The sequence below is a fragment of the Sorghum bicolor genome, chromosome 7 (assembly GCF_000003195.3).
Source record: "Sorghum bicolor cultivar BTx623 chromosome 7, Sorghum_bicolor_NCBIv3, whole genome shotgun sequence".
NCBI lineage: Eukaryota > Viridiplantae > Streptophyta > Magnoliopsida > Poales > Poaceae > Sorghum > Sorghum bicolor.
Window position 1 is genome coordinate 60,824,491 of NC_012876.2, and position 138,547 is coordinate 60,963,037.

The following is a 138,547-nucleotide window of genomic DNA, read 5'->3' on the forward strand; positions in this document are numbered from 1 at the left end:
ACTTTTTATAAAAAATCATATAAACAAAAATATATTTTTAAAAAGCTGAAACTTTTTATGTGTAAAGAACAACTTATATACAACTGATTTTAACTTTTGTTGCACTTAAAAAAGGTTAACTGAAAGAAAATCAACCGCTAATGCAGAGGAGAGGTAGAAATGGAATTGGGAGAAACCAGTCATACATGGCAAAATTATGTATTCTAATAGCAAAAGTTGTCAATCTAGCATCTTTAGACAATATTAGAATTGAGTTGAAACAAACTTTGTGGTTTGTGCCCATATTTATAGTGGGTACTCCCTCCGTCCTAGAAAACTTAGCGTCCTAGAAAACTTAGTGTTCCAGGATTCAAAAAAATGTTCTAGCTAAAAACTTATATTTTAGGTCTTGGACAATAGATTTGGTCATATTGGTTTCAGACTACACTTTGCATGCCTCCATGCATTCCTGTTATTGAAGGGCTTATTCATTAGTAATGAACCATAAAAAACATGGGATTGGGAAGGTGTACAATTTACAAGTGAAATGCAGAATTCCTTACCTCGGTTATAGCTTGTTAAACAGGGCATTCTGAGGCTTTTCGAGTTTAAGGTAGAAACATACAGGGCATATCATTTACTCTCGATATAGGAGCTCCTAGAAGGGGGCATTCTCTCAAGGGAAACGAGCTGTAACAGTACTTATCGAAATGCGAGATATTGGCTATTAATTGTGATATCGAGCGATAGAGCTCTCCTTTATTGAGGGCATATTCCTTTTCTTGAGAATATATCCATCTCAAATGACATAGAATGGTGATCGAGATCACCCATTAGCAATCTATATTTATAACGTTTGCGAAAACTAGACATAATAGCTAGATTTCTTGGCGATGGCAAACCTTCTCAAAAGATATTCGATAAATCTACTTGAAGCCAATAGTACGTCGGGGGACGTTGCTTCGACCAGGATTAATAACTTGGATCACACCTAAGACCGACATAATGGATGCAAGCTAGATCGGATGCTTGGAATATTGCTACCTCGCCTTTGGGTAATCCCCATACATCTAGAAAAAGCAGTCGAGGTAGATAAGTTGATACTACAGTGCTTTCTCTAATACTTGCTTTCCAGTAGGGGACAATGGAAAAACATTCTGAACATAACCTGACATTCATTTCAGAATTAGCATGGTTCACCTTCAATAAAATAGGGGGTATATGAGTAATTTCCATCAAGCACTATTGTATCCTAAAAATCTTAGAATATCAAGTTTTTTTGGGGATGGAGGGAGTAGTTCCTTAATTCAAGATGATGCTTTGGTAATTACCCACCCTAATTGCGTGGTATGAAGGAATGAATTTATTGTAGGCCCACACAAACTGGTCTAATTAAAGATAAACTGGCACACTTTGGGCGACAAATTTTGATCACTGAGAAGTGATACTCTTTGAGGGACGAAGTGAATATACATTAACTGGTTTTCTGCTGATATATACATTTCTAACCCATCAGTCCATCACAAGTATTATTCTTATAAGATAAACTGATGATACTTGATACCGGTACAACTACCCACAACAACCCACGGTCCTTACAAATGCAACATAAGGACACAATCTGATGATATATAGCTGCAAACCAACAAATGGAATAGGAAAAAAAAGGAAAGGCCAAATTGAAAGGGAGACAAGATACAAGCGAAGGTTTAATAGAGCATCTCCAAAAGATTAGCCAAAACGACTAGTCAAATTTACTGATTTAGCTACTCTCTAAAATAGATTTGATAAAAAGATATTAGAGTACTCCAACAGACCTATAAAAGATGGCTAGTGAGGTAGGCTATCCAAAAGTAGAGAGCGAATAACGTGAGATAGAGAATTTTTAAATTCAAAGAGTCATTTACAGAGTCTGTTGAAGACGTTTTTCCTTCAACAATAGTAAAATATACCATTAGAAAATGATTTTGGCTAATCTTTTGGAGATGCTCGGTAGCAATAGAGGGTCCAACAACACGTACGGTCGCACATGCATGGACACAAGCAACAGCAACGTACAGTACGTACTATAGCGCTACAAGCAATATACTCCTATCATTTATCTGGAGCTCTGAATCGTGTGATGATGCTTTTTCGGGGTGGGTTTCAGAGGCCAATATTGTGCATGCTCGCGTGTGTACGTTCTTCTGCACGACTGCACACATCACGTACGTACTGTACATATTATGCAGTATCTATATCTTCACTAGTCTCCCTAGGTGCGAATCCATGCATGCATGCATGCATGCATGATGCAGCATCCATGCATCACCTCAGGATAGTGGAGAGCGAGCGACTGTGCACGCACAGTACTCTTGTTGCTAGCTGCAAGAGCGAGGTAGAGTAGTTGCAGCAAGTTCCGGGAGCCACGCATGGCACGGCATGGAGTACGTACATACTCACCACAAGCCGATCGATCTAACGTCCGGACCGAGATATATATGATATATGTATTCTCCCGTTTAAAATTATAAGCCATTTTGATTTTTTTAATACATCCATTTTGCTGTATCTAGATATAATAGTAAGATAACTGTAAAAAAAATTAAAGTAACTTATAATCTAGAACTGATGGAGTATTATGATATTATTATGATGCATGTGCTCGCATATATACATGTACTACGTGAATGGCGTTGATTGAGTACTTATATATGTACATCCATGCACGATTGTGTAAGTAACATAATCTTTTATCTAGCAAAAATATAATTAGGTAAAGACTTTATTCGGCCCGCGTTATAATCGACTTGCACGACTACTACTACCCGTGTCCGTCACCTCATCTCTCTCTCTCTCTAGCCCTAACGTGACCTTCTTTGGTGAGCCCACGTGACAGCTATGTTAGATCCGGCCCCGACCATGGTGGATCTGGCCCTGTCCATGGTGATTCCACGACCTTCTCCTTCTCATCCTCCCATGTTAGGGTTCTAGCGAGCCCCTCCCTTCTTCCTAAACTTTGGCAGTCTTAGAAGGAAAGGGTGTTGAGGGAGGAAGGGCGGCCAAGCAGTGGGGGAGGCTAGCGGGCGATCTACGGGGCCTAGGGGCGATGGACGTGACTGAGAGCCATGTCAGGACAGGAGAGCTTTGGCAAGGGCGAGCTCCGGTGAGGGGGGTGGGGGAGGGGGGAGGCGGCCGCTGTGGAGCTCCGGCCAAGTCCTAACATATTGTGGCAGGGCAGAGGGCAAGGGCAAGGAGGAGCGTGGCTGACGACGAGAAAGAAGAAGGGGGAGGAGGGTGGCACACGCGAGGTAGGAGACGACCATGCATGTGGCGGCCTAACACACGCACGACCGTTTTTTAACCGTGTTGGGCCTGTTTAGATTTGAAATTTTTTGGCTCAAAGAGGAAAAATTTTGTGGAATTGGGGCCTGGGAACTAAACGGAGACAAAAAAATTTTGGGCTGCAAGGCATGCTACTGTGCACGCACTCCTATAAAAGCCCACCAATGATAACTGTAACTGTATGCAACCCAAGTTGTGTCAGAAAAAAATTTGACAAAGTAAACACCTAAAATTTTTCGCGTGCGTCAGAGCTAAAGATCTGACCATAAAATTTTTTAACACTTTAGCCAAAAAATTTCAAATCTAAACAGGGCCATAGTTATTACCATTTACCACTACTTTTAGTTACACGTTGTTTGGATGTCATCTTCTACTGGTCCTTTCTACAGAAAGTTATTACTTCCTATATGTAGAGAGGAACTAATAGGTTTTAGGTAGAGTAGCACAGTACAGGACGAGGAGGATGGTGTAGCGGGGTGCTGGACGTCCTATAAAGGTGCTGCGTCACTGTCTTCCCTTGGATGCCGTGAGATTATACTTTCCAGGGATTCTCCACGTAGTACGTGTCATCGTGCTGCTGGCCCCGCTCCACAACCCTAATTCCCTTGGTCAAAACAAAGGTAGCCGTAGATGTTAAGGTTCTCTTGGAAAGGGGTTTTGAGCAGTTTTCATTTCGTCTTTTTTAGCTCTAGGTACAGCTAGCACTGAAGAGTTGAAGGTTTATTTTTACTTGCGTAAGTGAAGCCATTGGAACGTGACTTCTCCGGTTTCAATAACTTTCATAGACTTATACAATGAGGTTGTGTTTTGGCTTCTCCTGCCAAAGACTCCCTCCATCCTAAATTGTAAGTCATTCCAAGAATCTTAAAGAGTCAAAGCATATTCACGTTTGACCAAAATTATAAAGAAAAATACTAAGATTTGTAACGTAAAGTGAGTATACTATGAAAATATAATTAAAAAAAACTAATGATACTTAGTTAGTACCATAATAATTATTATTTTATAATATAAATTTGGTCAAACTTAGAAAAGTTTAACTCTCCAAGATTCTTGGAATGACTTACAATTTGGGATGTATTTTTTTTTTGAAAGATCCGGTTAACCGGCATATCATTAAAATAAGCGGAGAGAAGGAAACAACACTTTTACATGCGCGAGTGGCGCAACCCCCCGACAACCTAGGCTGCAGGGGGGGTTAGAAAATGAAAAGGTCTATTACACACTAGGGTTTCTGGCAACAGTTAGCGGTTTAAGGCACTTTCCCCTAGCATTGGACCACGTAAAGCAAGTGTCCCTAATATCTTCAAACAGCTCAGGCGCTGTCTTCCTAACCTCCCTGAATACGGTGTCATTTCGCTGCTTCCAAATACTCCAAGCGGTTAAAATTGCAAGTGTATGGGCCATCCTGCTCTTTCTCTGCAACAGGTGGGAGAACCAGTCCTCGATGTCAAGCTCCTTCCTCCATTGTGATGGGTGTAGGGAGCAACACTGACTCCACTCTGCTACAAGGGTCCAGACTGTAATTGAGTAAGGGCATTCTGAGAACAAGTGCATTGCAGTTTCCAGATTCCTTTCGCATAGGGCGCAAAAGTAATTATTTGTCCAGCCGCGGAGTTGTAGGCGAGCAGCAGTCCAGAGTTTATCCTGGATTAGGAGCCAAAGGAAAAACTTACACTTTGGCGGCGCCCACGCACTCCAGATGAGGTTGCCAAAATCTGTGATGATCTGCCCAGCAAACTGGATATTGTAGGCTGATTTAGCTGAATATTCTCCTGAGCTCTCAAGCGTCCAAATTATTTGGTCCTCCCGGTTATCATCCAAGTTGAGTTGGGCAGATTCTATCGCATTCCATAGCTGAAAGTACTCCCTTAGGATGTCATCATTCAGTTCATGCGCAATGTGATCTATCCAGTTCCCCCCTTGCACTGCCTCCCGTACAGTTTGGTGCTTCTTCCTGCTGTGACCATAAAGAGTTGGGAATAGTTTAGCAGGTGCCTGGCCGTCAATCCAGCAGGAGTGCCAGAAGGAGGCTCTGTTCCCACTGTAGACAGTAATGCGTGTGGCTGCATTGAAGAGCGCCAAGTCCCCTGAATCCACCGGTAATGTCATCCCGTTCCATGGTCTTTCTGGGTTGGTCCATTCGAACCATAGCCATCTTAACCTCAAAGCCCTGCTGAACTTTTCCAGGTCTATGATTCCTAAACCACCGAATAGGATTGGTTTTGCCACCGTGACCCAGGCCACCTTACATTTGCCACCATGAAACTCACTGTCTCCCGCCCAAAGAAAACGCCGTCTTGCCTTGTCAATATCCTTGAAAAGTTGTTTAGGTGGTTTGAGTGAGGTTAGTAAATAGATGGGTATTGCACTAAGGACTGAACGCACTAGTTCTCGGCGCCCAGCCAGGTTTAAAAGTTTCCCTTGCCATCCGGCCAGCTTGGATCTTGCCTTGTCAATAATTCTCTGCAGAGAGTAGAATCTAAGAGCAACTGTTCATCAGCTTTTCTTTAATTATAAATATGTTGTCATCTTCTATTCTGGATTTCACACTAGCAAAAAAATAGAATGCAGGGGATTTTAGTGGGCTTCATTAAGAGGGGGCCTCTTAAGATATTTGCCTCTAAAAATAATTCTCATTCCTATGCAAATAATTTTAGGAGACATAGTTTTTCCTGGACTGCCTCTATAAATCATCGCCCGCCTCTGAAATTCAGTAGACATTTTTAGGTACAATCCTTGACTGTCTATGTAAATAAAAATATTGTCTCCTGAAATCCGTTTTGAGTAGTGAGCCACCTTAATTGGGCTTTAGGCGTGCAAGGGTAGATCTATAACTTTTGTAGTTGACAAGCTTTTAATTTAAAACTTAGAGTGTGAAAAAACTTTTTAAATTCTTAGATTTTAAAAGTTGAATTTTAAATCCAAAGGATTAAAAAGTCCTTTCATGATAATTTTAAATAAAATAACTTGTCAAAACACAAGGTTAAAAATCTCATTGGGGTTCTACAATTTTGATACAACGTTTGTTTTGGTCTGACTTTGTATGCAAAAGTTATAATTTTTAGATAATTATTAGGAGTTGTAGATAATAAGCAGAGGTATTTTGGTCATTTTAACTTCACTTTTCGATTCACTCCTAGAAAATATTTTAATAGCCAGTGTCTATGGCAAATTAACATAATTGAAAAGTCTAGCAAAAGGCAACATTGACTGTATCCACAAGCCAATATCAACATTGAACAGTGTCATCATATACAAGTATACAACAAATTTATCGAAGTGAAGAAACTGACGAGCAAGCTCAGGCAGCGCATGCATGCATTAATTGGCATGTATGGAGGTCAGTTGCTATTAATTGCATTCGATTTGTAGCACGAATGAAGAACAATTGTTTGCGCGTTAACTAGTTAATTACCAGTACAAGTGCTACTATTCCAACAATTATACGGAGTACTACACTCAAGTTCAATTCCGGACTGTGTTATCATTGACACTGATTTGGACTGCAGCTTATTGGAATTTGTTAAGAGCTCCTAGCTACGCATTCAAGATAAAGAGCACAAAAAGGGTCAAAATCTAGTCAGTGTCACGTAGTACAGGTCGAACTCAACATCTAAGCCAGCCGTGGGCCACGAATGTCGTCGGATCGGAGAATGAAGCGGAAAAGTCGTCGACTTTGACTCCGAACATCCCCTAACACATCATTCAGTAGTGCCCAACTTTATTAGTATTTAGACGACCGTGCATGCAAGCTAATCACCATCAATCGACTTCTCTTGATGAAACAAAGGGCGCATTTAGTTCGTGAATTTTTTTTATGTTTGTCTAATGTTTCGTTTGTATTTGATAATTATTGTCTAACTATGAACTAACAAGACTTAAAAGATTCGTCTCGCAAATTACAAACAAAATACAATTAGTTAATTTATATATATATTTAATGCTTTATGCATACGTCTAAAGATTTGATGTGACGAAAATTTTTTTTTAAAAATTAGAAACTAAACTGGGCCAAAAATAACCCGTCGACTTTGAAGTCTTCCCTGGCTATACATTCCATAAAAATTAGAGAATTTATTTTCCAGGATTCAAATTAATGTTCTAACTCATTCAGCATGTTACTCTTGATCTCTTACTGTATATCCTAGTACGACCACACGCATACAAACATATATATGTCACTTCATATAAATCCTCTCTCGATTCGGTCTCTCTTCCTTTGCAAGATGTCAATCCTTTTCGGTGTTTTTTTTTTCAAATAACGATATAGACACTGACACTGATACATACACGCACACTTTACCTTACCTTGAGGTTGAAAAAATCACTATAGGCATTTTAGTGTTGATGACCATGTCGCCTACCATTTTAATAACAATGGTGTGTTAACCTAGAATAATAAATCCAGAAAAATAAAGTATCGGCACTTGAAGTCGAGGACACTTTAACCAACACAGGCAGATTCTACCATAAAAATGTGACCAACCAGGCATGTTTAGTTCGATCTCACGATATATGATTGGAGCCTAACTGCCACTTGCATGCTATCCTTCTCCCTTACCTTTAAAGACACAAGTTAATTATCTTATTTTTTACTACTAATTAATTAACTTGTTTTGAACATTATATATTGAAAACTGGAAGGCATAATTTTTTGTTTGATATCCATTTTCTGCTTTTTAAATACACCGCTCCACATGCATGCATCGATCGATTGAATATGTAATCAAGCGTGGAGGCCGCAAAGCTACCTAACCCTCACAAGGCCGACATGTATGCTATCAAAAATGTTCTTTTCTGCATTTTCTAAGTCGTCTGGACTCTGGAGATTGGTCATTGCCAACCACTAAAGCTAGCAGTAGGACCAGTACAAATTTGTTATTTCTTGTGAATTAGTATATTACTACAAGTGACACCTTTTATATATTTTTCTAGGTGACCGAAAAACAGCGGAACAAGATCAGGTCGGCCCAAATTCATGGGTGGCAAAATGCATGTGCAATGTCCATACGATATTGCCTCATTTAGCACCTCTCATACATATATATAGCTACTCGTCGCTGTCAGTGTACATATACTGAATCAGGTTTTTAGATGCCTGAGATCGATCAATAATAATTGAGCTCAACTAGCTAGCATACACTTCAATCTGCTTGGTGTGTATATAATTTAAACATACAATTCATTTATTTTAAATTTTGAAAAAGGAGAAATAACAAAAACTCCGTTATAAAAAAATTATCTTTGATGGAGATGTACACACACTCCCAACAGATCGGGAGAAAGACAGAGAGTTTGAGAGAGAGAGAGAGAGAGAGAGAGAGAGAGAGAGAGAGAGAGAGAGAGAGAGAGAGATTCTCAATGAGAGTAGCTAGTACAGCTTCGTGACAAGAGCTAGGTTTGGCAACATATTGTTAGTTGGTCCTGTAGTGGAGTACTGCGATGTGTGTATATATAACACGGTACTCGATCGATCATTATTGTTAACAGTACGTGGCTTGTCATTTACTTGGCATCTCAGCCACCGTGTAATTCCCGTGTTGTAGTTTTCCGTTTCCCCACACTGTCGTCATCTAGTGCTTGAATTTCGAATTCCTGGGGAGATGAAATTATGATCAGCAGCTCACATGCTGCACTCATCTAAACAATTCATGCATGGTTTTGTTTTGTCCTGCATCTCTGAGGTATCACATGCAATCATGCAAAAAAAAAAGCATCACGGCGGAATTTACAGTATATATTATATCATAGATATGGGTTGCTGACCCCTGACAAGAGCAAGGTACGTGACAAAGAATGTCGTGAGAGAAAGGTCATGGATGCGTACTACGCTAAGTGCATCGTATGATTCGAATTAATTATTAGGGCATATTTGTCACGGCATCTCTATAATATATACTCTCTTATTATATGATAGGTGTGTGCATGTGAAAGTAGATTTTTTGGGTGTTTAATTTTGGATGAAATGGGTAGAAGGCAGTATACGTAATTGATGAGCAAACATGGTCGAATCAAATTTACGGAGGCTTTGATCAAATTAATTGTGTTTGGTTTATCTTTTAGGAAGTGCTTCTGCTACCATAAAAACGGAACGCCAAATAAATGGATGGAACCTGATCAGTTGATTTGTCCAAGGAAGCTGCGCATATACTACAATTTTCGTAGACTGAGATCCTGATTTTGGCTTTTAGCTTTCTACCTTTTTCAAATGGGTAAAAACAAAGAGATGTTTTACACAGTTTTTTCAAGGGAGATATATATAAGAGGGTGGGGTGCGGTGTAGTTGTTTCAACCAAAATCACATTTCACACTAGCTTTTTCACAACTCACAGTGGAACCCATGCAGTAAGTCTTCCTATCAATAGTTTCGCATGTATCTTTTGGTTCTAAATAAGTGTTTTAAAGTATGATATCATGTGTTTACGAGTAGCATGTAGTTGATTTCGTATAGAAAGTACTCCATATGTGTTCCGAATGCTAAGACGTTTTGACCTTTTTAGATATATTATTTTTGCTATATATCTAGCATATAAAAAAAACTAAGTATTTTTAAAAGTTAAAACATTTTACAATTTAGTAATGGAGGGAGAGTATATATAATTGGTCTACAGAATTTGGGGTATATGAGAGATAATAAAGAAATGGTGAAGCCAAGACTAAAATAAAATTAGTTAAAAGACTGCACGTATGGGAATCTCGGAATGTTTTGCAAATAAAGCACTATTCTACGAGAAGAAACTACCATGGGCTTCCGATGTCTTTTTCTCCCTGTCAGGAATTGCGTAGAACAAGGCCTTGTTTACTTCCACCCAAAATCCAAAAACTTTTCAAGATTCTCTGTCACATCGAATCTTTAGACACATGCATGGAGTATTAAATATAAACGAAATTAAAAACTAATTGCACAGTTTGGTCGAAATTTACGAGACGAATCTTTTGATCCTAGTTAGTCCATGATTGGACAATAATTACCACAAACAAACGAAAGTGCTACAGTATCCCGAAAAAATTTCGTTGAGGAAGTAAACAAGGCCCAAGGATGAGACGTGTGTGGAACAAAAGAGAAGGGAAGAATTCTTGTGGTCCTCGGTCAATGATTTATCTAGCAGGGCCATCCATGCATCTAGAGACCAAGCATTAATACTGTCCTGTAATATATACTGTATATATAGTTACTATCACTTCCCTGTTTCAGGTCAATTTTCACATATGATGCCCTCACATATAGTCTAGTTACAGGATATAGAATGTGTAGCAACAGCAAATTATTATTAACAACTAGAGAGAGAAGAATAGAGATGAGAGAGACGGGCCGGGGAGATGAAAGGGATGAGCATCTTGAGGTGGTCCCAGACAGGGCACACGCGGGCCCCACCATCCAGGTCACTGTCGTCGATGGCTCAACCCCTGCAGCCGTTTCCCTAGTTAGATCAGCGAGCTCTATGCCTTGCCATCGAGCTGTGAGAGCATTATGGTAGTGTGAGGCGATAGAGAAGACAAGTGCTCATAACCAACCACCACTCACTCCTCTCTCTCTCTCTTTCTCTACACAACCTTTCCCTTCCGTGTTTCTACTTCCTAGAGGGAGGAAAGAGAGATCTCAAGGAGCGCATGCTCCGGTTGCTAGCTTCTTCGGTTCGACAATATTCGCGTATAACTGCGGCGGCCCTTCGTTCTCAATCACCTTTCAGAATTAATTGATTATCACCCGGTTCGTGTTTGATGTAACTTCGATGATTTGTCCATGCATCTCCTGTTTCCCCTCCAGAAAAGATCTCTTTTTTTCCCTGTGCTTGTTAGTTCTTTTGATTGTTTCCTCTCTGTCTCTCTCTCTCTCTCTAATTAGATAGAGACGATGTTTCTTTGCTATTTGTTGATGATGCTTTATTTGTTATCTTGCTTTGCATGCATATGCATCTCCATGTTCTCTTCTCCTAGCTCTCCCATGTCCTCTAAAGCTACATGCATACACCAGCTATTAGTTGGTAGCTCCCCTTGTGCTATAGTAGCTAGCTTCTTCGCTCATCTTTTCCGCCTTGTTTGCGAGTGCAACAACCGCGGCTAAGTTTGTTTGGACTTTCTTCCTCCTCGCTCCGCCCTCATCATCATCAGCTCCCTTTTCACCACCACTCGCTTTTAATTTGTTTGTTTCTTTGCAAGCAGCAGAGAAGAGCTACTTTGTCCTCTGTGGCACACAGATCCATCCGCGTCCATGTCCATGCTTGTATGCACATATAGCTCCAGTTCTTTGGAGTGTGTGCTTGTTGTAGTACATGTACTGCTACTTGTTTGCATCATATATCTATATTTATCTGTTCCTTCCTGGATGGATGGATGGATAGATAGATAGATATACACACACACATCATGTATATACAGACACATGCATATAGCTGTTAGCTGATATATGCATGGATTTATTTGCTTGTGTAAGTTTGCTTGACTCACACCATTATTTTCCCTCTTCTCTCTCGTTTGTCTTTTAGATCGATCGGTCGTGCAGAAGGAGCCGGCGGAGGCAAACAGAGTCAGCTGGTAGACTGCTAGCTTCCAACAAGAAGTACACGCGCAGGCACAGTCTCGCTGCTGCCACACACTGGGTGACTGGACTAGTCGGTGTGACCGGCCGGTACGGTGGTGGCTTCTTTGCTTGCTGCTGGATCCTTCTTTCCTTCTGTAGCTAGCTCGTGGCCGTCGACGTCGTCGTCGTCGGACGTACGTACGCCAGAAGAGGGAGAGAAGAAGAACAGCGACATATACAGTACACTCGATCGAACGATCGATCAGCTTCGAATTAATGGCAGCTGCCTCGTCGTCTGCCCACCTGTTCGGACTCGGCGACGCGCAGATGCAGATGCAGCAGCCGCCGCCGCCGCAACAGCACCAGCACCAGCACCAGCAGGCGGCGGCGCCTCCTCCTCCGAACCCGGCCGCGCCGGCGCCCAAGAAGAAGCGGAATCAGCCCGGTAACCCAAGCAAGTACCCCGCGGCGCGGCCTTAATTATTTCGTCATTTAATTGGATCTCTTCTTGCAATATAATTCATCTGTTCATATATCGTGCATATTATTTATTTATATCCACATCTGTGATCGATCTGATGAATTAATCAATATAATTAATCATACGATAATGACAAACGCGTCCGTCCCTCCGATCCGCTAATAAGTGCAGCAGACCCAGACGCGGAGGTGATCGCGCTGTCGCCGAAGACGCTGCTGGCGACGAACCGGTTCGTGTGCGAGGTGTGCAACAAGGGTTTCCAGCGGGAGCAGAACCTGCAGCTGCACCGGCGAGGCCACAACCTGCCGTGGAAGCTGAAGCAGAAGAACCCCAAGGACGTGCGGCGGCGGGTGTACCTGTGCCCGGAGCCGACGTGCGTGCACCACGACCCGTCGCGGGCGCTGGGCGACCTCACGGGGATCAAGAAGCACTACTGCCGCAAGCACGGCGAGAAGAAGTGGAAGTGCGACAAGTGCAACAAGCGCTACGCCGTGCAGTCCGACTGGAAGGCGCACTCCAAGACCTGCGGCACACGGGAGTACCGCTGCGACTGCGGCACACTCTTCTCCAGGTACAGTACGTGCTGTTTGTTTCTTTGTTTGTTTGGACTTCATAATTTGAATAATTCAGTTAGGCCTTGTTTAGATGCCAAATTTTTTTGGATTTCGCTACTGTAGCATTTTCGTTTGTTTATGGCAAATATTATCCAATCATAGACTAACTAGGGTCAAAAGATTCGTCTCACGATTTACAGACAAACTGTGTAATTAGTTTTTGTTTTCGTCTATATTTAGTGCTTCATGTATGTGCCGTAAGTTTCGATGTGACGGATAATCTTGAAAACTTTTTGGATTTCGGGTGGAACTAAACAAAACAAGGCCTTAATTTGAATAGAGCACAGTGCTTGCTTAGCTTTTGAGAGAAATTGCTGCCGATTTTCTATATACTATATAATAAGTAAGCACCTATGCATGCATGCATGCATGGGTAGGTTGTGTTTATGATGATTGGGTCATGATGAAATTCAGACTTGCTTTCAGAGGCTATGGGGACTGGGGAGGGGGAGGCACGGAAAGGCATGCGAGATGGTGATTTGATACTTGCATGGGAGTTAGGGTTAGGGTTGTCACCGTCACCGGTGGTCGGCCGGCAAAGCAAGCAAAGCTACCGGCTTTCTGCGTCGGCCCGTCGCGCTGCGTTGCGCTTGCGCCTTTCTTGTTTGGAAATTGAACTTGGATGCTCCCTTTTTGCGCGCTGCTAGCTTGGAGATTTTTTTTTGGACCATCCTGATCCTGACCCGACCAGCTGAGAGAGAGAGAGAGAGAAACGGGGTCACAACATTACACACGTGAACTGCTAGGGCTAGCTGCTCCCCGTCGCGCGCGCCTCCTGGTCGCGTTTTGGGAGCTCGAGAAGAAAACAAAAGCCAGTCTCCTTTTTCGCCTCGGAATCCGCATCCTGTGCTCTCCATGCATCATCTCTCCATGGCCGGATCCCCACCTGTTCACGTGATGACATACGCGTGTCTCGCGAGCTGCACGAACGGGTACGGCCATCAGGCCATGGCAGCAGCATGCATGCAGTGTGGCCTGTTCCTGTTCTGTTCTCATGTGACTGTGACGGCCCCGGATGGGATGCATCACGCATGCATGCAGCGACAGCTGCTCCCCCCGGCCGGCCGGCCCTCTCTATTCTTTTCATGGCGGCGGCGTCGTCGTCTTCGTCGTCTCTGCTCTCACGCACCTGGCCACACCAGAGTCGTCGTCTCGTTTATTTCTAACAAACACTGCATGCATGCGAGCAGCGAGCAGCGAGCGAATCCATGGATGAATGCCACAGCCATGCCACATTATATTGCCACTCGATCGATCCATAGCTAGATCCAGTAGGATTCTTCGTTTGCTTCTGTTCATGTAAAAACGTATCAATGCTACTAGTACATGTACATGGGAATATAATGTTGAAGGAGATAGATAGGCCTTGTTTAGTTCACTCCGAAAACCAAAAACTTTTCAAAATTTCCCGTCACATTAAATCTTGAAGCACATGCATGAAGCATTAGATATAGACGAAAATAAAAACTAATTGCACAGTTTGCCTGTAAATCACGAGATGTATCTTTTGGGCGTCGTAATTTCCCTAATTCAGTCAGTTTTGCATCCCCATTGTTTTTGTCCTTGGCTTCAACTTGAATACACACATATTGCACGGTTCACACTGTCATGCATGGGGGTCTTCCCTTTTCTACGATCCATCCTAATTAAAGAAAAATTAGCTCGGTCTCTTCATAAGTACGTTGGCTGAAATTTTTGTTAGGTGTGTTAGTCAGTGTGGTCGCATTTTTCAGAAATTACTAGAGAGAACTACAAAATTCTGAAAATCATTTCAATTTATTTTGAAAACTTGGCAACAAACAAAATTTTCTGAGCTTTTTTTGTTATATTTTTTCCCATTTTCTGAATAGCTCGGGAAATGCAAGCTTTTTTGTTATATTTTTTCCATTTTCTGAATAGCTCGGGAACAACCAAGTTCAAACCTGGCTAACATCTTTAGGCTAGTCTCAACTTAGCATCTCCATAGGAGTTTTATGGACACTAAATAAACAACCAACTTATTAAGGTCTGTTTAGGACTACACCACTAGAAAAAAAAAATGAATGTGGACCCTCCATACATGGACACTGTACTGTCTGTGTTACTGTTGTGTGGGCCAACACATCATTTTCATCCTTCCCATGGTGAATCACAGGTCCTTATAGGTCTGTACGAGCTCCATAAAAAATATGGAGTTTCTGGAGTACACCTTTGCGTGCTTCAAAAAAGCACCCCCAACTCTACATTTTTTCTGGTAGTAGAGTTTGTGGAGCTGTGTTTGTTTGTCCAGCGAAGTTAGGAACAAAGCAAAAAGATGGAGTAGAGTTGTCTTAAATAGACCCTTAGCAAATATGCTAATATAGCATTATATAAATGAAGACAGAGAGAGATAATCAAAGTTTCATGAGGTGAAATAAGTTTTTTGAGAATGAAACTAGTCAAAATAAATTGGCAAAGTAGTCTTGTTTTTAACACAATGCAAACTAGGACATAAACCCCCTGCTGAGATTGGCTTGATGAAGAAATCTATTTTGGAAACTCGATTGGCAGTTTGGCACCCTGTTTTTTTTTAATTTTTCTTGAACATGTCTATTTTTTCCTTTAATTTTATGGTTAATATCTAATCAGATACAGAACACAAAAAATCTAACCAGCGCACTCACCAGATTGCCAAGGGGAACAATAAATCGTAAAATACAGAGAGGAAAACTGAATAAATAATACTACTCCCTTCGGTCAGTATAAATTGCTGTTTCGGAACAAGCAAATAGAACTACATGCAAGTCAAGATTCCGTGTGAAAAACGTGAAAAAAAGTGAATGTGTAGTAGTAATTCGTTAATGCTTACTCCTCCATCACTCCAGAACGTTAGGAGTATTTTCACTAGACACAATTCATACAAAATAGACTTTGACTTTTAATTTGTCTTGTAGTATGTTGCTAATTGCCAAAAAAAATAATATCATCTCTCAATGGCACTTAAAAACGGAAATATATTAATATAATCAAGTTTTATATCCTAATAAACTTACATATAATTTGACTAATTGTGTTGGTTAAAATTTTAAAATTTGAATTTTCCCCGTCAAAATATATACATACTAACTAATATAGTTCACATGGTTAAAAATGAACTCTTTTGCATGCATATTTACATATCTACCGAGGTTTTAAATCTTCGCCTATATAGTTGTTTAATTTAAGGGAGGTCAAGCTATTTTTGTCCATCATATAGTATAATTTAGTAGCTATAGCTTCATTAGCTCTGCTATTAACTGTTTTTGAGAGGTATCCGTTAAAGGTCATAGATGGAGATCTATAAAACATTGACTAAAGAATTCCATACAAGGAGGTACTTCATAACAGATGCAAATCTAGTCAATTTTTCAAGATGGACGTTCTTGTTTAATTAAGTGTTCTCATCAGATTTGCTATATTCCCTTACTTTCAAAAAAAAAGAGTTATTTCAAAAAAAAAGAAAAAGAGTTGCTATATTCCCCAACTGTGCTGAATTAGTTTTTTTCTTTCGAGGCCCTTGATAGATTTTACATGCCGGCCTGTTATCTCACATTATGCCTAGGACTACTGATTTCCGTTTACAGATTTTCTTTTATGAGATTCAGTTTACAAAGTTCACTTGTCTAATTATTAGCATTATTTGATGTGTTTTTTCTTAACTGGCTGGGCATTGCAGGAGGGACAGCTTCATCACCCACCGTGCGTTCTGCGATGCACTGGCGCAGGAGAGCGCGCGGGTGCCGCCCATCGGCGCTGGCATGTACGGCACCGGCGGCATGGCCCTCGGCCTCTCCGGGATGGCCGCCTCCCATCAGTTGCAGTCCTTCCAAGACCAGGCCCACTCCTCGGCCACCACCACCATCGGCAGCAATCCGGCGGCGCAGTTCGAGCACCTCATGCAGCCGTCCACCGGCTCCCCCGCGTTCCGCGGCGCGCAACCGACATCGTCGTCTTCCTCGCCGTTCTACCTCGGCGGCGCCGAGGACGGCCACCAGAGCCAACCTAGCCACTCCTCTCTGCTCCACGGCAACAAGCAGGTCTACCACGGTCTGATGCAGCTGCCGGAGCAGCATCAGCCGGGGAGTAACAACGGCCTCCTCAACCTGGGGTTCTTCTCGGGCGGGAGCGGCGGACAGGACGCCCGCCTCGTGTTCCCGGACCAGTTCAACGGCGCCATGGGCGGGAACGTCCGCGGCGACGGCAGAGAGCACGGTAACAGCGGCGCCAACACTGAGTCAGCGGCCATCTTCTCCGGGAACCTAATGGGAAACCAAATGGCAAGCAGCGCCGGCTTTTCTTCTTCCTTGTACAACTCGTCCGAGACCGTCGCGCCGCCGCAGATGTCGGCGACGGCGCTGCTGCAGAAGGCCGCTCAGATGGGCGCGACGACGAGCAGCGGCAACGTGAACTCTCTGCTCAGGGGGCTTGGTAACGGCGGCGGCACCTTGAACGGGAGGCCTGCCGCCGGAGCAGCTAGGTTCATGGCCGGGGAGAGCTCCTCGTCGAGGAGCACTTCTCAGGCCGAGAACGAGAGCCAGTTCCGGGACCTGATGAACACGCTCGCAGCGTCCGGGAGCGGGGCTGGCACAGCGTTCAGCGGTGGGTTCCCGGGCATGGACGGCAGCAAGCTGAGCACGAGAGACTTCCTCGGCGTCGGCGGCGGCGGCGTCATGCGGAGCATGGGTGGCGCGGCGGGGCTGCCGCTGCGGCACGGTGCCGCGGGCATTGGCATGGGCTCATTGGACCCAGAAATGAAGTAGGCGATCGAAATCCGAAACGATCGACCACCGCATGCAGCATTATGCTCCACTCTTGGCTCTTGTGTTGCATGCAAGGTAAGTAGCAGCAGCCTAACCAACGACTAGGGTTCATGGATTTGGCTGATGAAGATGAGGCCATCTATCGTGCTAAAAAAAAAGAAGACGATGCCATCAACCATGATATGTTTATGGTGCTGCACGGTGCATGAATGGTGTTGGAGATTGATGATACTAGCTAGTGTAGTACTATAGTGTAGCTCCTGCTGGGGATGTAAGAATCGATCAAAAGAAATAATAGCAGAGAAGGCTGGACCAGTTGTTAAATTAAATGCCGGTATCTATTTAATTTTGGCTCTGATGCATGCTAAGTAGTGGTATGAACCGTGTTTTTTTTATCTAGGTTAAAATTGCATGGTTGGCTATAGGTCAGATTGATATGTATAGATTATCCTCAACTACCTAATGCTATGGGACTTAGTGTCACAAATACAGCTGGGCTACGGCAAGGACAACCTCATCTGGCGATGGACGCCGGATAGAAAGTATTTCTCCAAGTCAGCATATATATCGGGCCCATGCTCTAGGATCGGGAAGACATGGGCTCCACTTCGCGTAAAGTTCTTCTTATGGCTCGCCATCAGGGGTTGTCATCGGACTGCGGACAAGAGACGACGCCATAGGTTACACGTGGACGACCACTGCTACCTCTGCGACCAAAACCCCGAGACCATCGACCACATCATTGCCTCCTACTCGTTCTCGCGTCAGGTCTGGTGGACCATTCTAGCGGTTCTTGAGGTTGACGCTTCCTAGGTAGGCGACGGGACCCTGCTAGCCTGGTGGGATTAGTGGCGGCGGAGATGGCATGAAGACAAGCAAAGAGGAGCAGACACCCTATTCACGCTGGTGGCTTGGGAGATCTAGAAAGAGCGAAACACATGGTGCTTCCGAAGCGCCCCTTCGACCATCAACCAGCTATTGCCCACCATTAAACATACTGCTGATCTATGGATCGACGCCGAGGCACGAAACCTGGTTGTCTTATTCGTGAGTAATAGGTTTTGAGCAGTGGCGGAGCGTGGCGGTAAAATAAGGGGGGCTATTTTTTTTGTTGTTATACAGTGGTCCATGCAGATTTATCTTAGTTGCAAGTGTTAATGGGCTACAATTCTTTATAGTTTTTTTTTTGCGACAATACAATTCCTTATAGTTGGGCCACCAAGGAAAGACTACCGAGCAATAACCCTTTAATGTTCTCTCTTTCTACTGCAGGTTCATCTTCTCAAATCCTCAAACAGTAGCAGCCATGGAATGCAACAATCAAGCTCAGTGAAGCTACGCAAGCAAGGGGAGAGCCCAGTTTCGCTTCCACTGGGCTCTGCCCTTGGTTTTGAGCACAGTGCGGGAGAGACTTTGCTGGCTTGCTGCTTGTAATACCTGTTAGACCCTCTCCCGTCCAGTAGTACAGCGTGACTGTAAGAATTTTTTTCATGCTTAATACAAAGATGCACAGACCTTTTACGTATTCGAGACAAAAAATATGTATAGAGTACTTTAAATTACTCTATTTTTGCTTTCTCATTATGTGACTAGCTAAACAGTCTTTATTACGAAAGAACATGGTTATGAGGTCATGTAGCGAAGTGTTTGCATTGGTACTCCACGCATATTGCTATGATGGATGGAATGTACTCCCTCTATACCCGAAATTATTGACGTTTATGACATGATTGTGCTTACCAAGGAATGATTAATTAGAGGGTATTTTTCTATATCTATCCCTTTTAAATAGAGTTATGATTGCTCCTTAAATAAGAAAGTTGTGGAGCTCAAGTGGCAGCGTTTAAAACCCAATGGACTCAGTATCTTTGCGGGTGTGTTTGAGGAGAGCACGTGCGAGCCTTTAATGTGGCAGCAGGAGAGCACGCGCGAGCGTTCAATGTGGCAGCCAAAGAGACGCGCAGCGCCAGGGGCAAACACGTCAACTTCGCACCTCTTGCGGCCACAACATCACTCTTTGTGGAAACAAGCCCTTAGCCCAGAACGTCAAGTATTTCGGGTATAGAGCTAGAGAGTATGTGTGTTAATTTGTTAGCAACATGTAAAAAGTCTTGTCAATATGTCGTCAACCGACAAAGGCCAATTGCGTGTTTTATAAAAGAAATAAATGCTCACGTATATGAACATTATATCAATACAGTACATTTAGTGACTTTTTAGATTGGATAATGACAAAAATTAAGTGTCATAAATTTATGATGAGACAATGGTTATCATAAAATCTACGACGAAAAAACATGTTTTTGTCATAAAGTATTGGTTAACACGCATGATCTATGAACCATTTTTCATGTCACAAACGACATAGAATTCACTGTTGTGACAAAATTTCCAGGATTTATGATGTAAACAATGCTATGTATAGATCCACACATGTGTTGTTAATACAGAAAATGTGGTGGGTTGCTCGTTTGTAGATGATCATAGATTATATCTTCTCGATGCACAACACAACAAAGACTTGACGAACACGCATAGGTAATGTCAAGTACAAATAATAAAGAGCCAAGTTCAAGTTCAATCAATAACTAGCCAAAATTAGTGTTAAAGACAAAAGTTATTCATGTATTCTATTTCTATTACAAAGCAAAAACTAATAAAACCTATTAAATATTTTTTAATTAAAGGTTAAAAATATTATGTGCCATTGGTTGTGCGAGACAAATTCTAATGGTCTAGACATGATGGGAGCGATGAAAAATAAGCTAAATTGGAAAATTACATCAAATTAGGAAAGATGAGATCACACGTAAATTGATTACAACTCAATACACTCCCAAGATTATTAAATAAAATAATTATAGAAATTAGATCATTAGTTGAAGAGGTCCAAATTAAAAGGCATAGAAATTTTGGGAGTAATAAAAAAAGAGTATGCATCGTTGGATTTTACGAACTATATTTATTAAAAAAGTACACAACATATTTTACGATGATCTAACAAACTATATTTATTAAAAAAGTACACAACATATATTCTATATTCTAATATTTTCCTCATATGTGACATACTACCTCTGTCCTATAATATAGTGTATTCTAGAAATTTTAAGACAAATTAAGAGAGAGCATAAAAAACATCTGTACCCCCATTTTATTTTCTAACCAGACATGATCATCAACGTGATTAGCAAAATAATAACATTTTTGGTACCAACAAAGTATCATTAGATTCTTTGTCAGTTATATTTTTCATAGTGTTCCTATTTTATGACATAAATCTTTATATTTCTTTCTATATTTTTTTGTCAAACTTGAAAATGCTTTGACTCTCCAAGATTTTTTGAAATGACTTATAATTTGGAACGGAGGGAGTACCAATTAAATAAGGCTATGTCTCGGTCCTATTGAATTAGGCCCACCCAACAATTAAAGAAGGGCGACAAGTTCGATTCCATCCCATTTTGTCGATGTTTCATAGATAGAACCATGTAGTAGTCGATGTTTCGTAAAACCAAGTAGTAGTCAAGAGTCACGCTTTGGTTCCGGACTCCGCATAGCTAACTCAGAGACTCGGGGTATGGTTCGTACAAGTGCAACTTGCCCTATGTCCAGTGGCGATCAATTTGTGTTCCTAAGCACAGGTGCTCTGAGTTTATTGTAGGGATTACAAATGGGGACAAAAGAATTTTAAGGATTTGAGGGCAAAGACCACCCGAAGATCATGACTTGACACTCCGCCTGTTCGCTTGTCTGAAAGTATTGTTGGCTGAATTGTTGTGAGATAAAAACATTGCTGTCCACAAATAAGCCATGGTTATTGGCGCCAGTTTTAAACTGGTGGTGGCATTCGGTTGATACAGTGAATGCAGTTCTAAATTTACATCTAGCAACGCAATTCCACACACAAAAGATTAGCAGCCACACGGCCCCTCCAAACGCAAGTAGTCGTACATCAATCCCTGAAACGGGCTCTGGCTCCTGGGCTGCTTCAGGTAGATGGTGTTCACCCCTTGCACAAGCCAAGCACTAGCCACATCGATATTGAACAGCCAGTAGAGACCGTGGATCCCGTGCCTTGCTATCGCGTTCTCCCTGCCGATCAGCCCAGTGGCGAAGTGAGGACGAGCCTTGTCCTGATCGTTGAAGAAAACCTGAGCAAGATGATTCATCATGCAGGAGTAGGTGTTTCAGTGATGACATCTGACGAAAGAAGACAGGAATGCAGATAGGAAATAAAGAGCAAAGTCTTCTTTCTGAAATAACCTGCAGCTCAGCGAGTGCAGAAGACGCGAGAGCCACTCTGAACTTGTAGGTGCTGCTTGGACTGACACTGTCAAGGTTGAACTTTATTTGCCATGTTGTTGGCTGGTAAGTGTTGTCATCAAGTTTTCTGATGTGGAGACCGCCACAGATGTTAGTTCCAGGCAGAAGCAATAATTCATAGCTATGTTTGTTTTCACAAAAGAAACAGGAAAAACATCACCTGTTAACTTGAGCATAGAACCAATCGGTGGTATAGTCACTTTGGCCAACTGTGTATACCAGGTCACTGTTAGGGTATAGTTCAGCATATCGTTCCCAAAGTCCATATTGTCTAAATCTGCAATGGCCAACCAAGAACACAATATGATGAGAACTAATGATGACTTGATGCTTTCAACAAAAAACAAGTCAGCATGTAGCTTTACAGTTTCAGTTTACCTATCTGCAGGATGGTTGATGTACAATCTATTGACATAGTTGGGGTTAGGATCAGGAACATAAAACTCAGCGGCAGATCGATCAGGTACTCCAATCTCCCACATAGTCGGCCCGTCTCTTGGCGGTTCATACACAAGGTCACCCAAATAAATATCATCCCCTGCATAGAGAATATCTCAGGAAAAAAATTAAAAGCTGCAAGAGGAATGCATATGCTAACTGAAGATGCTTACCTGAAGATATGGTCAGTGTAGCATCTAATCTGTAGTCCCCTATAAAACCCGGAACCCACGCATACAGGTTGTACTTCCCAGTTACAATGTTCCTTATGTAGAAGCTCCCATCTACATCTGCTCTACACCAGAATTGGTATCCCTGTAGCAATGCAATATGTGAGAATAAAATTTGTACTCTAATAGTACAATACAACACAACTCATTCTGTGAACAGAAACCGGGAGTGATGTACATGGCATGCTGATTTACCTTGCACTCTCTTTGCCAGGATCCAGCTTCTCCTGGTAGCGCCAAGCCTACATAGGCTCCTGAGGCATAAAGGTCTTGATCATCTATATACCTAATTGACATCGTGGTTAAGAAAAGTCAATGGTTTTATATATATACCAGGGTAATGTAAAATTCCTAAACTTGTTGCTGTGAAGACTGGAAAGTGGTAGTCCTTGACGATACCTGTCTCGGACTAGTAATCTACCAGAGACGCAACCCCTTTGCTCTGTCTTCTGAAAATCCTCTGAAAGTGCAAAACAGTATGGCCAGTTTTCTTTCTCAATCATCATCTGATTACGCGAGGCAAAACAAAAAAGAAAACAAAGTGACTTCCACAGTTTGGTAATACTCATAACATGCAGAATAGATAACTAGGCAGCACTGCAGTAGTTACTCCTTCAGTCCTTTGTAATTGAGAATCTTAGAGTTTTCCCACCCAGTACATTATGAGTGTCCCTATACTGATTCTGAATTTCTGAGTGAAAATAAACCTGTACTATCCTCAAGCGCTTATGTGTCTGAAATATTATCACCTGAACTTTTGCATCTTCCCATAGCATAGTTGGGTCACTTCCATCCCAACTAGAATTAAGATACATGAATACCGGTCCATGGACCTTTTTCCAGTATTCTCCATTCGTAAACTTTGGTGAGAGGTCATCCCCCGCATAATGTGCACTAAGAAACATCTGCAAACATATGAAGGAACACATTCAGAAGAATAAATGTCATATCATCGAATGATCTGAGCGCTGGTTCAGATTCCAGACTCTGTGCATTCCAGATCATGATGATGATTGAACTTACAGCCAGCATAGTGGGGCCAACATGAGAAGTCAAATTTTGCTTCAGGGGTCCTCCTGTCCTGAACTCATCACTCGGAGTGATCTGCCAGAAGCCAATTGGAGGATCGAATGACATCCACCCATGGACATTGTTGTACTGGTCTTCGCAAGAGTACTGGTACTTGTCGTCAACCTTGACAAACATTATCAGCGACGTTCAGATACTTACCATGGATAACCAGCATGTATCATCTTTATCTCTGTCAGGCCATCTTACCTCCCCTCTGAGATCAGGATTTATTGGGTCCACAAGGAGCACAGCCTCAGGGTATGCTAATGGTTGGCCTCGGGGAGGCAATCGGTCGTCAGGCATTGGCATAATTCTCTGCCTGTCGTCAGCCAGTGCCATGTAATGAAACCTGCAATTACACCAATGCATATATGGTTTCAGTGGACAGCAACATTCAGACATTCAGTGAACAAGAAGAAAAACCAGTAACTAGGCTTACTTGTCTTTCCGCAGCTTGAAAGCCACCCTTGTCTCTCCCAAGCCGAAATCAGGCCATCCTTCCTTATGCTCATAGATTCCATAGGTGTAGAACCCGGATGAACCACGGAGAACGATGAACCTGCACAGAAACACTTGCTCTGTTGAACATGCTTTTCTTGGCCTGTTGAAATGAACTGGTGAGATAGCTGGATTCCTATACTTGTGCATCAGTCACCTCTTATCGATGTTCAAGGGGACAGCTTTTCCTTCAAGGGAAGGATCCCAATTCCTGGTGAAGGATACCTCAGCCTGGTTTTCATCTTGGTATATGATGCGGAATTCTGTGCCTTTGATCCTGAATGAGAGTGCTCCATTTCAGATTCATTTGGGATTTTTTTGTCTGAATCAGAAGCAAAATGAAATCATAGGGAGGCAGTAGCCTAGTCTGAACTTTGAATCAGGAGAGCTCTTACACATCAAAGATGCCAGTTTTCTGTCCTGGTGGGTTCCAAACAAGGTCCCAGTACCTGACACGACATGCAGCAATTTGTCAGCTCTGTCACAACAGAAATGTTAATGAAGTGAAGAACATAGAACAGTGTTAACTGTGCCAAAGATCCAACTAGTAGCAATCTCTTGAACTAACCAAAACGAGAGACTGAAAAAGTCATCATAGTAATGAAGAATAAAGTAACCAGAGGACAGGCAGAGGAAGAAGAAAAAAAAAAACAGAAACGGTACCCTCTGTTGTCTTCCTTGTTAAGAATCTCCATGAGATTATCCACACCATTGTAGCGCACGCCGGTGACGATGCCGTCCGGGTTGGACAGCGTCAGCTCAAAGATGCCATTTTTTATCTCGACCTGCGCGTGCAGTTCGCACCCGGCTCAGTATATCCCCATCCACGTGGCAGAACGGCGCGGGTGAGACGTCAACCCCACAACAAGAAAAAAAAAAGCGGGCAGAGACGGGGACTACTCACATATCTGTCGGTGACCTTGACCGTGACGCCGGCGGTGGCGTCGACGGCCGCGCCGGCCGGCGAGGCCGCCCGCGGAGGGCCCATGCAGCAGGCACAGAGGCTCCTACAGCTTCAAACAGAGAGATGCGTACGGCACCACGAGAGATGAGGGCATGTGATGTGAGTGTGTGTATGTGTGTATATATAGAGAGAAACTGGCTGATAAATCTAGGAGCAGTAATGGCGGCATTGCCTAAGCACATGGATGCGATTAGCAGCAACAGGAGCAGGAGTAGTACCTAAGCTTGCCCATGGATGATGGACGGAGCAACCGAGCAAGCCCTTTCGTCTTCCACTAGCTGTTGCTGGGTGCAGTTGGGATGGGCCGGCCGGCGTACGTGGAGGCGGGCGCGTAGACGGGCGGCGGTTATGTTATCTGTTATCCCTTGGTTTGGAAAGCAAGCATGCGAGGAGGAGTGGAGTTGAAGCCAAGGAGGAGGAGGAGATGGAGCGAGGAGGAGGGCGGCAATGGCGTCCGTTCTGGCAGTCCGCTGAATATTGAGGGCGTCCGCGTCTTCAATTCTTGGTGGTTGGTCGGCAGTGCACACCTGTGACTGTGAGTGCTTGCTGTCCGCTGCAGGGATGGCGAAGATCGGAAGTGGCTCGCTGGCTTGTGGCTGCACCGAAAGCCGTTCTAAATGACGCTATTAGCTCCGATCCTGCCTTCAACAGAGCCGTGTTTCATCTGTGAGTACGTACCTAAAGTTAGGCTGATCAAAGTGTCAGTGATGACTCCTACCCTGATTTAGGCCCTGTTTGAATTCATTATATGATATAATAGTTAGGTGGCTAATGTCTCATTACCCGATTTAGTCTAGCGGAATGGTTGTTAACAATTAGCTAGGCTATTATCTATATATGTTTGTATCCAAAGAGAACTATATATTATCAAATAACTATATCTATAGAGATGCAAACAGAACCTTACGATTTTAATTTTAGCATCAACATGCAGTCACTGTTTCCAACCTTAGGCTCTCTTTGACAAGGATTTGACTTCTCCAATAAGGTAAAGCCTGAGAAAAACCATATTTTGACGATTCAGGCTTGTAGTAAAAGAAAGAGAAATAGCTTCATAGTTTCTGGCCGTTCTCATGTATACTCTCTTCATCCTAAACTATAAGTCATTTGAAGAATCTTGAAGAGTCAGAACATCTCAAGTTTGACCAAATTTATATGATAAAAGAATAACATTCATAATATCAACTAAGTATCATTAGATTCTTTATCGATTATATTTTCATGATGTCAAAAATATTTATAATTCTCTCTACAATTTTAGTCAAACTTAAGATTCTTTGACTTTTCAAGATTTTTGGAATGACTTATAATTTAAAATTTATAGAGCTTTTAATTAAATTATTAGTGAAGAAGTTCCAACAAAAATCTTGCCAAAGACAACCTAAAAAGATCTGAACCATTTGAATGAGTGCGTGTCAAAGAAAAGGAATATCTGAATGCGTCGGCCAGTCCTATCCGAAGTTTGGTTTAAGCAGGAAACGAAGAATCTTTTTTCTTTTCTTTTTCGGCAGTTGGATAGATTTGACAATGATTGTTAAGCCCACACTGCGAGGTGTTGTTGGAATTCTTGGTTAAAGTAGTAGTACTGGTAGACTATAGTTGGTGCCCTTGCAAACATCATGATTCAGCAATGACTGGCAATCGATGTTGCCATTGTTAATCAGAATAGTATCAGATGCTAATCCGAGCTCTACACTAATTAAGTATGGCAAGGCAAATCACGGTGGTGGGCGGCCGCCCAGAGCCAGAGAGGCATGGACACGTGGAAGCCGGCAGCTGCCGCGCATAGCGCGTGTCGCCATCGTCTCGTCTCGACGACGGCATCGTGAGGCGAAAAGTTTGGTGAAGAGTGGAGACTCTGGAGGCCGATGCCGATGACAATTGGCAAGGCAATTGGGGAAAGTGTTTTGGCCTCGTCTTCCTGGATCTCGCCGAGATCTCTCTCTCTCTCTCTCTCATCCGCCATGGCCGATCATGCAGAGAGGACGGCAAAGAACAGTCGTCGTCACGCATGTGATCCGTGGAATTTTCTACCTTCTCATGTCATCCCCTGCTGCTCCGGTAGGCAGAGCAGGACAGCTGCCATGCCATGCCATGCTCACGGGCTGTTACTGCCTTGCTAGAGCACCGAGCAAGTACGGTCGATTACTCTGAGTTTTGCAGTAGGATCGAGCGCATGGATTTGTTGATCACTTCCATTTCCATCACAAGAGGAATTCAAGTTACAGTGTATTGGACTGGAGTGGGTGAAAGCAGAAAGCTTCCAGACACAGGACAAGAGGTTGATCGAGCTAGCTAGGCAAAGCAAGGATCGCCTAGGAATTTACAGTAATATAAATACAATATAAGCACACAAGCAGAGCAGTGGAGTGGATCACAAGAGCATAGTAGCGGTATGGTACCTGGGAGCTTACAGTTGCAGAGAGGCTGAGCAGCACGCAAAGCAGGAGTAATGGCAGACACGGGCAAAAAGAGGAACCCAACAAGGATTTTTACAACTGTGACAAGCATCGGACCCCTTTCGATTTGACTTACTTACCCTTGTTAGCTCCGTTTATCTAAGCTTATCAGCCGAATCTATATGTTATTTGAGTATGTTTTTCTCTCATAATAAATCAACGAACAATATTTTTTATCATAATTTTTTAGCTAAGCAAAATGAAGAAATATATAAATAGTAGGAGTATTTTGCAACTAGTACTTCGCTGGGTTACGAAGGTCAGAGTGCTACTTGTTCATTGGATTGAAGTATTGAACTGAAAAGTCAAATTTGAGAGGACGAACAGAACATGGGGTGAGGCCTATTGTTAGCAGCAGCAGCCCCAATGTTTTGAAACTCACTGACCGAAACTATTGCCGACCGTGAAGTCTCCTGATTCAGCAGTTCAGTGCTATGACCACCCAAGTCCCAACCAAAAAGCCTGCGTTGGCCCCCGAGGCTGTCACAGTTCCCAACAGTGTTATCATCTAGGTTAATCGCTAAGGCTGTCTCCAACAGATATGACCCAAATACAAGACGCATTCGCCGATTTGGGTAACGCACAGGAAAAGAATACAGAACTCATAACTCCTCTTCTCCAACAGCAGACGCATCCTCTTCTCTTCCCCCGTGAGCCACGCCCCACACCGCCTCTTCCCTTCTTCTCTCCACCGGTGGGGATGGGACGCCATGGCTGCGAGCCTGCGACATCTCCAAGCGACGATGGGAGCGCCTCCCTCCCCGCCGAGCAGATCTTGGCATCTCGCCATCCTCCCCGCCGAGCTATCAAGCACCGAGGTCGTCGAGCGCCTGCCTATCACCTCCATCTGTGGGCCCGCCTAGTCGCACCCTGCCGGCACCGTGGTCGCGACTCGCCGTCGTCATCTGTGAGCCCGCCTGGCCGCCCCTCGTCGGCACCACGCTCGCGCCTCGCCGTCGTCGTCTGCGGGCCGCTCCGACCAGCCTCCTCGAATCGCACGGAGGCAGGAACCAGTGGCGCGCGGCGAGCCAGATGGCTAGGAGAAGTGGAAGTGGGGGCAGAAGAAAAGGAGGGAGGGAGAGAGGGAGCAGGACCTCGACGGCGTCAGCTTCATCCAGTTTTGCGTCGAGGAGAGAGGCGACTCATTTTTGCCTTCTGGTTCACCCAGGACGCAAAATGGTTTACATGTTTGCCTCTTCTGTTGGAGTGTGTTTCTTTCGGTTAAAACACTGTGGAGAGAGGCGACTCATTTTGCGTTTGCCTCGCCGTTTGCCAAGTCTGTTAGAGACAGTCTAAGAGGAGGTACAATAAGGTCACGCCACTTGGCTAGTTAAGCCAACTTAGCAAAATCTTACGTGGAGGAAAAAAAAGGGGGAGGAGACAACCAGCTGGTCGACGCATCTTGCGCCGAGCTGCAGCACGAGAAATCACGCCGCAGAGCCGATTTAGCGTCGAGCTAGTCGATTAGGAATGTAGGGTGTGAGCCTTTCTCGGTCCCGTGTGCATCTCCTCTCTTCTCCCTCCCGCAGCAATCCACGCCCCCCTTTCCATCTTGTAAAAGAGCGCGCAAAATCCTCTTCGCATGGCCCTAAATCGTTGATTCTAGCTCCGTGGGCGAGACAAATCCTACTCTCCCAAAGTCGAATCGTCTTCTTTTGGGACGATTTAAGGCCTCTCCTCCAACTTGTTCAAAGGATCTGCCATCTCGATCTGATAGCCCTAGCCAAATCGGATGTCTCGTCAGTCAAAGTGAGAGACGGCGCTGCCACCACTACAGACCATGTTTTGTTCTTCAAGCTTTTATGTTTGTGTGTCCTTAGTCTATCTAATGTTGTGAACTTGGTTGTAAGAGCCATTATATATTTACCAGTGAACTATGTTATTGCTTATTTTTGCTTCAGTTGACACCTTGTTTGATTTATTTGTGAGCATGTCCATAGACTTGAGTGTGCCAGCAACACAAGTAGCTACAGAGATGTGTTTAGTGTTGATCACCAAGTCTTAATGACTTAAATGCATGAATATTTTTTATACAGCCAAGCTGTTGTATTACTTGTCTCTTATGTTGTCTCAAGATGATGTGGACTTGGCTTATAGTCAAAGTTATTGGTCTTGCTCTAAACAGTTAGTAATCTTTCGTTTAGAGTTTAGACGGTTTATGGCCTTGCTCTAAACAGTTAGTAATCTTTCGTTTAGAGTTTAGACGGTTCAGGCAACCGACTAAATGGTTAAATGATTTTCACCGTAGCTGTATAGAATTATAGCTTTTATGCATTTTTGAAGTGCAATTAGATACATGAATGTAGTCATACATACATCATTTAAATGGCAACAAAATTTCTCATCCAACTATGAGACATGTATCTATATACTTGCTCAAGTCCACACCTTTTTAGATGTGGGCTTCCATGCTAAGTCATCTCTAAAGAGAAAAATCAACTGTTTTGCACAAATTTTTAGGTGTGAATGTGACAAATTTTTAGGTGTGAACAATGGTGTACAAGTGGTGCATTAGTTAAGGTGTGAACATGAGGTATTAAGTACTAATTTGTGCATCAACTTAAAATTTTTAAGTTTTAAGTGTGAACACGAGGTTTTAAGTTTTAGGTTCTGCCTTTTTAGATGTGGGCTTCTATGCTAAGTCATCTCTAAAGAAAAAATCAACTGTTTTGCACAAATTTTTAGGTGTGAATGTGAAACCATGGGGTCCGTCTTTTAATGTGAGTCACTTATAAAGATCTACTCGTATCAATATGTACAAAAGTAGCAAGTTGTTGTAATGAGAAACTTTCAACAAATTTTAGTCAATTTACTAAAATTTGAAGGAGTGAATTTGAGGTTTCCATTAAGGGTTCAACTTCGATTTGGAGCCCACATATATGTATAGCACACATATTTGCACATAATAGTGATAAAAGCTAGTAGTTGAACTCAAAGCGCACCTCCTTCGTTAACTTGATGTCTTGATCACTGTCCAACGAGTATGAATAAGATTTTAAAGACGGAGAGAAATAAATAATGATGATATGGATTTGGGCGTCGACAGGCACGAATATCACCATATTCTCCCTTGGAGGTACAGTTATAATTTCAAAATTTTGTAAAATTTTATGAATATTCCATATATAATTACTACTTAAAATCACGCGAACCTTAAACTTTCTATTTTGAGCAAGGAATATTTTTAATGGGTTATTAGGTTCGTACATAGATTTGGAGCAGGTGGACAAACGTGGTTGGCACTGGAGTTAGATAATGATGATGACGGAGACTCAGGGTCACACAAAATTAAATTGTCACTATCAATCCGCTATGTTAAACGCCCGCCAAACCAACAATGTTGTTCACAAAGTAACAAAGATACTACCACAGTGGGCCAAATTGGATTCAATTCTGCTACCACGGCCCACTTCTTTTGTACTTCTGTTCGGCCCATCATAAAAACCAGTAGTTTATCGCTCTCGGACTGGGATGGTTCAGGTCTTCAGGAGGAGACGAACATGTTGTTTATAGTTTACCTAGAAACTAACAACTTTTCAAAAAATTTTGTCACATCAAATCTTATAATATATGCATAGAGTATTAAATATAGATAAAAATAAAAATTAATTGTACAGTTTGTCGAATCTTTTAAATTTATTAATTTATGATTGGACAATATTTACTAAATAAAAATTAAAATCCTACACTAGCTGAAACAAAAAAAAATAGGAACTGAACAAGGCCTTATCAAAAAAAAAAAAGAGACACCGAGCAGCCTACCTCGAATCCTCGATCAACGCTTCTTCGAAAGCGCCATCTTCTCGAGCAGATCCGCCAGCCCAGCATGCTCAGGCGACGACGCCGCGGCAGAGACAGCGGCGTCACCTCCACCCACAGACGCCGACTTCAGCGTCGTGGTCAGGCGAGCCATCATGGCGGAGATGCCTCGCTCGCTCGCGCGGTCCTCGTGGACATCGAAGAGCTTGCCGACACATCGCCGGACAAGCTCCCGCCTGCGGCTCCGGTCGCGGCTCTCCTGCCCGGCGCGCAGGTAGTCCGTGGGCACCCGGATGAGGTGCAGCCTCGTGCGCCGCCGCGCCCGGCGCTCGGCGCGGCTGCCTGCTGGCTTCGCCGCCGCCGCCGCCGGCGGCGTGTCTAGGCTCGCCCGGATAGGAGGCGACGACTCGGACACACCGGGCGACGACTTATTATTCGCCACGGCGGCGGCGGCGGCCGTCTCGAGAGTTGCTGTGGCAAATTGTTTGGTTAGGGTTAGAGTAAGGTCGTCGCCATCTGGCGCTACGCCCGGACAGTGGCCGGCGGTGGCAGAAGAAACGGACGCCCCGGCCGCCGCCGCCGCCGCAGCAGCAGCAGCCTGGGGCTGATCGACTTGATTCGGCGCGGCCATCGGCATCCCAAGGAGTCGAGTCGGATTACGATCATCTGGCGATACGACACTTGGCTCGTGGCCACCAACTTTTGGAGAATCCGACGACGACGCGCCGGCCGCCGGCTGGTGGTGGTCGACGTGGTTTGGCGCCGCCATAGGCACCCGAACGGCCGCACTAGCTGACGTACGTTTTGGATATGCAAATGAGAGATGGGAAAGCAGCAGGGTCTTCTCTGGTCCCGGCTATAGTTGGTATAATATGAAGCTCGATCGATCGGCAGTTCGGCACGTAGCGAATATGCAGCGCGATGGATCGGAGAATCCGATACCGCCGGAAGTTAAAGAAATTTGAGAGAGAGAGAGAGAGAGAGAGAGAGAGAAAACGTTGCAGAAAAGGCCCTGTTTATAAGTTATTTCAACTTTCTTTAACTTTTTTTTGAGAGTTAAAATATTTCAAGTTTGATCAAATTCTTATTATAATTTGGAACAAAAGGGGTACTATAGAATACATCCACCTGGTCTCTACTTGCTAATTCAAATGATGCATTGATGAGCTTTAATAAAAAAGCAACATTGTGAAATTTGAACTTGAGCGAGAGAGCAAGACTTTGTATTGATTAAGTGGAATTTTTATGAGGGTAATCAAAGGCTTCATTTGAATTCAGATTACATTTGGAGTCAGTTAGATTATATTATGGCATCCACTGTCTGAATGACTCATCATCTATCCGAATGAATCACCTCTAAATGGAACTGCAATTTCATACTGTTTCTCCATTGTAATTAACATTCTGAACTTCTGAAGGCAATTTGATTTCATGATTTCTCTTTGCCAGTTTCCCAATAGGAATATGCTGGTTCACGGTTCTCTTTTTGCCAGTTTCCCATTGATCATTACTGTCTTGCTAGGTATCTAGCCACCAAGCATTGAACAAGAGAAGCACTCTGAAAAGCAATTTGATTTCTCTTTGCCAGTTTCCCAACGGGCAGGGAAACAGGCATTACTGATAGGCTATGCTGGTTCACAGCACAGGCATGAGGCAACACTATTCGGTTACACAATTGCACCTGCTGCACAGCATGTATAACCCTTTTTTTTTCACCAGACACTCACAACTGATGCTTAGAAGATGGATAAGATCCTAAGATGCTAAGTATCATATTTTGGAAATTCATTTCAGGCGTTCGATATGAAGAATAGCTACTAAAATATAAAACTCAAATGGTACTTAAGACCAATGTTTAACGTGTGTTAACAAGATGACCAAATGTACCTAATCAATTAACTTATATATCAATTATTAATGGTATAACAACATTCTCTCTCCTTAATTATCCGTGTGTAAGCACCTTACATTCTACATGCCCTAAGATGCTTACACAAAAAGGGCATCAAAGAGTTGCTACACAAAAGCAAAACCCATGATACAAGCTATAACAATCCACAAATGTTACAAAAGGGACCATTAAGAAGGCTGCGAGCTAAGCTAGAGTAGATCGGATGTATACGTACATTTACATCGCAAAAAGTATGTACAATCTAGAGGGGCGGGGCAAAATTCGTCAATCACTCAAGCCAAAAATTAGTTTGTGCAAACATCTTTGATGCCGGATACTAGTCTGAAAGAATCTGTTCTAGCTCAGGATCCTCTGGTCCGACCAACACATCGTCGTCCATTTCAGCATCAACAATCTCTCTCTCTGCTGGGTCATCTTCGTCATCGTCAGGTTCGCCCACCTCTTCGTCAGTACGATTAGGAACAACTGGCTCACCAATGCCTTTGCCTTGGTCAGCACCACTATTCAATACTTGATCATCTTGAGATTTGGCTCTGGCTACTGCTTTGCCATCAGTCCTTTCACAGATGCAGGTAGAGGGGTTCTCATGAAATTCTCCCCTCCCTGGCCTCAGCTCTTTGGGCTCTCCCATAAATCCTTTCTGAACCATGTGTACTTTTAAGGAGAATGCATCCCATGACATGTTTCCTCTGTTCAAAAATAAGGGATAGAGCCTTTTGGCATTTGGTCGGATCGTTCTCTTGTGCCCAAAGTATCTCCTGCAGAGGGCAGGAAATATGGTCAGGGCATGTAATAAACCACCAATGACATGGTTATACAAGTAAGAATAGTGAAGCAAGTCAAGCAACGGATACCTTCGTCCAGCCAAAATTTTAGCCATGTTGCCGTTGTTGTTAGCCACAAAAGCATCACTTTCATCACAGACAATGAAATCAAGTGCAGCCATGCGAGAAGAATATTTAGAGAATGGAGCCAGCTCCTCTTTGCTAGATATTGTTTCTTTTGTATGGAGATTGGGGAAGAGAGCTTTAAGAGGTGCCAGAGTCCTTGCACCTCCATATATCTCTCCAGAAGCTACATAGATGTGGACATCCTTTCTGTAGCCCAGGGCTCTCAACATCAGACCCACCTCTTCAGGAGTTAGAGGGCATCTACCTTGCCTTCTTCCCTTCTCTGGGTTAGGCTGAAATACAGAACAGCAGACATTGCATTAGGAAATTCGATCTTGGTTTTCCAAGGCACCTATCATATGATAGCACAATAGCATACATACATGCAAGCCTTTCCACCTCTTCCTTATAGCACCAAGTTCTCTCCTCTCTTTCTCTCCACCACCATAATAGCACCCCGAAAAGGCAAGCATATCAGGTTCGAATCTGACATTGCAAAAGGAATAATGTTTAGGGAAGGGACAAGAATACGAGCTGTAAAGAAAACTTACATGCACTGGGAAAAGGTATTTGTAAGTAGTCATAAAAAATAAAAAATCCTGTAACTTCAGACTAAGATAACTGATCACACATGTACTTCTACCACTACCATACTGGTCCTATTGGCCAAATGATGCTAGGTAGCTATGAATCAAAGGTTATCATTGCACTAGCATTTATTGTGTCCAGGCAATATCATTCTACAGAATACACGTCTGCCTTGATAAGACAAACTGCCAAGTCAGAAGTTCAGGACCCTCCTTAAGTTGTCACTCTGACTTCATGATATGTGCTACACCTACCACAATCCGAAAAGAGGCTGAGGCCAGATTGACACAAGAGGGATATCGACATCCTGCACACCCTAGCTCAGGTGATGAAAGCGCTCCCAATGTTCTAGCTTCTAATCTCTAAATGGGGTTCAAGTCTAATCTGCTTATACAAAGAAAGTAAGAAACTATGTTATTTGCATTAGGCCCATCCTCCTCTCAATTATTAGCAGAAAAAGGAAATGATATATGTGATCTGAAACATGAGAGTATTATATGAGTGCACCTCAAATGAAGAGCAATAAAATACTCGCTCCTCTCCCTCATTCTTTGTATTAGTTTTTCACCCATCTCTTGAATTGGAGCAGTAAATCTCAATGCATGATAGTTGACTCTACATCTCAACTTTTGCAAGTCAGTTTGCAACCTGTTTGCTAATCTATAATCAAACTTTGTCAATCGGATAACCTGCATCAAGTGAAAGAACTGATATCTTAATACTCAAAATTATAGAAAGTAAAAAATATCTAAAATAGCCACAGAAAAAAGCCTCATATATTCGTGGAGTTTAATGAGTAAATATCTCATATATATAGCTCGAGGAATATATACACAAGTGGATAAAATTGGTTAAGTCACAAGATAACAGCATATATAAAACTTATGTATCTTGGTAACAAATTAACAAACGCAGCTACAATACAATGACTTACATGTTTCTTAAGGAGTGCAGGCAACACACGGTTCAAGTAACACCGCTCAGTGCATTTTCGGGGAACACGCATCCTGTGAGGAGCCCGAAGTTTACCTCCTATATGTGGAAGCTCTTTCACAATCTTTACATCCTTTGATAGGGATGAGATGAACCAGTTGGCGTCAAAAATATCCGAAAAATTGCTACAGCAAAAGTTGTATTAAGTACAACCCAAAAGCACTTTAGTCATCTTAGAAACACAAGAAGCCTTAGAAGATTCTGGCATAGAAGTGCTTTGCACTCCAAACTAACCTGGAATCTTTCCAGAAGGATGCTTGGTCTAGTTTGGGAACAACAAGTGTGGCATTTAGAATACGTGCAGCAACAACAGCATCAATTATCTGAAAGTGCACTGCGCATGCTAATTAGGTCTATATAAAGATAACAACAAGCATGGGACCAAAAGGCATATAAGTATTACAATTATCCCTAAAGCATAAAAAATCACTCCTGCAGGCGGGCCTCAAATTTCAAGGGTTCAACATGTTCCCAGGCACTAGTCAGGACTCATGAGGATTGACACTATATACTTCTAGTAAGCAACAGTATGGATATTATAAGCATCAGCACATGATTTCTAGTGTTTATATATATACATTGAGGTTCTAAACTTCCTTTGATTTCAAATATAAGTCCATTTGGACTGGGGCACAAGAATTAAGGTGGATTACAATGACTATATTGCCAATCAATCATTGCTAGAGTTAAGATGGGTGGTAAGTGTATTGCACTGATTAGTGTTCACTTAAGTAGGGGTAGACATGGAAGAATGAAGCAGACAGATGTATTGAAGTTATCATTGACTTACATTTGGTGCATTTAGGACAAGGCTGGATGATGTTATATTTGGGATCGGAAGGAGTATGTTTTAAGTTAAGGACTACATGATCCATAAAAGGATGATCCAAGTTTACACAGTTAATTCTGTATATGGATATGGGCCATTACATATTCACATTGATTGTATGTATCATGCTTTGCCTGGAAAAGAAAACATCGTTCCAAATTATATAAACAAAGGAAAGTTGGCAGACCATATGATACAAAACATTAGCTTCTTTGTAAAATAAATGAATCTAGTGTTAGTTTAGCTAGCCACTTGGCAATATATTTGTTGCATCACTTCAGAGTTTGGATACCCAGCACAGGGAAACATCAGAAAATAATCCTACCATTTGGAGCAGATTTCAGTACAAATTCAAGAGCTTTACAGTTTACTATAATTAGAGGGCAATGAGACCATAAATGTTGTAACACATGTATAACAAGGTTGTAACATGTATAACAAGGTTGTAACATGTATAACAAGGTTGTAACACATGCTTTGTCCTACACACCTATCCATCCATGTGGAAATTATTTATGGGAAAAAAACAATGTAGCACATGCTTACCCCTGTTCTCTGTTGATTCAGGCCTCCACTTGTAACAATCATCAAATAGCGGTCTGGTTGGGTAGTAATATTTGAATCTACACAATTTTGAAACAATAACTACATGTTAAATGAATTAAGAGATACAGTCAAAACTATTTGCAGAAATTCAAAAGCATTAATTACAACTGAACACATAGCATTTGTGGCCTTGTAAAACTGTGGAACAAATAAAATTGTCCTATGCAGCTTCACCAAATTTCAACCAACAGTGGATTTCAAAAAGTTTGCCTACCAAGGAACTTGCTGCTTGAATTGCTGCACCCATAAAATTTGCTAGCAAGCTTTGAACCCCAAAGGTCATCCCTGACGGTCGAACCATTCGTCTACATTTTAAAGAATGTTGTAATGAACTCGTCAATTATAAAAGTAAAACTCAAATTTCACATGCCTTAGGGAAATGCAACCAAATCAATGATGCAGGAGGCAGGAGCTCTGAAGATAAGAGCCGTGCATTTCAAGATAATTTTATGGCAACATAAATAAAATCCAGTTAAGCTTAAACATCTACTAGAGCAAGTAAATTTCAATCGTCTAGAATAAAAATAACAAAATAATAATAATCCAATAGCTTGTCACAATCTAATTTGCCAAAAAATGGAACATGAAGTGGAACCCAATCCATTTACTCTAATTAGAGCAAACATCACCCAAACTGATTAACAAGTCACACTAACAGGAGGTAATTCAGTATTCAGAGTGTTGAACTCACAACTCTACTAATAAACAGGATAAAGACTAGTGATGATCTGCTGTGCTCAGTCTAACCGGAGAAGCGCATAATTACCGGAGCATGAGAAATCTCGCGGCGCTCGGTCTCCTCCATTGCACCGCTGCCGGAGCTGTTCAGCTGCGCGAGCGAGAGCACACACGCATAAAGCAAGTCAAGTTAGATCGAGAAATGTGGAGGAAGAAAAAAAAACAGAGGCGGCTAGGTCACTAGTGCGATGCGATACCAGGGTATGGGGCGGCCGGCGGCGGCGGGAGGAGGCGAGCACGGGGTGGTCGGCGAGCGGCGGCGGGGAGACGTAGAGCAGCGCGACGGCGGCGAGGAGGAAGAGCAGGAGCCCCGCCGCCGGCAGTGCGGCGCGGCGCGGGCACGGGTAGTTGCCGCCGCGCCGCCGCGACTGGACCATGTCCCGCGGCCAGAGGGCGTGCCCCTCAGGGGAGCTGCGAGGGGGCGCCGCTGCGACGGCGCTGGTGAGACGGTCCTGGAGGCGGCGGTGGCGGCATGGGAGGCCCGCCCGCCTCTGGATCAGTGGTTGTTTGAACTCCGGAGGAAAGGGAGGGACGGTAGTACTACACTGCTACAGCACACAGCACAGTACGGCGAGTGTGTCGTCGTTAAACACGGGTTGTCTGCTCGCCCCTTTTCCCATCGGAATTGCAGACAAAAAAAGCATTTTGTTGATATCATATCAACACTGTTTGAGAATAAAAACAAGAACCCTATTCATGATCAAATTATATGCTTTAATAACTAGTAACTTTTATCAGATATGGGGCACATTTTACTGTCTCTTTTAAAAATTAATTATGGTTGAATAGAATTGTTTTGCAATCACTAAAAAATATCTGAACTAATTTTACTGTTTGATTCAAATGGTTCTCCTATTTGCAAAAAGTTTCTCAAAGAGGAACTAAAAAGTGTCTGAAAGATCTGAAAGATATTAAGAAAAATATGACACTTTGACGCGCAACGGCCAACAAAAATAATAAATACAAAGAGATCATTTGGAGTCGGTTCCTTCCTCCAAAAATATGCTGCTCGCCCAAGATTGAAAAACACATTATAGAGGTAGTTAGATGTAGATTTGTCCTGCAATTGATGACTACAATAGCGGTTTGCTGTGGTAACATGATCTGTTCAAACGAACTTTTTTGTTTTTTTTTGTGACTTGCTAGCTTGTATTAAGCTCAGCTGGCCGAGGCCTCAAGTATTACAAGATCATCCACACATGCTGGAGTTACATGCCACCTCTCCAGCCTATGTGTTTCAGAGACCTGCTTGGCTAAAACATGGGTTACTTTATTACAAATTTACAAACTCGATTAACAAAAGAGAAAGAGAAATCTAGTAAGCCTTGGCTAAGCTCCACAATTTCCTTCAGAACAGGGGCAATGACTGAGCGTTGCATTCCTCTCCTTTTCCAGAGCTGGACAACGTCAAGGCAATCAGTCTCCAAGTGTACTCGTTGGAACCCAGCTTGGACTGCCATCTTGATGCCATCACGACACGCCGTAGCTTCTATAGTGCAAACGTCAAGGACCTGCTCATACCAAGTAGCTCGCGCTTTTGCTAAACTTTTTTGTTTAGCTTGGTTGGAGACACCAAACAATGAACTGATATATTTTGTGATATTTTTTCTGCTCAATGTAAGGAAGTTATGCGATAATTTGGATATATGTTTATAATTGTGAAAAATTGCTTATAATTGTGAAAAATTGTGTTCCTCATTACTCTAGATGGCTTTGAAGCCTTCGATATATTCTTGGAGGAGACAACAATGCATGTGGAGTCCACCCCTAAAGTGTGATCCGAGAGAATAAGATGTACGTTCTCCATTCTGAATTATAAATTATTCTAATTTTTTTGAAGAGTTAAAGCATTTTAAGTTTGATCAAAATTATAGAGATATTTATAAAGATTTACAATGCCAAATAGGTACACTATGAAAATATAATTTATGAAGAATCTAAAATACTTATTTGGTACCATAAATATTATTATTTTATTATATAAATTTAGTCAAACATATTTTGACTCTTCGAGAAATTAAAATGACTTATATTTGGGCTGAAGGGAGTATCAGACAAGGGGTGCTATAGGTTTAATTGGTTGGTTACACTAGTCTTAGTCTGTATTGTACTTATGTAGCATAACTCAAACCATTATAAACATAAAACAATGTCTTGATGTTTGGTTATCCTACATGGGTATGCCATGCTTTGATAAAATTGTGTTTGGTTCTTGCATTTTGTTAAATATAGTTAGCTTCATGTTCTAGTTGAGATCTTAATTTTCTAGTAACAACTTTAATGTGCGGTAATACAATCAAAATCTCACTAACTACTACTACATACGAATCAGTTTGCTTTTTAGCACTGTGTTCCTGCATAAAAGCTTATGCAGGCAACTAAGGCCTTGTTTAGTTCCCAAATTTTTTCAAGATTTCTCGTCATATCAGATTTTTGGATGCATGTATAAAATATTAAATATAGATAAAAAATAACTAATTGTATATTTAGCTATAATTTGTGAGACAAATTTTTTGAGCCTAATTAATTCATGGTTGAACAATAATTATCAAGTACAAATAAAAGTGCTACAATAGCTAAACCTAAAAAATCACGACCTAAACAAGGTCTACCCTAGGTTAAAAGTTTTTGGGTACTGTAGCACGTTCATTTATTTTTGGTAATTATTGTCCAACCATAGATTAAAAGCATCTAAAACAGTTTGTTCGGCTTTTCCATCCTTATTTTTATTTTAGCAAAATAAGAAAAAATTCTCTCCAATAGTTTAACATCTTCTCTCCCCATCTTTCCCAACCTCACAAAATTTTATCCGCGTGCATATATATGCGCGGCCTAGGAGGGCACATCTAGAATTTCCCGGGCCGTTTAGTAAGTAGAAAGAAACATAGGGTTCCAAGTTCCAAGTGAGAAAAACATAAAAAGAGAAAGATGTAATGGAAGGGTTTAAATATGTTCAGAAACAAATTTAAAGTTTCTGATACAAAACATAAGACCGGGATGAGAAAAGTAATATATTTTTTCCTCATACTAATTTAGGAGTTGACAAACACCATACTTTAGAGAACAAAATATGAGAATCTCTTAGAGATACTTAACTAGACTCAAAAGATTCGTCTCGCAGACAAATTATGTAATTAGTTATTTATATTTATATTTAATGTTCCATACATACACAACAAAATTTGATATGATGAGGAATCTTAAAAAGTTTTTAGATTTAACAGACCATATTGCACAACCTGGACAACTACAGAAGAATTTTCGGTCATGGTTCACTTATTAATTCAAAGAACTAGGATTGCCTAGCTGTTACCCGGGCGTTGGAAATAAAACTCACATTTTTTTCTAAGTTGAGGAATGCACACATGTGATGGCCTATTTGAGCCATTAAACACATTTTTTGGGCATGGACCGACTATAGGAACATGTAACTCGCAAAGAAGATGGGCAACTACTGTCAACCAAAGAAGAAAAAATTGAATACAGAACATATTACATAAAATAAATTATTCCTGCTAATCTGAGTGGTTTTACCAAATTCAGTTCAATTCTACCTGCAAAGGACGAAATTTCGAATGCAAAACAAAAGTTTTTTTTAACTAATCCTGGTAATCTGAATTTCTGAATGGTTTTACAAATTCAGTCCAACTCCACCTCATCATACAACGCAAGACCTTTTTATGGACACTTTTCAAATATACAACATCCTACAAATCAAGTAAGCAACAATATTTCAGACAGATGGACAACGGTTATTAACATACAGATCAGATCTTCACAGCCAAGTTTCTAGCAACTAAACACCAAATCCTAGCGAACAAAATTTGAAGATACAGGAAAGGAAACTGCTGACAGTCTCAACTGTGCTGTACTATCTCCAACTGAAGCTAGATCTGGTTTTTTGCGACCATTGCTGGCTTTAATAATTGGGCCGAAGACCTTATGTCAGCCAGGATGATTTCTGCATCAATCTTGTTATCGATATTTCTGCCATTGCTACAACAGTAAAATGAATCATCACATAAATGCTTGTGAAGAGGGTACAGAATGGCAAGGCAAAGTTACACGGCTTCAAATATGAACAAACAAGCCTGCAGGTTGCAGGGAGAGAACAGTTTATTAGGACATGAGGTAAACTCGGTAATAATAAGGACAAGATAAAGGAAATGAGGAATCATATTTTACGCCTTACAATTCAAAAAAAGATAGACGAGCAAGATTTATTTTCTCTGCAAGTAGGGCTTCACTGATTCCAAGACAACCTGACCATCAGAGAACCTCATGAATGTTTAGAACATGTAGGCAAAGTTCCACAAGGTAATAAATGATGCAAGCACATACCCTTCCATCATACGACAAAGAAGCGAATAATGATGGATCATGGGAGCTCCATGCAATACCTACAATTTTAATTAACCCTGTGATTCCTTGTCAAAGTTCTAATTGATAAGTGAAGTATGAAGGTTGGAGGATACCATAGATGCTGTCTTCGTAGTCGGTATATGAGTTGAGTAATGGTTCTTCTTGCCTATTCGGTGAACCAGAAGGGCTGTGGAAAATGACCAGGCATCAATATCCCAAATTTAAACAAAATGATATAACAAACACACACCAAAAAAGAAAACACAGACCTATCAGATTCAGAATCGTCACTGCTAACTTTAGCCAACCATAAATTTACAGTTGAATCTGTTCCAGCACTCTACAAAAGATTCAATGTCATCAGTACAGAATAAAACCAATATCATAAATTTACAGTTGAATCTGTTCCAGCACTCGACAAAAGATTCAATGTCATCAGTACAGAATAAAACCAATATATCATTACTTTAACCCCACAAAAAAGTTGCATGTGAGGGGAGGAGTGAGACGGACCAGAAGCAACTCGTCATACTCAGGATTGTGCCGAACAGCCCATGTCCTGTAAAAATAATGAGACCATAAAATCCTGGATATTTGCTAGATATAAGAAAGACAAAACAGGTCTGTGTAATCACACATGTTAGTGACCGAAGCATTTCTAGAAATCTAACTCTGAAAAGGATGAAGTTGCTCTTGTTCGATGGAAATGTTAGTGACCGAAGCATTTCTAGAAATCTAAATCTGAAAAGGATGAAGTTGCTCTTGTTCGATGGAAGGTAAATGTCAAACCGTACACATTCACAGCATATATGCAAACAGAACAGATTGAAAACATTTAAAGATTGCAGCGAAAGATTCTAGTTTGAGTATATTTTTACACAGTACATACCAATGTGAGTGCCCAGGGAGATCTTTTAGAGGATGCTTAAGCATTCTGAGATCCCACAAGCGAATTCCAAATTCGTCTTCTGCTGTTGCCTGAAGTGTATAATCGATTACTAATCAGAAGCAAATATTTTATTTGGGCACAGGAGTATAAGTTGATAACAATTCAATAATGAACCAGTAATAGCTGTCCTTGTTACTGAACTTGAACACGGGTGTCCAATTAGGCAGACTCTATGAAATTGGATTGGGACTTATCTAGATTAAATTAATGCAATTATGAACCAATAAAAAATGAATTTGTTGGTAAAACACAATCAAGAGTTCTAATCAGTTATTTAATAATAACACAGCAACAACTCATGTCATACCCCAGTGTGGACATGATGCTTAACTACTGAAGCAAGAAAAAATATACAAAATCCACAAACAAAATATAACAAAATAAAGTTGAAATGTAACCAAGAAACAGAAGGTAATACAAAGCTGTTGTCTTCAGTGTTACTACAGAAAGCTAATTCATAAGAATATTCATTTTATGTAAATATATATGAAGTATTGCTTGATATGGGAAACAAGAAAGTGTCGAACTTACGATAATGTTTTGCTTCTTGGGGTTATAATCCACGTCCCGTATATGTGCATGTTCAATTGCAGTTGATTTTCTGAGAATGGTACATTTAAAGATAAATATAACTACAACATTTCAATAACCGAACTACAGATAAAAACATAGTAAATAGTAGAAGGTCAAGATAAAGTATTAACTCCATAGAACGTAGATCCCACAACTGAAGTGACGAATCAGATATTGCAGCAACTGAATTATGATTGTGTGGATCCCAAGCTCCACCACGTAAATTTGGAAGCATGTCAGCTGATCCTTGTGAGATCACCTGTAATGTATGAATTCAAATTAACACCATTGTGAGGTATGAAGTATATAAACAGATGGTCTGTAGGTTCTTGACATTTCATAATCTGGTACTTAAGTTAATGTTTGAAAACAGAGAAAGTATTTTGCAAGTATGCTGATGATATATTGATGAACAGAAGGATGATGGCACACCTTAGCTGATTTATTTGACGTGTCTATGCTCCAAAGAAAAATATTTCGGTCATCAATGCTAATTAGTTTATCATGCTTTCCAAGTGGCCACCAGATCACACTGCAAACCAGCTTAGAGGTGTCAAGAACCATGAATAAAGATGACACACATATCACAAGCAGCTTTTAAGAATATGAAACAAGTGAGACTAGTTTAAAAGATTTATATCGAAATAACTATAGAAGTTGAAATAAAACATTCTCATCTATTATGTCCTTCACGAGCACTGTGGGAAATAATCCTTGTATTGCTTAATTGGTGCTCATAATGTGAAACACGTGCAGCATGCTAGATAGGAAAGAATTCATTGCATCTTTCTTAGTAACTATACTCTTATCTCAATGTTCATGTGTAGCGAACAAGTGATGTAGTCACAAAAATGAGGCCAAAATAATATAACTACAAATAAACACCATGCGGTTCAGGAAGGAACATTAACCCCACATTTGCATTTCAGCCACCAAAGTTGGACACATAAGTCTGAAATTCAAAGCATAGGAAGAATCTATCTAGTACAGTAAGTAGATCAAACATCACTAGAGCAACCAAAAATCAACAGAAACAGGAGTGCACCGTCTAATCTTGCCCCTATGCCCACTAAGCTCAAAGAGCTGGTCAAGTTGCGGTGAGTTTGATTGCCCATTGACCTCTGGCATCTTCCAAACTGACGCACCATAGCCCTCACCTGGCATTCACATCACGAAATTTTCAAATTACAAGAAAATCACACACTACAGATTTGCAAATTGCAATGCTCACGAACAGAGAGGCAACTTTTCCGTTCTTTACCAGACGTGTAGACTGTGGAGAAGATCCTGTGATCGAAGGGGCATGATTTGAGGTCCCAGATCTCGTCGGGGTGGTAGAAGAGGCCATCGCACACCAGCTCGCCCTCCGCCGGCGAAAGCCGGATCAGGTGCACCTACTTGGACGCACGCAGAGGATTCGAGATCCAAATCAAATCTCACCCCATTTCCCCTGACAGAAAAAGTACTAGGAGTACTCGAATCGCAATCCCACCAGGCGCGACGCGCGGCGAGACACGCACCTCGTTCTCCTCCTTGAGGCTGAGGGTGCCGGCGAGGAAGGTGGTCGAGCCGGCGTCCGCGCGCACGTCGGCGATACACCGCGCCTGCAAGTGCAGAGAGAGAGGAGGAAGGGGTTAAGACAGGTCGCTCAAGAAGGTTCCAGAAAGCGCCGTGCCGCTGCTGCTTTGCTTGCCTGGTACTTGAGGCCGCCATAGACGATGCCGCTGGATCCGCCCTGCATTCTCGCGCGCGCTTCGGATCCGCGCGGCGACGCCGCTGATCGCTCGCTCCGAGACGGGAAGAGACCGCGCGGAGCAGGCAGCCGCCTTCCACACTACTTTAGACGAAGAAAGAATACGCTTTGGCAGAGTGAAAGCGTATTTCTTAGGAAATACGTGTTCAGAGAGGAGCTGGCGCAATGGCAGAGGAAGACGAAGCGGATGGTGACGTGGAGGAGGAAGCGGATGACGGGACGGCTGTGGACGTGGCGCAACGGGCATCGGCTGGTCCGCATCCCCTCTCCACCACTCCTCCCCACCCCAAAAGCATCGCGGCGGGCCACGCCACGTCGCCACCAGCCGCCCCTTGCCCACCGCCATGGCGTCGACCAGCCTCGCCGCGCTGCCATCGCAGCTCGCTTCCCCGGGCCGCCTGCGCCGCCGCGCCGCTCTCTCCTCTGCTAGCCGCTCGAATCTCCTCCTCCACCGCGCAACCAAAGGTACCCCCGCCATTTTGCTTCCCGTTCCCGAGAGCCGCCTGCGAGTCGTGCGCTGCCTCCCGGGTAACAGAGTGCGTGTTTGCTTCTGCAGGTGGATCGCGATGCAGGCTGGCGGTGACCTGCAACGCGCAGGCGGTGGCGCCGACCAGCATTGCGCAGGGGACGCCCGTCCGACCGACGAGCATACTGGTGGTGGGCGCCACGGGGACGCTGGGGCGGCAGGTGGTCAGGAGGGCGCTGGACGAGGGCTACGACGTCAGGTGCCTCGTCAGGCCGCGCCCGGCGCCCGCAGATTTCCTCCGGGACTGGGGCGCCACTGTCGTCAATGTACGGTTACCTTGGGTTGCCATTGCTACTACACTATTCAATCTGTGCAATTGTACCTGTTTTCGCTGTTGGTGGTAATTTTGTGTGCTTTGCATTCGAACTGATTAGGCCGACCTCAGCAAGCCGGAGACCATACCTGCGACACTTGTTGGTATTCACACAGTCATTGACTGTGCGACAGGACGGCCAGAAGAGCCCATCCGGACGGTATGCTACGGCCATTTCAGTGAATACAGTAACAAATTATTGTACTTCTCTGTTGTCCTGAATATTATTCTTGCATTAATATGTTTTTGCTGGTTGTTACTCAAGCTAATTCTATTGCTCTTAGTAGTGAAGAATTTCATCTGGCTGCATTTTTTGTTGTCGTAAGGATGGCGTGCTCTTGTATTGTACAAACATATATGCCATGGATCACTTGATTAGACTTGCTGATGGTTATTCCATTTAGGTAGATTGGGAAGGAAAAGTTGCTCTAATACAGTGTGCAAAGGCTATGGGAATTCAAAAGTATGTGTTCTATTCCATCCACAACTGTGACAAGCATCCTGAGGTTCCCTTGATGGAAATCAAGTATTGCACTGAGAAGTTCATTCAGGACAGTGGTCTGGATTATATCATCATCCGTTTGTGTGGTTTCATGCAGGTAGATTTGATCCTCTCCGTGTGATTCTGAGTCTTTGGCTAGAAAACGCTTTCTTACTGTCAATGATCCTAGTGAAGTACAATGATGATAGGTTACAAAAGGCAGTTCCTTGTTAGTGGAACTATACTATTAAAAGATCAAGTGGCGACATGACCTCGAGTTGATACATCGTGCCATTGTCATATTTGCTTGTTATATCCAGAAATAAATTCCTGTCTAACATTGGTTGCAATAGGGCCTTATTGGGCAATATGCTGTGCCTATACTAGAAGAGAAGTCTGTCTGGGGAACTGATGCTCCAACTCGGATTGCTTACATGGATACTCAGGTCTATATTTCCTCCTTGTCCATTTGAAAATGGGATCACCAATCTCTTTTTGGACCTCTCCACACCTTTCCTTTGACACATTCTGGTTAAATTATAGGACGTAGCTCGACTAACGTTTATAGCTATGCGGAACGAGAAGGCCAACAGGAAACTCATGACTTTTGCTGGCCCACGAGCTTGGACAACTCAAGAGGTATTAAACTGCACACTGTCGTTTTGAAGGAAATTAATTACATAGTATGTCCAGAAAAGTTTTGAACAATAAATCTATCTTCATATATTATTAAGTTTGTATCACTGTTGTCTTTCAAACTGTTATACAGTTCATTTTGTTTGTGATGCTAGATATTGTAAATGATGCTTCTCAGAATTATGTTTATTGTTTGTACTTCATCTTTTTTTTTCTTTATTTTGCCTCTCCAGGTGATTACTTTGTGTGAGAGATTAGCTGGGCAAGATGCCAATGTAACCACTGTCCCTGTTGCAGTCTTGAGATTTACTCGTCAGTTGACACGGTTCTTCCAATGGACAAATGATGTGGCTGACAGACTGGCATTTTCAGAGGTTATCATGTTGTCCTTTCTGTTCAGTCTACATGTGTCCATGTAATGGTAACCTGTACCATAGCTTGTGAAAACTAATAGAACATTTCTTTAAACCAGGTGCTCTCAAGTGACACAGTTTTCTCTGCTCCAATGAATGAGACCTACCAGCTTCTCGGGGTGGATGGAAATGACATCCTCAGCTTAGAGAAATATTTACAAGATTATTTTACCAACATATTGAAGAAGTTAAAGGATCTGAAGGCACAATCCAAGCAAACCGACATATTCTTTTGATAAGAAGTATTTCTGTGACCTGGGGACATATTTTACAGATCTGTGCCTCAAATGACAGATGAGTGAGCACAATTTTTTTCCTGTATATTTGCATTTTTGCATGTGCAAGAATGCTCTGTGCTATTAGATGATGTGTATAGAATCTTAACATTTTGAGCTATCAAAGTTCTGAAGTTTGTGCAAAACAGCATAGAGTCTATGGTTTCATGTCAACTTAAATTATTCAACAAAGGTATCTGTAGGCTCTGGTGGATGATTATATGCATTCTTTTCATGACTGTATATTAGTGTGTTCAAATTTATGCACATTTGTGGTATGTTCAATGCAAATATTGAACCACATTTTTTTAGAAAATGGAAGTAGTTTCATCCAAGCTTCATCCTGGTCATGGATAGATCACCCAGGTTCGGGTCCATTAGCAGTGACAATCGCCCTATGAAGACTCGCTTTCGCTACGGCTCCGGTGGGTTCCATTCCCTTAACCAAGCCCCTGCCTATGAGTCGCCGGCTCATTCTTCAACAGGCACGGAACTTCCCGACTCTGTGTGTCCACACAGCGTAATATAGAACCAAATTGATATTATAAGTATGCCATAAGTACTAGATGTACAACAAACTGAACTAGTACTTTTTATTTTTCCATTTGAGCAACTATGTGTGCACCTGTACTATACATCTGTTAAGTATACAATGACACATGGATCCTATAGAAGGCGGATGTCAATTGTAGATGTCAGTATGTATGTGCGATGAATGTTCAGGAGAGCAACCCTGCTCTGAACCAATCTCCTGACTAAGTGTGCTGCTCCATCCTCAAGATCCCCATTGTTGCATTCTAACACCTGCAGCTTCCCCTTCTTGCAACCAACCAAAATTTTCTTCTGGAATGCCTTGTGTAGAGAATTAGGGAACACCTCACAGCCAATATGGGGGGTGGCTTTCATATATATGGTCAAGGTACGACTTGGAGTACAAGTCACATGATATACATGTGTTAGACTATTCATATCTCTAATGCCTTGGACAAAAACCATTTGGGCATTGCAATTTGTTTGCCTTGGAGCTGCACTGTTAGGTTGAAGGTTGTGATCCCTGTAGCCTTGCTCAACAGCTTCAGGATCCTGCAATCCTCTTTGTCAAAAGTAACCTTCTTTGCAGCCTTCACGAATCTTTGCCTTTTTCACCGAGCGGAAATAAGACTGGATCTTGGCTTGAACTGCTGTGTCATCTCTTTTTCTGAGAGACATTTGCAGATATTTGACAATGGCCTTCAACTCGCAACTCAGTGAAGTTCTCATGCATCGCATTACAGAGATCAAGTACCTCAACATAGCATTCCATTTCTCCATCCAACATTTCACTGGCATGCCGTGCTCACATCATTCAGCGTCTGCTGGAAATTGTAAGAGATCACCAACATGCTATTCAAAATCTTAGTGTGATACATGTAGCAAGGCAAGTGGACACATTTTCATCTCCAGCTATTGGCACCAATAGTTACTATGGTTGTTTAGTCTACATCTGAGAACCTTGCATACATGCATGTTGTATTTTTTATGTAATGGATAGTGGGTTTCAGCTTTATCCTATGCCTAATCGCTTGGGACTAAAGGCTTATTGTTATTGTTGCCTCAACATCTCTTCTATTACTTGTTGAAATGGAGCCATGAGCTTTGTATGTTAATTTCCTGCTTTAGGAGACTCAAATCTGTTCATTTTTTTCATGTTCCAACTGTTGCAGAAAAGAATCCAAATTAGTGTGTAGCTTATTACTCGTGAGCTTTAGTGGAATCTATTTCTTTTGTGATACATGTGATGCAGCCTGTTTTCAGGAAATTATTGATAGATTGGTTGTCTGTTAGATCAGCTGTGTGCTAACTATAAGTTTATATGCCTTTCATGGTGGAGCTGGTGTATCCATGCATAAGGTGAAAACGGTGTCGAAATTACATTGTGAAACAGATGTTGAGACAACATGCCTATTTGAAAAATCAAACAATTATGCTACACTCTATTAGAATATTGCTTTCTGATCACAATAGTGTATGTTCAGTTTTTTTATTTGTAAACAAAAATACATCCTCCTTTTGTTTTTGTTTGTGTATTACAAATGTATAATGTTCAGGTTCATCATTGAACATATGCACCTTTTGGCCATGGAGAAGGTAAAAATCACTTCCTTGGTACCTTTGAAATTGAAGCATGCCTAAAGTACTAGGTTGACAACATGAACTGAACCAAAATTTTGTTTTCCATTGGGCTTTTTATATATATTTGTGCTATACAGATGGTAAAGTACATAGCGACTGGCAGATCCTTTAAAAAGCGGATAACAATCGCAGATGTCAAGAGTGTCTAAGCTAGAGGATCTATGAACTAAACATGTTCAGGAGTGTGACCCTGCTTTGGACTAATCTCCTGAACAGAAGTCCTGCTCCATCCTCGATATCTCTGATGTTACACTCTAACACCTGCAACTGCTCCTCGCAGATAACTGAAGCTTTCTTCTGGAACGCCTTCAAGATAATAGATGATTTGGGCATTGCAATTTGCTTGGCCAGGATATGCACTGTTGACTCAAGAAGAGAGGTAGTGATCTCTCTAGCCTCGCTCAACAGCCGCAAGATCCTGCAGTCCTCATCAAAGGCAACCTTCTTTGCAGCCTTCTTGAAATGTTTCTTTGCCTTCTTCACCAAGCGGAAGTAAGACTGGATCTTGGCCTGAATTGCAGCATCATCTGCTTTTCTGAGAGAGACTTGCAGATCTTGGATGATGGCCTTCAACTCGGTGAAGTCCTCATGCATGACGTTGCAGAGATCCAATAGCTCAAGAGAGCGTTCCATCTCTCCATCCAACATTTTCCTCTGTTGTGAGGAGCAAACTTGGTTGCTAGGCAGGCACATAATCTCCTCAATGGAGTTGTAGATGTCTCCAAGCCTCCTTAGACCATTGGAGATTGTCTCAATGGTCATCGAGGGCGAAGAGGTGCATGCCTCAAGGATTTGTAGCTCCTCCTCAACTTTGGAGGCAGGCCTAGAAGGTAGACTGATTGATCTTTGGTGGCAAGCCATGGCTGTTGCTGGCTCTTTTATGTTTGTTGGCTGTGGAGATGAGAGGTGAGATAGCAGGTGTTGGGTTGAGTGTACTGGCCTCCAGCTTGAGGCCTATTTATACCCAAGAAGTGTGCGAGGTGGCATGGCATCATGTTGATGGTGAACAAACATAATTCTTCCTTTTTGTTTTCCAAACTTTCTAACTACTATGGTTTGAAACCTGCAAGGTGGCTACAGCACATGGAGTCTGTTACATGACTCAGCTTAGTTCTGTTTTTTTTTAATTTCAGTAGCTATCCTCCCAATGAGCTATCACATTGCCATGTTCCAGCTATTGGCGGCAATAATCAACAGGTTAGTTAAGCTCAACTGGTGGATCTTGACATAATTGCATGCTCAAGCTCATTTTAGTGGATTGCTAACCAATTATTATTTGTGGTGACAAGCGTGTTATGGAGCCAGTGTGCAATTCTTAATTTGAAAAGATGCTTTATTCAGCGGAATTCATGCTACTTACACGCTCAACCTCGTGTGTTGGAGCTGACTTGTTTTAGGTGTGGGAAGCAAGATCCACCCCACGAGGATCCTTTGCTTGTTGCTTGGACAACACATGGCATCTACATAACATGCACATCTCTACTGAAGCATTACAAAGATTAACTTCTTTAAGCGTCAATAACGATGAGCATCTTTTGAGTATTCTAAAAATTAACATAATTAAACTGTTAAAAAACTTGACAACAATACTTTTTTGAGCGGATCCATAAACAGTAAAATTGGTAACAGTAGTTTGACCAAAACTGTGACCTTTTCAGTAATTTTCTGTACAGTTGCTCATTTACAGGTATGCTACAAAATTATGACCAATCGCAAGGGATTGGAGCTGGTGCATAATCTATAAACTGAGAGTGTTGAGGAGAGAGACTCTGCTCTGGATCAATTTCCTGAACAAAGTCTCAACTACGCTCTCAAGATCTACAATGACCAACTCTGTATCTTGCAATTTCTCCTCGCAAACAACTCTTCTTTTCTTGATTGCCTTGGAAACAAGGGACCATTTGCTGGAACTTGAGATAGCAATTTGCTTCGATAGAAGATAGGACAAGGATTCTAGCATGGAGATTGCAATCTCCCTGGCTTCAGCCAAATGCTTGACCACCCTGCAGCTGTCCTTATCAACTGAAGTAGGCTTCTTGCTGATCTTCTTGAACTGATTATGTGCTTTCTTGGCCAAGTGGATGTAAGACTGGATCCTGGCTTGAAGGGCCAAGTCATCTCCTCTCTTGATAGCCAGCTGCATCTCCTGGATGTTGATCTTGATCTCTGAAAAGTTCTCTTGCATGGTGTTGCAGAGATCGAGCAAGACAAGGGAGAGCTCGACCTCTTGCTCTACCATTTTCCTCTGTTGTAATCGGCACAGGCTAGCTTGGCTACTGGATGAGCAAATTGTCTGCTCAATGTTGTTGTACACTTCTCCAAGCCTTTTGATACCATCGACAATTGTCTCAATGGTAGCAGAAGAGATGGTTTCCTTGAGGCTCTGCAGCTGTTCTTCAATGTCGATTTCTTCAGATCGAAGGCTGGAAGGCAAACTCGTGGATCTGATAATGGAAGCCATGGCTGAAACTGGAAGTGAAGAGAATGGAGAGAAAATTATCTGCAATGGTGTCGACCAGGTATACGGTTTCCCGGTATATATAACCAAAGAAGCTGAAGCAATGGCATTGTGGACCCTACCGACAAGAAGAATCTCTCTGGTCATGAAGTGCTGGGCTGTTGCGACATAGCCACTAGTCTCCACTGCAGGTTGATGCTTTCTGTATGTTCAACCTGAGCAAGAGGAATCTCTGAATGTGGCCTGATGAAGCTCTCATAGTGCTATCTCCCAATTATAAGCAGCATGTATTATGTTGTTTACATTGAGATCTAGATCATGAGATCAGTGAACGTGCAAGGAAACAAGGAAAGAACGGTTGACCTGCTAGCTTCACCCACAGTTGCTGCCTCGTTGCCTGGTTGTTTCTCATGCTGGCAGGAGGAATCAGCAAGGCAGCTCAGATTTCGTGATGTGTGATAGCAATTGGCTGGAGCTGGCATGTATGCTAGTCGGTTTGGGGAGCAAGATCCACTCTGCAAGCATCTTTTGCTTGTTGTTTAGCAGGCACATCTCATGTGAGTGACTATCATGTCCATCTTGATTCTGGCTGCTGCACAACAAATACAACCATATTTTTTTTCTGATAATATTTATTTGAATTTGGAATAGCAAACAAAAATGTGTTATCTAGCATACTCACGCATTGCATGCATAAGCAGTGATGTGGACACTTTTTTCTCACTTGAATTTTTTTTGTGTACATTTATATCTCATAAATACATAAAAAGGGCTTGTGACAACAGTGATCATGAAAGGAAATATGAGCGAGCTGTTTCTTTGGCAGTTTATGCTTCTAGTGAGGAATGCTTGCTTCATTTCTGCAGGCTCCGAAGCTCCTTGCATCGTTGTCATGTTCCCTACTGTGTTTACAACATTTAGAATCTGGGTTTCATAATCCCGAGACTGACTCATATGCTGTTCAATTTTGTAATGTATTATGCCTAACCGAATCACATTGCCATGTTGTAAATACCGGCAGCAAGAATAAGCATGGAGCTTACTGTATGTGCTCTACATGTTATTGCATCTGATTTTGAATTATTATCAACTGCAGGCTTAAGCCTCATGGCTGGAGCTGACATGCTATCACTTAGAGAGAGAGCATGATCCACTTTACAAGGATCTTCTGTCTGCTGTTGAGCAACATTTCATTTGCTTAGCTGTGACTGAACCGTTACCATTTTTTTTCATAACACCAGAAAAGTTTACTATTTTCTGGACAAGAAAAAGGAAACAGCAGAAAAACTGACAGCATGAGATGGATCAAAACTTTTGATTTTCTCATTGAGAATATCTATGTACACTTTCTCATAATATACATCAAAAAATTGTTTTCATGATTAGCTAATCCTCGAAAAGTCGGATACTAATCACTAGGAATCACAGTTGGTGTATGATCTACAAGCAAAGAGCATTCAGAAGAGAAACCCTGCTCTGGATCAGTTCCTGAACAAAGTCTCAACTCCACTCTCAAGATCAACAATGTCCAACTCCAACTCCTGCAGTTGCTCCTCCTCACACACAACTCTTCTCTTCCGGAAAGTCTTGGAGATGAGAGACCACTTGCTGTGACTTGGTACCACCATTTGTTTCGACAAGAGTTGGGATGAAGATTCCAGCATCAAGACAGCAGTCTCCCTGGCTTCAGACATCACCTTGATCAGTTTGCAGCTTTCCTGATCAGCTGCTGCAGACTCCTTGCTGATATTCTTGAACTGTTTTTGTGTCTTCTTCGCCATACGGATGTATGACTGGATCTTGGTTTGAACAACTGCATCATCTCCTCTCTTGAGAGCCAGCTGCATGTCCAGGATGCTTTCATTGAGCTCAGAGAAGCTTTCTTGCATTGTGTTGCAAAGGTCGAGCAAGACAAGCGAGCACTCAAGCTCTTGCTCCACTGCTTTCCTCTGCTTTGGAACTTGGCTGCTAGGTAAGCACACAAGCTCACTAATGTAGTTGTAAATTTCTCCAAGCTTTCTCAAACCATCGCACATGGTTCCTATGGTGGCACAAGATGAAGAGATGGTTGTGTTCAAGCTCTGGAGCTGTTCTTCAACATTGACGTCATTGGAGCGAGGACTGGAAGGCACGCTAGCTGATCTGAGGTGGAAGGCCATGGCTTCAATGGAAGCTGAAGTGCTCTGTTTTCCTCTAGAAATGGAAGAGAAGAGAGCACAAAGGAAACTGCTGAAATGCTGTCGACCTGCCATGGTTGTCCTCTATATATATAATGAAAAAGCTGAAGAAGTGGCATCGCTGACCTTGTAGACAGCAAGAATCTTATCGGTGACAAGGTGCTATTGAGCTTCTGGCCAACATGGGATGTCTAGATAACTGGAAGCAAAATCACCTGCACGATTGTGTAGTTTAATCATTTAATGTTAGATTCAGATCGTATGAAGAGAGGATAGCTGGATGCTGCATATTAACAGAAGCAACATTTGAATTCAATATTCATGATTATTCTTCATGTCACCTTGCAATGCTGGCATGTTTGGCCTGACTGCTGTGCTGTCAGCATTTAGAATAATCTCTGAAACCGGCGATTGCAAGATGATCAACGTGTCATCCAAATTTCTTGAGCATTTGGTGTAACTGTGTAAGTGATCAATCGCACTGTCATGTTCCAACTATTAACAGCAATAATCAGCATGGAAGCTCATTCTAGTGCTGATCAATTATTGGTTGCGAACGAACTTAAACTTCATGGCTGGGGTTGGCAAGTTATTGGTTAAAGAGAGCAAGATCTACTTTGCAAGAATCTTGTGCCTGTTGTTGAGGCACATCCATGTGAATATAAACGTGGGCATCTCATCGACTAATTTCTTTGATGATACCAAACATGAAGAGCATCTTCTTAATATATTTTTTTCGAGCTAAACTTCAGCTGAAGCTCCCAATTTCAGGTGATTTGTTTTGTGTTTTCCATGTCAAGCTAGGAGAAGAAATATAGTAGCAGACAGTTTGGGACATGATATGGATCGAAATCTTGCTCTTTCATCAACTATTTTTCTGTACACTTTGTCTCAATATATACATCAAAATTGTTCTGGTGATCAGCCAATCCTCTAAAAGGTGGATGCTAATCGCAGGCTATTGGAGTTGGTTGGTTGGTGCATGACCTTTCTACAGGGTAAGAGCATTCAGAAGCGAGACCCTGCATTGGATCAGTCTCCTGAAGACAACCTGAACCTCGCTCTCAAGGTCAGCAATCTCCAACTCCAACACCTGCAACTGCTCCTCCCTGCACGCGACTCTTTTCTTCTGGAATGCCTTGGAGACAAGAGACCACCTGTTGGCGCTTGGCATCACGATCTCCCTTGACAGGAGATACAGTGCCGACTCCAGCATCGACAGAGCGATCTCTCTGGCTTCAGACAACAGCTTGACCACCCTGCAGCTTTCAGTGTCCTCAAGAGCAACCTTGTTGCTAGTCTTCTTGAACTGCTTCTGCACCTTCTTGGCCAAGCGGGCATAAGACTGAGCCTTGGCCTGGACAGCCACATCGTCTCCTCTCTTCAGACCCAGCAGCATCTCTTGGGCGAGCACCCTGAGCTCCGCCAAGCTTTCTTGCATGGCGCTGCAGAGGTCCAGCAGAACAAGGGAGCGCTCTAGCTCCTCCTCCACTGCTTTCCTCTGCTGACGCTGGCTGCTGGTGCTGGGCAAGTATGCGAGCTCATCAATGCAGCTGTAGATGCTCACGAGCCTGGACAGGCCATCAACGATGGTTTGGACTGTCGCGGAGGGTGAAGAGATGGTCGCCTTCAGGCTCTGGAGCTGTTCCTCCACGTTGGTTTTGTTGGAGCGAGGGCTTGAGGGCACACTCGCGGATCTCAGGTGGCAGGCCATGCTTGGAAATGGAATGGAACAGAAGCTACGAAGCCTCTTCTCGCTGGAGGATGGAAGAGAAGTCAAGCTGCTGCGATGGTGTCTTCCCAGCTCTGGGCTCCCTCTTTATATAGGGACATAAGTTGAAGCAACTGCACAGCTGAAATAAGCAGACAACAACAATTATTTCTCAAGGGGCATCACTAGTTGAGCTTGATTACAAGGCTGTCTGCTGTCATGTCCTGCATTATGGGTGGCAAAATGAGCAGCACGGGTGAAGGGGGAGTTAGCATCAGATTCATAATATCGTGTGATCCGTTAATTAACATGCAAGTTGCCGGTGGAAGCATGGACAGCTATTTGACTTCGCTCACCTCCAGGCTCCCAAAACGTGTTTAATCATCTGATTCTAGACCCATTAGGTGCAGCTCCTGAATAATTAGCTTATTATCGCACTGTCATGTTGCAAGTACCGGCAGCAAAGGATCTTTTCTAGCTCATAATATGTGCACGCTTCGCCAGAGATATCCATCTCTCTTAAACTCGTGAGATAATAGATGTATCATTTTTATAAGGGCTGAACAACAGAAAAGATTCCCTATTTCGACTCACAGGTTAATATTTCGTGGATTTACATTTTATTTGCTATGCCAGATATTTCACTCCGACAGAAGTTTACCTTCAGTCCAAAACATTTGTTAGAACAAGGGGTATTTGTAGCCCCCTCCAAATCATTTTGCACAAGAAAAATAGTATGGTAATAAAAAGAGTTGCTGCACGGGTGCATAGTTTAGTCTAAGATTCAGATCATGAGATTGGAGAGCAAAGCTGTGCAATTAGAACTGCTGTTGGCTAGGCTGGTTGATGCATGCTAGTGGAAGGAACAGTTGACTACAGCGTTCTTGATACTTCGTAACACGCTGGTTTGTTTCTCCTGCCTGCTGTGCGTTAAGCATTAAGAATCTGAATCCTGCAGTATCAAGATGTCCACATGCCGTCCAAATTTCTTATGCATTGGCACCTAACCGAATGCTGAACAACTATTAATTGCAAGTGCAAATCTCATGGCTAGAGTTGGCATGCTATCAGTTAAGGAAGCAAGATCCACTTCATTCGGATCATACTCCTATTGTTAATATTAACAGGCAAATAGTGGATAGATAATCATGAGAGCCTTATGATAATTTATTTTCCTGAAGAAACAACTGCAGGACTCCCATTTCATTTATTGTTTTTTTTTTATTTAGCTGTCCTCCATATTGAACAAGGAGACGAAAGAGGGAAAAAAATCGACAGCAGGAAAATTGACCCAAAACTTTGCTTTCCAGCATAGTATATTTCTGTACACTTTCTCTCATATATATACATCAAAATTGTTTCCATGATCAGCAGATCCTCTAAAAGGCGGACGCTAATCGCAGGGATTAGAGTTGGTTTATGATCTATCTACAAGGTGAGAGTGTTCAGAAGAGAAACTCTGCTCTGGATCAGTGTCCTGAACAAAGTGGCAACTCCACTCTCAAGATCAGAAATGTCCAACTCCAACGCCTGCAATTGCTCCTCCTTGCACACAACTTTCTTCTTCTCAAATGCCTTGGACACAAGAGACCACTTGCTAGCACTGGGCATCGCGATCTTCTTTGAGAGGAGACGTGGTGTCGATTCGAGCATTGACACAGCGATCTCCCTTGCTTCAGCCAACAACATGACTACCCTGCATCCTTCAATGTCAGAAGCAGCCTTGCTGTTGATCTTGAACTGCTTCTGTGACTTCTTGGCCAAGCGGGCATAAGATTGAACCTTGGCCTGAAGAGCCATGTGGTCTCCTCTCTTGAGAACCAGCTGCATCTCTTGGACGCTGACCTTTAGCTCTGCAAAGTTCTCTTGCACGGCGTTGCAAAGGTCAAGCAGGACAAGGGAGCGCTCAAGCTCCTCCTCCACTGCCTTCCTCTGCTGACGTTGGTTGCTGGGCAAGGATGTGAGCTCGTCAATGCAGCTGTAGATGCTCACGATCTTGTTGAGACCATCAACCATGGTTTCAATGGCCACTGAAGGTGAGGAGATGGTTGCCTTCAGGCTCTGGAGCTGTTCATCGATGTTGGCTTTGTTAGAGCGAGGGCTGGAAGGCACGCTCGCGGACCTAAGGTGGCAAGCCATGATTTGAATGGAGGCTGAAGCTGTGAAGCTTCTTTTGTTCTTGAAATGGAGAAGAGAAGGCAAGCTGCTGCAATGGTGGTCTTCCTGGCTTTGGCTTTCCTCTTTATATAGCGAAAGAGGTCAAAGCAACTGCATAGCTGAACCAGCAGACAGCAAGAATCATTCTCATGTGTAACCAACTGATGAACTGCAACGCCACCAAACCCAAGAAGCATCACAAACTTAGCTTGATTAGGAGGCTGTCATGTCTGCAATATGGGCGGCAAAATCGCCTGCACGGTTGAAGGGCAGTGAGATGAGCATCTGATCCAGATCATGGGATTGATTAACGGGCAAGTTGCCACTGTAGGAAGCTACAACTAGATGCCTCTGCTCGCCTCCAAGCTAGTTGAATTTAATCACCTGATTCCAATATAATCACATCATTACACGGTGGATTATTGAAGATAGTTGTAGTCCTGTAGTCATGTCTCTGCTCTGCACTGCTTGTGCACTAGCAGCGTATATGCTTGACCAGCAGACAAGAAGAATCATTCTCATGTGTAACCAAGTGGTGAACTGCAACAGAAGCCACCAAACCCAAGAAGCATCGCAAACTTAGCTTTGATTATGAGGCTGTCATGTCTGCAATGAGGGTGGCAAACTTGCCTGCACGGTTGAAGGGCAGCAAGATGAACATGTGATCCTCCAGATCATGAGATGATTTATTAACAGGCAACTTGCCACTGGAGGAAGGAGCAGCTAGATGCCTTTGCTTGCCTCCAGGCCCAGGTTCCCAACTAGTTGCATTTAATCACCCCGATACAATATAATCATGTCATTACACGGTTGATTTGTGAAGATAGTGATAGTCCTGCTGTCATGTCTCGGTCTTCATTGCCTGTGCACTAGCAATGTATATGCTTGACGATCCTCGTGTTTCTACATTTTTGTAGAATAATTAGCATAGCCTTGCATTTACCTGAATAGGTCAGGACACTTACAAAAATGCCATATGCACTATTGCACTATGAATCAACAATGCATCTTCTGCCCAAGCATATTGAACGAAAGGTTGCAAAGTGGCCAGTAGGATTTTTGCTTCCTCCAGAAAAAAAAAAACATTAAGGAAGACAAAAAATGTATGAAAGAATAAAAGATTTGCAGTCTAGAGAGTGGCGTTGAAAGCCTATTCTCTCATCTACCCATATGATTTTATGTGATCCAAGTCTAAAGGATTCACTAATCTTTTTTTAATGCAAAAAGGATTCGCTATTCATCCAATAGATTTCAATGTACAGAACAGGAAATGTATATAGCAACTTTTAATGTTCAGAGAAGTTCATATATAATATACATACCATAGTTACTTTATTTACACGTGTGTCAATGTGTGCCGTTACAGCTGTTTTGATTTTCTGGAACTGATCCATTCACTCATAAAACAAGAACGGATGATTGAGCAAGGATTCAAATGGACCATGGTGGAAACACAGCAACAGAGAGAAAATAGCAGAGTGGAGCACTGTTTTTTTCCATACTTCCTTTCCCTCTTCATTTCAAGCATTGGAGCTGGACAGTGCTTGCAGCCTGTCTTCCTGTCTGGCCAACTCATGTTGCGAAATGCCAATGTTGGTACAAAATGTGGTCTGGCCTGCCGAAAGATGCAACTGAAACATGACAGCAATGTTGTGTAATGAGGTTAGTCATCCTGTAACATTGAAGCATAATGTGCACGTAATAGATGTAACCCAAACAACATCCTTGTGTACTTATTGTCTCTAACAATTGGGACATGACAGGCTCATACATTATTTATATGTCAGTCGATAGATTATTCAAAAGAAAAGAATCAACCTGCCATAGAGATGGACAGCAAACTCACAAGCAACTGGACTGGCATGATTCTTCTTGTCTGCTGATTCAATTGTGTATTGCTTCTACTTCTTTCATTATATATAGAGAGAAGCCCAGGAGAGTAGACACCATTAGAGCAGCATTCCTCTCCCCTCCTCTACAAAGAGAGCGCTGCATTTTTCGCTCCAACCATGGCTTACCATATAAGATCTGCAAATGTGCCTTTCAGCCCTTGCTCCAACGAAACCAGCATTGAGGATAAGTTGCAGATCATTAAGGAAACCATCCCTTCAGCCTCCACAGCCATTCGAACAATGCAGATGTTTTGAGGAGGCTTTGAAGTGTGTACAACAACATTTAGGAGATCATGTGCTTGACTAGCAACCAAGTCAGCCTGTGCCAACCAAAGCAAAGGAAAGCAGTGCAGGACGAGCTTGAGCGCTCTCTCCTGTTGCTTGATTTCTTCAGTGCCATGCAAGAGAGTGAGCTCGAGCGTTCAGGAGGTGCAATTGATTATCAAAAGGGGAGACATTGCAGCAGTTGAAGCCAAGATTCAGTTTCGATCCTATATCTGCTTTGCAGAGAAGACCCAGACAGCTGCAGGAGGATCAAGAAGATTAACAATAAGTCTACTTCAGCTAACCAGGAGAGCTAAGGGGTGGTCAAGCTGTTAGGTGAAGCTAGACATATTGCTGTCTCAATTCTCGAGTCCTCGTCACATTTCCTGTCAAAGCAGATTGCAGCACAAAGTTCTAGCAAGTGGTCTCTCATCCACAAGACATTCCTAAAGAGAGAGTTCTATGTGAAGTGGATCAATTACAAGCCACCTTGGGGTTGGACATTGTTTATCTAGAGGGCAGATTTGGGACATTGTCCAAATCCAAATCAGAGTTTCCCTTCTGAACACTCTCAGCTTGTAGATAGATGTACCCACTCTGAGCCCCTTTGGCATCTGCCTTTTAGATGATCAGCTGATCACTGTATATGAGAAGTATTGTACAGAAAAAACAGTCACTTGAAAATAGAAACATAATTTTGAACTACTTCTTGTTGTTTTACTGTTATAAATCATAATGACCCAAGTTTGGAGCATCCATCTAGAAAATTCTTTATTAAGAAAAATGGGGCTCCAAAGATGCTCAATACTGGTGACTGTTATTAAAGTAGTTAGGACGCGTTGTTCAAGTTGATCTTTGCATGGCTTTATTAAGAGATGGCCACGTTGCTAAGATGCAATATGTTGCCTCAGCAACAAGCAGAAGATCCTTGTCCAGTGGATCTTGCTATCTACAGCTAAAGCAAGCCAGCTCCAACGCATGAGGTAGAGCGTGTAAGTAGCATAAGTTGTGCAGAATAAAATACCTACTGGTGTTGGCGACTGCGCTACATAACACGTACTTCACCAGTAATACTTGGTTAGTGATCACTAAACTAATCCCAGTGCAATGTGGCAAGATTGGCCAGTAGAGTAACTAACATGTTGATTCTTGTTGCCCATAGTTGGAGCATGACAATGTGATAGATCACTGGGAGATAGCTGGCACACTAAGAAAATTGATAAACACAAGCGGCGTGATGAAGGAAACAGATTCCTTATGCTGCTGCCAGATCTCAAACCTTGATAGACAACATTGAGGACATGAAATGGCAGGATTCTCTTTGTCTACCATTCAAAAGATGCTGCCCCATACCCTCTCTATATAAATAGGTCTCGGCAGAGACTTGAATCATCAGGCAAAAAATTTCGCTTCTCATTTCTTCCACCTCATTTCAATACGCAAAAAGCTTCAGCCAGAGACTACAGATCAATATGGCTTGCCACCTTAGGTCGATAAGCTTGCCGTCCAGGCCTCAGTCCAGCGAAGCTGCAGTGCAACAAGAGTTGTGCATTCTAGAGGCAATCATCTCCTCACCATCCACATGTATCGTCACGGTGTGTGACGGTTTGAGGAGGCTCGGAGACATCTACGCCAGTGTTGAGGAGATGACACACTTGCCAAGCAACCAAGTTTGCTCTTCCCAGCAAAGGAAAATGCTGGATGGAGAAATTGAGTCTTCTCTCGAGCTGCTGGATCTCTGCAACACCATGCAAGAGATCTTTGTTGAGTTGAAGGCCATTATCCAAGAGCTACAAGTGGCACTAAGAAAAGGAGATGGTGCGACCGTTCATGCCAAGATCCAGTCTTACAGCCGCTTGGTGAAGAAGGCTAAACAGTCTTTCAAGAAGTCAAGCAAGAAGGCCACTTCTGACAAGGCAGACAGTGCAATGATCAGGCTACTGACCAAGGCCAGGGAGATCGCCATCTCTCTACTTGAGTCCACGGTGCAGCTCCTGTCAAAGCAAATTGAAGTGCCCAAGCAGTCACTTGTCTCGAAGGCATTTTCCAAGAGAAAAGCAGTTGTTTGCGAGGAGGACCAATTACAGGCGTTAGAGTGCAGCATTGGAGATCTTGAGAGCGGAGCAGGACACCTGTTCAGGATATTGGTCCAGAGCAGGGTTTCTCTCCTAAACATCCTTAGCTCATAGAAACTCCTTGTTGCTTTTGACATCCTGTGATTGGCATCCGCGTTTTTGAGGATTAGCTAATCTTGATGCAGTTTTCTAGTATGTATAGAGTACAAATGTACAGAAGAATTCGGAAAGGAAAAAAAGACACAGTTTTGATCCAATTCATGTTTGTTGATGTGATTTTGTGCATTCAGTATGGATTGCTTTGTTTTCAGATCCTTATTTAGTGGATCTTGCCCTGCGTGCAAGAAGCATGCCAGATCATAGCCACAATGGTTAAGCTGGGAGAGCAGAATAAATTAATCATCCAGATTCCCCCTACCAGGTTTGTGCAGTATAGCACTGCCATTGAATAATTCTTGATTTAAAATGGATGTAGATTTCTAGTCCATGTATTTAAAAAACCTAATGGCCTCAACACAAATCATTTGTAAGCATGCTACCGTGTATTCAATGTATGCGTTCCTTTCAAGAATACACCTCTAGGCTGCGTCCGTTCCATCGGGAGAGTTGAGACTAAATATATATATCTAGATGTTAAGATGATTAATAAATTTCACAAATCCTAAGCCTCAAAGATAACAAAAACCATTGGAAAAAGTGGTGTGGCATGTAAACTTTTTTGGGGCATTGGTCTGCAATCTTCCAAACAACTATCAATCGAATCATTTCGCATCCGAATCCAAGCAATTTCAGGTGCCCTAGAGGCCTAGACCAGCTCAATCGGCCAAATTGAATTCAAATCGAAGGTGCGTGTAGGCGTGTAGTGTAGCCCTTACGGATCGGGAGGAGCTGGATGGCACGGTCCGTAGCAGACGTTGTTGTGCGGGGAGCTTTCGGTCCCCTGACTTGACCCTGCCGCGGCCTTCGAACTGTAGAGCTCCTCGCGCTCCTCCCATCCGCCGCAACGCACTTCTCCACCACGAGGCCACGGACCCGGGTACTCACGGAGGGTGCAGCGGACGCCGACCGCCCGAGGGTCCAACTCACGGAGTTCCATCTCCTTCCGCCCGAGTTTAGCCCGCCGGACGCCGGACGACGACCGCCCGAGGGTCCAACTCGAAATGAAGGGATTTTCGGAAAATGAAGAGTAGGGTTTCCCTCCTCCTCAGAGTAGACCTGATGATTACTCACATGATTATAGCTCATAATGTGTGACTCATGATCCGATCTAACTCGATTCAAAGTAGAAAACCCGAGCAATTGTATGATCTGAAAGTGCTTTAGGTTACACGAAGTCTAAAAACTTTGACAAGTCATTGTTTTTTCGGCTCCTCCAAACATGACTCAGACTCGATTTTGGTAAGGCAGTCTCAATGCATAGTTTTATGGCATAGTTACCAAGACTATAAATTAGGTAACCGAGCCACAATAGTAGAAAACCCGAGCAATTGTATGATCCGAAAGTGTTTTAGGTTACACGAAGTCTAAAAACTTTGACAAGTCATTGTTTTTTCGGCTCCTCCAAACATGACTCGACTCGATTTTGGTAAGGCAGTCTCAATGCATAGTTTCATAGCATAGTTACCAAGACTATAAACTAGGTAACCGAGCCATAATAGTTTTATGGGGATGAAACTCTTCTCTCATCTGACGAAACTCCTTCATTTAATGACTCTGACAAGTCAGCAATTTTGCTTATGTGGCACCATATTTAATGTGCATGACACTCTCATGAAACATGCATTGAGACTGGCCTAATAGGGTCTTGTTGTTGGTGAAAAATTTTGGCTTTGGATATCTTTCGTTTGTATTTGATAATTGTTGTCTAATCATGGACTAACTAGACTCAAAAAATTCATCTCGCAAATTACAACCAAACTGTACAGTTAGTTATTTTTTATCTATATTTAATATTTTATGCATCTGTCCAAAGATTCGATGAAATGGAAAATCTTAAAAGATTTTGGGAAATTTTGGGGATTAAACAAGGCCTAACACGATCTCTTTTGGGATGTTTTATGAAAACAATCCGATCACATCACAAGTTCATTCATTTATACCTCAGAGATGACTGCTCTGAAATCTCAAATTCTCTGGGTCCTATTTGGTCCTCGGCGATTGAGAGGAATTAAAAAGTAATTTAATTATAAAACCAAAAAGTTTCAATTCATGGAATCTAAATGGGCTCTTCAGGCATATTTATTTAGGTAACTAAGGATGGAATAGAAGTTTGGAGGGAAATGAACTTTATAGAGCTAAAGCTCCCACTAATAATTTGGCAAGGTAGATTATTAGGTGCAAATTATGGATTTTGTGATAGCTCTCTCTCTCTCTCTGCTCCTAAAACATGTTCTCCCTACAACCCCCACCACAGGTCTTAAAATCTATGGAAAAGATATTGAGGGCTTCACCCTGTGTGGATTTGAGGGTTATTGGTGGTGTTTTAGGGAGACCAAATTTTAGTGCAATAAAAGAGAGTTGTTGGTGGGAGCTTTTACACTTTAACTCAATAATTTGTGCATCTGTTGGATGAGTTGCTCTATCGATGTGTTTAGCAACTATATGGAAAGAGGTGCATAAGTTAGTGGTAGGGGTTGATAGAAGGAATTGACGAGAATATGAATTTTAGTCTTAATTTCTTGTTTGCTTCATGGAGAGGAAATATAAAAGGGAGGTTGAATTGGAAATCCCTAATTTGATGTGTGTATTTTTTGTGAGAAATTAATGACAAATCAAGATAGAAGGTGATCATGTATTCATCTTTCACTAGAAAACATAATTTTCACCCAATTACCTCCCCTCCTGAATTATTAGTAGAAAACTGATTCTCTAAACTTCTACTCCTCTTTCCACCAAAACTCCACTCCATAAATCAAATAGAAGATTTGTAAACTCCTACATTCAAAATCCCATTTTCTCCTTTCAACTACCTAACCAACTGTGCCACAAGAGATTTTGAGATTTTAGAGTAGATCTCTATTGAGGTATAGGTTAACTTGTGATGTGATCCTATAGTTTTCAAAACCCCCCTAAAATAGACCGTGCTACTATTACTAACCATGATCCAAACATTTGAACGTTTGAAGTAGTCCTGATCAAACACCGGTTAAGTCAGGTTCAGATCAGATAAAAAAATAGTGCACAAAAGTCGTGCTAGACACATAAAAGCCCATGACAGATCGTGCTACTTTTATCACTAGATCCCTTTGAGCTATAATGATATCATATTAAACTCTTTTTGCTCTCTATCATTCTTTGGGGGTTGGAATATTTGGCACAAAACGAGGATTGAAAAGAAGTTTTTAAAGACATCTAATGATATTTTCACAATTTTTTTTACCTTATAGGTGGTGAAGTCTCTTAAAGGGGGACGATGTTGATATATAGAAGATAAGATCTAAGACTATGAGAAAATAGTTGGAGGACTTCTCGAAGGAAACTAAAGGATCTGAGGGTGGAGGTCTGGAGGGACTTTCTCTGAGGGCGTGTGTTGGGATCATGGCCTCTAGCCCACGACATGAAAAACGCACTTGGCAAAGGTTGAAGTTGTCTTGCTCTTTTGGAGTTTCATACTATTAGTTGTGTTCGTCGGTTGATGATGTATAGTTAGCTGTTTTTTACAGCATATGCATTACATGTCTTGTGAACTTTGTTGATTTGCTCTATAAAAGTAGGATCTAAGAAAAACTAATTGTGGTCCAAATCTTTGAAGCCGACCCAATCAAGCGTTGTTTTTTTGGCTTGGAGCCCAATCTCTTTTGGATTTGGCTGTGTCTATGTTAAAAGTTATGACCTAACCTACTCACTAGCGGATCAGACTAGTTCAAAGAGTTTTTTTTTCATTTTTATGACATAGAGTAGAGTGGCCTACGAGGAGTGTTCAAATGCTAGAAACCACATTCTAATTTATATGTCTATTTAATTTGTGTAGATACTACACGTGGAAACTATGCTCCCAATGGATAGTTTCTACATAATGATCTTTTGTCCAATTACTCCAATTATTACACGACTTCTCACTCATTCATATACTTACCATATCTTTTTGTGTCTTGGATCTCGTATATACATGGTTTCTTATTAGATCAGTTTTAGCGAGGAGTTTCATGACGTTATTTATAAAACTACCGTGTTATATAGAATGATAGAATGATATGAAACATAGATGAAACACTTACTAGTTTCATTCTATAGTTTTATAAATATTTAATTTCATGACTCATAGTTATAGAGAGTAGATAATGATGCCAAGAGAGTTTTGTCCTCATAAAACTCACTTCTCTCTTCTTAAAAACGTTGTCACATCACTAAAAACACTTATGCGACAATTTATTAAATAATAAAATTATGATAAAACTCTCGCCGAGAGTAACTTATTTTCGGTCTTAAAAATTATTTCTTTCCCTCTCTTTTTTAATTACATTACCACATTATATTTTCTGCGACCAATCATAGATTAACTAGACTTAAAATATTCGTCTTGCAAATCTCCTACAACTAAAAAGAACAAAAGTAAGACCAGATGGTGCGACTTTTTTTTTGGGGTCGCTCCCCCACACCCCGACGTGCGAAACCCCCGACGCCCCAACGTGGAAGGGTAAATATTGAAAAAAAAAAACAACTTAGGATTCCTGATGCAAATTTACAACACACAATAATATATAACAGAGAGGTGGAAGGGGGCGAAATAAAATAAAGAAAAAGAAAGGATTCCTGATATAAAATCTCAGTCCTGTAAAGGAAACAAAATTAATCGCATGCTCTTCTAAAGGAAAGACTCGCACGGTACCAAATCCTCGCCCCCGACGCCCTCGCACTCGCCCTCACCCGACGTCTCGCCCTCGCCCGACGTCGCACCTCTTCCTCCATCGTCCTGGGTCCTCGTCGACGCCCTCGCCCCCGAAGTCCGACGGCCGACCTGGGTTGCCAGGTCAGGAGACTCGCCCTCCGCCACCGACGACCGACGCCCTCGCCCTTCACCCTCGCCCGCCCCCGACACCGTCGCCCTCGCCTAAGGCCCCGACGCCCGACCTGCGTTGCCAGGTCTGGAGAGTTGCCCTCGCCACCGACGCCCGACGCTCGACGCCCGCGTTGCCTCGACCCCGACGCCCGACGCTCGACGCCCGACGCTAGACGCCCGACACGCGACGCCCGACACGCGACGCCATCGACACCGTCGCCCTCGACCTCGCCCCCGACGCCGCAGCCCAACGCCCTCGCAGACCTGCGCCTCATCCTCGCCCAACGCCCTCGCACGACCTGCGTCGGGTTGCCTCGACGCCCGACGCGCGACGCCCTCGCCCCCGACGCCGCAGCCCAACGCCCTCGCCGACCTGCGCCTCATCATCGCCCGACGCCCTCGCACGACCTGCGTTGCCAGGTCGCCCTCGCCGTCGCCCGACCCCCGAGCCCAACCTGCGTTGGCAACCTCAGTCCTGCGACCGTCCTTGAAGCCGTCAATCCTGCGTTTTGCCAGTTCCTGGAGTCGCCCTCGCCTTTGCGTTTCCTGGCCAGTCCACAACCATAAAACAAGGTGAGTTACATATTATACACATCATTTTGTTTCAAAGTAACTAAATATTAATTGTAAAATTTTAGACTGGGGGTGCAGCTATTCAAATAAAAAATTTAAAACAGCTCTTTACACAGTTCAAAGTAACTAATATTAATTGAAAAATTATAGAATGGGGGTGCAGCTATCTCCTGCATTGAAAATACTTAGCCACACTAACCATAACTGGAATGAAGAACACCCAGAATATGTCATACACAAAAAGTCCACCCTGTAAATGGAAAAGGAAAAATGCATTTACATACGGCCTTATAAATGAACAGAGAATGTTTCAGTGGCACTCAAAATGGAAGGGCCCAGCCCCAATTACTTCAGAACTATTAATCTATTATACACCAGACAAAGGTTCCATATTTTAATATTCATGTCATAAAATGATCACCAATTGAAAGCTTGCTAAGAAAAACTTTTATACATTACTTAATAAATATATGACCAAGTGCATGCTAAAAAAGACAACATACAGACAACAAGCGATACTTTTAGGCGGCGTGAGTACATAGACAAATAAAGTAAAGATATGTTAAGACCAGATGGTCCGTAATAAGTCATATGTAGATATATAAAATATTATAGTGGTGATTATGATAGTGCAGTGATAATAAAAATAAGACAGGTTTGTGACTGAAATAATGAGGATGTGTTCTTAGAAGTTAGAACAGAAAAATAGATACGGTGGAAGAGCTCTTCTTATTAAATTTATATTGTGAATTCTAAATTTTAGTATATATGCCTTCGTTAGGTTTTCTTTTCCCAAAGCAATAAAGCATGATGAAAGAACAAGAATCAGTAAACTCAGATTAGGATCATCTGCAAATCCACATGCTGTATAACACAAAGTGCCAAATAATTGGAGATATGATATAAAAAGAGCTCTATCTATTATCAAGTATCACCAGTGACAAAAGACAAATCCATGAAAATATAAGGAGGGGCTAAACACGCTATATCGCTTTAAGAAAACTATATGTACCATAGAAGACAAATATAGTAGTTTAGAGCAGTTTTATATTGAAATATTGATGAGAAGTATGAAAACTGAAATAGATCATGAAAAAAAAAAAAAATGATTCAACTTATCTGCACTCAAAGTCTCAAATCAATAGATGGCATGTGGCTATGATGTCCATTCCAATCTATCAAAAAGACATAAACAGGCTATCATAAGACACCAAAAATGCACACTTAAATCTTTACCTAATTTCTGGATCAATGCAAGGAGAAAAACATATAAGAATACAATGCAGACACACAACAGCAATGAATAAAAAGAAAAGGCAAAACTAACTTCTGAGGATATTATAAGTTAGAAATTTGTGAACATACATTCTACATAAATTGCACGAAAGTAATATGCATCACCTGCAAATTGCCCAGAATCTTCTCAAACCAAATGGAGTGCGATTCTGCAAATCGCTCATTTCTGCACTCTTGGAAAGTCACACCCAGCAAGAAAGTACCCAACCAACAACTGTATGTCTAATGAATTGCCAAACAGAAAGGCAAGCATATTAGTAAAATGTGAAGGTAACAAGGGCATAGCTATAGATCAACATATACTATTTTCAGACATAACTTGCAGTAAAAAAAAAGCAAAAGGACAATATATGCAAATAAATGAAGTTAAGCAATATAACAACATTTACCTTCTAAATGTTTCTGTCATTCAATTTTAGTGGTAATTTTAGTAACAGAGAAGTGAAAAGTAGAAACTTCACAGATTGGTAATTCTATTGATTTAGCAGCATCGGCGTAAAATGACACTAATTAAATAGTATGATAGCTTAAATGAAACACAGCCGCATGATCAAACTAACAGAGGGCTGAGATGGAATGTGTCACATATAGGCACTAATAGGTTGTGCACAGGCGCATTGGTTGTGCACGGTCCCAGCTGGGAAAGGTGTTTTTTGAGAACCTTGAGTGAACCTGTTTTAATATATGGATTTAGAAATCTTATTACAGCCATAGTTTGCAGCTTTAAGATGCTGAATAGAACATCAGAATGAAGCACTAGCACTACGAAAAATAAAGCGTCAGTTGCACAGAATTTCATGCAAAACAGTTGGGAGCCCTAAGCTACCTCAAACCAAACACATTTCCTTCCCACCACCTATGTTGCACCGATACGGGATACGGATACGCCGATACGGATACGGCGACACGGCGATACGTGATTTCTCAAAATATAGGATACGCCGATACGGCAACTACATATAATATTGTATAATTACTATTACTAATAATATGCATAAGTATAATGTATTTTTAATAGCAAAGAAAAATAGCTTTTATTTTAGGAAAAGGAAAAAAACAGAGTCCCAATCCACTTGCCGAGCAGCCCAATAGGGACAATTCACCTGCAAATAAACCTTATATAAACTGATTCTCGTGATGCTGGCCGCCGCCGCCGCCGCCTATCTCAAGCTGTTTGTGCAGTGCTCATGCATCCTCACACCTTCCTTTCTTCTTCGATGGAGCCCCCAAGCTGCCAAGCTGCCGTCCATGAATGAATCCCTACCGAAGATGTGGAGCCGCACACCCTCCCACCTTGCTCTGCATACTCCCTCTCCCTTCCTCGATAGGTCCGGTCTGCCATTGCTCAGACTGCAGCACCGATACTTCCCAAATACGTATCGGAGGTGTATTGAGAAGTATCGAAATTAATCATATTTGTCTTTTTTTCTGATACTTCTCCGATACGTATCGGAAGCATATCGGGAAGTATCGGTATCGGATACGTATCGCGATACCGGTACGGCAGTTGGCCGGCGTATCGGTGTAACGTAGCCCACCACCTAATCGGAGGTCACATCCTGACGAGTCGGGCATAGCAGTCGGCCATAGCAGAACTGCAGCTGGACTCTGCAACATGGTTATCGGGTATCAACATGGTTATTCCGTTCTCCCCCTACAGAAATTTAAATTTCTTGCCAAAGTTTCATTTCAAAAACTGTGCTTAGTGGGGACTCCCTGATCCTTTTCAGCCATGAAACCGAATGAAAGCAAAACAAAACAAAAACAAAAACTTCTCAAGTGAGAAAAGGGAAGCACCTTGAAGACAGAGAACACATGTAGAAATCCCTCTCTCCTCCACGCTTAATGTTCAGAGCTGCTCGGACGGAGATGATTGAGAGTCTCCTAAGGATATATAGCTGAAACAATTCATGAAAAAATGTTAAAGCCAAATCCATCACATTTGTTGATGTGCAATTACATCTAATGCTATGGAATTACCTGTTGCTCAAACTCAGCCTCTGATCTTGAACTCTTGGTAATAAAAACCTGCTCAATGACTGGCTCTGTCTCCAGTGCAGATTCACCCAGGTCTGAGTTATCAGTTGGAACTGGACGCCACCCGAGTATTACATGTCCCAGTGATTCCGCGACCTGCAAGGACAACATCGTTAATCAGAGGAAATGAAAACATGCAAATCCTGCATTGCTAATAGGCTATCAAATTTATTAACAGTGTTACACCAACCTTCTTAAACTCAGCTTTGCCCTTCTCACGACGCTTTTCATCGGTTGGCATAAATAACATTCCAACAGCATACTCGCCTGGTGGCGGTAGCTCAAACCCAGCATCCTTTGTGACCTGCAGGAACACCAAAGCAAAAGCAATGAATTAACTGTCCAAAAGAACAGTTTCGCTTTCTTATATTTCTTTTTGTTGCAAAGAACTCACCTCTTTGAAGAAGTCATGTGGTAGAGCGACCATGATGCCGGCACCGTCTCCTGTGTTCTTCTCACAGCCACAGGCACCACGGTGTGCCATTCTCTCAAGCATCTCAATAGCATCATTAACCTGTGGTAAAAAAAAGGAGAGCAAAATTGGCATCCCAAACGTGATAAATCAAAATAGTGTAACTACAATACATGTGGCATCGCCTCTTTGAAGGAATCGATGAAACTCACAGTCGCGCGCTTGTAATCGCCAGAAAGCTCAGCGACAAACCCAACGCCGCACGCGTCGCGCTCGAACGAGGGATTGTAGATATGGTCCTCCCTTCGCTGCATCTGGTTGACCCTTCGGTGGATTCGGCCATTCCTTCACCCCCGAGCTCTATCCCTTGGCCAGATTCGGCCGTTCCTTCACCAGCAGGCAGCCTGGCGCGACCGGCATCCAGCATAGCCGAGGGGTGAGAGAGGAGGGGCACTGGAGGATGGAGAGATGGAGCAGGGAAGGACTATGGTGGCGTCCAGGATTGGTAGGGCGATGCTCACCGTCGGAAGAGGAAGAGGTGAGCGAGTGAGAAGGGGAGGGGAAGCGACGGAGTCGGAAGAGGAAGAAGCTCCTGAGCGAGTGAGAAAGGGATGGAACCGACGGAGACATCAAGATGGATGGAGTGTAGGCGTCGGCGATTAATTATTTTTTGTTTTATTCATTTCAGGCTCCAAAAAAACTTTTAGGCCCTGTTTAGATTGGAGGTGAAAAATTTTTGGGTGTCACATCGGTTATGTCGGAAGGATGTCGGGAGGAGTTTTTAGAAACTAATAAAAAAACAAATTACATAGCTCATCTGGAAACTGCAAGACAAATCTATTAAGTATAATTAATCTGTCATTAGCACATAGCACTTAAGGCTAATCATAGACTAACTAGACTTAAAAGATTTGTTTTGCGATTTTGAACCTAACTGTGTAATTAGTTTATTTTTTTATCTACATTTAATGTTCCATGCATGTATCCAAAGATTCAATGGGATGGATGAAAAAAGTTTAGGTGGAGAACTAAACAGGGCCTTAGTAGAAACTAAACAGTGCAATCCTACAAAATATGTTTTCAGTATAAAATACTAGCTATCCCATAGCAACACATAGGCATGCTAACCTATATTTAAATAAAAGTAAAAAATTATTTATGTATACTTAAATTGTATAAATAGGGGTAAACTAATTTTATATGGAGAAAAAATATGTTCCATTTTTAAATGTGAATATATTTTTTAAAATTTCAAAATAAAGTTTTTTGTCTTGTGGGAACGATGTATAAATCTCTGCAAAGCACATATTTGTGATTGTATTATTGAGAGATTAGATTCTTAATTGTAGAATTTATTGTAAAATATGTAATGTGAATACACAAACTTGCCATGTTTAGCTTTATGTTTTCGATCAGCAAGAAAAAATGCTTATCATGATTGTCCCTAGACCTGTTGAAGAATGGTGTAAAGACACACCAGCGTTTATGTATGCCAAATACACTCTTGGATTTAGCTACAACTACACGGCCGCAGTAAATAAACATATTCCTGGATGGGATGAAGATGTTTTCAAATGGAAATTTAAACGGGCAGAAAACATTGCAGAGGACATAGATGGGTAAAAAACTCAAAATTACCATCGTTTACAATAACAAATACATATGGTTTAACTATTTCTATATATTGCTGATCGTGAATCTTGATACAGGCACTTAAGTGGATTTCTCATCCTACAGTATATGTCTGCATGGAATAGACCACAAGCCACACACATTTATACCGTGAGTTTAACAGTTTGTCTCAATTTTTATACAAGATTTATTTCATAAAAACGTTGTATTATTCATGCGACACACACTAATATATATACATATACTCAAATATGTGACAGAATGGTATGGAGATGCTGCGAAACTTATTTGTGGATTTACTAGCGCACGAAAGAAATGGATATCGAAGATTTTTTCCTGCCGATATTAAACATTATCTTGGTCATATCACCGAAAAGTCTATAAAGTAGAATTTGTGAACTTATAACATAATGCTCTTCGTGGCTATGTTTGATTTTAGAAACTTTGCTTCTTTAAGATAAATATCACTTTATAGCTGGTATTTAAGTTTTATTATAATATTATTATCTTATTGTGCGATACATGTATTTTTAATAAAAAATGTTAGTTATCCCGTAGCAACGCACGGGCACGCTACCTAGTTAAGATAAATTGTGCAATTAATTATTTTTTATCTATATTTAATACTTTATGCATGTGTTGCAATATTCGACCAAACTCATTTTTTTTTTCAAAAATCCCTTCATTCAGAGTTCAGAGTTGGACCGGAGAACCGTCATGTCCGACTGTCCGTCGGGCGTCGCGCGGCGGCGTGGCTCAAGCTCAACTCGGCCGGAAGGAGATGGAGCTCCGTGCTCCGAGACAAATTCCGCTGCACGCCACCACGGCGCCACCAATGCAATGCTGAGTAGCCGGGTCCGTGGCCTCGAGGAGGACAAGACGGCGGGGTCGCCGACGATGAGGAGGATGAAACGGGAGGAAGTGCGTTGCAGTTGCAGCGGATGGGAGGACTGCGAGGAGATCTAAAATTCGAAAGCCGCGGCGGGGTTCAAGTCAGGGGACGGGAAGTTGGAGTCTGTCTATTACCCCAAAGCTCCCTGCACAACTCTGTCTGGGACGGACCATGACATACGGCTCCTCCCGATCCGTAAGGCGGTAAGGGCTTCACGCACCTTCGATTTGCATTCCATTTGACCGATGGAGTTGGTTTAGGGCAGCTGAAATTGCTTTTGTTAGGATGTGAACTGATTCAGTTGATAGTTGTTTGGAGATTGCAGCCCAAGAGGCTCCAAACAAGTTTGTAAGCCACACCACTTTTTCGATAATTTTCGTTATCTTTGGGGCTGATGGATTTGCGAAATTTATAAATCACCTAGTGATCTAGATATATAATTAGACTCAACAGTCACGATGGAACGCACGCAGCCAGAGTGTATTCTCGAAAGAAGTACACAATAACTTGCTTACAAAATGATCTGGATGTTGAGGCCATTATTTTTTCAACATATGGATTTGAAATTTACATCCATTCAATGGCAGTGCTATACTGCACAAAGGTGGTAGGGGGAATCTGGATGATTATTTATTCTGCTCTCCCAGCTTAATCATTTTGGCTGTGATCTGGCATGCTTCTTGTACGCAGGGCAAGATCCACTAAATAAGGATCTGAAAACAAAGCAATCCATACTGAATGGACAAAATCACATCAACAAACATGAATTGGATCAAAACTGTGTCTTTTTTCCTTTCCGAATTTTTCTGTGCATTTGTACTCTATACATACTAGAAAACTGCATCAAGATTAGCTAATCCTCAAAAACGCGGATGCCAATCACAGGATGTCAAAAGCAACAAGGAGTTTCTATGAGCTAAGGATGTTTAGGAGAGAAACCCTGCTCTGGACCAATATCCTGAACAGGTGTCCTGCTCCGCTCTCAAGATCTCCAATGCTGCACTCTAACGCCTGTAATTGGTCCTCCTCGCAGACAACTGCTTTTCTCTTGGAAAATGCCTTCGAGACAAGTGACTGCTTGGGCACTTCAATTTGCTTTGACAGGAGCTGCACCGTGGACTCAAGTAGAGAGATGGCGATCTCCCTGGCCTTGGTCAGTAGCCTGATCATTGCACAATCTGTCTTGTCAGAAGTGGCCTTCTTGCTTGACTTCTTGAAAGACTGTTTAGCCTTCTTCACCAAGCGGCTGTAAGACTGGATCTTGGCTTGAACGGTTGCACCATCTCCTTTTCTTAGAGCCACTTGCAGCTCTTGGATAATGGCCTTCAACTCAACAAAGATCTCTTGCATGGTGTTGCAGAGATCCAGCAGCTCGAGAGAAGACTCAATTTCTACATCAAGCATTTTCCTTTGCTGGGAAGAGCAAACTTGGTTGCTTGGCAAGTGAGTCATCTCCTCAACACTGTTGTAGATGTCTCCAAGCCTCCTCAAACCGTCACACATCGTGACGATACATGTGGATGGTGAGGAGATGATTGCCTCTAGAATGCACAACTCTTGTTGCACTGCAGCTTCGCTGGAGTGAATCCTAGACGGCAAGCTTATCGACCTGAGATGGCAAGCCATATCGTTCTGTAGTCTCTAGCTGAAACTTTTTGTGTATTGAAATGAGGTGGAAGAAATGAGAAGCGAAAATTTTTGCTTGATGATTCAGTCTCTGCCGAGACCTATTTATAGAGAGAGGGTATGAGGCAGCATCTTTTGAGTGGTAGACAAAGAGAATCCTGCCATTTCATCTCCTCAGTGTTGTCTATCAAGGTCAAGGATTGAGATCTGGCAGCAGCAGATGGAATCTGTTTCCTTCATCACGCCGTGTGTGTTTATTAATTTTTTAGTGCGCCAACTATTCTCCCAGTGATCTATCACATTGTCATGCTCCAACTATTGGCAACAAGAATCAACAGGTTAGTTACTCTACTGGACAATCTTGACACAATTGCATGCTCCAGGGATTAGTTTAGTGATCACTAACCAAGTATTATTGGTGAAGTACGTGTTATGTAGCTGTTGCACAGTCGTAAATGCCAGTAGGTATTTTATTCTACGCAACTCGTGCTACTTACACGCTCTACCTCGTGTGTTGGAGCTGGCTTGCTTTAGTAGTAGTTAGCAAGATCCACTGGACAAGGATCTGCTGCTTGTTGCTGAGGCAACATATTGCATCTTAGCAACGTGGACATCTCATAATAAAGCCATGTAAAGATCAACTTGAACAACGCGCACTAACTACTTTAATAACAGGCACTGGTATTGAGCATCTTTGGGCAACCATTTTTTTCTTAATAAAGAATTTTTTGGACAGATGCTGCAAACTTGGGGCATTGTATCATATGATTTATAACAGTAAAACAAGAAGTAGTTCAAATTATTTTTCTGTTTTCAAGTGACTGTTTTTCTGTACAATACTTCTCATATACAGTGATCAGCTGATCATCTGAAAGGCGGATGCCAAAGGGTCTCAGAGTTGGTACATCTATCTACAAGCTGAGAGTGTTGAGAAGGGAAACTGTGTTCTGTATCAGTTTTTTGAACAAAGTCCCAAATCTACACTCTAGATAAACAATGTCCAACTCCAAGGCTTTAGGCTTGTAATTGATCCACCTCACATAGAATTCTTTTTGTCTTGTGGATGAGAGACCACTTGCTAGATCTTTATGCTGAAATCTGCTTTGACTGGAAATGTGACGATGACTTGGGAATTGAGACAGCAATATCTCAGTCTTCACCCAACAGCGTGACTACCCTGCAGCTCTGCTAGTTAGCTAAAGTAGACTTATTGTTAATCTTCTTGAACTGCTTCTGCGTCTTCTTTGCAATGCAGATATAGGATTCAAACTGAATCTTGGCTTCAACTGCTGCGGTATCTCCGCTTTTCATAATCAATTGCACCTCCTGCTCGAGCTCGCTCTCTTGCATGGCACTAAAGAGATGAAGCAGCAGGACAGAGCACTCAAGCTAGTCTTCCACTCTTTGCTCAAGCAATGTTCAAATGGCTGCGGAGGCTAAAGGAATGGTTTCCTCAATGATCTGCGACTGATCCTCAACGCTGGTTTCGTTGGAGCGAGGGCTGGAAGGCACACTTGCAGATCTTATATGGCAAGCCATGCTTGGTGCGAAAAATGCAGTGCTGTCTTCTTTGTAGAGGAGGGGGGAGGAATAGTGCTCTAATGGTGTCTACTCTCCTTGGGGTTCTCTCTATATATAATGAAAGAAGTAGAAGCACTACAAACTTGAGTCAGCAGACAAGAAGAATCATGCCAGTCTAGTTGCTTGTGAGTTTGCTGTCCATCTCTACGGCAGGTTGATTCTTTTCTTTTGAATAATCTATATATGAGCCTGTCATGTCTCAGTTGTTGGAGGCAAACAAGTACACAGTGATGTTGTTTGGGTTACGTCTATTAGGTGCACATTATGCTTCAACATTGCGGGATGACTATGAAGGACCGAAAACGGCGACCAGAGGGGGGGTGAATGGGAGCCGTAAATTTTCTTCCGAAATATTTTTGGCCGCTGTCCCAAATCACCACCAAATTCAAACAAGTATCCGAAACTGAATTACTCAAGTCAACTGGTGACAAGAGCAATTAGATAAAATTCCTTGCAATGGTAGAGGACCAACGCAACTGACGGAAATCAATTCGGAGCTCGAACGACCAAAGAATAAGCGAAACACAAAATCGTGGCTAAGAAAAAATTGGACAGAAAATCCACTAAAAAAAAATTCGCTCAGCTGCACAAGCATGTTACTTCGGCACAGCTACACCTAACCAAGCCTCCTAGCACCCATCACAGAGAAGAAAATAAATTCACCACCGTGAATAGCAAACAAGAAGAAGAAGTAAATTAAATCTTCAAATCAAGGATTAACCAAGGATTGCCTGAAGCTTTTTACGGAAGCAAATAAAAGCTTTTGACCAAATGTAAACTAACAGAAATAAAATCACAGGCTGCTGCAATTTGCACAGAAGCTAGCAGCGATCTGCTCTGTTGACCAAAAAGCTCCTGCTACTACTGGATTGTATGCTCTTGCACCTGAATCAGAAACAAACAAGTACGGAGGAAAACTGAATGAGCAATCTTGGAAACGGTGGACTGCAACTAGGAGATCTGACTCAAGAATCGTCTAGAGAACAAACACAGAGACAGGGACATCTGCTGCTGTAGCTCTGCGCCACTTGCAATTTGCTCGATAGGAGAAGCTGCCAAGCTGCTGGGCACGAGGGAACTGGAACAGGGAAGCGATTGGCGGGCGTCCACAAAGACCTGCTGCAAGTGCTGCTCAATGGAGCGTGCATGGCGCCTGAGCGCACGGTGCTGATAGCACTGCTGCTAGGATTTATTCGCTCATGTCCCCCATGCTGCCACAGAACCAACAGGAGCCCGACAAACGCAAGAACAGAGAAGAACAGAACAGAAAAGAACAAAAAAAAAACGAACGAGAAACCGATCAAATCATCATGGATCGTTCCCAGATTTTGCACAGACCAAATTCAACAGGCCACCAAACTATTCCCAGAAAATCAATGTCTGAGATCGATCTAAACTCCAGAAAAAGTAGATCACAGCTAGGCACGAAAATAGAGGAAAATGAAGAACATAGCCACTGCTCAAATCTTCACGTCCAGAGGACAACAAGAGGTTAGGGCCTCCATTCCCAACTCGAAAAATCTCAGATCATACACGAAATCACAGTTTGTGAATCTCTCTACTAAAGAACTAAAGAGGAAGAAAACCTACTGAGAACCTACTGGAACAGGAAGACAGGAGGGAGAGAGCAGCCGAAAGACAGGAGGGAGAGAGCTGGAGAAAAAGGGTTAGGGGAGATGGGGGACTCCCCGGCTTATTTATCAGACATATTACATATTCCCCAAATACCCCTAGATATTTTTGAGCGAACTAGCTAGCCCCAGGGACATTCTAGTCCAACTCGACATGACCTAAATCCGACGGCCACCGCGCCTCCTCACCGGTAGCCTCGCTCTGAAGCGATCTCACCGATGCCGCCACGTGCCACCCGTCCGCATCGGGACCTCCGCCCGGGTTTTGATGCCCAAACCCGCGAAACCCGTCGCGAGTAGCGTACTCCATACGCTTCCCCGCCACTCGACACGTGTCACCGCCATCCTCGACCGGCCGGCCCACTAAGTCCTCCTGAGCCTCGCTCGACTCGCGTCCGCCGTCTTGACTTGGTCAACACGGTCACTCCCATGTATACTTGCACTTGTCGATGTCCCAGATGTCAGCCACCGCAGCTGGTCATCCGGCCTCCTGGTCCGTCGGTCCAAGCCTCACGTCCATCCTTCACCGCTCCAGGTCCATCGGCACGGCACGTCTCTACTTGACCTTCTCCTCGCCATCAACCACCGCCTTCGAGCTCCACAGCTGAACACCACAAGCCAAGAGACATGTCGTACACATAGCTTTCGCCATGGTAATGTTAGTCACCAACTCAACCTATTCGTGGATCACGTTGACAATCACTCATCACAAAACGTACCACAAGAGTACTTCTCGACCTTGTGTTCGCAATCTCCCCCTTGATGAGTGCATTGTCAACATCCTCACACGAACAACTTGAGCAAAAGAAGAAATAGAGAAAGAGGAAGGAAGAACTCACCTAAATGACCAAAAGCCAGAGAAAGCCAAAACAGGGTCATTTGAAGTGAGCAACACTTGGCAAAAACTTGGTCCCCAAAGACATGGGCAAAGGCTCGACACAACCAAGTAAAACACAGCTAGCCCTCAAGAAGAGGCAAACGGGCTCAACACCACTAGCAAAGCTCGAAAAGCCAGAAAATAGCTAGACCCTCCAGAAGAGGCAAAGGCTCAACACATCTAGCAAAAGCAACTCAAATGCAACTTCCCCTGAGCAAATGCAATCTCTCTCAAATGAATGCATGTCTCTCTTTTTGTGTGTAACTTTCTCCCCCTTGTTGACACATGCACTTATCAAGATTTGCCCAAGGAGTGCAACTCCCCCTCAAAACATGCTATGAATGCAAGAAATGCACAAATACAAAAGCTTCAGGAGTATAGCAATCAGATTGAAAAGATGCTCTAGGTGGTGCTGTCATGTGTGTATAGCAATAAGTACAAGTGCTAGCAAATGCTCAAACTGATCAAGTGAAACGAAATATGACATTTAAGCATTTTTGATCAATTTTAAGCAATTGTAAGGAGTTCACCACTGAAAGTAGCACATAGCAGGGATAAGCAGGAAATCAACCTAGTGCTAACAAGTGTATACAAGGTGAACTACCCCAAGCAGCGTTCATACATCATGTCAAAGACTAACTTTAGACTTGTGTTTTCATCAAAATGTTATTTTATCGGAGTTTGCAGCATATCACAAGGTTTAGTCAAAAACATGTGTGAGTGCGAGAGGTTATCTGTACCGTCAAACCAACTTATCGACCATGCCAAGCCTATGTCAAAGACAATCGCAAGCTTAAGACAATGATCTCGGCATCCACTACAAGGCTCAAGTTCATCCATAAGTGCAATTGGAAGCAGTCTCGATACCTTGACGTAGGACAGTATAGACCCATCTCGATCTTTTCTTTTCACTTAGCTTGATTTTCAATTTTTAGCACAAGATTTTGCAAGTTGTCCAAGCAAGTGTATAACTCAAAGCATGAGACATAGCAACCTAGCATATAAATGATAGCTCAAGTGATCTCAACACATCCTACACATGCTAGTTGCCAATGACAATGGTGAACAATTTTTAGGTTTCAACAAGTTTATGTCAAGTTCACAAGTTATAAAACATGCTTAGCTCATAACATGCATCAAGTGATCAAAAAGAGCCTAAGCGACAAGCACCATCATGTACATACAAGACATATCACAAAGAGCATAATCTCAATCTAACAACTATAATCATGAAGCTCAAAATGCTCTAATATACATGATGAGATGAAATGCAATGCAATATGATACAAAAAAATAAAATAAAAACTAAACTAAAAGAAAACAAAACAAAACTAGAGTACAAAAACCAAAGTTCCCCTCAACTAAAAAGGGAAACACACTCCAAGCTCCCCTCGCAAGCGAGCAAACTGGGCTTGGTCAAGGGGTTTGGTAAAGATGTCTGCAAGCTGATTTTGGGTATCAACATGGTGTAGGTCAATATCTCCTTTCTCATAGTGGTCACGCAGGAAGTGAAAGCGGACATCTATATGCTTGGTTTTTGAGTGGAGGACTGGGTTTTTAGCAACGCTTATGGCACTAGTGCTATCACAAAGCAGAGGCACTCGCCTAAACTCTAACCCAAAGTCTCTCAAAGTAGCTATCATCCAAAGCAACTGGGAGCAGCAAGCAGCAGCAGCAACATACTCGGCTTCTGTGGTGGATTGAGCAACTGAGGATTGTTTGCGAGAGGACCAAGACACAAGAGAAGTCCCAAGAAACTGGCAAGTCCCCGACGTGGACTTGCGCTCAACACGGCAGCCGGCATAATCCGCATCAGAATAGCCGCAAAGAGAAAGAGAGGAGGAAGCTGAAAACCAAAGACCAAACTCAGGTGTGAAACGAAGGTACCTCAAGATCCGCTTGACGGCTTGACGATGAGATGTGCGCGGCGAAGACTGAAAGCGCGCACACAAGCAGACCGCGAACTGGATGTCCGGTCTTGTCGCCGTCAGGTACAGTAGCGACCCGATCATGCTTCGGTACTCCTTCTGGTCCACAGCTTCTCCTTCTTCATCTGCATCCAGGGCCGTCGTGGTCGACATGGGCGTCGAGAGAGGCTTGGCCTCGCCCATATCGAATTTCTTGAGTACGTCCTTGGTGTACTTGCCTTGGTGCACAAATGTCCCTTCTCTAGTTTGCTTGATTTGCAAATCAAGAAAGAACGTCAACTCGCCCATCATGCTCATCTCAAATTCCCTGCTCATAGTTTCTGCAAACTTGCCAACAAGTGCATGAGAAGAGCCACCGAAAATGATATCATCCACGTATATCTGAACCAAAAGAGTGTCAGTGCCTTGCTTGAGGAGAAACAAAGTTTTATCAACAGAACCCATTTTAAAACCCTTTGCAAGCAAGAAGGCTTTCAAACGCTCATACCAGGCTCTCGGGGCTTGTTTTAGACCATACAAGGCTTTGTGGAGTTTAAAAACATGGTTAGGAAACTTAGGATTTTCAAAGCCAGGGGGTTGTCTCACATAAACCTCTTCCTCTATATACCCATTCAAGAAAGCACTCTTCACATCCATCTGATACAGCTTGAACCCTTTTGAAGCTGCAAAAGCTAAAAGGATCCTAATGGCTTCTAGACGGGCAACAGGAGCAAAGGTTTCCTCATAGTCTATCCCCTCTTTCTGACAAAAACCCTGAGTTACCAACCTAGCCTTGTTCCTCACTACCACCCCATCTTCACTCTGTTTGTTTTTGAAAACCCACTTAGTACCTATGGGATGGCAATCTGGTGGAAGTGGTACTAAAACCCAAACCTTGTTTCTCTCAAAATTTTCTAACTCCTCATGCATAGCATTAACCCAATCAGGATTAGATAGTGCGTGTCCAACATCTCGAGGCTCAAAAGAAGCAACAAAAGGAGAATGAGCGAAGTGTGAGATGTGATATGACCTGGACCGCGTGACTCGTTGGTCAATTTCACCAATCATGGTCTGAGGTGGATGGCGACGCTGAATGTGTCGAGGTGCTTCCCTTGAAGAAGTCGCCTCCCCCTCAACTGCAGCTGGGGCCTCCTCAGGGACAGCTGGTGTAGGCTGAGGAGGCTGCTCGAACGGACCCCAAGTCGTGGAAGACGAAGGGTCAGGGCCGTCAGCCGAAGTAGTCGTCGAAGACGCGAGAGGGGCAGCCAGTGGTGTCGGCTCGGGATCACCCCAATCAGCATCTTCTGCATCATCATCAACAAAGATGCTCTCACCAATCTCCTGATCACCTGCACATTCAAAGACAGGAGAAGAACAAGGCATAGTCTCATCGAATGTGACCTCACAGGTCTCCACGACTCGGTTAGTTTCAAGGTTAAGTACACGATATGCATGAGAATGAGAAGCATAACCAAGAAAAATACCGTCGGAGGACCTAGACTCAAATTTGTCCAAATTACCTTGCTTCAGGATGAAACACTTGCAACCAAATACCCTGAAGTGACTTACCTTGGGTAGTCTACCAAATCGCAACTCATAAGAAGTCTTTTTCAAGAAGGCTCGAAGAAAAATGCGATTGGAAACATGACAAGCGGTGTTGATCGCCTCGGCCCAATATCTCCTAGGAGTCCTATGCTCATCGAGCATCGTCCTGGCCATCTCAACAAGGGTCCGATTTTTGCGCTCAACAACACCATTTTGCTGGGGAACATAAGGAGAGGAAAACTGGTGCTCGAGACCCAAAGAAGCACAAAAGGTATCAAACTGAGTGTTTTTGAATTCTGTGCCATTGTCACTGCGTATAGCTCTCATGACATTCTTAGGCAACTCAGTTTGTAACCGAAGAATCAAATCTCGAACATGAGAAAAAGCCTCATCCTTACCCTCCATGAAAAACACCCAAGAGTAGCGAGAAAAGTCATCCACAATCACTAGAACATACCACTTCCCTCCCTCTGACCGAAACCGAGCTGGACCAACTGTGTCCATATGAAGTAGCTCACCGGGTCCCTTGGTCATGACCTGAGTCACAGGAGGGTGAGAAGCGGCAACCATCTTCCCATGGCGACAAGGGTGACAAACCAAATCCTTCTCAAATTTCAATTTGGGCAATCCTCGGATTAAGTCAAGTGAGCTCAACCTAGCTAGTAAGTCAAAGCTTAAATGACCAAGTCTCCTATGCCACTTCCAAAGATCAGAAGAGGATCCAGCCACAAGACAACGAGAAGACCCAAAAGAGTGAGAGAAATCAGCTCGAAAAACACGACCAAAAGGGACAATCTGGCAAACAAGATTTCCCTGAGAATCAAGAACTTGAGACAAGCCAGTCTTAAAGCGCACCTCAAAACCATCCTGAAGGAGTTGCGAAACCGAAAGCAAATTGAAATGCAAATTTGAAACCAAAGCAACATCCTTCAAGACAAAACTCTCATTGACTCGAATGGTCCCACGAGAAAGCACCTTACCTTTGCTATTGTCCCCGAATGTGATGTAGTCCTTAAATTGCACGGGGTCGAGGCTGGAGAACCATTTTGAACTTCCGGTCATGTGGCGCGAACAACCGGAATCAACAAGCCACGTGTTCTCCAGGCCTCCGATCTGCATCAATAGAAAGACATGGGGTGAGCAAATGGCGCAACACTGGGGTTAGTAAACTGTGAAGGATACCAGTGTTGGGTCATTTGCCCTGGAAAAGTGTTAGGAAAAACACCAAGCATGCCATGTCCCATTTGAGGAAAGCGATCACCACGAAAGGGAAAACGTGGTCCGCTAGAGCTGTGGGACGGAAAAACAAAACCACCGCCACGAGGTTCAAAGTCATATTGATCATGACCTGAACCACGTCGGGCACGACCACCACGTGGTCTCGCAAGCTGAGGCCTAGCACCTTGAGGCATTGCACCTCTAGGCCTAGCACTGCGCCTCTGAACAGGCGGCACATGTACGCCATGGGGTGGGCGGTACATGTTCCGGTTGTTCAACTCGTACTCTCGCCGCTCATCTCTCTTCCTCCTAAAGCAAAACTCAACAAGGTGACCATCCCTATGGCAATACTCACAGTGATACCTTACCTCTCTCTTGGGTGGTTGTTGGTTCACTCTCTTGTGGGTATGGTTCACTCTTGGTGGCTTTTTGGCTTTAGGAAGGGGATCCTCAGAGATGTTTGGTAGAGTGTCAAGTGGGTTCCTGAGATGGTTAGGTTTTGGAATCCACACTTGTTTCTGAGGTGGGGATTTTGGAGGTTCTTCAAACACTCCATCTTTGACAGTGGGTTTGGAAGGCTCAGGTGGAGTGAATTTGATCAACTTGGGAGTAGTGGATGGTTTCTCACTTGGGCTCAAACCACTAAACTCACCAACCTTGCCATAAAGATTTTCACCCTTCCCACCAATAGCAAAGCCTACACCCGATGTGCAAGTTCTCCGCCTGAACTGGCTCATCATCATGCCCAACTGTGGCTCACTGCTAGACACCCAGCTCAAGATGGATCGAAGGTATGTGTTGTCTTCCTCGAATCTCATCTTATCGTGCCTGCAAGACTCAAGCTCTAGCACCAAACTCTCACAACGTGCACACTTAGCAATAGTGCTATCTGAACTGGCCTTCTCAAGAATAGAGATCTTGGCATTCTTCTCTGCCAGCTCAGATTGCAAGCCCGAGCAGGACTTGCACGCACCCAACAAGACAGGCCTAGCCTTCAGCTCACCATACTCATCAAGCAAAGTAGCATACTTAGATTGCAATTCAGAGAAGTTAGACATATGAACAGCACACTCATCGCACTCTACTTCATCTGACACAACCACAGCACACTCCTTAGCAACCTCAAGCTCCTTAAGCGCCAACTCTAGCTTGTCCTTAAACTCTTTCCTCTCACGGGCAGCACGCTTAAGCAATTTATCTTGACTAATCAAGGTGATATTCATGCTATCAAGCTCAGCGACAAGGTCATCGACAGAAGGAGGTACCTCGGAGGTGTCATCGTCGAAGGAGACCTCATCCTTGCTGGCCTTCATCTCTTCATCAATCGCCATGGTGCAGAAGCCTCCGTGAGTGGAGTCGGCGACGAAGCAAAGACCAGTCAGCTTCTCCTCCATCTTCCTCTCGGACTCATCGTCACTCGAGGGAGAAGAGGAGCGGTCATCGCCGGAGTCGTTGTCGAGGTCGCTGAGGGAAGCAAGGAAGGCACGCTCTTGTGCCTTGGCTTTCTTGCGGTACATCTTCTTGAGTGCCTCCTTGTCGAAGCCCTTCTTTGACTTGTACTTCTTGGAGGTGTAGTCGCGCTTGTCCTTGCGCTTGCTGGAGTCGTACTTGTCGGAGGAGTGCTTGTTCTTCTTGGGGCAGTGGGCGACGAAGTGGTCGAGATCTCCACAGTTGTAGCAGCCCACCTTTTGATCACCACCCCGGCGGCGGTTCAAGCGGTTGTTGTGGAACCGCGAGAACCGGCTGATGATCAACGCCAGCTCGTCATCCCCAAGAGTCTCCAACTGCTCCTCTGAAACAGACACCAAAGAAGACAAGGCAAACGACATCTGTGAAGGGTTAGCTGAAGAACTTGAACTGTTACCTGAGACTAAAGCCATAGTCGGTGCAGAGGGATTCTTGAGCTTGGCTTGAGTCTGGTAGTCGATCTCGGTGGACTTGAGCTTGCTGAACAGCTCGTCCACAGTGATGGTGTCGTAGTTCGAAGACTCGATAATGGCGGACACCTTCACATCCCATACCTTCCGATCTAGGGCATATAGAAGCTTGAGAGCCCTCTCATGATCGTCATAAGGTAGCTGTGCCTTGTTTGCTCGCATCTTGTTAATGATTGTCTGAAAACGAGAAAACATGGCATCGATGGACTCGCCATCAAGCTGAGTGAAGTTCTCGTACTCTCTCTTGTACGTCTCATAGAGTCTGGTTTTGACATGGGCTGTACCCTCGTGATAGCTCTGAAGCCTCACCCAGATCTCTCGAGCAGTAGCACAATCAGAGACACGCTCGAACTCAGGAAGCGAAAGACTCGAGAAAAGAACAGATCTTGCTCTGCTATTTGCGTTGTGCCGATCTTTTTGATCTTGCGTGGTTCGAGCACGGGGTTCAAGCACAACGAAAGTAGCATCCTCGCAAATTTCCCAAACTAGCCAATCAATCCCCTGGAGATGGGCAGACATGCGTATTTTCCAATAGGGATAATTTGTTCCATCGAAGAACGGTGGTTTACCGGAACCACGCTCCATGTCGCCTTCGTGGATCACGGACCGATTAAGGTGGAATGATCCTTAACCGGCTCTGATACCAATTGAAGGACCGAAAACGGCGACCAGAGGGGGGGGGTGAATGGGAGCCGTAAATTTTCTTCCGAAATATTTTTGGCCGCTGTCCCAAATCACCACCAAATTCAAACAAGTATCCGAAACTGAATTACTCAAGTCAACTGGTGACAAGAGCAATTAGATAAAATTCCTTGCAATGGTAGAGGACCAACGCAACTGACGGAAATCAATTCGGAGCTCGAACGACCAAAGAATAAGCGAAACACAAAATCGTGGCTAAGAAAAAATTGGACAGAAAATCCACTAAAAAAAAATTCGCTCAGCTGCACAAGCATGTTACTTCGGCACAGCTACACCTGACCAAGCCTCCTAGCACCCATCACAGAGAACAAAATAAATTCACCACCGTGAATAGCAAACAAGAAGAAGAAGTAAATTAAATCTTCAAATCAAGGATTAACCAAGGATTGCCTGAAGCTTTTTACGGAAGCAAATAAAAGCTTTTGACCAAATGTAAACTAACAGAAATAAAATCACAGGCTGCTGCAATTTGCACAGAAGCTAGCAGCGATCTGCTCTGTTGACCAAAAAGCTCCTGCTACTACTGGATTGTATGCTCTTGCACCTGAATCAGAAACAAACAAGTACGGAGGAAAACTGAATGAGCAATCTTGGAAACGGTGGACTGCAACTAGGAGATCTGACTCAAGAATCGTCTAGAGAACAAACACAGAGACAGGGACATCTGCTGCTGTAGCTCTGCGCCACTTGCAATTTGCTCGATAGGAGAAGCTGCCAAGCTGCTGGGCACGAGCGAACTGGAACAGGGAAGCGATTGGCGGGCGTCCACAAAGACCTGCTGCAAGTGCTGCTCAATGGAGCGTGCACGGCGCCTGAGCGCACGGTGCTGATAGCACTGCTGCTAGGATTTATTCGCTCATGTCCCCCATGCTGCCACAGAACCAACAGGAGCCCGACAAACGCAAGAACAGAGAAGAACAGAACAGAAAAGAACAAAAAAAAAACGAACGAGAAACCGATCAAATCATCATGGATCGTTCCCAGATTTTGCACAGACCAAATTCAACAGGCCACCAAACTATTCCCAGAAAATCAATGTCTGAGATCGATCTAAACTCCAGAAAAAGTAGATCACAGCTAGGCACGAAAATAGAGGAAAATGAAGAACATAGCCACTGCTCAAATCTTCACGTCCAGAGGACAACAAGAGGTTAGGGCCTCCATTCCCAACTCGAAAAATCTCAGATCATACACGAAATCACAGTTTGTGAATCTCTCTACTAAAGAACTAAAGAGGAAGAAAACCTACCGAGAACCTACTGGAACAGGAAGACAGGAGGGAGAGAGCAGCCGAAAGACAGGAGGGAGAGAGCTGGAGAAAAAGGGTTAGGGGAGATGGGGGACTCCCCGGCTTATTTATCAGACATATTACATATTCCCCAAATACCCCTAGATATTTTTGAGCGAACTAGCTAGCCCCAGGGACATTCTAGTCCAACTCGACATGACCTAAATCCGACGGCCACCGCGCCTCCTCACCGGTAGCCTCGCTCTGAAGCGATCTCACCGATGCCGCCACGTGCCACCCGTCCGCATCGGGACCTCCGCCCGGGTTTTGAGGCCCAAACCCGCGAAACCCGCCGCGAGTAGCGTACTCCATACGCTTCCCCGCCACTCGACACGTGTCACCGCCATCCTCGACCGGCCGGCCCGCTAAGTCCTCTTGAGCCTCGCTCGACTCGCGTCCGCCGTCTTGACTTGGTCAACACGGTCACTCCCATGTATACTTGCACTTGTCGATGTCCCAGATGTCAGCCACCGCAGCTGGTCATCCGGCCTCCTGGTCCGTCGGTCCAAGCCTCACGTCCATCCTTCACCGCTCCAGGTCCATCGGCACGGCACGTCTCTACTTGACCTTCTCCTCGCCATCAACCACCGCCTTCGAGCTCCACAGCTGAACACCACAAGCCAAGAGACATGTCGTACACATAGCTTTCGCCATGGTAATGTTAGTCACCAACTCAACCTATTCGTGGATCACGTTGACAATCACTCATCACAAAACGTACCACAAGAGTACTTCTCGACCTTGTGTTCGCAATACCTCATTACGCAACATTGCTGTCATGTTTCAGTTGCATCTTTGGGTAGGCTGGACCACATTTTTAGTGGAGCTGATGTTGGACCAACATTGGCATTTTGCAACATGAATTGTCTAGACAGGAAGACAGGATGCAAGCACTGTCCAGCCGCTCCAATGTTTGAAATGAAGAGGGAAAGGAAATGTGGAAAAAACAGTGCTCCAATCTGCTATTTTCCCTCTGACATGCTGTGTTTCCGCCAAGGTCCATTTGAATCCTTGCTCAATCATCCATCCTTGTTTTATGAGTGAATGGATCAGTCCCGGAAAATCAAAATAGCTATAATGGCACACATGCGTAAATTAAGGAAGTATTTGTATGTATATACATATGAACTTCTCTGAAAAATTAAAAGTTGCTATATACATTTTTTTCGATCAAGTTGGGGGGGAGGTCCCACTTACTTATATACATTTCCTGTTCTGCACATTGAAATCTATTTAGATGATTAGCGAATCCATTTTGCAGTAAAAAAGATTAGTGAATCCTGACCTGGATCACATAAAATGGGATGGGTAGATGAGAGAACAGGCTTTAAACACCTCTCTCTGGACTACGATTCTTTTAATGCAGTTTTCAAAATACAATTCTTTTAATGCAGTGTTGTGTCATAGTGCAATAGTGCCTACATTGTTTTTAAAAGTAGCCTGAATGCATCCTGTATAAAGCTTGCTAATTATTCAGGACTATAAATATTGCAGAAACACGTGGATGGCCAAGCATATACACTGCTAGTGCACAAGCAATGGAGAGCAGAGACATGCAACCTGACTGGCAATTGAGAGCAGAGGCATGACTACGGGACTATCACTATCTTCACTAATCCACCATGTAATGATGTGATTATATTGGAATCGGGTGATTAAATGCAACTAGCTTGGGAAGCTGTAGCTGGAGGCGAGCAAGGGCATCTAGCTGTTCCTTCCTCCAGTGGCAACTTGCCTGCTAATGAATCATCTCATGATCACATCTTGCTGCCCTTCAACCATGCAGGCGAGTTTGCTGCTCGTATTGCAGACATGACAGCCTCCTAATCAAGCTAAGTTTGTGATGCTTCTTGGGTTTGGTGGCAGCTGTTGAAGTTCATCAGTTGGTACACATGAGAATGATTCTCGCTGTCTGCTGGTTCAGCTATGCAGTTGCTTCCACCTCTTTCGCTATATAAAGAGGAAAGCCAAAGCCAGGAAGACCACCATTGCAGCAGCTTGCATTCTCTTCTCCATTTCAAGACAAAGGAAGCTTCACGGCCTTAGCCTCCCCTCAAATCATGGCTTGCCACCTTAGATCCACGAGCATGCCTTCCAGCCCTGTCTCTAACAAAGCTAACATCGATGAACAGCTGCAGAGCCTGAAGGCAACCATCTCCTCACCTTCAGTGGCCATCGAAACCATGGTTGATGGTCTGAACAAGATCGTGAGCATCTTCACCTGCATTGATGAGCTTACATTTTTGCCCAACAATCAGCAGAGGAAGGCAGTGGAGGAGGAGCTCGAGCGCTCTCTTGTCCTGCTTGACCTCTGCAACGCCATGCAAGAGAACTTTGGAGAGCTCAAGGTCAGCGTCCAGGAGATGCAGCTGGTTCTCAAGAGAGGAGACAATGCGGCTCTTCAGACCAAGGTTCAATCATATGCCCGCTTGGCCAAGAAGGCACAGAAGCAGTTCAAGAAGATCAACAGCAAGGCTACTTCTGACATTGAAGGATGCAGAGTAGTCATGCTGTTGGCTGAAGCAAGGGAGATTGCTGTGTCGATGCTCGAATCAACATCACATCTCCTCTCAAAGAAGATCGCGACGCCCAGCGCTAGCAAGTGGTCTCTGGTGTCCAAGGCATTTGAGAAGAAGAAAGTTGTTTGCAAGGAGGAGCAATTGCAGGTGTTGGAGTTGGACATTGCTGATCTTGAGAGTGGAGTTGCGACTTTGTTCAGGACACTGATCCAGAGCAGAGTTTCTCTTCTGAACACTCTCACCTTGTAGATAGATCATACACCAACTCTAATCCCTGCGATTAGCATCCGTGTTTTAGAGGATCTGCTGATCATGGAAACAATTTTGATGTATATATATGAGAGTGTACAGAAATATACTATGCTGGAAAGCAAAGTTTTGGGTCAATTTTCGTGCTGTCAATTTTATTGATATGTTTTTTTTAACTCTTTCGTCTCCTGAGTCCTGACTGGTAAAAAAAATAACAATCACTGGAATGGGGCTGCTGCAGTTGAAGTTTCTTCAGAAGGTGCTCATCATTATTGGTCCATTATTGGCCACCGTAAGTATTAACAACAGGCATAAGATCCTAATTAAGTGGATCTTGCTCCCCTTAACCGATAGCATGCCAGCTCCAGCCATGAGATTAGAACTGGCCATCAATAGTTGATCAGCAATAGATATGCTGCCGATGCATAATAAATTTGGACGGCATGTGGATCATCTCGAAGTTGCAGAATTCAAATTCTAAATGCTTAACGCGCAGCAGGCAGGAAAAAAAACAACAGCATGACATGATGCACCAGGAAGGCAGGAACGCAGCTGAAGTCAACTGTTGCTTCCCCCTAGCATGCATCAACCAGCGTAACCAACAGCTCTTCCTATTACACAGCTTGCTCTCCGATCTTGTGATCTGAATATAACACTAAACTATGCACCCGTGCAGATGATTTTGCTGCCAATTATTGAAACATCCCATGCTTATCCTAACCCCAACTGCAGCTAGAGATGACTCTAGAGCTGAACAGGAAGAAGAAAAAAAGGCATATGTTTGTCTCTGCAGCTAGATGACTCTAGAGCTGGGATTTGTTGATGATCAAAACAATTTGATCTTGATGAGTATACGATAGGATGTGTACAGAAATTTATCCAAGAGAGGCTAAGTTTCAGATCCATGGTCCCTGTTGTGCATTTGATTACCTTATTATTTTTAGATATGTATATACTTGTAATTTACGCAGAGCTTAGGGTTCTTTCGGTACTTTTGTATATCACTATACTTCTCCTTTGGGGCATTTGATGTGTCTAAGTGTAACATTTGATGAGCCGCATAAGAATGAATATATCAAGATGTTGCATACTTTACTGTCGCTTGATCAATTGAAACGCGGTCTATATATTGTTCAATTCTTCTTCACATGCAATTGTGTCCTTGGTGAGCCGTCAAAGGAGAAGTAACAAGGTTTGGAGTGAGAAGTGGCTATTGTCAAGACTCTTAAATGGCAAAGAGACCCTCAAGATCTCAATCAAATCTTGTGGATTCTGGAGGTGAGATTAGCATCTCATCAAGATCGTGAGATGGATCAATCAACAACCACAGGTTGCTGTTGGAGGAATGATCAATAGCATTAGCATCATATAGTTGACTGATCACCTGCAGGCTCCGTGTTTGGTTATCCAGGTCCAATCTCGTCATGTCATTACATGGTGGATTAATCATTAATGACACTCCTCGCTCATGCATGTCATGTTTTAGCTGTGCATTGCCTGTTTGTTTGCAGTTCCAGCGTAATGTCCTCAACCTGCTCTGATATATATATATGATCCACGTGTACGTGTGTGGCTCCTGAATAATTTTCCAGCTATATGTCATGCTGTTACGTTCTGATTACTAGTAGCAGAGAATCTCTGCGCGAGCGTGCAATATGTGCTGTTGCACACGCGTTGCAAGCCTGTGAATAGATCGGATGTTGACTAAGCCTACAGGATCACTTGTTGCGTTCTGATCTCATAGAATCGTTTGTTGATCTCCAGATGTCGGTAGGCGGTAGCCTGCGTGGGAATATAATATTCAGAAACCATGAAATTTCAAGCAGCAATGCAATATCTGGAATTGGGGATGTGGGGATTAGGAATAAAGACTTACACAAAGCAAAGCTCTACAATGTCCTTTAATCTTATTCGTCTTATATGGCTATGAATATTTCCCCATATATATGATGGAGGTTGATAAAACCGGGTTTTTTTCTACATGATTCATTCCCTCCTCGTGAGATACTATCTCATTAACAGTGCTTTCTGGTGATATATCAAAATGACAATAGAGACTGTTCATCACCATTTTAAGAATAATGGCTACTGGTTCCTTTTTTTCTGAGCTCTAACCTTCTACTATATATATCGGTAACAAAAACCTTGGAAGAGTGTTTCTATTCTCTTAAAATGATAGCCACAGAGCGTATATACCCTATAACCAATTGATTCAGCATACTTCAACTCTTCGGTAAAGTAGACGCCAATAAACTTACCAGTAGGGAATATGAGGGTACCATCCTCTTGTCTATAAGGTAGAAAAGGCCTCTCCATGGGTGTGGGTCTTATAACCAAAGTCCAAAGCTTGGATGAATCCAAACATGTCCTTTAGACAACTATTGGATCTCGGATGTGCCCCATAGAGGATAGAGGATGTATATCACGGTTATCATATGTTAATCTTGACTCGGTGCTTTACGGTCACATGTGAAACATAGTTTGTCGAAGTTATGCTGCTTCGTGATGCATTGTTCGGCGATCTCAAGCTGCCGCTATCGTGGGAGCTTATGCCTTAACCTTGTAGTTGTGTATGTTGTTGTGGTTGTTTCTCCTTATATGTGTTGTTGCCTTGTTGGTGTCTAATTTTTTTCTCCTTTTCCTTGCTTTGTAACATTTTTGGTTCTGCCAACATCTTACGAGGGGATATATCATCCCCCATTGATCTCTTAAAAAAAATCTTTGCAAAAATAAGAACATTGAATGTGACAAGGGGCTGTTTGTAAAAAGCATAGCCTCTCTTGGCTAATTTTCTGCACACTTCCTTTCGTATTAACATCAAACTGTTTTGATCATTAGCAAATCCTCTAAAAGGTGGATGTTGTTGGAGGGAGTGCTGCAAAGACAAATATATGCCTTCTTTTGTCCTACAATATGCAAATTTTTTGCGTATCTTTGTATTTAAGAAGAAGATATTTTTACAACGCACACGGGCGCACTAGGGATGAAAAAAGTATACAAAAGGCGCAACCTCCCAGCCTGGTTACACATGGCGATTACTCGCGGACTAATTCTCCTAGGTGGCGCGCTCCCGCCTCTATCCAAAGGTCGGCGATTTGCTTGATCGTGGCGAGTTGCACGCTGGTGGCCACTTCATTCCAGAATAGCCTTGTGTTCCTTTCTTTCCAAAGCTCCCATGCCACGAGCGCGAAGAGGGTGTCGGCGCCCTTCCTTTTTCCTCTGTGCCATCTTTTCTCCACCGCTCCCACCAGTCGGCGATGGAGCCCCCCCCCCCCCACCTGGGCGGCGTCGGCCCCTAGCACGTCAGAGTGGACCACCAGATGTGTCTGGAAGAAGGAGCAGGTGGTGATAATGTGGTCGATGGTCTCCGGGTCTTGGTCGCAGAGGTAGCATTCGTTGCGCGCATCAAGCCTGTGGCAGTTCTTCCTGTTTGCGGTCCAGTGCCTCTTCCAGACGACGAGCCACAGAAAGATCTTGACACGAAGCGGCGCCCAGGTCTTCCAGATCTGAGTGCATCCGGGGATCGAGTACGAAGGCAGGTGCAACGCTTTGTAAGCTGAGTTGGAGGAGTACGTTCCCTCTTGGTTCTATCTCCATACCAGATGGTCTGTGTTATTGTTTAGGCTCTCAGTCGCAATCAACCTCCAGAGCCGCCTGTATTGGTTTGTTGCTTGGACCAAGATGCCTTCGGAGATTTGGCGAACCCACGCGCGTCCCTGCAGGTCGTCTGCCTAATGTCCTTACGGCTTACAAAGTTCAGTAAACATGGTGCAATGTGCTTGACTGCTTGGTCCTGGATCCACCGTCCTGTCCAGAAGGCGGTGGAGCGACCGTCCCCGATGATTGTGTATGTGGACGCCTGGAAGAAGCTCTCAACATCACGGGGCACCGTTAATGGCAGCTCAGCCCAGGCATGGCTTTCGTCGGCTTGCTGCAACCATAGCCATCTTGACTGCAGAGCGATGGAGGAGAGGCAAAGGTCCGGAATAGCTTTAGAAGTCTTTTCTTGGTGCAGTTGGGGCGTTAGGATAAGCATAGGATGTTTCAATAAGTGGTAGCAAAAGCATCTGCACGACTGCACGGGTGCATAGTTTAGTGTATGATACAGATCATGAGATTGGAGTGCAAGCTGTGCAATAAGAAGAGCTGTTGGCTACGCTGGTTGATGCATGCTAGGGGAAGGAACAGTTAGACTTCAGCATTCGTGAATCCTGATGCTTCGTGTCATGCTGGTTTGTTTCGCCTGCCTGCTGTGCGTTAAGCATTTAGAGTTGAATTATGCAATTTGAAGATGATCCACATGCCATCCCAATTTCTTATGCATTGCCATTTCGAATGTAATGGGTGGAGCTGGCCTGCTATCGGTTAAGGGGAGCAGGATCCACTTCATTAGCAACTTATGCCTATTGTTAATAGTCACGGTGGCCAATAATGGACCAATAATATGAGCATCTTTTCGGAAGAAACTTCAACTGCAGCAGCCCCATTTCAGTTATTGCTTGTTTTACTAGTCAGGAGGCGAAAAGGTTTAAAAAAATCAATAAAAATGACAGCAGGAAAATTGACCCAAAACTTTGCTTTCCAGCATATTATATTTCTGTACACTTTCTCTCATATATACATCAAAACTGTTCAATGATCAGCAAATCCTCTAAAAGGCGGATGCTAATCGCAGGGATTAGAGTTGGTTTATGATCGATCTACAAGGTGAGAGTGTTCAGAAGAGAAACTCTGCTCTGGATCAGTGTCCTGAACAAAGTGGCAACTCCACTCTCAAGATCAGAAATGTCCAACTCCAACGCCTGCAATTGCTCCTCCTTGCACACAACTTTCTTCTTCTCAAATGCTTTGGACACAAGAGACCACTTGCTAGCACTGGGTATCGCGATCTTCTTTGAGAGGAGATGTGATGTTGATTCGAGCATCGACACCGCAATCTCCCTTGCTTCTGCCAACAACATGACTACCCTGCATCCTTCAATGTCAGAAGCAGCCTTGCTGTTGATCTTCTTGAACTGCTTTTGTGCCTTCTTGGCCAAGCGGGCATAAGATTGAACCTTGGCCTGAAGAGCCACATGGTCTCCTCTCTTGAGAACCAGCTGCATCTCTTGGACGCTGACCTTAAGCTCTCCAAAGTTCTCTTGCACGGCGTTGCAAAGGTCAAGCAGGACAAGGGAGCGCTCGAGCTCCTCCTCCACTGCCTTCCTCTGCTGACGTTGGTTGCTGGGCAAGGATGTGAGCTCGTCAATGCAGCTGTAGATGCTCACGATCTTGTTGAGACCATCAACCATGGTTTCAATGGCCACTGAAGGTGAGGAGATGGTTGCCTTCAGGCTCTGGAGCTGTTCATCGATGTTGGCCTTGTTAGAGCGAGGGCTGGAAGGCACGCTCGCGGACCTAAGGTGGAAAGCCATGATTTGAATGGAGGTTGAAGCTGTGAAGCTTCTTTTGTTCTTGAAATGGAGAAGAGAAGGCAAGCTGCTGCAATGGTGGTCTTCCTGGCTTTGGCTTTCCTCTTTATATAACGAAAGAGGTCGAAGCAACTGCATAGCTGAACCAGCGGACAGCAAGAATCATTCTCATGTGTAACCAACTCATGAACTGCAACAGACGCCACCAAACCCAAGAAGCATCACAAACTTAGCTTGATTAGGAGGCTGTCATGTCTGCAATACGGGTGGCAAAATCGCCTGCACGGTTGAAGGGCAGAGATCCAGATCATCAGATGATTGATTAACAGGCAAGTTGCCACTGGAGGAAGGAACAACTAGATGCCTTTGTTTGACTCCAGCTCCAGGTTCCCAAGCTAAGCATTTAATCACCTCATTCTGATATAATAACATCATTACACGGTGGATTAGTGACAGTCATGTTGTCATGTCTCTGCTCTCCATTGCTTGTGCACTAGCAGCGTATATGCTTGGCCATCCACGTGTTTCTGCAATTTTTGTAGTCCTGAATAATTAGCATAGCATTGCATTTACCTGAATAGTCCTGAAAAGTGATGTGAGTGCTATTGCGCCATGAATCAACACGGCATCTTCCATTGGAAACCATGTACTGCAAAATGCTAAGTGGTCAGACCGATATGAATAAACTTTTTCTTCAGAATAAAATTATCAATAAGGTGGACAACAAATTGTATGCAACAAGAAGAAGCTGCAGTTAAGAGTGGCGAAAGTCTATCCAGAAAAATGATCCACATTAGGCCCTTCTACCCATCTGAATTTTTGTGGTCCACATCCAAATTTTAAAGGATTCACTAATTATCCAAATAGATTTACCTCTGAAGAAAAAGGATATGTATATAACAACTTCTAATGTCCTGAGAAGTTCAGATGTTACATATCAAAGTTTCTATATTTACACATGTGCCACTATAGTTGTCCTCATTTTCTTGGACTGATCCATTGCCTCATGAAACGAGAACATGTAATTGCACAGGGGATTTCTTTTTTCTTACTTTCTCGAATACGCAAGACAGCTGCTTTTATTGCATTAAGGACCAAAGGTCTTAGAATACAACACAAATCTGTACCCCAGAAAGCAAAACAATACATCTACGCGGTGTTTTTGTAGTTTCTTCCTAAACTTTTGTAAAATTTATATCAAGCCGTTTTGGGCTACATAATATATATTCAGGTCGGAGTAAGCCCCCCCCCCCCCCCCCCCCCCCCGGTGACATAAAAAAAACGACCCAAACACACACAGATTACTAAACCAAGTTCAGGTTCAGCTGTGCAAAACCTCTAGCACCAGCAACAGAGGGACAATAGCACAATTTTTTCAATAGGGCAGCAAAAGCTTTGCCACAAATTTATTAGAAGAATATAATAAAAGAATATAGCAGAGTGGAGCATTGTTTTCCTCACATTCCCTTTTCCTCTTCATTTCAAGCATCAGAGCTGGACAGTGCTTGCAGATTGTCTTCCTATCTGGCCAAGCCATGTTGTGAAATGCCAATGTTGGTCCAACATCAGCCCTGCAGAAAATGTGGCCAGGCATACATGAAGATGCTGAAACATGACAGCAATGTTGCATAGCAAGGTTAATTATCCTAAAATGTTGAAGCATCATGTGCACGATGTAGATCTAATCTAAAAAATGCATCTTGTGTACTGTTTGCCTCCAATGATTGAGACATGACAGGCTTATACACTATTTGGATGCCTGAATCAATAAATTATCCAAAAGAAAAGAATCAACCTGCCATAGAGATGAGCAGCATACTCACAAGCAACTCAACCGGCATGATTCTTCTTGTCTGCTGATTCAAGTGTGTAATGATTCTACTTGTTTCATTATATATAGAGAGACACCATTAGAGCACCATACCCTTCTCTTCTTCTCTAAAAGGAAGATAGCACTGTAGTATTTGCTCCAAGAATGGCTTGCCACTCTAAGATCTGCAAGTGCGCTTTCTAGCCCTTATATATACAGAGACACCATTAGAGCACCATACCCTTCCCTTCTTCTCTAAAAGGAAGATAGCACTGCAGTTTTTGCTCCAACAATGGCTTTCCATCTAAGATCTGCAAGTGCGCTTTCTAACCCTCGCTCCTACGAAACCAGTGTCAAGGACCAGTTGCAGAGCATAAGGAAACTGTTCTTCAGCCTCCGCAACCATTGCTACAATTTACATGTTTTGAGGAGGTTTGGAAGTGTGTTCAACAACATTGAGGAGATTATGTCCTTGCCTAGCAGCCAAGTCAACCCGTGCCAATCTAAGAAAAGGAAAGCAGTGAAGGATGAACTCGAGCACTCTTTTCTGCTACTCGATCTTTGCAGCGCCATGCAAGAGAGCACCTCAGGTATTAAGGTGGGTGACCATGAAAAACAATTGATTATCAAAAGAGGAGAAAATGCAGAAATTGAAGCCAACATTCAGTTTCAGTCCTATATCAGCTTTGCAAAGACCCAGAAGCAGTTCAAGAAGGTTAGTGACAAGTCTAGCCAACCAGGAGCTGCAGGATAGTCAAGTTGTTGGGTGAAACTTGAGATATTGCTATCTCAATTCTCGAGTCCTACTCACATATCATATTGAATCTAATTGCAATGCAAAGTTCTAGAGAGCGGTCTCTCATCCATAAGACATTCCAGGACAGCAGAGTTCCATGCAAAGTGGAGCAATTAGAGGTCTTGGAGATAGAAATTGTTGATCTGGAGGCTGGAGTTGAGGCTTTGTTCAAAAAGTTGATCCAAAGCAGATTTTCCCTTCTCAACAATGGCCGCTTGAGGACAGATGTACCAACTTTGAGCCCCTATGATTGCATCTGCTTTGAGGATTAGCTGATCACTCTATATAAGAAGAATTGTACAGCAAAACTGTCATTTTTTCCCGAATTGCGGTCTCTTTCTTTCCATCACTGAATCAAAAGTCACTTGAAGAAAAAAAACATTTTGGACCACTTCTGGTTGTTTTATTGTTATAAATCATATAATAATGATACAATGATCCAAATAAGCATTTGTTCATATTTTGCTTTTTTTTTTAAAAAAAATGCTACTCCAAAGATGCTCAACATTGGTGGCTGCTATTAAAGTAGTTAGCGCGCATTGTTCAAGTTGATATTTGCATGACTTTATTATGAGATGGCCACGTTGCTTAGATGCAATGTGTTGCCTCTGCAACAAGCAGCAGATCCTTGTCCAGTGGATCTGGCCATCTACAGCTGAAGCAAGCCAGCTCCAACTCACGAGATAGAGCATGTAAGTAGCATGATTTGTGCAGAATAAATACCTACTAGCATTGGTAATTGTGCAACTACATAACACGTACCTCACCACTAATACTTGGTTAGTGATCAGTAAACTAATCCCTGGAGCATGCAATTGCATCAATATTGGCCAGTAGAGTAACTAACCTGTTGATTCTTGTTGCCAATAGTTGGAGCATCACAATGTGATAGATCACTGGGAGAATAGCTGGCGCACTAAAAAATTAATAAACACACGCGTGATGCAGGAAACAGATTCCTTATGCTGCTGCCAGATCTCAAACCTTGATAGACAGCACTGAGGAGATCAAAATGGCAGGATTCTCTTTGTCTAGCCTTCAAGAGATGCTGAGGCTCTATAAAATAGGTATCAGCAGAGACTTGACTCATCAAGCAAAAAAAAATCGCCAATAATACTTGGTTAGCGATCAATAAACTAATCGGATGAGCATGCAATAGTATAATATTGGTCAGTAGAATAACTAACCTGTTGATTCTTGTTGCCAATAGTTGGAGCACGACAATGTGATAGACCAATGGGAGAGTAGCTGGTGCACTAAAAAACATATAAACACACGCGTGATGAAGGAAACAGATTCCATATGCTGCCAGATCTCAAACCCTGATAGACAGCATTGGGGAGATGAAATGGCAGGATTCTCTTTGTCTACCTTTCAAAAGATGCTGCCTCAAACCCCCTCTCTCTATAAATAGGTCCCCGCAGAGACTTGACTCATCAGGAAAAAATTTCCACTTCTCATTTCTTCCACCTCATTTCAATTCCGAAAAAGTTTGAGCCAGAGACTATAGATCGATATGGCTTCCCATCTTAGGTCAATAAGCTTGCCGTCTAGGCTTCACTCCAGTGAAGCTGCAGTGCAACAAGAGTTGTGCATTCTAGAGGCAATCATCTCCTCGCCATCCACATGTATCGTCACGATGTGTGACGGTTTGAGGAGGCTTGGAGACATCTACAACAGCGTTGAGGAGATGACTCACTTGCCAAGCAACCAAGTTTGCTCTTCCCAGCAAAGGAAAATGCTGGATGGAGAAATTGAGTCTTCTCTCCAGCTGCTGGATCTCTGCAACACCATGCAAGAGATCTTTGTTGAGTTGAAGGCCATTATCCAAGAGCTGCAAGTGGCTCTAAGAAAAGGAGATGATGCAACCGTTCAAGCCAAGATCCAGTCTTACAGCCGCTTGGTGAAGAAAGCTAAACAGTCTTTCAAGAAGGCAAGCAAGAAGGCCACTTCTGACAAGACAGACTGTGCAATGATCAGGCTACTGACCAAGGCCAGGGAGATCACCGTCTCTCTACTTGAGTCGACGCTGCAGCTCTTGTCGAAGCAAATCGACATGCCTAAGCAGTCACTTGTCTTGAAGGCATTTTACAAAAGAAAAGCAGTTGTTTGCGAGGAGGACCAGTTACAGGCGTTAGAGTCCAGCATTGGAGATCTTGAGAGCAGAGCAGGACATCTGTTCAGGATATTAGTCCAGAGCAGGGTTTCTCTCCTAAACATCCTTAGCTCATAGATACTCCTTTGTTGCTTCTTGACATCCTGTGATTAGCATCCGAGTTTTTTGGGATTAGCTGATCAATTTTGTAGTATGTATATAGTACAAATATATTATACATGTACAGAAAAAATCAGAAAGGAAGAAAGGCATATAGGTTTGATCCATTTCGTGTTTGCCAATGTGATTTTGTCCTGCCCTGCCAGTATACTTTTTATTGAGATCCTTATTTAGTGGATCTTGCTCAACCTATACACTAAGCATGCCAGATCAAAGCCACAAGGGTTGTTAAGCTATGATTAGCACAACAAATTAATCATCCAGATTCCCACTAGCATGTTTGTGCGGTATACCAATATCACTGAACATTTAATTTTTCAGAACGGATACAAATTTCTATTCAATGTATTTAAAAAATAAATTGCCTCAACATCAACATGCAGATCATTCTGTTAGCATGTTATTGTCTTTATATCCCTTCCCCATGTATGCATTTCTTTCAAGAATACAGGCATACATCGAACGAGATGCATTCCATCATGCTTCAGACTAAAAATAAATCTAACTGATTGACAAATTTCTTTAACCTCTGATCCCCAAACAAAGACAATTAAGTATCAACTAAATCATCTCACATCAGAATCCAAGCAGTTCCATTTCAGCTCCCTTAAATCAACTCGATTGGACAAAGTGATGAATGCAAATGGAAGGTGCGTGTGCGTGTAGCCCTTACGGCCTTACCGCTGCACTTTGGTCAGGGATCGGGGCTCGGAAGGAGCCAAGAGGTGGATGGCGTGGTCCCTAACGGCGTTGTGCAGGGAGCTTTGGGGTGGGACACAGACAGACTCCAGGCCCTCCACCATTGACATTCCCGTGCCCTGCCGCCCTGAACTGGACCCCTACGCGACGCCTCCCTCCGTTTCATCCTCCTGGTCGGCGGCGACCTCGCCTACTCATTCGAGATGGTGGTGGGCTGGGTGGGTCCGCACGTTGGATCAGCCCTTCTCCTCCTGTGGACAGCGGACCCGACTACTCAGCGGTTGGTGGCGGAGTCCAAATCCTTCCGCCGGAATCGAGCTTTTCTGCGTGGAACACCGCCGTCGCCGGCCACCGGACGCACAGCGGCACAGCTCACACGAGGGTCTCTGAAAAATAAGTGACATTTGTAAAGTGCACGCCCTCTATCCCAAATTATCTCGCTTTTGGTTTCCATACCATATAGTGCTACCACTCAGGCCTTTTTTAGTTTTATTTTTTTTTAATGAACATGGTAGCATTTTTTTTTGTATTTGACAAATATTGTCCAATCATAGACTAACTAGGTTCAAAAGATTCATCTCATAAATTACAGATAAATTATACAATTAGTTATTTTTTTAATCTATATTTAATGCTCCATGCATGTGCCGCGAGATTCGATGTGACGAGAAATCTGAAAATTTTTGCAAATGTGGTATCGTATACTTATTAGGCTTGGGCTCCCATCCCACGAGGGCCCTCGGCCGTCGCACCTCCTACCCTCCCCTTAGGGTCGGCACTATGTATAGTTCCTATTTTGGAAGGAGGAGGATCGTCAAGTTAATTATGAGATGTAGGAATTTTAAGACAATCGCAATGGAAGTGGTTGCGAGGCACCGTTGGAGATTTAGGGAGTGTTTGAGACTGCTCTACAAACTCTGCTCCACAAAAATCTAGAGTTTGTGGAGTACGTGCTCTCACAACTCCATCCTTTTTCCACGAACTGAGTGTGTGAAGCTGAAACCGTTTGGCTAAAAAACGTGGTGCGGAGCTGAAAAACGTGAAGCAGAGCAGTCCCAAATAGCCCCTTAGTAATAGAATTGCTTTCTAGATGTTGAGTTTTAAAACTTCTATATTTTTCGTTTTAAATCAGAACTTTACGTATGAGCTTGCAATTATATGGTTGGCACTTGGCAATGCTTGAGTTATAATAAAAAATAACTGCAGAGACTGAATATTAACATATTTCTTTTTCTAGAAAAAAAATCTCTCGACAGTTCTACGTGAGGTACCCGTGACACATGACCATTAGCGCATATGCGGAGCAAGCCAGCGTGGTGTGCAGGGCAAGGGCATCGTTGGGTGCTGATCACAAGACTAAACAAGCGTGAGTCACATGTTCAGTTGAAGAATCAGACCATTATTAGGCATAGAGATGGGCATGCTTTTTAAGAAATTCACTACCTTTAGTTAGTGGAAGTTAGTGGATGGCCAGCGCATTATTGCTGTTGCTGCAATAATCATGCGGTTGGTATAATTACCTTCTGTGCTCATCCCAAAAGAAAAAAAACAGTTCAAAATATCACCGAAATAGGAAGCATCAAGCATGTATAAATGACAGAACAGGAGAAATTGCATGGATCAAAATTGTTTTTTCTTTCAATCGCACTACTTTCTGTACATCTACAAGCACTGTACATGTATGTAGATTGGCAAATCCTTTAAAATGCAGAGGCCAATCGCAGGATTCTAAGAGTGACTACACATGAGGAGGAGAATCTATGAGCTAAGGATGTTCAGGAGGGCAACTCTGCTCTGGATCATCCTCCTGAACAGAAGCTCTGCCCCAAGCTCAAGATCTCCAATGACGCACTCCAGTGCCTGCAACTGCTCCTCCTTGCAAACAACCACGCTTCTCTTCTGCAACGCCTTGGAGACAAGTGACCTCTTGGGCATCACCACCTGCTTCGACACGAGGCACAGCGTCGAGTCGAGAAGGGAGGCAGCGACCAGTCTGGCCTTGAGCAACAGCCTGACCAGCTTGCACTCCTCCTTGTCAGAGGTGGTGGTGGTAGTAGTCTTCTTGCTGGCCTTCTTGAACTGCTTCTGCGCATTCTTGACCAAGCGGATGTACGACTGGATCTTGGCCTGGATGCTTGCGTCGTCTCCCCTTCTGAGAACCACCAGCAGATCTTGGATGGTGGCCTTCAGCTCGGCAAGGTTCTCCTGCATGGCGTTGCAGAGATCGATGAGCTCAAGAGAGCTCTCCATTTCCGCGTCAAGCTCCTTCCTCTGCTGGATGGTGCAAGCTTGGTTGCTGGGGAAGTGGATGATCTCCTCGATGTGGCTGTACACGTCTCCAAGCCTCCTCAAACCATCGCGCATCGCCGCGATGGTTGCGGAGGGGGAAGAGACGGCTGCCTCCAGGCTTTGCAGCTCGGCTTCGATTTCGGCCTCATTGGAGAGCCTCTTGGATGGCAAGCTGACTGATCTTAGGTGGAAAGCCATTGTTTGCAATTGTGTATTGGAGATCCTGAGGTGTGAAGAGTTGAGATGTTGGGGAAGATAGGAGAAAGTGTTGTTTGATGCGTGTATGTGTATCCTTTCCTGAAGGCCTATTTATACACCAGAAGCACTAATAAGGGAGCATCTTTCTGAGTGGTGGACAGAGGGAATATAATCATGCCATTTCGTCTCCAAGATGCTGTCTGCTGTGGTCTCATGACAGTGCTGCAGGAAGAATTCCCACGCTACCAAGGTTTTCCACGTGATTTATGTTACTTTGGGCCACCAGACGTCTCGAAAATGGCTGTGACACACTGACACTCTGTCATGTTTCAGTTAGTGGTAGCAAGAATCTGCATTTGGTCATGGTATCATTGTGGATAGATGGGTATTGAATATAGTGCAGGTTAAGCTGCTTAACAGGTTGTTAACTGGGCATTATTGGTGTCATATGTATTAGTCTGATTCTTTTTAGTTAGTGAAATAAGTAGATGATTTACTTAGTACTGTAGTAACAATTATCCTGATCACAAGGTTATACCTTGTGCTTTCTTTTTTTGAGCTGGAATATTTCAGCTGCATATAGCAAGAACCATTGTAGAAGGAATGTGCACATGAGGCACAGACGAGTAACATGACTTCTAAAATAATTAGTTCCATGAAGCCTATAACAAAAGACATCACTTTTTTATCATCGATATTGTTTTTTTTTTGAGGGTCAACGAGGGGAGGCGATCCCCACCTGAAAAAATTTATTTTAGCCCGAAACGGCTCGCGAGAGTGTAGAGTTTACAGAGACCAGAGAGAAATAGAGGAGAGGGGAAGGGTGTAGCAGGGTTACAATGCAGCAAACCCACGCTGCTAAAGAAAGAGACTTTGGCTACCAGGCTCTAGGCTAGCCCTTCCCTAGCCATTACTAGAACGGAGCACCAATGATCTACGACTGGCTTCTTCCTTGCAGGGAACCGATGCTTCCACAAACTGGCAACAGATAAGCACTCCTGCAGTACCTGAGAGACTGTTTTCATTTCATTCCTGAAAACTCTCGCATTTCTTGCTTTCCAAATCTGCCAGCAGATCAGGGCCACAAAGGATGGCAGCTCTGGGAGCGGTTGAGGTGAGTGTGCTTGAACTGAATGGAGGTCATTCATGTCCACTGAGATCATGGACAGAAGATTCAAGCTTGTCCAAACACCTCGGCCGAGGCAGCAGCCATGGATAATGTGTTCCGGTGACTCGTCCGCTGCGTTGCAGATTTCGCAAATTGCTGAGCCAACAATTCCTTTCCTCAAGAGTACCAAGCGGCATTGTATCTTCCGCTGCGTCAGGAGCCATAGGAACAGTTGCACTCTTGGTGGAGCCAGGCTCTTCCAAACGAATTTCGCCTTTGGACTGTCCTCCTGTCCCCTTGCTTTGATCATCTTGTAAAGCGCCCCACTGTCAAGACTGTTGTCTGGTCTGAAGAAAGGTGAGCTTCTCTTGTCTTGTTCTGCAGATAGATTGATCTGATCGATGATCGGTAGTGCTAGTTGCAGTTCTTGTTCTGCCGTGGAAGATAGACGAGGCACCAGTGTTGGCAGAAGACCGGTTGTTTTGATTTCCCACACCGAAGCCTGCTTTAGGTTGCAATGAGACAAAAGTGCTGGAAATCTGTCTGCCAGCGGTTCATCCTGAAACCAGACGTCATTCCAGAACGAGGTGCACTTGCCGTCGCCGAGCATGACTGAAGTGATTGCTTGATACAGTGGAATAATGGCCCTCAGGGTCCCCCAGTGATCGCCGTGGAGGTCCCCGTTTAAGGTTAGTACCGAAGCTCTTCTCTGGACCCATTGTGCCCAGGCCGAAGAAAGAGGGCAGTGCAGGCGATGCAGCAACTTGAGAAGCAGACATATATTTTGGATTCCCAAATCTCTAACGCCCAGGCCACCGAGGTCACGGGGGTTGCATACCTTCGTCCAGGCGACCAGACACCCGGCCGGAGACGAGGTCCCTGACTTGTCCCCCGACCAAAGAAAAGCTCTCCTTTTCTTATCCATTGCGTGCAAGGCGGACGCAGGCAACTGCAGCGAGCTCATCAAGTAGACAAGTATGGAGTCGAGAACCGAGTTTACCAGGACTGTCCGTCCCATTGGCTTCAGCAAATCAGCCTGCCAGGATGCAAGGAACTTATCGGTCTTGTGGATGTAGATGCTGAACGCGGATGCTGGTAGCTTGTGTGTCGACAGCGGCAGCCCGAGGTACTGTTGAGGGAAGTTTCCTTTGCTGCAACCCAAGATGTGGACGCACTGCTCCACGAGCTGTATATCTGCATGAATTGGAACCAGGGTACTTTTGGCAAAGTTGATGTGCAGACCCGACATGGCTGCAAACTGGTCCAGAATCTCCTTTAACCTTATTGCTGCAGTTGTTTCAGCTTTGAAAACAATGAGAGTATCATCTGCGTATTGTAAAACTGCGCAGGGAAGATTAAGGTCCGTCGGGTGCCTTACTTCCACGGCATTGGTGATCATGCGCTGCAGTGTCTCTGCTACCAGAATGAACAGATATGGGGACAGCGGGTCTCCCTGCCGCAATCCCCGCTTACAGCTGATCCACGGCCCCGGGTAACCATTGACGAGGACCGCAGACTTGGACGACGAAAGGAGGCTGTTTATCCAACCGATCCACTTGTGATCAAAACCCCTTGCTTGGAGGACGGAGTTCAGCCCCACCCAGTTAACAGTGTCAAAAGCCTTGGCAAAGTCTAGCTTAAGCACGATGGCTGGCTTTCTTCGCTTGTGGCAGGTTTGCACTAATTCCAGCGCATAAACGAAAGTGTCGGAAATCGATCTTCCTTTGACGAAACCGGTCTGGTGAATGTCGATCAAGTTGGGAATCTCAAGCTGCAGCCTCGTGGTTAGGGCTTTTGTAATGATTTTGAGGGCACAGTTCTGAAGGCAGATCGGCCTGAAGGCGTCCACATCAACCGCATCCTGTTTTTTTGGCAGCAGCACCATGTATGACCGATTGATCCTCTCCAGGTCGGCCACCCCATGAAAGAAGGCATCGGCGAAGGCCAGCATCTGAGACCGGACGGTTGGCCAGGCAACGCTGAAGAAAGCCGGCCCGAACCCATCAGGTCCTGGCGCACTCAACTGGTTCATCTGGTGAACTGCCTGCTTTAGTTCTGCTTCGGAGAATTCCCTTGACAGACCACTTGTAGGGGACGGTAGACCTGCGAACAGAGGTTGTAGGTCCATCGCAGCCGCTTGACCAGGGACCCCGATGATGGACCTGAAGAAGGCAGAAAGTGCCTGGGTCTTCCCTGCATGACTGACGATCTGCTGATCGTTCACCTTCACCAATCTGATAAACTTCCGACGCATACGGTTGGTTGCATGGGCATGATGGTATGAAGTGTTTGCATCACCCTCGCTGATTGCTTTCTGCTTGCTGCGCTGACGCCAGTAAGCGGCCCTGGCTCTTGTCTCCTCATACAGACGATCCCGTGCTTGTTGCCTGACCTGAAATTCGGAGCTGGACAGGTTTCTTGATTCTTCAAAGTAGTCAAATAGGTGAATAATGAATTTGCAGTTTTGAAGGATTTGGGGTGGCGCCCTGTAACGCCGTTTCCAAACCTTCGCCGCGGCTCTGGCGGCCTTTAAGCGAGCGACCAGTTGCCCCGTCACGTCGTTGTAAATTGCAGCCTGCTGCCATGCCGAGGTTACGTAGCTTAGGAAGTTTGTGTTCTTAAGAAGGTAGTTGTCAAGCTTGAAAGATTCCGTCTTAGGGATGTTAGAGGTTAAGGAAAGGAGCAGCGGAGTGTGATCCGAGGTTGGTTTGGGAAGGGAAGAAAGATGGGCCAAAGGAATAGCCAGGTCGAGAGCAACGTTTGTGAAAACTCTGTCCAGCCTTGCTAGAATTGGAAAGGCTTGATTGTTGGACCAGGTGAAACGACGGTCGGACAGAGGGATTTCAGAAACAAGAATGTCCTGAATTGCTTGGTTGAAGGCACCAGCAAGACTAGCATTAAACTGACCGTTGCTCTTGTCAGCGGGACCTCTAACCAGATTGAAGTCCCCCAGCAAGATCCATGGTCCAGAGACTATGTTTTGGACCTCCCTAATGCTTTGCAGGAAGTCATTAGAATAGGCATGGTCGGAGGGACCATAGACATTAGTAAGGAAGAAGTCAAGGTCGGTAGCATTGCAAGAGAAGGAGGTGGTGATCGAGTAGGCGTTAAGGAAGTGGCATTTTTTGGTTAGGATTGCCGGATCCCAGGCTGTAAGAATACCTCCCCGCGAGCCCACCGCCGGCGCGGCGACAAGCGAGGAAGAGAAGGGTTGCGGGAGAAAAGTTTGTGCTTTGAAAAAATTGAGATCAGCAAGTTTAGATTCCTGAATGCAAATGATGGTTGGTTTTGCATCCAAAAAAACGTTTCGCACAACTTTGCACTTGTCCGAGTCGCCTAAGCCTCTTACATTCCATGACACAACGTGAAAAGAACGACAGTTCGAGTTCGAGTTCATCTGAAACAGGTACAACACCCAGAGAAGGAAAAGAACCGGAAAGGAACTAGAAAAATAAAGCGAAGACAGCTAAAGTAGATGAAAGGTGCACTCTCGCAAAGCGCAGGCCAGCGACCGTTGGCGCGGGAGTGGAAGCCGCTGAAGAACCCTAACCGGGCGAAGCAGATCATTCCGTGTTCGCGGTCACCAGGCTACCCGTCCCAGCAGCAGCGCTGGGGGAGTCGATCTTGGCGGCCGACACCAGCTTGCGCAGCTCGGACGCATTCATCGGCAGGCGGTTGCGCGACAGCATGTTTCGCTTGTTGACATGATTCTTGAGAGACGTGGAGCAGGTGGAAAGGGAGTTGAGCAGGGCCTTGCGCTGGACGGCAATGGTCGTCATGTCGATGAAGGTAGCAGGCGCCTTGGCAGCCAGGCGCAAGCTGCTGCGGCGCCCGGCTTTGGCATGCAGATCAGCACCTGCCTTGGAGTTGCGATTGCACGCCGCAACCTGCAACTTGGAGCGTAGGCGCCGACGCTGGTAGGTGATCAGCGGCTTTGGGGCGCGACCTGGCGGCGAGGCTGGCGCGCGCGCTGGCGACACACGTGCGGGCTCAGGCGTGGGCATGACCTCCCCCTGAGCATCGGCGGCCGGGGCTCCAGGTAGCAGGCGTGCCAGGATCAGCGCCCGCGCCATGACCTGAACATCCGCCGACGCCACCAAGGAGCGAAGGGGGTTGAAAGCCCGCTGCAAGTTGCTCGCAAACCTTGGCGTGCCGTTGGTGGGGAAGGCCAAGCTGTAAACGTGCGGCCGAGGTCGAAGTTGTTGCTCGTCATTGGGCCCATAGGCCCCAGAGATGGTCCAGCGCCCGGCGGCGCGGGCGGGCCGAAGAATGTGGCCAGGTTGCCCCGGCTGTCGAGCTGGAACTCACGAGGCCAGACCCTGATTGGATGCACAGTGGCCACCGCTCCGAGCCTCCCGACGCCGCGCCTGTAGGAGATACGAAGCTCGCGGGGAATGTCGAGGCGGTCATTCACCTCCAGCAGTAGCCTTAGAGGGCCGAAATTTTCCCCAGATAAGCAAACTGGGTCGATCTCGGCCACCTCGGCAAAACCACGGAAGCAATCCTTGATCCTCTCTTCAAACCAGAGTTCATTGGGGAAGCCAATGACGAAGACGAATGCGAGCCAGACGGGCACACGGAAGAAGCGATTTGACGTCTCTTCCGGCTTCTGAAGGTGTAGCACGGACCCTCCATGGTGGACAGGCCGAGGAGGTGCAGGGAGTCGCGAGCCGCCGAGGACTCACATCGAAGCAGCATCGCACCCATTGAAGAAGGGAGCAGATCGACCGGCAGAAGAGGCGCCACAGAGCGGAGGGCGTCGCGGATGAAACCGCTCACCTCGAGCATGGGGACAGGAGGCTCAATGAACGCGAAGAGAAGGCGCTCGGTAAGCTCACCGCGCCCAGGGGGTACCCATGCATCGGCGTGACGCGGACGTCCCTCCTGCCAGGAGTCACCCGAACCATCCGAGGCATAGTCCAGCTCACCGCTAGTGTATTCCTCCCCCGACGAGGGGAGACGAGCGACGTCGGCGCGGATTTGAACGCCCCGATCCAGGGCCTGACCGCTACCGGCCGCAGGGGGGACCTGCCCGGCTACGGCCAGGGGCGACAACTGTGGCGAGTCCACGACGAACTTGTCGACGCAGGGCAGCTCTAGCGGCACTGGCTCACGGGAGAGCGGCCGCAGGGACTGCATGTTGAGGACGTCCACCGAAGGCGGTTCGGAGGATGAGGACGGCAGCATGTTCTCGGGGAGGAAGGCCGCGGAGGCACGGAAGGAGCGCTCGTTGGGGCTCTCAAGCGCCGGCTGTGCCAGCTGGAGAGGGTAGTCGCTCGGGGGCACTTCAGGCATGACCACCGGCGGAGGGTAGTCGCTTGGCGGCTCTTCAGGCAGGACCTCCGGCAACTGCGTGTCCAGAGCTGGCGGGGCCGATCGGGCGCGAACAGCCGCCGGCGTGCGAAGCCTACGCGCTGCCGCACGGAGCAACCCACGGAGCCTCATCTTGCACCGGTCACTTCTGTGGCCGGACGCACGGCACAGACGGCAGCGAACAGGGTCACGACAGTCGCTGACCTGATGATCTGAGGCAAGGCAACAGAAGCAGGTTGTGGAGGTTGGGAGGGGTAAGGGGCGTCTTGAAACCGGGGAGGGAGGTTTCGGGGGGCAAAGCGCTGCCTCTAGATACGAAGTGGGTCGTTGGGCAGTGAAGGCAGCCGTAGCTGCCGCAGTAGATGCGACACGACGTCGCGCGGCACCCCTTGTACCCGACACAGCGTCGAAGGGAGAAGCCGGTACACGCAAAAGATTTTGCGGCACCGTTCCCAGAGAAAGGCCCTGGAAAGCTGCGAGTGGTTGGGAGGGAGGTGTAATGCCCTGCGGCGCCGAGGCATTCACTGCGGAGCAGGATTTTCGAACGAGGGGGCCCGCAGATGCACGAAACGGGGGGAGGCCATCCACGGTTCGCCTGGCCGAGGCCAAGGAAGGATGGAAGGAGAGGCGCACGTCGGCGATGAGCAGGTCGCCAACAAGAACCAACGCGTCAGCAAACCTCTTACTGGAGACCGTCACCACGAACACGGCGTCATGAACACGTTCAACGCAGAGGCGACTCGGACGTGGTGCAAGGAAGTGACAAAGCGAGTTTTTGGGCATCGCTTTGTGTTTATCATCGATATTGTCAAGTTCTTTACTGCAACAAAAAAAAATACTAATTGGATTGCAATTTGGAAATGCTTCCGCAAATTTGAGGTTAAATGTATTTATTGCTTGTAAAGGATGATATACTCAATGCACACGGTTTTGCTTAGACGTGTGAGATAGCAAGCAATTCAGTTAGGATATTAATGATATCACAGGCACACATAAATGATGAAATTGACAACATGAATTGGCAAAGAACTTTCTATATTTTGATATTCTGTGAATTTTCTATAGATATTCACAAGTATATACATGCTGCAAAACTGTTCTGATGATTGGCATATCCTTTAAAAGTTGGATGCAATCACAAGGGTCTAGAGCTCGCAGTATCTAGGAGCTAAGAATATTCAGAAGAGAAACTCTGCACTGGATCAATCTCCTGAACAGAAGCTCTGCTCCGCTCTCAAGACCTCTGATACTGCACTCTAATGCCTGCAATCGCTCCTCGTCGCACACTACTTTCCCCTTCTGGAATGCTTTGGAGACAAGAGACCGTTTGGGCATCTCAATTTGCTTTGACAGAAGGCACGATGTGCATTCAAGCACGGAGGTAGCGACCAATCTTGATTCTGCTAGCAGCTTGACCACCCTACAATCCTTCTCATCAGAACTGCTCTTTTTGCAGACCTTCTTGAACTGTTTGTACACCTTCTTGGTTATCTGGAAGTATGCCTTGAGTTGCGCAACTGCGTCATCTCCTCTTCTGACAGCCAAGAGCAGTTCTTGCACGACCATCTTTAGGTCGATGAAGCTTCCCTGCATGGCGTTGCAGAGGTCAAGCAAGACGAGTGACTGTTCCAGCTCTTCCTCCACTGCCTTCCTTTGCAGGGTCTGGCAGAGGCTTGCTTGGTTGCTTGGTGTGCACACCATCTCCTCGATGCCGGCGTAGAGGCTCCCGAGCCTCCTGAAGCCATCACACATCGTGTCAATGGTTGCCGAAGATGAAGCCATGGCTGTCTTCAGGCTCTGCAGCTGCTGGTCGACGTCAGCTTTGTTTGAGCGAGGGCTAGAAGGCAAACTTGTGGATCTCAGATGGGAAGCCATTGCTCGAGGGTGAAGCTTTGGTGCTGCTTATGAAGAACTGGATAGAGGATTTGGCAGGGCAAACTGCAGTTTGTTGGTGCTCAAAACCCAGGCTTCTCTCTGTATATATACAACAGAATGGCAGGAGCAATGGTCTGAAATTCTGAATGGAGCCTACGACAGAAAGAATCTTTGGCCACTACCATCCGTACACCGTTCAACCATGTGAAGTGAGGTGTTGAGGAGCAAAGCCACCGAATTCCAGACAAATTGTTGTTCACCTGCATTTTAGTACTTGAACAAACGTTAATGAGTGAGTTTGTGTGTCTGGCATGTCTGAATTATTGGTAACAATTCACTCTGCACGAGGGTTTATGTTACTCTTAGATCTGGCTGTGGTTCATGAACAAAGAAGGGAAGAACTGTAGTCGTGGTGTTGATTGGGAGCAATTGTTTGTGTTGTCTGCTGATAATTCTTTTGAAACGAACCGGCAGGAGAGCTGCCTGCTGTATTAAAAAGAAGAGATCGCCTAGACAGGTACTATACAACCCCAGCCAACTGGGCTCTATACACAGCTAAAAGAACCGACGACAAGTAAGCAAAGCAAAGCAACAAAAAGAAGCTCAAAAAACTAGGGTACAGAACGAAGATGGTGTCGTTGGATGCAAGAAGAGAGGTGCTTTGCTCCTGCCAAAATCCACAACCTCGCCTCATCTTTGATTTTCTGAAGTACCACAAAATTGGCAGACTCTCTGTGCTCAAACACTCTCGCATTTCTCTCCTTCCAGATCTCCCAGCAAGCTAGTATAATGAGTGAACGTAGGCCTTTCCTACTTGTACTCGGCGCATTTGATATCGCCATCCACCATTCCTCGGTCGTGTTGCTTGGCGGCCATGCACTTGGGTGCAGGTAGGAGTTTTGCGCCCATGTGGAGATTTCCTTCCACAGGCGCTTCGTGAACCTGCAGTCCTTGAACAGGTGTAGGCCTGACTCCACATGGAGTCGACATAGAGTGCAAGTTCGTTGGTTTGGCCATCTCCGGGCTTCCAATCTATCTGCAGTCCAAACTCGATTCTGAATCGCAAGCCAGCTAAAGAATTTGCATTTGGGTGGCGCCCAAGGTTTCCAAATGAGTGCCTCAAAGGTGTTTTTAGTTGCACCAACAAATTGGGCGTGGTAAGCAGAGGATGCTGTGTATTCGCTATTTTCCTCAAATTTCCATGCAAGGCTATCTGGCGTGCCCGTTCTTAGAGTTATGCGCCTGGTCTGCTGATAATTCAACCTCTCAGAGCTGGCATGTTTCAACTAACAGCAGAAAACATCAAGGACAACCACGTAAGCGCACGAGTATCGTCTATCGACTCGATGAAGGTATGGTCCACGTTTAACATCAGGTATAATTAGGATATCCTGATAAAATCATTTGAGACTAGCTTATAGGGAAAACATCCTAATGAGCGTGCTGCAGTTTTGTAATGAGATAAATTGGTAAGCTGGCAGTAGCGTATGAATGCAGAAGAGTATCTGTCTGTCGATATAGTATTCGAAAAGTTTTAAGCCTGTAGGTTTCAGTGTTCTAGTAATGCCTTTTGTTTCCAGTTTCCTCAAAAAAAAAACAAGTAATGCCTTTTGTGGATTCAGTTTCGGTAGCCTCTGATCGTGCATGCCACATAGAGAGCACTTGTTCAAATGGGCAACTTGGTCAGTAAAAGTATACTACGGCCTTGTTTAGTTCCACCTAAAATCTAAAAATTTTTCAAGATTCTCCTTCAAATCAAATCTTGTGGCACATATATAGATCATTAAATATAGATAGAAAAATAACTAATTGCACAGTTTGCCTATAATTTATAAAATAAATCTTTTGAGCCTAGTTAGTCCATGGTTGAACAATAATTATCAAATACAAACGAAAGTGCTACAGAACCCAAAAACTTTTTATTCTTTTTTTTCGAGAACATGCGCTGCATGTATTTCATTAAGCAAGGGTTAAGAGTTTTACAACAAAAGCCGAAGACAGTAAACCACAGATTACCGTCGCAGAACAAAGCCAGACCAAAGCAAGTTACAAAGCCAAAGAAAGAGATAAGACTACTGAACTACTATCCCGAGGCCAGCAACGCCCCGAGCGCCCTGAAACCGGCAGCCACCCAGAGTGCTGCTTCGTCAAGGATAGCTTGCAGAAGAACAGCCGGCTGTCGAGACGATCTATCAAAAGTTCTCGCATTGCGCTCCTTCCAGAGGTTCCAACCGACGATGAAGAAAAGAGAGTCGAAGCCTCGACGGATGTGCTTAGGAAGCCTTTTCCTTGAATCGGTCCACCAAGCCATAACGTCTTGTTCTTGTAATGTGATTAAGTGCTGCAGCTGGAACCTTTCTAGGCAAGAGGACCAAACCTGGCGATTGAAAACACAGCCCAACACAATATGATCTAAGGTCTCAGGCGACTGATCACAAAAGATGCAGAGGTTGTCCTCTTGAAACCCATGGCGCCACCTCCTATCCGCTGTCCAGCACTTCTTGTGCAAAGCCAGCCAGAAGAACAACTTAACCTTAGGCGGTGCCGAAGTTTTCTAGATTTGGCGAGCTCCTAGAGGTGTGGAACACCCCAAGAATATTGCACCATAGGCGGATGCAGCAGAGTACTGCCGTGACGCAGCAAACCTCCAGGCCAAAGTGTCCGGCGTCCCAGGTGAAAGGTGAAAGGTGGACTTGTTCAAGGAACTAAACAAGGCCTACATTAGTGCATGCTAGATAGAGACAGCACTTCTTTGTCTTTATGGTTCCAATTTAGATAACTTCTGACTATGCATGTTATATATAGAGACAATGTTTGTTGTTTCGCCAAAAAAAAGGGCCGCTAGTGCAAAATAAGACAAAATTTATAGTACTTGAAAAAACGTTCATCCATCTAGATCTAATAGTTAAAAACCTAAAGAAAAAGAGAGAAACCTAAATTGTAGGCGGGGGTTTAACATTTGTGGTCGAGGAACTAAATCCAAATCTAATTGGGAAGGTATGATGGGATTTTTATTCGTTAAGGTGGCCGTTTTGGGTGCGTGGGCCACAAGCCTCATCAATGCTTTTGCTGCCCCGTCCTGACCTTACGCGCAGGTGCAGCTGCTGCTGCATTCCCTTCTTGTGGAGTGAAGCAAGTTACAAACAAGTTGCACCTGCAGTTTAATATATACTGCAACTAACATCAAATGAGCGAGCCAATTGATCGGACATGTCTCAACTATTAGAGATAAAATTTACTTTGCACGAGTCAAGGGTGGGCCTAGTCGTGGCCCAATTAGCCCAGCAATTGGTATGTAATTTTTGGCCCAACAAGCTGCACTAGGTCACTTGGCATGTGTTTGGTTTCGAGACAAAGTGGAACTAGATAATTTTATTTCTAATTTTTAGGATGGGACGAACCCAACTTTTTTCTTTGGTTGTTGGGATGAGATTGTTTCTGTTTTATGTTTAATTGGAGAAATTAAGGGGAATGGAATAATCCCATCACTTGTTTGGATAGTGGGTCAGAGAAAGGATATAGAATATGGTGACCTCCCTGCCAAGACTAACCCATCCATTGTAAGACTCATCTTAATGGTAAATCCCACTTGCAATTCCCAAACCATTTTGAATTTTAAATGTATGTATAGCTGGAAACAAAATTGTCATGCAAAATATATACATTATAAAATTGACATGTGCATGATAATTTTGGCTTGTCATGAAGAGAGAGTTGCATGCATCGATTAATGTCATAATAAAGATGTTTAGCCTTAGAATTAATAACGAGTCCCACACTTACATAATATAGCAAGTCTAAAGCTTACATAGTACATCGATTAAGCCTTACACACAATATAGTGAGTCCAAGGCTTACACATTACATCAATTTCAAGTCTTACACATATATAGAAAGATTAAGACTTACAATAAATAAGCGGAAGTCATAAATAACATAGTAAGGTCAAGGTTTGGCATACTATACATCAAGGCCTAGCCTTCCTAATATGTTTAACACCAAAAGAAACATCCTACTTTTCCAATCACTCTCACTGCCCCAGGAACTCCTCACAAATGAACATAGCAACCTAATCTAGCTTGTGCTCAAATGGTAGGTAGCACAATGCTTTAGCAATGTGAGGGTTGGCCACGAAAATAAGCAAAGTGGAATGATATATATGGGTCTTATCAAACCCTGGAAGGCTTTTCGATTGGTCAAATAGGTGTGTAGTAGCCAACTCATTTTCTAGTTTAGCCATCATCTTTATAGCATGAGCAAGGTCGTTACAACACTTTTGAATGCACCAATCAACCCATCCTGTTTGGTCTCAGCTATCTTGGCCTTCTTGTTGGTCTTGCTTGTAGAAGATGTTGCCCTATGATTATCTTGGATGTTAGTCCCATCACTTAGATCATGTGCAACAACATCATTAGTTTTAGTTCTCCCATCTTCTGTACCAAAGTTGTACTTGAGTCCTTTGCAAAGTTTCCGTAGCATGCTATTCCCAAATATTGTTTGCATCTTAGCAAAGTGCTCTATAGGTTTGTTGAAATATCAACATCTTGCTTGTGATCCTACCATGTAAATAAAAATCAACAAGCACCAAAGTATGAGTTTGAAATTGAAAATTCAGCAAGCACCAAATGTCAGCATGCTAGACAAGAAGTTGTGAACATACCAGAACATAGTTATTGTAGTGCTTAGCATCAAGTGTAATGATGAAGTTGTCTTCATCCCAACTAGAGCACTCAACTTCCTAAGTCTAGTTATCTTTGAAATTTTCCTTGACCAATGTTTTCAAATGATTCTTGATATGCTCACAAGAGCGATGGTGCTGAACCTGTCATTGATAGACCTAGCACATGAATTGAGGTGGACTTTCTTGAAGCCCTTTTGATGTCTTAGCACCACTAGCCACCATATTGGCAAGATGGGTGAGTATGAAAGCAGATTGAGTTGATGCCGAGTAGCATGGACATTGGTTCCCTCAAGTCCCTCTACCAGTTCTTCCATCTCCTATCACTAAACATGGAACAAACAACAAATTGTGCCCTCAAAACACAAATACATCATGCATGGTATGTTTCCACAACTAAAAAAATCAACAAGCAACATGTCCTCTCATCCCGAACGTAGCAACCAATGTCCTCACGGCTTTGTTGGGGAGCAAGCTGCATAACCTTTCTTCAAAAAAATGTCCTTGAGATCAGCAACAAGAGTTGAGGTCTAAGGTATGGGCTGACTTGGAGGAACTGTTTGAGTGCGCAATGACAGTCAAGTTAGAGTCTCTACTAATTGTAATTACTGCCATAAAACTTTGATTGTTCGTTCAACTAGTGATACTGACCATTTGCCTCTAATGCCATATCTCTCTCCTTGCTTAGGTTTAATCTAGATGGTTTTGTCCATCACTAGGAACTATGAGACTAAATAAACTGTGAGTAAGTCCGATCTAAGTACGTTGTCTTGAATAATTAAATATTTGAGTTGTTTTGAAAAGTAGAGGTAAAACTTGTGTTTTTTGTGCTCTCGAGATTGTATGATTATATATAGGACTGTAGGCTAGCATGAACACAGTGGGCTAATCATGCCACCGGGCGACCCTTGTAGAGCCATGCCTGGCCATAGGCACAATACGTGGGCTGGGATGCCACAAAACGAAGGGTTGATCGAGCCTAAGCCGATAATAGTCAGGTTGTGGCTCATACATGCTTAGGCAGTGCTGCCCATTTGACTATCTATATACAGCTGTCTATATTGCGGTAACCATATCATATATTAAATTCATTGGGAAAAAAATCTAAAAATATAATAAGAGTAGTGTCTATATTGAGGTAACCATACATATATATTAAACTCACTCAAACTGACTAGTAAGTGGGTAAAACTATACTTCCTCTATACCTGAATTAGTTGACGTTTAGGACAGGATTGTGGTAACCAAGAAGTGATTAATTAGAGGTTAGTTTTCCTGCTTTGCTCCTATTAAAAAGCGCTGCTGCGTGTGTTTCCTTTACAATAGTCTAGTATAGCTCGATTGGTGAGACCTTTATGTCTTGAGACGGAGGTTGCCAATTCAACTCCCCTGGAGATATTTATTTTTTGATTTGCCAAGCCATTTTTATTTTGCATGGCACTCTTTTTTTTTATTATTTTGCATGGCACTCTTCCATGCATGCGCTTGCTAGCATGAATTTGGCCCTGCGCGCTCGTCGGGTTTGGCTTGCGTGTGAGCGTGCTGGCGACAAAGCCAACCTCGCAAGGTAGCACAATTAATTATGGGTGAAGCCGAGCAGTCGCATGCGGGCGGCGAGGCACATGCAGGGGCAATTGCGTCCATATTGAAGTATGCGGCTGGGCAAAGTCAAGCTTTGCGGATTCCTCTCACCAGCCCACAACGTAAAAAATAACAGGTACGAAGGGAGTACATGAAATCCATTCTACCAGTTAGGATACTGTAGGGTTTGATTATCTAGGGAACAAGCAACAACTGTTAAGGTAAATTTCTTTATTGGGTATAAATTCTGACGGACAGATTTGCATCAGTCCACATGTGTTGGGTTGGATTGAGGTAGAATTTAGTTCAAGTATTCTACACCAATCCACTCTAGCGAAGATAATGTGCATTGAGGTGAATCTGACAACATTCAAACAATGCCTTACATGAGGAAGGAACTTGTTCAAAGGGGCCTGCTAGTTAGTGATGCAAGTAGACCTGCTAGTTAGTGATGCAAGTGGACAAGTGGGTACCCAATGGGTAGTTCTAGCCTTCGGGTCACTCTAGTTCATAACTGTTTGGCAGCAAAAATGCGTGGATAGATAACACAGGAAGTCAGGAACTATGCAATTTCATTTTCCAGATGACAGAACCATGTGTATAAAATGGTGTCTACTGCTATATATTCTGATGTACAAAATTTCATGCTGACTGACAGATCCTACAAAACTCGGATGCCAATCACAGTGCACCACCAGTGGAGAATAATCTACAAGCTGAGAGTGTTGAGAAGAGAAACCCTGGTCTGGATCAGACTTCTGAAAAGGTTCTCAACTGAACTCTCTAGGTCGACAATCCCCAACTCCAGTGCCTGCAACTGCACCTCCTCGCACGAAACTCTCCTCTTCTGCATCGATTTGGTGATCAGCGACCACTTGCTCGCGCCACAGGTCGCCATTTGCTTCGCCAGGAGCTCCACTGCAGATCTGAGGGCCGAGACAGTGATTCCTCTCGCCGTGGTCAACAAACTGACCAGCCACGCATCGTCATGGGACGACGAAGACGTAGACTTGCTGCCGGCAGCTTTCTTCAGCTGGTGCTTGGCCTTCTTCACCAGCCGGGCGTAGGACTGAGCTTTGGTCTGAGCAACCGGGAGGTCGCCTCTGTTCAGAACCATTTGCAATTGCAGCTCCTGGATCGTCATCTTCAGGTCACTGAAGGTTTCTTGCAGGGTGCTGCAGAGGTCCAGCACCTGCAGCGACCTCTCCATTTCTTCCTCCAGCCTCTTCTTCCCGCGCACCAGCTGGTTGTGGTTGCTATGCAGGCATATGGCCTCGTCGATGTGGCTGTACACGTCTCCAAGCCTCCTCAGACCGTCGCACACCACTTCCATGGTAGCCGCCGCCGGCGTAGACATGAGAGAGGCTATGCTTTGCAGAGCTTCTTGCATCTCGGTCTTGTTGGGATGAGCATGAGCCATGGACGGCCAGCTCGTCGATCGCTGATGTCCGGCCATGTTTGGGAGGGAATTTTTGGAGCTGTCTTTTGGTGTTGATGAGGAGGAAGATGAGATAGGCAAACACGGAGAAGATGACCAATGATGGATCATGCTGTTGCTCTCCCTTTGCCTTTCTTATAGTCAGGCAGAGGTTGAGAGGATGGTACGGTGCTGCTGGCTGGCACGGGAAGGAGGGCAGGAACCTCCGTGAGCACAGCACCCTGATTGCAGATTTGCAGGGAACAGACAGAGAAGATGCTCTTCACTCAGATTGTGTGGCGAACTAACATGGGCTGGGTTGTCATGCTGGATGCGTCGCCAGCAGAGTAGAGTGCACGCGTGAGGGGCTTGATGGGCTGTTGGGTTGGGGTCTGTCCAGTGGATGTCCTGGAACCTCAAGTTCATGGAAGGTTCATCGGTGTCGCGGCATGCTTGTGCGATCCGAGGCAGGATCCTCCATTTGTACTCACCTGGTAAGGTGCCATGTTGGGCAATGTCAGTCTGGTTCAAGCGCCGCCTGAGTTCAGTCTGTTCAGCATGCAGCGTGGATGCACGGTTTCCTTGCCCGTCAATCAACAGGCAGCAGCATTCCAGCATCAAAATCAGTCTGCCATGACAGTACGTGCATGAACTTGAGTCCTTGATGATTTATTCCTTGTATCGTAAATGATGGCAGGTTGTCTGAAAACCTCCAATTTGATCCATGTTACGCCAAACGTGCTGATGTGCATTTTGTTTGGTGAAGTAAGTAACCAACTGACATAGAAACAATCTCTACCAAAAAAATGTCTGTTGTTCATGATATGTTGCCCCTGTTTAATTCGATGTCATGTTGATACAGGAAAAATGCACAACTTTACCTTGAACGGCCGGTGAGGGAGGCATGACTTGTGTGTTGTTTTCTTCTCTCTTAGGATTTTTTTTTTTGGTTGGATTGAAGTGTAGAAGTCTTTCACACCACATATAAGTGACAGCCTCCATAAAAAGCTTATGTATATGATATATATAGATACATAACAAACATGAAAGTGACACTACAATTTACGTAAGAGAAGTGAAAAATTATCTGTTTTGTGATGATCCATGATGCATGAGACACTGAGAGATATGATATAAGCACTAACATTCTGAGAGCGCATGAATGACTCAACTTTCCAATAGTGCTAATCAATCCTTCATGCATGGAGCACCCAAGTGTCAAAATTTTTTACATAGATCATCTGTCCTAGTCCTATCAGATCTACGACAAGCACGTCTACTTGTAGTCTCAAGCTCTGATGAAAGAGTGTGCAGTTTCCGCAGCTTCTGTAACTAAAAGCTGCGTGTGTTCAGCAAACACACCCTGCACTGCACCAGGCGCCTGAACAGCAGCTCAAGCCCGTCCTCCAGCTGCCGGATCGTGTCGACCAGTGCCCTGAGGTCTCGCTGCGCCCGCAGCGCCGCCTCGCCGTCCTGCGAGTTCTTGGACGACAAGGAGGAGGCGGCGGCCACCATGTCACCGGCGTCGTCCACGCACGCTACCCGTGCGCTCTTCCGGAACGCCCTGGCGACGCACGTGGACCAGGTGCTCGCCGACACCGACCCGACGCCGACCGCGGCGGGCACACGCCGGGACAGCGCCACCACGACGCGCTCCAGGACGGCGACGGTGAGCCACCGCGCCTCCTGCAGCGCGTGGCCGCCGCCCAGCTCGGCCTCATCGGCCGACGAGCTCGAGCCGACGGCGCGGCGGCGCTGCCTCCTGGCGTCCGCGCACGCCCTCTTCGCCAGGCGCGCGTACGCACGCGCGGCGCCGTCGGCCGCCGCCCCGTCCCGGCGCCGCGCGGCCGCCTCGGCGGCGACCGCGCGCGCGCGCATGGCGCCCAGCACGTCCCGCGCCGCGGCGCACGCGTCCAGCAGCGCCACGGAGGCCTCCAGCTCGTCCTCCACCCGGTCGGCGCGCGCGGCCGACCGCGCCAGTGACTCGGCGTGCTCGTCGTACACGCGCGCCACGCCCTCCAGGGCGCCGGCCATCGCCGCTGCCGAGGAGGAGGAGGAGGACGACGACGACGACGACGACGACGCGACGAGGACGTGCTGCCTCAGCGCGCGCAGCTGCTGCTCCATCTCCATGGCCACCACCTACTGATTACCTCACTCCGACCGAGTATGTATTGTCCGTACGTCCGAGCTGCTCGATTTCTCAGAGGCAGGCACAGGTGCTTGAGCTGATCCAGTGGACTCGCCACGCCGAGCGCATATATACCACGGCCGGCCATGAACGCCGCAGGCATCAAGAGTTCCAGACATGGCAGGTTTCCCGTGCGCTGTCATGTCGGCGGCGGCCGGGGCGCGGCGGGCACGGCCTGGCTGGCGTGCCACCCGCGACGGCGGCAGCGGCGACGCACGGACCGTACGTACGATTAGGAACGAGGAAGCGTCGGGAGGTTGCGAACCGCCGCTGGGGGAGTGGTTGGTCGGTTCGGCTGGGCGTGCGTGAACGTAGTAGTACCAGAGCAGGCAGCAGGGTACGTGGCGTCTCCACGGCCGGCGACGGCGGCGGAGGAAGCTGCCGCGGCGTTGCGCACGGACAATGGAGGCACGAGACCGGATCAGGTACGGGATTATCCGTATGATCCGGTGGCCGTACGTACCTGCGATTTGCGAGTTGTTTTGTGCTGGATATATAAACGTTTGAGATGGACAAGGTGGATCAGGCTTTGTGCTGGCCTGATACGGCGACCAGCCCTAATCATGGGAGGGCAGTGTGTTCTTGCCTGTCTGGTGTCTGGACTGAATCCGCCGCCGATCCCATGCATTGAGACAGGATATCGGAGTACGTGTCACCTTGTGGAGTAGAATGCATGCAGAGCTGTGGGCCTCTGTGCCTGGAGTAGATTACTGTGCATGTCTATATAGCAGTGGCGGACGCAGAAATTGAAAATCGGATGTACAGAGTAATCAAAGCCAAACCATTATGGCATATATAAAGCTAAATATCCATCAATTTAAAGCAAACATTACTAGAGCAGAGTACATTAGTAAAATCAATTAATACATAAAATATTTGTAAAGTTTCAACTAACAAAGGAATATTACAAATTTATTTGACGAGACGGCTTTTGGAATCGAGAAATGATGTCTTCGTTAGCAACACATAGAAAAAAATGCTGCTCAACAAAGGTAACCAGACAATCATTCAAGTACTGATCCACCATGCTATTTCTTAGTTTGTTCTTTATGAAGTTCATCACTGAAAATGCTCTTTCCACACTTGCAGTTGCAACAGGTAGCAATAGGATTAATTTTAGAAGCTTGTAGACATACGAGTGTAAGACATGCTTATTTGTTGCAACAAGCAAAACTGAAAGGTCGGCAATACTTTTGACATTGCTAAATCTTTCATCGCCACGCATATCAATAATAAACCTATCAAACTGATACGTTAGACGCCTCAAGTCAGTGCTTGGGAAGTACTTGGGATAAATCTTTGCGAGTTTTACTAAGCTGTCATTGTCAAAAGAAGCTAATGAATCTTTAGGACTGAATGTTGACAAACAAATCAGCAGATCATTGTTTAACTATTACTGTCGACTGAGAGCTAGATATCTAGAACATTAACCTGTGGTAGTATTGAACTTGCTGTTTGAACTGTTGCTGCTTGCTCCGGCGCCGCGGCACAACGACGACCGGAAACTGGTGGTGCGATAGGCAGCGCCACAACGGCACACACAGACTGGATGCCGGTGGCGGCACACACAGAGGCACAACTCTATTTAGTCTTCCCTAGCCCTAGGCGGCGCCACGGCGGCCGGAGGCACGTAGACGCAGAAGGGGATTTTCTTTACGAATTGGCAGACAGGGCGACGAACTGGACGGACGGAGGCAGTGCTTATTAGTCTCTGCCCTCTGATTCCCCTCCGTGAAGCTCTCTTTTTGGGCTTAGCAGGCCGACCCAGCTAGATTGTGCACGGGAGGAAAAAAGACATGGCTTTTTAACTCTTATTTGTATCAAATACGTATTATACATGTATATTCATAAGACCTGTTATTTTTTTCTCAAAAATATTGGGTGTACATCTGTACACCCATGTCCACGTACTGTGTCCGCCAGTGCTATATAGAGGTTGTTTGGTTTCAGGCCAGTGTTGGTCACGCCACAATTACATTCACCACAGCCGCGGCGGCCAAAAGCTCCACCACACTCTGCCACACACTAGATGACAAGCACGGGGAGCAAAACGACAAGATAGAAAGCTGTGGCAGCCAAAATATAAATGAGAACCAAACAATAACCTTTTCACTATGGCAGCCACAGTTAGGCGTGGCGTGTTTGGGCTGGCAACCAAACACGCCCATATTGCTAATTTGTTGGTTTTGAGGAGCAAATGCCACAACCACCATCCAGATCATATGCAGGCATTGCCCGGCGTGCTGAAGGGATGTTTTTGTGTAAGTGTAGATGATGTCACGGCATCCGCGTCGTCTAGACGTCTACTACGACGGCGGGGTGCTCAACTCTTAGGCGTCCCGGTGAAAAGAGAGGCACATATGGGATACCTTCTTGTGCCATTCACAAAAAAGAGCTACCATATTTCTTCTGGACATGAACCATGCATAAAAAGTGGCAGTCGTGTGCAATAGCTTAATCTATTTGCTGCCCCAAATTGATGAGAGTGAGCTTCAGTACTTCACTGAATCTCGCAGCAGCCATTTCGCTGGCTGACTAGACTGCCACTGATGTGGATAGAGGAAAACGAGAGAGTAGTCACTAAGGGTATTGGGATTCTAAGGACTAAAGTTTAGCCCCGTCACATCGGATATTTAGATGTTAATTAGAAGGACTAAGCATAAGTAACTATTAGTCCGTACCTAGAATTTTGTGGCCGTGGAGCAAAACATAAAATAGAGCCACATATCTCGACAAATAAAATAGTTGAATTAGGTTTCATTATCTAATGGTTACAATTTTTAATAATAATAACTATAATAAGTATGTTTGTCAGTTTGTGTATGCCCACGCTTTTTTTATTGTCATGATCCACAGCTTTGCCACAATATTTATATCACCTTGTTCGATACTGCTCGCTAATAGTAATAGAAACGATCAAATCTCTTCAAAAGTGATTGGTAAATATTTACACAGATTCTTGTGAGTTGTGTCAAAAAACTAAATAAGCAACTAACACTTAGGCTAACTAAACTTAAACTAACTAGACTTAATGACTAAATATTGATTAGGGGGGCCCTTAATTTTTGAGAGCTTGGTGCGGTCGCGCCACTTGCGCTAGCCAATATACGGGCCTGGTAACTATAAAACTAATTGCATAAGCTTATAGCTAATTCGTGACACGAATTTATTAAGTCTAATTAATCTATGAGTAGCATATATTTATGTAGCATCACATAGGCTAATCATGGACTAATTAGTCGTAATAGATTCATCTGCGAATTAGCCAAGAGGTTATGCAATTAGTTTTGTCATTAGTATACGTTTAAATACTCCTAATTAGCATCAAGCATCCAATGTGATAGGGCTAAACTTTAGCCCTGAGGTATAGTGAATGCTGCAGTTCACTAGGGCAACCTCTACATCAACGGGTTCACTAACTACTTCGGCAACTAGTTCATCTTCTAGAACAGGCCCGGGAGCTAATCTTGGTGGTGATCGTGTTCTGCCTCGCTGACTCCTACACGAAGCTCATCGACGGCCCGGGAGCTAATCTCGGTGGCGATCGTGTTCCGCCTTGCTGACTCCGACGGATACAACACGTAGTATGTAGAAGCATATGCCCTTAAGGGCATATTTAACTTTTTCCCATCCAATTGACAACTAGCTTGTGGAAAGGTTAGCGCAGAGTTCCAGTGCTGCATAATGAGGTCTTCCACCTTCGTAGGATAGAATCGTGATGCCTTTGTGAAGGCCACCACCATTATCGTCAGAGCTCGCAAGACGTGACCGACATTAACAAATGGCCTTGGAATAATGAAGTTAGCGACGCGTTGGATGGCATCCATGGTGGTCTCGAGAAAGTTAAATGTGCGCTTAAGGGCAGTCCCAATGGATAGTTTCTTGATGTAGTTTCCAAGAAAAAAAGACAATAATTAATGTTCACTAGAAACTATACTTCCCAATCCATAATTTCTATAGCAGTTTCTATACAAAAGATTACGTAAATGCAACATAAAAAAGAAGTGGATCACCTGTGGCCAGCAGCCATATAGCCTAATCGGCATTTTCTGCATCAAACACATCCATAATTATCCAGAAATAGGCACAGTCACTAAGAATATCTCCCTGAGAACAAAGCAAGCAACTGTGGACAGTTCTATCTTAAACCATAATGTAGTTTTTTTTTGGCGAGGAAAACCATGATGTAGTTGCCGAATATCGATTAACAAACCAAATTATTCTCTCATACTCTTGTTTTCAGATGCAATTGACAGACTAGTACACCAAACTAGCAGAGTATTATTTACTAGTGCAAATAATATTGATTATATTTTCAGATTATTATTTTCAAAACCAAATGATAGACTGTATACTACTGCAAAGTACAAACGATGCCGATTACAAGACCAAATTATAGTAGACTATTCTCTTTTAGATGCTGCACTTGCAACCAGCGACGTGAGCACTTGCAGGTGCAGATGCTCCAGCAGAAATAATAGCCGGAGCACCAGCGACAGAAGAAGATGGTGCAGTTGCAAGGGCGGTGGGAGCACTAGTGCCTTGCCTGAAACTCAGACCAAATATTTGTGATGAATTAGAGGAAGCGGATCTTGAAAATTTGGGGCGCATCTCTACTGGCTCCGGTGAACTGTGGCTTGGAGACGGAGAATTTAGAAAGGGGATCTACGGGTGCAGGAGCGCGGGAAGGATATCTGCAGCTGTCGGTGGGAGCGTGCAGGCAGATAGGTGACGCAATGGATCCGTAGCCAGGCTGGTAGAAACTACTAGTGTCTCCCCAACGCGGTTTATCCCGTTTCTTCATGTCTCGGTCACAGCGAAGACTTCGTTTCTTCATGTAGAAACGGTTTCTCTATTTTCTACTCTCTTTCTTCATTAATACAACTGCCATGTCAGCAAAATAATGAGCTGTCAGCTTAATTAAGATAGATAGAAACTACAATTAATATCCCATTGGGACTGCCCTAAGGTCATGTGCTCCTACTCACTGCGCTATTGGATTCACATTGAGATATGTGCATATATATTTCTCAATGCGAGTCCAATAATGAGTGTGCTTGGGGCAACTACCCTTAAGGGAAAAAAATTGCGGTACTTTCTTGTGCCCTGATAGCACATAGAACAATTGTGTCCAACAACGGCGCCTAAAATATAAGACCTATTAGATGTTTAGGTAGCACTACAACCAAAGAGTTCAATACCCATTTTTTATTTTCTCCAACAAAATGATCTAAAAGAGAACTCTTTTTGTAAATAGGTTGGAATAATGATAGTTTTCCAATAATGATAGCTTTTAATAGAAGAAACACATAACTTGACCTGCACATGGCATCAGACAAACTAGGACTAACACAGGAAACAGGAAAATGTGTTTCTGCCGCCTCAAGTAGCACAAATGCAAAATGAAGTTTTGCCATTATACTAGCTAACTCTCACATCTTAAATGTGCACATAAGCCACAAGCTACTAGGGAGTATGTGAAATAGTAGGCATTACCTGCACCAAAATAGTCAAATGATTGTAACTTGAGCTCAGCGGATGGGGTTTATTCGTAAAGCGTCTCTTAAAAAAAGAGCGGGCGCAGACTGACTACAGGGAAGACTGCTGCTGCTTACAGGGAGAAAACAAAGCAAAAAGCTATACAGACTACACATCAACGCCGGCCAAAAAGGACCCTACCCTGCTACACGATCGGTCCGGCCAAAAAGGACCCTACCCTGCTACACGATCGGTCTTTAGTCCCGGCTGGGAAGGGGCTTTAGCCCTGGATCTCGAATCCGGGCTACACTTCTAGGACTAAAGGCCCCACTTTAGTCCTGGCGCACGAGCCAAGACTAAAGGGTCCCTGCCCCGACATCTCTAAGCAGTAGCCATGTTACGGGCCGGGACTAAAGGAGTCTTTAGTCTCGGGGACCAAAACTGCCGAAGCTATTGGTGATTTTGTCAATCGTCTAAAGGTCTCTTCTGTAGTAGTCCTGGCAGGAGAGCGGTCAGGTGTTTTGCCCCAGCTAAGGGCAACCACAATGTTTAGAGGAAGTAGTCCATAGGGAATAAAAAATAGGTATCAGGTAGCTAATACATTATAGCAGTCCATAGCAAAGAAATAATAAAAGTTACCCATTGTGTTATGGCCAGCCCGTCACATAATAAAAACATTATTTTTAACTATTCATCTGCACAGCGTATTAAACAAACAAGGAGTCGTTGGCTCAGGAAGCTAGCTATTGGCCTCATGTGCTTGCTTGCTCCTCGACAAAACTAGAGGGTGTTGGTCTCATCTTCACTTGTCTGCTTGCTGCCTCTACGAACTCAAACTTGAAGCTTCCTGTTCAATTCTCAGCACCTGAGATCCACTCTAGAACACAATCTTCCAATGGAATGCCCCCCCACCGGTTTTTTTTTCAAACTTCCTGAATCAAGGCTCTCCATCCCAGTACTCATCAGACGATAGTGGAAGATGCAGATCCTAGTAGAAGCAATACTTGAGGAGGTAGACACGGAACGACATGGTTAGATTTGTTGGATGCAGTGAGATCAGGGAGGGAGACGGAGGAGGCGGCGGTGGAACGAAGCTTCCAGTTCCAGCCCCTCGCGCGAAGGGATGAGGGAGGTTGAAGAACAAGATTTCTTTTATTTCACCAGGGACCCATCACTATTGACCGGTTGATCAATATACATTGTGGCGTGTAACATAACTACAGCCACCATCCTATGGACTGGTTGAGCAATATACATTGATGTTGCTCTAAGGGCTTGTTTAGATGTACATGTACTTCTCTCAATCCATATGTGTTGAAGTGAATTAGAGTGGATTTAAACTAAGTTCCACTCCAACACTTATGGTTTGATATAGACACATGTAACATCCAAACAAGGCTTAAGAAGGACCAAATCCTTGCCTCCTCCTTGACTTTGCTAAAAAGTGCTTGCATCGAGAGCTCCTTTCGGTCCAAACTTGTCGCATTTCTCTCTTTCCAAACTTCTCCAGTTCAGCAGCAGCGGCAGCAGTGACCTGAAAGCCTTCTTGGGCACCTCTTACAGCGCTCCCGTCATAGACCACCACTCTACCCCTAGTCAATTGTTTGGCCCAGTTTGTGGGGAAGCTATCCATAAGGCGAGACTCCACGCCTCTTTGTGTATCTACAGGCTGCCAATTCTTGTCTATTAGGTTGAGCACAAGAGAGAGTCTTGTAGATAGGTTAGTCTTGCAAACATCAGTGGCCCAGCTGCCCAATGTCCCCTGCATTGTAACTTTCGAGCATTGCTCACTCTAATGAACAACTACTTCACAATCTAGTTCTTTCGAGCATTGCTCGCTCTAATGAACAGCTACTTCACAATCCAGTTCAGGTAAATCTTTGCTGACCCCCTAGGTTTTCCGAAGACGTATTGTGTCAAACTTGTTCTCTAGCTTAATACAAAGACGTGCAAATCTTTTGCTGTGATCGAGAAAAAACAATAAAGTTCAAGCATCTGGTTGAACAAATCCTTATGCTGCGAAAAAACACTTTTGCGTCATGCTGAGTTCAGAGCATAATAGTCAGCAGTGACTACGCTAACTGCTGAATCTACCATCCATTTAGCAGTTTTTTCTCTCATAATAAATCAGCGAAGAGTATTTTCAGCCATATAGGCGGATAGCGATTATTCTTTGAAGAAATTTGATGGCCTCATGCAAAAATTTTCTAGTTTTGAGGCAAAAAAAAAGGACACAAGAAGACCCGAGAGATATATACTCCCTCCATCCCAAATTGTAAGTCATTCTAAGAATTTTGAAGAGTTAAAGTACCTCAAGTTTAACCAAATTTATATGATAGGATAATAACATTTATAATACCAATTAAATATCATTAGATTCTTCATTAATTATATTTTTTCTATAATTTTAATCAAATTTGAGATGTTTTGACTTTTCAAAATTATTGGAATTACTTATAATTTGAGATGGAGGGAATACTATTCAAACATGGAGATGGTAACAGTCAAACATGGAAGCCGGATATATTCAGCATCACCCCCACCGAACCCGCGAACTGATCGTAGTTGCCTAGTTGGTAAGGTTTATATAATATATTATTCATATTGATAGTTCTAAAAAATATTGTACCTTCATGTAATTTGTGTTTGATCTATTTTGTGTCAAATAGCAACTTATTGGTATATTGAAATAGCACTCACCATTGATCACAGCTATTTGCATGCATCCATTGTACGAGCTGTACGTTGTATGTGTTCAGAACTTCAGATTTCAAGAATCTATAACCTCTATCCGTGGAGTGTGGACTGTACATGCCCTTATCTAGGGCCTTGTTTAGTTCCCAAAAAATTGTGCAAAATTTTTCAGATTCTCCGTCACATCGAATCTTTAGATGTATGCATGGAGTATTAAATATAGACAAAAATAAAAATTAATTACACAGTTTGGTCGGAATTGACGAGACAAATCTTTTGAGCTTAGTTAGTCCATGATTGGACAATATTTATTAAAAACAAACAAAAATGCTACAGTGTCGATTTCCCAAAATATTTTGGAACTAAACGAGTAGTATGGTGCCTGACTGCGGTGACGACGGATTCACGGATCACGGCCTGTTCCCTAGTAGTTTGACTTGAGCAGATCAACAAGACAGGCTGGGCCGTAGATTACTTGCGGCCTTGTTAGCCCAGCTCGACAGCAAACAGCTGGACCGAACTCTTCAAGGCCAGGAGTAGTACTTTATTTAGCCTGGCCCATACCTCAATCTCTTTCATCAGAGCAACGTTGGAAGGAGCAAACCCTGTCCAACGAAACATGCTTCCTGCACAGTAACAGTTACAGAGTAAAATGAAAAGGTGAAACCAACCGCATCGCATTATCGTAAAAGAAGATTGCACGCAAGTTACCACACATACATGGATGCAATACCTGTGCATTGAGATATGGTCCCAACTCCTAACCATGAACAATGCTAAAAAAAAATTACTGACCTTTGTAAAGTTGGCAGGTTTCCTGTGTTCTCGTACTGACCTTTGTAACATATGCTCCAGAACAGCTGGCCATCCTGATCATCACACCATGCTATTCCACTTCCGACTCATGAAAAATAACACCTGAAATGTTAGATAAACGAAGCCCAATTACATAGTTAAGATTTGTTTTCAGTTATGGCCTGAAGACTCTCCAGGCAGAATAGGCCTAATTGTTCCTAGGGAGATACAAGTAGGTTGGCCACTTGGCCTACGAACCTGCATACAGGCTTAATTCAGCAGGTTGCCCGCGACAAGCCACAAAACTAAGCCTATATGCTAGTTCACGGGCCAACCCACTTGCATCCCAGATTGTTCTCTTTATTTCTGGAACACACAAAACTCATCTGATTTTGTGGAAGATGCAAGGATACATAAGGTCCACTACAGTAACATCATGAAGAAAAGGACGCAGACAAAATAAATGAAGCAAAGCCCACATACTCACCTACGAAAGTAATAAACTTGACCATGGCGATGTCTGTATCTTTTCTTCAGAGAATGGTATGGATCTGTTGAAAGCCTGAAATGCGCTCAGCAGAATGCCAGAATGTGATTAACACCTGGAGTGGAGTCAGATATGCACATGAGTGTCATGTACGGGCGCGCATACTCGCGCTGCCGCAGGGCGCGCGACGTCCGTCGCGCAGCAGAACGCGCTGAGCGCCTGGGTCAACAGGGAAACAGGCTAGGTGGCTAGGATTATAGGGAATAAAAGATTTAGTTGGTTGTTTCCCTTTCTTAGTTGGTTGCTTTCCTTTCTTAGTCCTAAAGTTTAGGAAGGTTTGCTGGGACTAAAGGCTATATAAGCCTGTGTAATCAGACCTTGAGAATTATCAAAGAAATATCAATCTATCCTACCTCTTCTCCTAAGCCGGCGGCAGGGGGCATAACCCGTCGACGTGTTCTTGGTCTGGGGGCATAACCCGACCAGCAGCCACGGACAGAGGCTACGAACTCCGTAGCCGCGGTCCTCCTACCCTAGGTCTTGAGGACCTTGACAACCTGGTATCCAGAGTCTCCCGATCCGCTTCCACAGCACCTCCCAGCCACCCTTCCTCGCCCCCCTCCACCTCCCAGCCGTCACCCATGGCTGATCAGCCCACCCTCGCCGACCTCATGGAGAAGCTGAACACCCTCACCTCCGACATGTCCGCGATGAAGGCCGAGATGGAGGGCCTGAAGGACAGGTCGTCCTTTTCGGAGACCGGCGGTGGTGGCCGCACCGACGGGCAGAGGGATCTCGACAGACCCCCCAAGTTCCAGAAGCTCGACTTTCCTCGCTTTGACGGCAAGTCGGACCCCATGCTCTTCATCAACAAGTGCGAGTCCTACTTCCGGCAGCAGCGCACTATGCCGGAGGAACGCGTTTGGATGGCCTCCTACCAGCTGGAGGGTGTTGCCCACCTCTGGTTCATCCAGCTGCAGGAGGATGAAGGCACGCCGCCTTGGGGCCGGTTCAAGGACCTCCTCAACTTGCGATTCGGTCCAGCCCTCCGCTCGGCGCCCTTCTTCGAGCTCACAGAATGCCGCCGCACGGGCTCCGTCGAGGATTATGCCAACCGTTTCCAGGAGCTTCTCCCCCGCGCTGGCCGCATGGATGAGGCCCAACGTGTGCAGCTCTTCACCGGGGGCCTCCTACCGCCGTTGAGCCACGCCGTGCGTCTCCACAACCCCGAGACGCTCAACGCCGCGATGAGCTTGGCACGCCAAGTGGAGTTGATGGAGCTGGACCGCCTCAACCAGCCCCCGCCCAGGGCTGCCCACCGCGCTCCCCTCCCAGCTCCGGCCCCGCGACCAGCCCTGCCGGCGCCCCAGTCGCTGTTGGCGTTGCCAGCCCCGGCTCCCCCGGCCCCTGCGCCGGCCCTCCCTGCTCCCCCGCCAGCGCGTGGCGCGGGCGCCCAGGCGAAGCGGCTTTCCACCGAGGAGCAGGCGGAACGTCGACGGCTCGGCCTCTGCTACAACTGCAACGAACCCTACTCCAGAGGCCACAACCGCGTTTGTCGCCGGCTCTTCTACCTCGGCAGCATGGAGATCGAGGAGGGCGCCCCAGTAGACCAGGACGCGCCGGCTGAGCAGGATGCACCGGTGTTCTTCCTCCGGGCCGTCACCGGTATGCCTGTCTGTGACTCCATGCAGGTGCGCGTCACCATTGGGGCTGCGTCATTCACGGCCCTCCTGGATACGGGGTCCACGCACAACTTCATCGCGGAGGCGGCTGCTGCGTCAACCGGCCTCACCATCGACTCCGGCTCCCGCCTCTCGGCTATGGTGGCCAACGGGGAGCGCATCTCGTGCCCTGGCGTCCTCCGCCAGGCGCCGCTGGCCATCAACGACGAGGACTTCTGTGTCGACCTATACGTCATGCCGCTCGCCGGCTACGACGTCGTCCTCGGCACCCAGTGGATGGTCACCTTGGGGAAGATGGTCTGGGATTTCGCCACCCGCACCGTGGCCTTCACACGCCATGGCCGCCCCGTGTGCTGGGCGGACATCTCTGCACCCCAGGCCACGCGCATCGCCGCCATCACGTCCCCAGCAGCCCTACTGGACGAGCTGCTGTCCGCGTTCGGGGGCCTCTTCGCCGAGCCCGTCGGATTGCCTCCGCAGCGTTCTCGCGATCACAGCATCGTGCTCAAGGAGGGCGCGTTACCGGTGGCCGTCCGACCGTACCGCTACCCGGCGGCGCACAAAGATGAGCTGGAGCGGCAATGCGCGGCCATGATCGAGCAAGGCATCGTCCGGCGCAGCGACTCCGCGTTCTCGTCCCCGGTCCACCTCGTCAAGAAACCGGACGGATCGTGGCGCTTCTGCGTGGACTACAGGGCGCTCAATGCGCTCACGGTCAAGGACGCCTTCCCGATCCCCGTCGTCGATGAGCTCTTGGACGAGCTCCATGGAGCGTGTTTCTTCACCAAGCTCGACCTACGCTCAGGGTACCATCAGGTCCGCATGCGGCCGAGCGACATCCACAAGACGGCGTTCCGCACCCATGACGGCCTCTACGAGTTCCTGGTCATGGCGTTTGGGCTTTGCAACGCTCCTGCCACGTTCCAGGCCCTGATGAACGATGTCCTGCGGCCGTTCCTTCGCCGTTTTGTGCTGGTATTTTTTGACGACATTTTGATTTACAGCCATACATGGGCAGACCATCTGCGTCACCTGCGCGCCGTCTTCGGGGCGCTCCAGCAGCACCAGCTCTTCGTCAAGCGATCCAAGTGCGCCTTCGCTGCCTCCTCCGTCGCATACCTCGGCCACGTCGTGTCCGCGGCGGGCGTCGCCATGGACCCAGCCAAGGTGCAGGCAGTGCGCGACTGGCCGCTGCCCCGTTCAGCCCGCGCGATACGAGGATTCCTCGGCCTGGCCGGGTATTACCGGAAGTTCGTCCACCACTACGGCTCCATCGCCGCGCCACTCACCGCTCTTCTCCGGAAGGACGGCTTCTCCTGGACAGCAGATGCGGCTGCTGCGTTTGCCGCCCTCAAGGAGGCGGTCACCACGGCTCCGGTCCTCGCCATGCCGGACTTCTCCAAGATGTTCGTCGTCGAGTGCGACGCTTCGTCTCATGGCTTCGGGGCGGTGCTGGTCCAGGACAGCCACCCGGTAGCCTTCTTCAGCCGGCCCGTGGCTCCCCGGCATCGCGCTCTCGCCGCCTACGAGCGTGAGTTGATTGGGCTTGTCCAGGCCGTCCGCCACTGGAGGCCGTACCTCTGGGGGCGTCGTTTTTTGGTCAAGACTGACCACTACAGCCTCAAGTACCTGCTGGATCAGCGGCTGTCCACCATACCGCAGCACCATTGGGTGGGCAAGCTCCTCGGCTTCGACTTCGCCGTGGAGTACAAGCCGGGACACACCAACGCCGTGGCGGATGCCCTCTCCCGCCGCGACACCCCGGAGGAGGGCGTGGTCTTGGTGCTGTCCGGACCACGCTTCGACTTCATCGAGCGTCTTCGCCAAGCTCACACCACCGACCCAGCCCTTGCGGCTCTGCTGGACGACATCAGGAGCGGCGCCCGGGCCTTCCCTTGGTCCGTGACGGACGGCATGGTTCACTACAGGGGCCGTCTGTACCTACCACCGGGCTCCCCGTTGCTGCAGGAAATCTTGCTGGCTGTCCACGAAGAAGGCCATGAAGGCATTCAGCGCACCCTGCATCGTCTCCGTCGTGATTTTCATTTTCCTCACATGAAACGTGTGGTGCAGGACTTCGTCCGCGCGTGTGCAGTGTGCCAGCGCAACAAGCCAGAGCAGCTGCACCCTGCTGGCCTGCTGTTGCCCCTTCCTGTTCCGCAAGGTGTTTGGACAGACATCGCCATGGACTTCGTCGAGGCGCTGCCGCGTGTCAAGGGCAAGTCCGTCATCTTGACGGTCGTCGACCGCTTCAGCAAGTACGCCCACTTCCTGCCCCTGGCGCACCCGTACTCGGCCGAGACGGTGGCCCAAGCTTTCTTCACCGACATCGTGCGGCTGCACGGCATTCCGCAGTCCATCGTCTCCGACCGTGACCCGGTGTTCACCTCCAACTTCTGGAGGGAGCTGCTGCGTTTGAGCGGCACAAAGCTGCAGATGTCTTCGGCGTTCCACCCACAGTCCGACGGGCAGTCGGAGTCCGCTAACAAGGTCATTGTGATGTACCTTCGCTGTTTGACAGGTGACCGGCCACGCGACTGGCTGCGCTGGCTGCCATGGGCGGAATATGTCTTCAACACCGCCTTTCAGTCGTCGCTGCGGGAGACGCCGTTCCGCGTTGTGTACGGGCGCGACCCGCCCTCCCTGCGCTCCTACGAACAGGGGGCAACCAGGGTGCCGGCTGTGGCACAGTCCTTGGCCGAGCGTGCGGAGTTCATCGACGACATCCTTGGCCGAGCGTGCGGAGTTCATCGACGGACAGAGGCTACGAACTCCGTAGCCGCGGTCCTCCTACCCTAGGTCTTGAGGACCTTGACAATGAGGTAATCTTATTTCAACGTAAAAATATGTTTCTAAGGTTCTCCATACAAAACATAGGTGATAGTATGGCAATTTCTAAAAGAACTCGACCAAATGAATTCAGACAGCTCTCATAGCTGCAGCGTTAATGTAGTTGTAGAGAGCTATTAGGAATGGCCCAAAGGAACGAAGAAATGGGACACTAGAGATGCTGGTGACTAATTTGCTGGAGTACAATGCACAATGCCGATAAGAAATTGCCGAGCAAGTTGTTTCAGCCAACAAGCACTGTCCTAACTGAAATTAATGTTGGCAAAAGGATTGTAGCCTGTCGACATGTCCGGTCTCCTTCCACAACTAACAAAGGAAGCTACTTCTTAAAACTCAGGACCCTACATGCTTCCCTCATGTCTCTCGGCCAATGTACGGCTCTTGTGCCATCAGCTGAGGAAGGACTCACGAAACATCATACTCCCTCCATACTGAAAAACCAGTCGTTCTAGGTCCATTGATAGTTTTCGTAAAACTTGTCGCTGTGGTGTCGAGGCTAGCATTTTTGACGCAGCCACTGGGGTTCGAACTCAGCTCGAAACTCTCAAAACCCCATGCAATAGCCAGTTGGGACGATTTACTTTCTTGTACATGAACACCCGTAACCGTATTTATTAGGAGCAGACATGGAAAACTAACCTTCAATTAATCACTCCTTGGTTACCACAATCATGTCCTAAACGTCAAGTTTTTCAGTATGGAGGGAGTACATAATCTTTTATATGGTCTCTCTCCAAGTGATTCCTATCATAAATCTGCCCTTATGTTAACAAGCTTTGGGACTAAAATTATTGCCAAGTGCTTAAATTCAACGCGGAGCCACTGCTACAAT

The 138,547-nt window shown here is 44.6% G+C and overlaps 16 protein-coding genes and 4 pseudogenes across 38 annotated transcripts; 5 read left to right on the plus strand and 15 right to left on the minus strand.

Annotated features, from left to right (window-relative positions):
* On the plus strand, positions 10,746-18,035 carry LOC8058010 (protein indeterminate-domain 5, chloroplastic). Of its 3 annotated transcripts, XM_021464744.1 has the most exons (5): positions 10,746-11,017; positions 11,793-12,060; positions 12,149-12,281; positions 12,480-12,879; positions 16,596-18,035. In XM_021464744.1, exons 3-5 carry the CDS (start codon positions 12,155-12,157, stop codon positions 17,677-17,679), a joined length of 1,611 nt encoding a protein of 536 aa, XP_021320419.1. In that variant the 5' UTR covers positions 10,746-11,017; positions 11,793-12,060; positions 12,149-12,154; the 3' UTR covers positions 17,680-18,035. The 3 variants fall into 3 exon arrangements, with proteins under 3 accessions (XP_021320419.1, XP_021320417.1, XP_021320418.1); XM_021464742.1 differs by having other exon boundaries at positions 11,793-12,281; XM_021464743.1 differs by having other exon boundaries at positions 11,793-12,272.
* LOC8057831 (probable rhamnogalacturonate lyase B) lies at positions 21,477-27,682 on the minus strand. Its single transcript, XM_002445666.2, has 18 exons — positions 27,609-27,682; positions 26,114-26,201; positions 25,425-25,870; positions 25,147-25,255; positions 24,906-25,027; positions 24,638-24,691; positions 24,400-24,519; positions 24,184-24,303; positions 23,952-24,093; positions 23,697-23,867; positions 23,423-23,578; positions 23,073-23,179; positions 22,869-22,959; positions 22,617-22,758; positions 22,384-22,543; positions 22,166-22,282; positions 21,946-22,072; positions 21,477-21,833 (listed from the first exon to the last, which is right to left on the minus strand). Exons 3-18 carry the CDS (start codon positions 25,436-25,438, stop codon positions 21,594-21,596), a joined length of 1,992 nt encoding a protein of 663 aa, XP_002445711.1. The 5' UTR covers positions 25,439-25,870; positions 26,114-26,201; positions 27,609-27,682; the 3' UTR covers positions 21,477-21,593.
* On the minus strand, positions 30,802-32,694 carry LOC110437145. Its single transcript, XM_021465456.1, has 2 exons — positions 31,428-32,694; positions 30,802-31,183 (listed from the first exon to the last, which is right to left on the minus strand). The coding sequence occupies exon 1, from the start codon at positions 32,191-32,193 to the stop codon at positions 31,441-31,443; it is 753 nt and encodes a 250-aa protein (XP_021321131.1). The 5' UTR covers positions 32,194-32,694; the 3' UTR covers positions 30,802-31,183; positions 31,428-31,440.
* LOC8058011 (uncharacterized protein At1g04910) lies at positions 33,307-38,556 on the minus strand. 2 transcript variants are annotated; one of them, XM_002445667.2, is made up of 10 exons: positions 38,178-38,556; positions 38,009-38,071; positions 37,457-37,547; positions 37,183-37,259; positions 36,042-36,130; positions 35,749-35,932; positions 35,322-35,503; positions 34,610-34,712; positions 34,191-34,519; positions 33,307-34,094 (listed from the first exon to the last, which is right to left on the minus strand). In XM_002445667.2, exons 1-10 carry the CDS (start codon positions 38,355-38,357, stop codon positions 33,653-33,655), a joined length of 1,740 nt encoding a protein of 579 aa, XP_002445712.1. In that variant the 5' UTR covers positions 38,358-38,556; the 3' UTR covers positions 33,307-33,652. The 2 variants fall into 2 exon arrangements, with proteins under 2 accessions (XP_002445712.1, XP_021319906.1); XM_021464231.1 differs by lacking the exons at positions 37,457-37,547; positions 38,178-38,556 and having other exon boundaries at positions 36,042-36,141.
* LOC8058012 (WD repeat-containing protein DWA2) lies at positions 41,550-45,709 on the minus strand. Of its 3 annotated transcripts, none has more exons than XM_021465854.1 (14): positions 45,558-45,709; positions 45,385-45,468; positions 45,126-45,258; positions 44,910-45,021; positions 44,297-44,396; positions 43,996-44,123; positions 43,823-43,892; positions 43,232-43,320; positions 42,856-42,901; positions 42,612-42,682; positions 42,456-42,529; positions 42,322-42,380; positions 42,173-42,242; positions 41,550-41,976 (listed from the first exon to the last, which is right to left on the minus strand). In XM_021465854.1, the coding sequence occupies exons 1-13, from the start codon at positions 45,603-45,605 to the stop codon at positions 42,201-42,203; spliced, it is 1,056 nt and encodes a 351-aa protein (XP_021321529.1). In that variant the 5' UTR covers positions 45,606-45,709; the 3' UTR covers positions 41,550-41,976; positions 42,173-42,200. The 3 variants fall into 3 exon arrangements, with proteins under 3 accessions (XP_021321529.1, XP_021321528.1, XP_002445713.1); XM_021465853.1 differs by having other exon boundaries at positions 41,550-42,049; XM_002445668.2 differs by having other exon boundaries at positions 41,557-42,071.
* On the plus strand, positions 45,913-48,504 carry LOC8058013 (uncharacterized protein ycf39). The gene is made up of 8 exons (XM_002444561.2): positions 45,913-46,082; positions 46,174-46,409; positions 46,518-46,616; positions 46,861-47,055; positions 47,291-47,383; positions 47,481-47,576; positions 47,807-47,947; positions 48,046-48,504. Exons 1-8 carry the CDS (start codon positions 45,962-45,964, stop codon positions 48,220-48,222), a joined length of 1,158 nt encoding a protein of 385 aa, XP_002444606.1. The 5' UTR covers positions 45,913-45,961; the 3' UTR covers positions 48,223-48,504.
* Positions 50,148-51,333, minus strand: LOC8058014 (annotated as a pseudogene).
* LOC8058015 lies at positions 52,041-53,442 on the minus strand. The gene has a single exon (XM_002445671.2). The coding sequence runs from the start codon at positions 53,036-53,038 to the stop codon at positions 52,172-52,174; it is 867 nt and encodes a 288-aa protein (XP_002445716.2). The 5' UTR covers positions 53,039-53,442; the 3' UTR covers positions 52,041-52,171.
* On the minus strand, positions 53,988-55,526 carry LOC8058016. Its single transcript, XM_021465252.1, has one exon. It carries the CDS (start codon positions 55,141-55,143, stop codon positions 54,373-54,375), a length of 771 nt encoding a protein of 256 aa, XP_021320927.1. The 5' UTR covers positions 55,144-55,526; the 3' UTR covers positions 53,988-54,372.
* On the minus strand, positions 55,658-57,933 carry LOC110437082. Its single transcript, XM_021465253.1, has one exon. It carries the CDS (start codon positions 56,780-56,782, stop codon positions 56,060-56,062), a length of 723 nt encoding a protein of 240 aa, XP_021320928.1. The 5' UTR covers positions 56,783-57,933; the 3' UTR covers positions 55,658-56,059.
* On the minus strand, positions 58,066-64,485 carry LOC8058017. Of its 5 annotated transcripts, XM_002445673.2 has the most exons (4): positions 64,043-64,485; positions 60,259-60,567; positions 59,321-59,839; positions 58,066-59,190 (listed from the first exon to the last, which is right to left on the minus strand). In XM_002445673.2, exon 4 carries the CDS (start codon positions 58,916-58,918, stop codon positions 58,208-58,210), a length of 711 nt encoding a protein of 236 aa, XP_002445718.1. In that variant the 5' UTR covers positions 58,919-59,190; positions 59,321-59,839; positions 60,259-60,567; positions 64,043-64,485; the 3' UTR covers positions 58,066-58,207. The 5 variants fall into 5 exon arrangements, with proteins under 5 accessions (XP_002445718.1, XP_021320929.1, XP_021320931.1 ...); XM_021465254.1 differs by having other exon boundaries at positions 58,066-59,839; positions 60,439-60,567; XM_021465256.1 differs by lacking the exon at positions 64,043-64,485 and adding an exon at positions 60,783-60,986 and having other exon boundaries at positions 58,066-59,839.
* Positions 61,042-63,424, plus strand: LOC8057834 (annotated as a pseudogene).
* On the minus strand, positions 67,583-73,145 carry LOC8057836 (glutamate synthase 1 [NADH], chloroplastic). Of its 6 annotated transcripts, XM_021464590.1 has the most exons (9): positions 73,006-73,144; positions 72,697-72,888; positions 72,467-72,586; positions 72,263-72,376; positions 72,016-72,168; positions 71,833-71,933; positions 71,577-71,643; positions 70,862-70,891; positions 70,162-70,257 (listed from the first exon to the last, which is right to left on the minus strand). In XM_021464590.1, exons 2-7 carry the CDS (start codon positions 72,796-72,798, stop codon positions 71,577-71,579), a joined length of 657 nt encoding a protein of 218 aa, XP_021320265.1. In that variant the 5' UTR covers positions 72,799-72,888; positions 73,006-73,144; the 3' UTR covers positions 70,162-70,257; positions 70,862-70,891. The 6 variants fall into 6 exon arrangements, 2 of the variants coding, with proteins under 2 accessions (XP_021320265.1, XP_021320264.1); XR_002454798.1 differs by lacking the exon at positions 70,862-70,891 and adding an exon at positions 67,583-68,712 and having other exon boundaries at positions 70,141-70,257; positions 71,139-71,643; positions 72,697-73,145; XR_002454800.1 differs by lacking the exons at positions 70,862-70,891; positions 71,577-71,643 and adding exons at positions 67,583-68,712; positions 68,939-68,989 and having other exon boundaries at positions 70,141-70,257; positions 72,697-73,139.
* On the plus strand, positions 68,605-92,225 carry LOC8058021. Of its 3 annotated transcripts, XM_002444566.2 has the most exons (4): positions 73,495-74,103; positions 74,194-74,266; positions 74,807-75,211; positions 90,815-92,225. In XM_002444566.2, the coding sequence occupies exon 4, from the start codon at positions 91,381-91,383 to the stop codon at positions 92,086-92,088; it is 708 nt and encodes a 235-aa protein (XP_002444611.1). In that variant the 5' UTR covers positions 73,495-74,103; positions 74,194-74,266; positions 74,807-75,211; positions 90,815-91,380; the 3' UTR covers positions 92,089-92,225. The 3 variants fall into 3 exon arrangements, 1 of the variants encoding a protein (XP_002444611.1); XR_002454796.1 differs by lacking the exons at positions 73,495-74,103; positions 74,807-75,211; positions 90,815-92,225 and adding exons at positions 68,605-68,739; positions 74,377-74,616; XR_002454797.1 differs by lacking the exons at positions 74,807-75,211; positions 90,815-92,225 and adding an exon at positions 74,377-74,616 and having other exon boundaries at positions 73,449-74,103.
* On the minus strand, positions 75,776-78,363 carry LOC8058019 (annotated as a pseudogene).
* Positions 96,650-103,503, minus strand: LOC8057837. 7 transcript variants are annotated; one of them, XM_021465402.1, is made up of 4 exons: positions 101,477-101,596; positions 101,293-101,361; positions 98,961-99,070; positions 96,650-98,148 (listed from the first exon to the last, which is right to left on the minus strand). In XM_021465402.1, the coding sequence occupies exon 4, from the start codon at positions 97,635-97,637 to the stop codon at positions 96,789-96,791; it is 849 nt and encodes a 282-aa protein (XP_021321077.1). In that variant the 5' UTR covers positions 97,638-98,148; positions 98,961-99,070; positions 101,293-101,361; positions 101,477-101,596; the 3' UTR covers positions 96,650-96,788. The 7 variants fall into 7 exon arrangements, with proteins under 7 accessions (XP_021321077.1, XP_021321076.1, XP_002445722.2 ...); XM_021465401.1 differs by lacking the exons at positions 101,293-101,361; positions 101,477-101,596 and adding an exon at positions 100,953-101,123 and having other exon boundaries at positions 96,650-97,916; positions 98,073-98,148; XM_002445677.2 differs by lacking the exons at positions 101,293-101,361; positions 101,477-101,596 and adding an exon at positions 100,953-101,123 and having other exon boundaries at positions 96,650-97,778; positions 97,911-98,148.
* LOC8057838 lies at positions 101,589-102,487 on the plus strand (annotated as a pseudogene).
* Positions 104,691-105,666, minus strand: LOC8057839. Its single transcript, XM_002445678.2, has one exon. It carries the CDS (start codon positions 105,564-105,566, stop codon positions 104,838-104,840), a length of 729 nt encoding a protein of 242 aa, XP_002445723.1. The 5' UTR covers positions 105,567-105,666; the 3' UTR covers positions 104,691-104,837.
* LOC8058023 lies at positions 113,149-121,650 on the minus strand. The gene is made up of 3 exons (XM_002445679.2): positions 120,833-121,650; positions 114,054-114,122; positions 113,149-113,885 (listed from the first exon to the last, which is right to left on the minus strand). The coding sequence occupies exons 1-3, from the start codon at positions 121,575-121,577 to the stop codon at positions 113,149-113,151; spliced, it is 1,551 nt and encodes a 516-aa protein (XP_002445724.2). The 5' UTR covers positions 121,578-121,650.
* LOC8058025 lies at positions 121,667-123,671 on the minus strand. The gene is made up of 2 exons (XM_021465719.1): positions 122,901-123,671; positions 121,667-121,780 (listed from the first exon to the last, which is right to left on the minus strand). The coding sequence occupies exons 1-2, from the start codon at positions 123,669-123,671 to the stop codon at positions 121,667-121,669; spliced, it is 885 nt and encodes a 294-aa protein (XP_021321394.1).

Coding starts and splice junctions, on each gene's coding strand:
- LOC8058010 (XM_021464742.1), top strand. CDS start 12,104: ATGGCAGCTGCCTCGTCGTCTGCCCACCTGTTCGGACTCGGCGACGCG. Junction 12,282..12,479: donor GAATCAGCCCGGTAACCCAA/GCAAGTACCCCG, acceptor TAATAAGTGCAG/CAGACCCAGACGCGGAGGTG. Junction 12,880..16,595: donor TGCGGCACACTCTTCTCCAG/GTACAGTACGTG, acceptor TGGGCATTGCAG/GAGGGACAGCTTCATCACCC.
- LOC8057831 (XM_002445666.2), bottom strand. Junction 24,692..24,905: donor AACAAGGAAGACAACAGAGG/GTACCGTTTCTG, acceptor ATGTCGTGTCAG/GTACTGGGACCTTGTTTGGA. Junction 24,094..24,183: donor TTCAAGCTGCGGAAAGACAA/GTAAGCCTAGTT, acceptor GTGTAATTGCAG/GTTTCATTACATGGCACTGG.
- LOC110437145 (XM_021465456.1), bottom strand. CDS start 32,193: ATGGCGGCGCCAAACCACGTCGACCACCACCAGCCGGCGGCCGGCGCG.
- LOC8058011 (XM_002445667.2), bottom strand. CDS start 38,357: ATGGTCCAGTCGCGGCGGCGCGGCGGCAACTACCCGTGCCCGCGCCGC. Junction 34,713..35,321: donor TTTATTGCTCTTCATTTGAG/GTGCACTCATAT, acceptor TTGCAATGTCAG/ATTCGAACCTGATATGCTTG. Junction 34,095..34,190: donor AAAATTTTGGCTGGACGAAG/GTATCCGTTGCT, acceptor TGCCCTCTGCAG/GAGATACTTTGGGCACAAGA.
- LOC8058012 (XM_021465854.1), bottom strand. CDS start 45,605: ATGCAGGGCGGATCCAGCGGCATCGTCTATGGCGGCCTCAAGTACCAG. Junction 44,397..44,909: donor CATAGGGGCAAGATTAGACG/GTGCACTCCTGT, acceptor GCTGGTTTGCAG/TGTGATCTGGTGGCCACTTG. Junction 42,683..42,855: donor AGTATGACGAGTTGCTTCTG/GTCCGTCTCACT, acceptor AATCTTTTGTAG/AGTGCTGGAACAGATTCAAC.
- LOC8058013 (XM_002444561.2), top strand. CDS start 45,962: ATGGCGTCGACCAGCCTCGCCGCGCTGCCATCGCAGCTCGCTTCCCCG. Junction 47,056..47,290: donor GTTTGTGTGGTTTCATGCAG/GTAGATTTGATC, acceptor TGGTTGCAATAG/GGCCTTATTGGGCAATATGC. Junction 47,948..48,045: donor ACAGACTGGCATTTTCAGAG/GTTATCATGTTG, acceptor TCTTTAAACCAG/GTGCTCTCAAGTGACACAGT.
- LOC8058015 (XM_002445671.2), bottom strand. CDS start 53,038: ATGACCAGAGAGATTCTTCTTGTCGGTAGGGTCCACAATGCCATTGCT.
- LOC8058016 (XM_021465252.1), bottom strand. CDS start 55,143: ATGGCAGGTCGACAGCATTTCAGCAGTTTCCTTTGTGCTCTCTTCTCT.
- LOC110437082 (XM_021465253.1), bottom strand. CDS start 56,782: ATGGCCTGCCACCTGAGATCCGCGAGTGTGCCCTCAAGCCCTCGCTCC.
- LOC8058017 (XM_021465257.1), bottom strand. CDS start 58,918: ATGGCTTGCCACCTTAGGTCCGCGAGCGTGCCTTCCAGCCCTCGCTCT.
- LOC8057836 (XM_021464590.1), bottom strand. CDS start 72,798: ATGCAGCGAAGGGAGGACCATATCTACAATCCCTCGTTCGAGCGCGAC. Junction 72,377..72,466: donor CACATGACTTCTTCAAAGAG/GTGAGTTCTTTG, acceptor GTGTTCCTGCAG/GTCACAAAGGATGCTGGGTT. Junction 72,169..72,262: donor GCAAAGCTGAGTTTAAGAAG/GTTGGTGTAACA, acceptor TTGTCCTTGCAG/GTCGCGGAATCACTGGGACA.
- LOC8058021 (XM_002444566.2), top strand. CDS start 91,381: ATGGCTTGCCACCTTAGATCCACGAGCATGCCTTCCAGCCCTGTCTCT.
- LOC8057837 (XM_021465405.1), bottom strand. CDS start 97,637: ATGCAGTTGCTTCGACCTCTTTCGTTATATAAAGAGGAAAGCCAAAGC.
- LOC8057839 (XM_002445678.2), bottom strand. CDS start 105,566: ATGGCTTTCCACCTAAGATCAGTCAGCTTGCCATCCAAGAGGCTCTCC.
- LOC8058023 (XM_002445679.2), bottom strand. CDS start 121,577: ATGGCCGGACATCAGCGATCGACGAGCTGGCCGTCCATGGCTCATGCT. Junction 114,123..120,832: donor TCTCAACACTCTCAGCTTGT/AGATTATTCTCC, acceptor ACTAAAATGCAG/GTGAACAACAATTTGTCTGG. Junction 113,886..114,053: donor ACTTCACATGGTTGAACGGT/GTACGGATGGTA, acceptor CTTCATAAGCAG/CACCAAAGCTTCACCCTCGA.
- LOC8058025 (XM_021465719.1), bottom strand. CDS start 123,671: ATGGAGATGGAGCAGCAGCTGCGCGCGCTGAGGCAGCACGTCCTCGTC. Junction 121,781..122,900: donor GGCGCCTGGTGCAGTGCAGG/GTGTGTTTGCTG, acceptor ATCTGCAATCAG/GGTGCTGTGCTCACGGAGGT.